The sequence below is a fragment of the Camellia sinensis genome, chromosome 13 (genome assembly GCF_055761805.1).
Source record: "Camellia sinensis isolate YWXY chromosome 13, ASM5576180v1, whole genome shotgun sequence".
In the NCBI taxonomy this organism is placed as follows: Eukaryota; Viridiplantae; Streptophyta; class Magnoliopsida; order Ericales; family Theaceae; genus Camellia; species Camellia sinensis.
The window spans coordinates 88136541-88280719 of record NC_138973.1 but is presented as its reverse complement, the minus strand read 5'-3'; the positions used below and the strand labels follow the sequence as shown (position 1 = coordinate 88280719).

Genomic DNA, 144179 nt, shown 5'->3' with positions numbered 1-144179 from the left:
ACCCACTACTAATTGATTACCTACCAAGACCAAGCATTGAGGACCCCGAAGTAGAAGAGGTATGTTGCGCCGAATTACGCCCCTCGTGGATGGATCCCATCATACTATTCTTAAAAGACGGCGTCTTACCGGAGGACAAAAAAGAAGCTAACAAAATTAGAGCAAAGTCACAACGATTTTGGCTCTCCCCATCTATGGCATTGTACAAAAAGTCATTCTCAGGACCTTATCTAAAGTGTGTCCACCCTAGTAAAGTAGAAGCATTCTTGTTCGAAATACATGAAGGGGTGTGCGGAAGCCACCAAAGAGGAAGATCGTTAGCCTACAGAGCCATTTCACAAGGATATTGGTGGCCATACATGCAGGCAGACTCAAAAAAATATGTGAAGAAGTGCGAGAAATGTCAGAAGTTCACACATCAAATACATCAGCCGGCCAGAGAACTCCTACCATTGACTAGCCCATGGCCCTTTGCAATGTGGGGCTTGGACATAGTAGGACCACTTCCAACAACGCCCGGAAACATGAAGTTCTTTCTCGCAGCAACAGACTACTTCACAAAGTGGGTGGAAGCAGAAGCATTGGCATTAATCAAGGAAAAAGATGTAAAAAAGTTCGTCTGGCAGAATATCATTACTCGATTCGGCATACCTAAAGCCCTAATATCAGACAACGGTGCCCAGTTTGATGGCAGAATCTTTAGAGGCTTTTGTGAAGAATACAAAATAGAGTTCTACAATTCTACACCAGCATATCCCCAAGCCAACGGCTAGGCAGAAGCATTAAACAAGGTCATCTTGGATGGACTAAAGAAAAGGTTAGAGAAGGCAAAAGGCAAATGGGCAGAGGAACTTCCTCATGTTTTATGGCCTTACCGCACCACACCTTGACGATCAACAGGAGAAACACCATTCTCCTTAGCCTACGGCATGGAAGCAGTAATACCACTGGAAGTTGGCCTCCCCACAATTAGAAACGAAAGTTTTGATCCAGACTTAAATGGAGAGGCCATAGCATTAGAACTCGACCTCGCCGAAGAAAGAAGAGAAAAAGCACCAGTTCACATTGCCTCATACCAACAAGAGTTATCCAGGAAATATAACAAAACAATACATCCAAGGCAATTCAAGATCGGAGATTGGGTGCTGCGCAAAGTGATGGGAAACACCTTAGTACCAGGAGATGGCAAGTTAGGGCCTAATTGGGAAGGACCTTACAAAGTGATCGGCTTAGCTGGTAAAGGGGCATACCACTTGGAAGACGAGGACGACAAAGCCATTCCTAGGCCATGGAACACTGCCAATCTCAAACTATTCTATTTTTAGCTTTTCTTCAAAATGCTTGTAATTTTCTTTTTTCCCCAATAAAACAAGTAGTTTTCTTTTCAACATAAGAAGTTTTATTCTGTAAAAATTGTTTTAGTGAGTTAGGGGTATTGAAAACATGGTTGGTTAGAAAAGCCAACACTTTTCCTAAGCCTAGGATAAGGATCCAGGTTGCAGGACGTTTTGGTCGGAACAACCAAACACTTTACTTTAGGTTGGCCGGAAAAACCAATCTAAAGGTTAGCTGGAAAAACCAACACCCCTCCTAAGCCTAGGATAAGGATCCAGGTTGCAGGACGTTTGGTTGGAATAACCAAACATTTTATTCTAAATTGGCAAAATAACCAATTTAGAGGTTGGCTGGACTAAACCAACTCCTAGTACTCTTTAGCCGAAGTAAGGACATCGGCTAAAGAGTGGTTGGCTGGATTAAACCAACTCTTGTACTCTTTAGCCGAAGAAAAGGACATCGGCTAAAGTGGTTGGCTGGATTAAACCAACTCTTGTACTCTTTAGTCGAAGAAAAGGACATCGGCTAAAGAGTGGTTAGTTGGATTAAACCAACTCTTGTACTCTTTAGCCAAAGAACATGACATCGGCTAAAGAGTGGTTGGCTAGATTAAACCAACCATTGTACTCTTTAGCCGAAGAAAAGGACATCGGCTAAAGAGTGGTTGGCTGGATTAAACCAACTCTTGTACTCTTTAGCCGAAGAAAAGGACATCGGCTAAAGAGTGGTTGGCTGGATTAAACCAACTCTTGTACTCTTTAGCCGAAGAAGAGGACATCGGCTAAAGAGTAGTTGGCTGGACTAAACCAACTCCTAGTACTCCTTAGCCGAAGTAAGGACATCGGCTAAAGAGTGGTTGGCTAGAAAAAACCAACTTAGAGGTTGGTTGAATTAAACTCTTATTACTCTTCAGCCGAAGTAAGGGTATAGGCTGAAGAGTGGTTGACTGGATTAAACCACTCTTGGTACTCTTCAGCCGAAGTGAGTATATCGGCAAAAGAGTGGTTGGCTAATAAGCTCAGTCAGAATGCTCAGTTAAAGACCGGAATAAAATATCTTGGCCGAAAAATATTATGTTTCGTTCAATTTACAGTTAGAAAGCAAGCATAAACAGGAAAGTAAACCAAGATAACAATTGGAGCAAAAGAATTCATTGAAAAACACATTACAAGTGCAAACATACAGATCAAACCGGAATAAGTGTTGAAAACAAAAGATGATTTTCATTGATCAAATTCAAAGCAAAAATACAAAGGAGGGGCCTCAGCCCGGTTACAAGACCAAAAGGAAAGAAGAAAATACTGAAAACTAGCAACAAGAAAAGAAAGTACAGAATCAGTTGAACCGATCATCAAGATCAGCATCAATGTCAACACGAAGACCGGTTTCAGAGGGTAGATCAGTCGCGGTTGGGAGCTCGGTGTCTATTGGAAGCACGGTTTCAGCCGTCAGGTCTTCAACCGTTGGCTCCAACCGAACTGATTGATCGTTGGCCTGATTATTGATGACTGGGGTATCATTGGGCTCGGTTTCTTCATCGTCGTCTGAACCCTGAAGAAACTGTTGCTGAACTGATGCAGCGTACTCCGATAGTGAGCTCGGTATGAAGTACTGAGGAGGATTGTAGACCTCGGTCTCGGGCCCACAACCGAGCTGCACCACAGCTGTCCTCCAACCACATTTGAAGAACAAATCTTTGGCTGCCTCATACTGCTGCATAAAGAGGGCCTCCCCCTCCTTGAAACCTTCAGCATTCGCATCAGCCGCCTTTTTCTTTAGCTCGGTGATCTCTGCGTTTTTCTTACCTTCGAGCTTGGTTAGCTCACGCAGGTATTTGTCTTTGATCAAGGCTGCAGCTTTTTGTTTTTCTACTTCAGCCACGCTAACGAGACCGGCCAGACGTCCGTTCTCGGATTTTAGCTCGGCTAACTGCTTCCTAGCCTCTTCTAGCTCTGCAGTTTTTTCTATCACTTCGGCCAGCGCTTGCCTTGTAGTCTTGCGAAGTTCAAGCACTCGCTTGTGAGCGATATGGCTCTTCTACATAGCCTACAAAAAGAGGGGGAGATTTGTAATCAAACCGAGATAAAAGTCGTGCAAATTAGAAAGATCAACAGAAGAAGCTACTTACAAGCACCATGGACTTCGTGGCCGAACGAATGGCCCTTAGTTCGGTCAGGTGCTGGTGGTGCTCCATGTCTGTTGGAAGGCAGACACTCTTGGCAAGGTTAAATGCCATTAAGTGATCTTTTTCAGTGACCACTGAGTCTGTGTCCTGAATATCACGATTTTGAAAAGTAAGTTTGGGTGCCCACTTGGAGGAGCTAGCTCGGTCGGAGTGCTCCGGCTAAGGGCTAGGTGGAGGGCTCGGTGGAAGAGTGGTTTCATCTTCATCAACAAGGCGCTGCTCGGTTTGGGTAGTCCGGGCACGCTTGCTGGGGCGAGATGAGGAAGGTTGTTGAGATGGAAGGGCCACCACTGTTTCCTGAGTCTGGTTGGATGGTGGTACTTCGGCTCAGTTGGTTTCGGTTAAGAGGGCCTTCACTTTATTTCGCTTCGCCATTTCTTCTTCTTCGGTAGTGCGAACCAGGTTAATTTGTGGCAAGTTGGGGTCCAGTTCGGGAGAGGCTTCCAGTAAGAAGTCTGTTACTCTGGCTTTACGTCGGCCGCTGTATCTGTACGTCGGCTCAAAATTCAGTAGCTTGGCCCAACTTCTTTCGGAATAACGAAGTGCGGCGCGAAGTGTGTTTAGGTTGGGGTAACTGTACAGTGACTTGAGGTGGGCTGAATCTGCATAAAAAAGACAACTGTCAGTTCGGTTAAGGAATAGAATACCAAAACAAAACAGAAGCATGCAAAGAAACCGAGGTGATTATACCGGGAGTCCCTTTATTCCAGTTTATTCGGTCACCAGGAATCTGGGCTTCTTGGTCTTCGAAGTTCCCAGAAACACAGAAGAAATCATCGTTGTTCAAGTCTTTATCCGGTGTGTCCGTTATTATTTTCTCTCGACGACGGCGTATTCTTAAATAATACACCCACCCGTCTTCTTTTGAGCCTATAGAATATTGGTGAAAGAGTTCGGCTAATCCGAGGTTAATACCAGCACGGCGGTTTAGCTCGGCTATACCATTTATTATGCGGTATGAGTTTGTGGAAAGCTGAGTTGGGCATATCCTGGTTTGCCTAAGGAATTCACAGATTAAAGGCTGTACAGGGAATCTTAGGCCGGTTTCTACAATGGAAAGGAGGGTGAAGGGAACAAAACCAGGGTTTTCCCACGGTATGATATCTTGTTCGGCTAAGGTAAGGCGGACGTCGTCAGGAATGTTGTACTCCCTTCGGAATTCGACCATGCCGCCAGGTGTTTCTACCAAAAACCTATATTTACCCATTTACTCTTAAGTTATGTATAATTTATCTGTGTTAGCCTGGTTAAAAAATGACGTTGAGTGGCTCGGTTGAGCGTGCGAATGAGTGCCTGGCAGCCTAAGTCTGCAAAGTGAAAAAAGAAAGGGGTTATGCACAGATCGATGGACCGTGCTGCCAAGAAATCAAGGTAAAATAAATGGAGTCCTATCTCGGTTAAGTAAAGAACTACGGGTGTTAGCTCGGTTTCAGCAAGGGGTCTGTTAGCTCGGTTTAAGCAAGGCATTTGATAGCCCGGTTGAGCCTCAAGGGGCAGCTTTTTTAGTTCGGTCTGAACTTGGAAGGCTGGTCTAGCCCCTAGACTCAGCTCGGGCATAGTTAAGGTTTTCAAGGCTTGACTTGTTAAGACCACAAATATAGCAATAAAGAGTTAGCTCGGTTGGTTGGTCCGGCTAGACCGACATCCACTACAAACAACTTCCTAGTTCGGTTATATTGTGATTTTGGATCAAAACTAGTGTTTTTTTTATTTTTTCTTGAATCAGAGGGGCTCTACTACTGAGTTTTTGCAGAAGATGCAAAGACAAGACAGAAAATGGAAGTAAAAAATGCTTTGCAAAAACACATAAAACAAATGTCATGGGCTAAAAAAGTACGAAAGCCAGAAAAATAGAACAGATTTGTGTTACTCACCAAAGTAAGAGGAAGGAAAGGGAAGTAGAAAACAGCCACAAACACGAGCTTCACAGATGCAAAACAGTAGAGATGCAAGCAAGAGAGAGAGAACGAGAGGAGAGAAGATGAATAGTGTGGTGAGATTCAAAATAAAAAGTTTTGTTTTGATGAAAAGACCAAAGGCGGGAACTGTTCAAAATTCACGGAGTACGAAGACAGCGTGACAGTTGCATTGGGCCAACCGGAGGGGGCCACGTGTCATAGGAATGAGAAGCGATTCAGTTGTTGTGATTGAAGAGACGTTTTGACCGGACAGGTACAGGCCGGTGTGAATTTAGCTCAGCTGATAAGGCAAAAATGGTTTTTTAGCCCGGCTGGAAAGGCTAAAAGGGTTTTTACCCAGCTGGAAAGGCTAAATGGTTTTAGCTCGGCTGGTAACAGATAATCCCCATCACGCTACGCAGATGGAATTAAGAGGCAATTGAGAGGGTGATTTATATTTATAAATTGGGCCGAGCTGGGTAATAGGCCGTTATGGGCCACATTGCAAAGGGCTGAGTAAAATGACCATGAAGTCACTCCGGCTCAAGAAAGGTGTAAAAGTTACTCCGGCTCAAAAGAAGTGTAAAGTTACTCCGGTCCGCGAGAGACCTGAAGTTACTCCTGTCCCAAAGAACTTATGGTAAGTTTGGTCGTCACTCACAAAGTTATCCCGGTTTGTGCCGGAGTATTGTTTATTCCGGTCTAAACATACCGTGGTTAGTATTAAGAAGAGCCGAGGTAAGAGCAATCAATGGAAGAGCCGAGCTAATGTTATCTCGGTCCAGTCAGCAGCTTAGCATAACCATGCTTACCTCGGTCATGTTAAAGTTTGACCGTGGTAGATCCATCTCACTTGGTTTGTGCAGTGAGGGGGGTGTTGAAAGATAGGCATTATCTTTCGGGAGTATGAATCCTAGGAGGACTTTACATGGAGTAGTAAAAGTCCTACTAGGATTGTGCCATGCGGAACCTATAAAAGCTTACAATATCACCTATGGAGAGGTAACACAACTTTGATTCCTGAATACACAGAGTTTTTGTCTACTCGTCTATTTTGCTGACTTAGGCATCGGAGGGGTTTCCGGCACACACCCGCCGGTTAGCTCACGTTTGTGTTTTCAGGGAGTAAAACAACAACGTTTGGAGGAACGCGGACTTGATCAATAGGATTATACGAGAAGGTTTCCTGTACAAGTGTTATGTGAAGTAAAATCTTAAAAGAACCCAATGTATTTGTATTAAACTTGTAAGGTTTATTGTATTTTTTTCAAAGTTGGATAGAGACAAGTAGAATTTACCATAATAATAATGATAAGCTTATGAATTCAAACAACCTGTTACAAAAATGAAGAAAATGTAAAGCAGATAATGTAATAATTTGAACACAAGATAGAGAGATAATTAAGTTCTTCAGGAACTTACATATGTTCTTCCAGAACCTTTAAATATAGATCTTCAGGATATATTTATGTATTTTATTCAATAATTTAACTATACATTTCAGTATAGTCCTCACCCTTTCTCGTTTTCTCTTTTTGAACTTTTATTTTCCTTTCGGCTTTCTCTCTCCTGCTTCACGCTTCTCTTCTTTACAAATTTCGATGGGAATATGGTTAAAAGTCAGATTTTTAACTTTTTAACTTTTTTGAATTATATTATTTCTTTATTTTTTCACATTTTTTTTCAAAAAAAATCAAACAGCCAACTTTAACCTACTTTTCAAAATAGGCCGTAATAAAACATGAATAGTGATACTATTCATACTTCTATTTCATCTATCATATTAATGGTTAAGACTATTTTATCACACTATTCCATCTACAATATTTATTGTGGTTATCCACATATTTTACAACACAAACAATTATTCTCATGAAACAAAGCTGCTCAATTTTTTTTTTTTTTTGGCAAATAAGAGGAGTTATTGAAAAGGGTAATGTTCCGGTACACAAAATTATATAAGTTTTCACAAGTGATAACACAAAAATGTATAAATTCAATACAAATTTGTGTATTACTTGAAATTGTGTTGAGCGTATACACTTTTATGAGACCACTTATATAAATTCGTGAAAATTTATATAATTTTATATAGAATTGCATATGATGTGCAATGCACACCCAAAAATTTTCCAGTTTACAATCAATTAGCATAAACATTAAGTAAGCCTTTTTAAAAAGACTCGTTTAAGAACTTGTTTTACTTTTAAGATGATAAAACCCAAGTCTGCACACCTTAATTAATAATGAATGTTTCTTGCATGATTACATTACATTATGGATAAATTATACTGACCTCTTCTAAGGTTTGAAACAAATACAATATTTTGCAATTTTGACATAATTATGCTAAGGTCCCTTAAAGTTTTAATTTACATGGTACTTAACTCATTTTTTTTTATCAATAATTCGTTAAAATAATGATAATATCATATTTTTTACACTTAAATATATATTTTTCTTTGTTTACCTTGTGATTATTTACTAGTTATATTAGTTTCGATCACTTTAACCTTGCTAGAAAGGAAGTCAATGAAATTATACCAAAACTATGAAACTATTTATATTTTTAATATTCCTCTGGGGGGTTAGTGTAATTTACCCTTATATAATAAATATTATTGTCTTTCATTACTTACTCTGTGAGATGTATAACACATGCTTAACTTCTAAATGTATACTTATGCTATATTTGGAATTTGAATTGACATTGTTAAAAAATAAAAAATTAAAGAAAAAAAATTACGTACACATATTTATTTTTAAAAGTTAAGCAAACAAAATAATATTTTTTTGACAAATACCTAATCATTTTATGTCCCCCATTTTTCTAACCCAACCAAAAAATACCTTATTTGCAATAGGGCCAAAAGCAATTTGGTTATTTTCAAACAGTTCCTATACTCTTCCTTGACCTCTCTTTTGGTGCATGGAAGGTTCATATGCAAACGTGTATATATAGGTGCACATATATTTAGAGCACACAAAAGCCAGAAATGCTATGCGTCATGAAAAATATATTCCGAATTGAGTTGTATAATATAAATTTAAAATGAGTGTGATATGAGCCCCATTTAGAATAATTGTGATCCATAAATGTGTTTTCTAGGTTTTTTTTGAATCTGTAATATTACTGGACAAAATTACAAATTCAGAATAGAAAAGTGCATAGAACTTGCGTTGTGTGACTAAGAGTTATTTTAAAATGTGCCTCCATATCATATTAGAAAGAATTGTAGCCAAACAATGTATTTTTTGTAAGATAAATTTTATTTTGCCACTATTAAGTTTCATCATTTTCTCATTCTGGCCATTAAAATATTTTTTTCTCAGGAGGCTAGCCAAGCAAGCGGTAAAGATCTAAGAATAAGATCTATGATCTCGAGTTCTAGTATCCTAAGAGACCACTAGAGATTTGTCAAGTTGCTAAGTTGTTAATCTCAAGGCCTCCAAGGAATAATTCTCAATTGTCTAATTATGCTGTAACTTGGGAAGTTATTAATCTCAAGAACTGCAAGGGTTAATTCGCAGTTGTCTAGATATGAAGTGATTTAGGTCAAGTTGGGTTGGGCTCGGTAGAAGATACCTTGAATAAAAAACTACATATATATATATATATATATTCTCTACTTTAGCACTTAACGTTTATAATTTTTTTCAATTTATTTTCAAAACAAACTTCCATCTAATTTTGAGCGGAAAATGCCACATAGAGTTACATCAACAGTCATGTGACATAAAAATAGATAATTTTTATTTTACCCCCTTAAGTTTCACAATTTTCCCACTTTAGCCCTTAAAATATATATTTTCCCCATTTTGGCTCTTAATGTTTGTAATTTTTCACAATTTAAGAACAAAGTATCATCCAATTTTGGATAAAAAAATGCCACATTGGTAGACATGTTGGATAAAAATAAATTATATTAAAAATTTAAGACCCAAAATCGTTCGTGTTTAGTTGAGTTTTAGAAAAAAAAATTAAAAAGATGATTTATGAATAATTAGAAACAAGAGAATTATATGAAAATAATTAGTGTTTTTATTTTTATTTTTTTTTAATTTTTTCCACAAACCCAGTTTTTGAAATTTTTTCAAAAAACTTATTATGAAAATACTTACCAAAAAAATAGGTGTTTGGATATGAACAATTGTTATAGTACAGGGTTAGGATGATGAAGGAAGGGGAAAGAGAAAAGAGACAGTAGAGGTAGGAGTAGAGATGGATGGTGAATGAGTGGTGGAAGTTTAGGGGTAGAATTTGGGTTTTGGGTTTTAAAAATTGATAGAAATTGATCTTCAGAGTAAATTGAGAAAAATTACAAACATTAAGAGCTTAAACAAGAAGAAAAAAAATACTTTAAAGACCAAAAAAAAAAAAAAAATGACACTTGAGGGGGGTGAAGTATAATTTATCCTTTTTTATTCTTTCCATTCTATATATGTGGAGGATTTTCATTATATATTTAATGGTTATTAAATATAATTATAAATTTATAATTAGTTTAAATTAAAAAAGATTATTGCATTTATCGTTATATGATGAATTGAAACCTCTCCATTATAAGTATATAATGAACATGATTACAATCTAGTATTATTTAGCATTTCTATTTCTACACAAAATTAACAAATATTTTATAAGATCCTGTGACATTATCTAAGCGATACTTCCGACTAATAAAAAATTACAACACACATTAAATAGGTTAGTTTCCTATCTTTAAAACACCACCTAAACAATTCATATAACTACATTCAATCGAACATTACCTAGTTCAGTAATTGACAAATCGAGCAGTCCACATGGAGGTTGAATGAGTTTCCGGTACTTTTGTGTTGGGCCCAAATAATTAAAATATTAAATTAATTACTGATTCCACCAAATTAATAGTCAAAAAGTTCTGTCAATTTGCAATGAATTCACACTGCGCCGACTACTTGTTACTCATTATAAAAGTTATGACCTGTTAGCCTGTGTGTAAAAAAAAAAAAAGAATGGTAAAATACACTGAGCTCTCCTGAAATTAAAAAATATATATATACTAAATTTTATAATTTTAATATAATTATATTAAATTTTCTTAAAATTTTAATTCACATAACACTTAAATAATTTTCATCAATAATTCATTAATTATATGAATTAAAAATTAATATAATTATTTTTTTATATCAAGATATATATTTTATCTTGTTTACAAATCAAATTTGTTCAGTTATAAAGTAAATCAATATTCGTATTTTTGTGATACTGTTACTTATTTTTTTGTTAAAAAGTATTTGGATAAAAAAATTTGTAACATTACAACAAAAATATGTAACATTACCATAAAATATCTAACTTCATTTCTAAACCATAAATTGTGAAACTTTACCAAGAAAAATATGTAATATTTGTCACAAAAATACGTAACATACACAACAAAAATACTTAACAAGATACATATAGTACACACCTTTTGATGAGTGTATACCATAAAATTTCTCTATATTACATATATATCACCACTGAAAGATTATTTTTTAAAAATACAACATAACATTACTCATGCACATAAATTTACACTAATTTTTTTCATTATTGTATCTTAAGTTATTTAATTTAGGGTAAATTATGCAAATAGTCTCTGTAGTTTACACGATGTGTCAATTTGGTCCCTATAATTTCAATTTGCTCGATTTTGCCCCTTAATTTAACGGATTGTGTCATTTTAGTCCTATAAATAACGGTTATTAAGTTAATTCAACGGAAGGTTAAACAATGTGTCAATTTAGTCCCTGTACTTTACACGATGTGTCAATTTGGTCCCTATAGTTTCAATTTTGACAGGGACTAAATTGATACATCGTGGAAAATACAGGGATCAAATTGACACATTGTTTGACTTTCCGTTAAATTAACTTAACAACCGTTATTCATTGGACTAAAATGACACAATCCGTTAAATTAAGATACAAAATTGAGCAAATTAAAATTATAATGATCAAATTGACACATCGTGTAAATTACAAAGATTATTTGCATAATTTTCCCTTTTATTTAAACTTATAATCAATTTGATGTGTGCCTAAGAGATTAATACATCTGTCAAATAATTGTGCTAAATGTATGCACCTCTAAAATAATTTTAAAAATAATATGACACATTTATAAATCTAGTAAAAAAAAAAAAACACATCTGATATTTAAATTATTAAAAAAAAAAAAACTCTCTTTTTCATTACCCTCTTGCAGAACCTTTGGCTGGACACATTGTGCGACAAGATGCAACCCAACGCACATCTATTCAAAGCTGGTACGGAGTTTAGAAACCCATCCAGATGTCACTGAATTTCGGCATTCTGATATGAATTTGATATAATTGTATTGGAAAATGTTTGAGGGCCACAATTTTTGTGGTCACAATGGTTCAAAATTGTCAAAACGACGTCGTTTTGGCATGTTTTGCACCCAAAACGATGTCGTTTTGACAGTTTTGAGCCATTGTGACCACAAAAATTGTAACCCTCTAGTATTGTTGAATTGTATTAATCTCTTTTTTTAGTAATATTAAAGAAATCAAAACTAATAGGAACGGTGTGAATACACAAAAATAAATAATGTAAAATATATATTTAAGTATGAATTATATGACAACCTCATTTTTTCATCTACATGACAAACACAATTCGAATAAAAATGGAATTATATGTGAAGTAAAACTTTAAAAGAACCCAGTATAATTGTATTATAAACTTGTGAGGCTTATTGTACGTATTTTTTTCAAGCTTGGATAGAGGCAAGTAGAATTTACCATAATAATAATGATAAGCTTATGAATTCGAACAACCTGTTATAAAAATGAAGAAAATGTAAAGCAGATAAAGTAATAATTTGAACACAAGATACAGAGATAATTAAGTTCTCCGGGAACTTATATATGGTTCTTCAAGAACCTTTAAATATAGATCTTCATGATATATTTATGTACTAGCGTATACCTGTACCTGAAGGCACGATGTAAATAATGTTAGGATTAGAATATAATTGTAATCCCAACACTATTTAATAAATTATCAATTATCAATTATTAATTTAATATAATTGTAATCCCAACCCTTCTTGTCTTAAAAATAAATTATCAATTATAGAGATGAAATTATGCTTTCAACCTGAAAATTCATGTTTCTATACCAAGAAAATAGCATAAGCAAACAACCATTGTTGAGCTTTGGTGACCCACCATGAAACAAACTCAAAAACATCTATCTAAGTTCACATAAGCTGTTGGAGTTTCCAATCAAATGAAAGGATTTGAAATTAAACTTTAAAAGAACATAGGCGAGTTTTCAAATGAAATTCAATTAAGGCCCAAATAGTTTATTTTAGTTTAATTACGTGTTTATGCGATCTTTAAGTTACTGTTCTGTTCTTTCATTTATAGTCAACAATAAAGCAAAAAGTTTTGCGAGGAGGTAAAGAACAAAGTTTTCCAACAATCAAAGCACATCCAAATTCAATGTTTGAACTTTCAAGGAAGGAGAAAAAAAGAAGCTTGAAAACAAAAACCTATTTGGTAATTTTTTGGCAAATTTTCTGCAGACTTAAAAGCCTAGAAATAAAACTTCCACTGTGTAATTATGGAGGTGGGCTCAACTTCAAAATACATTATTATTAACTCCAAAATTAGACATATCTCTATAAAGTTACATGTCAAATAGAAGGCTGACTATTGCAAAAGAGAAACACTGTGTGCTGTACATGAAATCTTAAAAGTAATACAAAATATTATCAACCAACAAATCCAAACAACAAATCCTTCAAGATTCAGAATTCAAACAACAAATCCAAACAACATAATCAACCAACAACAGCAATCAAGAGTAGAGAAAGGAAAATTCAAGAGACAATGTAAAATACCTCTATTTTGGTGTTGAGCAATGGGTCTTGAAGCTACTGTTGGGAAATTAAAAAACATTAAAAAAAATTTGAGTAATTAACATAGAATGGTAAAGCTAAGGAGCCTCAAGAATGTCTATTAGTTTGTCCCCAATCTGGGAGTCCTTTGCATTATATATAGGACAATCAGTAATGATGGGTCATCACTCATGTCCATCTATGTGTGTCCATCTCTCATCTCACCCTTTGCCTTCTTCTATGCAAACATTTCAACTGTCATATTTGTAATCTCTCAATCTCCTCCTCTGTGTATCTTTGCTATTTTCATCTTACCCCTTCAAATGCTAACCACCAATCTTATCATTCTTTGTAATAATTTTTAGCGTAATAATCTTGTAATTTAGACATCTAATTGATTGTCTTTTAGGGTTTGAGCTATCCTTAAATCACCCATGCAAGATTATTATACATTTTTTGTGTGTGCATAGCATCCTAGTATCTATATACACACACACAGTGAATACATTGTTTGATTATTCACGATGACTTCGAATGAGGGCACGTCGAAAGATTGTTCACTAAATAATTTGACCATTTCTATAATGGAAGCGCGACAATATATGAGTTCTTTTTTTTGTGTGCTTCAATTACTTAACAATTTCTTGAAATTTTGTTATCTTGTATGTTATCTCATGAAAAGTGGATGAAGATTTACATTTATCAATTTGGAACTATTTAATAGTTTGGTTGAAACTAATTCTTTTCTATTATACTAAAATTACTATAAATTAGAGGATGATTAGTCAGTTGCAGATTTCTGCATGGCAAAGCATGGGGTTGCCGAACCAAAAAAAATATTGCAAATGAAAGAAAAAAAAAGGTAAGTGTGTGCATGTTTGATTAATAAGCCAAAAAATTAGATATAGAGACATAGTTAGCAGAATTACTATTAAAGGGTTTTGACACATATGTATACAATTAACCAATGATGAGCTTGAAATGTGTCCTATGCATTCACAAACACTGGAATGTAGCCCATGCATTAATAGAGAAAGAAGACCAGCAAGAAAAGTTTATGGGATGAAAAGTTTCTGCAGCAAGAAAAGTTTATGGACTGATAAGAAAAAAATAAAATATTACCTAAGTTTCTTTGTAAGGCTATGTGCTTTGTTGCAGAGGAGGGGCTTTGTTTGGAGTTTCAAATCCTTAGACTATATCACATTTACACAAATAGATTATCGTATCAAAACCCAAATAAAAATGCTGGATTCTCACACCCTCACATTTACACAAATGATATCACATTTTACACAAATAGAAAACCCAAATAAAACTCCTTGATTCTCACACGCTCTTCCAAAAAAAAACCTAACCCAACATGGTACAAATGAAAATACAACGAAACAATAACAGAAGAGGGAAAAAAAAGTGAGAATTTAACCTTCTACTTTGGAGCTGTGTGAATTGAGCTGTATAAAGGAAAGTCGGATGGTGCTATTGTGGTAGAGAGAAAGCTTGGGAAGAGGAAGATGTGTGGTGGGAATGAGAGAAAGAGGTGTGAGAGAGAATGAAGTTTCAAATTTTGAAATCAAAATAAGGGTGAAAGAGAGAAGATGTCTGTGACATGTGAGAGGTGAGGTGTGTTTGAGATGTGAGAGACGTGAGAGTTGGGTGGGAACCCAAAAAGATAAATTTGGACCATTCAAACTGAATAAAACTGATCTCAACCATTGAAATGTCCCAATAAAACTCTTCTCAACTGTATTTAGGCTCTATTTGAAAATTGCTAACTTAGTTAATTTTCTAATTTTTGACCCCAAAAAAAATCTATAAAAAATGATAAAATATTTTATAGTGATTTTTAAATTTTTAATTAAAAATTATAATTCCGAAATAGACTTTAATTTTTTTTTTTTACACACCCACCCCAAAGAGTTCATTCGCACACCCACCCCAAAGAGCTAAAGGGCCGAGTCGACTCAATTTTTTTTCACTCTCATTCAAACCATAATTCCCAAACGGGTTGCAAATCATAATTCGATTAGAAGCGGGTGAGTTTTTTTTCATCCGATCTTGTCAAGTCGGTTGACCAATTGATGGTAAAATTGAGCTTCAACTTGTGAACTATGCATAACACAATACTATCTTAATTAAAAAAAAAATGTTACATGAATCATCCAAAAGCACACAACATAGAAGAACCAAAGTAATGAAACCCAAGGATCTCAAAACTCAAAAATAGGTTCTAATTACTTCTTTGAAATCAATGTTAATGGGAAAATCTAACTAAAATTAAACCTAAGGTTCATTAAATAAAATTAATTGTACTATTTTTTTTAAACAAAGATTACAACCAAATACTTAAGCATACATCCACATATATGAATGTTTCATAAGGGTAAAATTTTGTCAACATTTGGAGCTAGCAGTTCAGATTATACAGAATTAGAAGTGAGCAACCAAACAAACCCCTATGAAGTGAGGCAGTGACTTGAAGAATAAAAGAAGGTTTATAACAAATTGCTATCAAAATGGTGGGTTTTCTTACCTATCAAAATGATGTTGAGGTTTTCATTTTCTAGAGTTCCAAGAATTAAAAACCCATAATACCTTTTGGGGGTAACAAAACAGAGCAGAAAGAGAAGGAGAAAGAGAGTACCTTGGTGAGAATCAGTTCAGTTCCTGCTCTAGAGTCGAAAATTTCTGTTTGGTAACTGGTAAAAACAATGAAATCAAAAATGAAAGAGGAGCGAGGAATTTCAGAAATTAACAATTGTATATTGCAATGAGAGGAAAGAAAAATTTATATAATATCTTAAAACAGGTAAAACAATTCACATCTTAATTAAAAAAATATAAAATAAATAAACCTCTATCATTAAAAATAGGTAAAACAATCAAACAATAGATCATTGAAAAAGAAAACTCTTCTATCATTAAAACAAACGTTGCAAAATCAATAAAACATTGTGAAGAAGAAAGAAAAATTTATATAATATCTCCTTTATGACATGAAAATATTACTTTAAACCCCAATGACAACATTTTGAGATTAATGTTGAGATGACAGTTGCTATAAAATTGATGTTGGGATTAATCCTGAGATTAATCCCAATATCTCCAAACATTTTGTCCCAAGATTAATGTTGGGATGACAGTGTATACCCGTAATAAAATTGGACAGGAGAAGATTAATCCCAAGATTATTTCTCCTTTATTTTGTGCTTTTGTAATTTTTATTTACACCGTGCCTTTATTTTAAAAATGAATTTTCAATTCTTTATTTTTATTTTATCCCAAGATTAATCCCAATAACTCCAAGCATTATTTTGAGATGACAGTTACTATAAAATTGAAGATGCAATATTTTTGTCCAAGCATTATAATGCTATACACAATGGATGTCATCAAAATTTGATCACTTTTTCCATGTGGTTTCGGTAGAGGCAAAAGTAAAAACAACGGATGAAGGCAAGAGCAGAGAAAAGGGAGAAAAAAAATGTGAACACAGTTTACACAATTTAGACATTCAAAAATCAAAACACATTTAGAAATGAAACCCATTTCACATTTCAGAAATAAAAAATGTTTAATTTTTCCAACACAAACACAAATACAGTTTCAATTTAGAACTTTGTATATATTATTCTTCATTAAGCTAATAATATGTTACCTGTAGATCAATGAGGGAAAAAACATCTAAAATGCAGATATCAAAATCTAAAACCAAAGTTGGAATTCGAAAATAACTTTATAATTGAAACAATAAACGATGGGGGAAAAAATTAAAAATTAAAAATCATACTAATGGAGAATTCTAAAAAAATAAAAAGACCTTTGCTAATGAGATTAATTAAAGCTTGAACTGTATGATATTACAAATTCTAACCAATTAAGTCGTGAATTTCAAAATCAATTAACTGAAAAAGATTCAAATCCTAACAATTAACAGAATAAAAATTTAAAGCCATAGTTGTCTAACTTGACTATACAAATCCTAACTATTAACACATTCATTCATCAAATGAATTTGTAGATATGATTTTTTTTATTTCATCATTAAGACATGACACATGACCAAAATATATATATATATATATATTTTTATTGTGTTCAATCATATACCTACAAATGGTACCTATAGCAAGCATGATGGATGATAATTTCCTACAAATCAAAATAGTTTATGGATGAAATCACAACCACTCCAACCACAGAGGATATCAATCATATACCTACAAATCAACAATTTTATGGGAAGAAGAATACCATGGTTGTAATAAGAGCAATGAATTTCTAGTTGAAAGTAGAAATCAAACACATAAGAATACCATGTAATTCTCTTTATCGTCAAATGTTGTTTCATATTTGTGTGTGTGTGTTTTGAGTTATTGACTCCTAATATTATTGTTTCATACAAATTTAACTAAACCCATAAAATCCATTTCAAATTATTAGAAATCAAAACCCATCAAACCCATTTCAGAAATCACAACCACTCTAACCACAACAAATTAAAATAGTTTACACCAAATTAAATTTGGAGACTTACAGTTTCACCATCTCTCTGCGTTTACTTTGGGAAGACAAATTATTAGAAATTCGAAATCAAATTATTAGAAATCCATTTAACTTCAAATTTCTGCGAATTAAACCCATCAAATCCATTTCAAATTTCACAAATCAAAACCCATCAAACCCATTTCAAAAATCACAATGTACTCAATTTTCAAACAGATATAAAATGCATGGCACAATGTCAACCAATAGCTAAAGGTTCAACTATGAAATAAGTACAGAGCTAAGCACAAATTTCAACTTATTGTTTTGTAAACCTTTTGGCAATTCTAGAATAAAAATATATGGGAGAAAGAAAAAGAATATTACACAGTTGCAGCAACTAGGTTCATTGGCAATCACAAAACTAAGCCAATTAAGTATTACCTAACGGGTCAATTCAAAAACTCATCTACAAAAAATAAATGCACAAATAGATAAATAAATAAATAAACTTTTAAAGGATATTAGACCTCGTTCGGAATAAGTTATTTTAATAATTTTTAATTTTTTTATTAAAATATAAGGTAAAAAATTAATATATTTTGAATAACTTTTTAATTTTTTATGAAAAATTGTACAAAATAGAGAGAAATTTTTTTCTTTTTATTTTTTGGTATAGGTCGTTTACTTTTTAAAAAAAAAAATTGATTTTTTAAATTTTAAGCTAAAATATTGAGAGCTAAGACGATGAAATTCTCATTTTCTAGTCAATTACCATGAAATCAAGAAAAGACCCAGATCCAGACCCATAAAACACTATCTGATCATGTAAACTCAATTTAGAATTAAAGCAAAAATGAATAACTCCATAGAATTGTTCAAATCTCTAGTTACAGAAGCGAATTTAAATGCCAAAGAATGAAAATCAAACCTAGAAATGAACGAATCCAGTTGATCTTGAACCACAAATCAACAAAGCGGTAACAATTCAATAAAATTCAACGATTTGAAACGTCCTCATTACCGAGTCCCCGCGGACCAAGTTCACAGCAGTCTCCAATTCAGTTGATGCAAGGCGGGACCCGATTCGCCCCCCGAATCAATCAGAATCAATCGCCGCCGCCAGCAAAGTAGTTCCCGACCTGCACCAAGCGAATTAGAGTCTGCCGCAACATCACCTATACATACACACAACAAGTGAGAGAGAAAGAGAAAGAGATCTAATGTTTGCATGTTGTAATGTGAAGGAGAGAGAGTGAGAGAGAACCCTATCTGAGAGAGAACCCTATCAGTTTCACCATCTCTCTGCGTTTGCTTTGGGAAGACATCGTGACCGCGGAGGACGATCTGAGATCTGGGAGGGAGAGGAGATGAAGAGTGGCTGTCGGTGGAGATCGGAGGCGGCGCAACAGTGGAAGCGAAGCGGCAGTGGAAATGAGGGAGGGGAAGAGAGAGAGAGAGCTCTTGAGACCTGAGAAGTTGGAGAGAGAGAGAGAGAGAGTGCAAATAATGTTTGGGTGCAGGAGACAGAGGATTGTTTTGGGAGGGATGTTGAAAACATCACAAAGCTTCTCAGCCCTTCATGGTTAAAAACAACTCATCTCAGCCGTTAAATTGAAATGTATCTCTAATACATTTTCACACAAATTCAAAAACTCTTCTCCCTTATTATATAGATTTTATTCAATAATTTAACTATACATTTCAGTATGGTCCTCACCTTTTCTCGTTTTCCCTTTCTGTACTTTTTTCTTTTTTCCTTTCGGCTTTCTTTCTCTCTCCTACTTCACGCCTCTCCTACTTCACGCTTCTCTTCTTTACAAACTTCGATGGGAACCTGCTAAAAACCAGCTTTTTGGCTTTTTAATTTTTTTGAGTCACATTACCTCTCTATTTTTTTTACACTTTTTCCAAAAAAAGTTTTAAAAAAATCAAAAAATTAGTTTTTAATCTACTTTCCAAAATAAACCATAGTAAAACGTGAATAGTGATACTATTCATGCTTCTATTTCATCTATCATATTAATGGTTAATATTATTTTACCACATTATTCCATCTACAATATTTATTGTGGTTATCCCAATATTTCACAATACAAACAATTCTTCTCATGAAGCAAAGCTTCTCAATTTTTTTTTTATTTTATTTATTTATTTATTTATTTGTGGCAAATAAGAGGAGTTGTTGAAAGGGAAATGTTCCGATATACAATGCAAATCATATGTAATTCTACATAAAATTACATAAGTTTTCACAAATTTACATAAGTGATGTTCTGGTGCTCTGGTGTGCTAATGCCCCCTTCTGGTGCTTTGTTGCTTTGTTGTTGATGTCTGGTCTGATTAGTTGCTGATGTAGAGTGACTTGGGTAAGCCCATAAAGATTATAGCCCACCATTTGGGACCCAATACATAACTCAAATGCTAAAGCCCAACACTGCTGAAGCCCTATGTAGCAATAAAAACCAATGACATCAAAACACATGGCGAGAGAAGGGCAAGCCATATCAGCAGACAAAGATCTGCAAAGTTATTGCCACAACACATCGCCATTAATGAGGTCCCTTACAGCATTTATTACGATAACCCCTCTCCGTCGGAACAGAACGCCTTCACCATGAACAAGGTAAGCTAAAGCATAGACTTTCGGCCAAGGTGACAGGTCGGAAGGGACAACGAAATGATTACCAGAGGATATAAGTAAAGGTCGAAGACAAAAAGAAGGTTAAGTTTTTCTATCTCTAATCTATCTACACATTCCACTTCTCTCTTTCTAACTTGCTCGTTGGAGGGTTCCCTGGGGGACTCTCCGTTCCCCGTTGAACTCTTGTGCAGATCTTCTGGTAGGCTTGGTCATTCGGATATAGGCTCGAGGAGCGTGGATCAGTCCGACCCGTTCCACTTGGAACGAGATGTATCATCAGTTGGCGTCGTCTGTGGGAAAGGTTTTTGTTCCGCGCGCCTGTTGTGCTCATTGTCGCCGGATAACCCCCTCCTACCACCTGTGAAGGTGGATGGTCATAACTAGACCCATGGTTTCTCACCCCAATGTTCCCAATCATCAAGTCGCCCCCCCCAATCTGAATAACCCACCACAGTATTTCACCGAACTCATCAACAGCATTAATCGCTTGGCCAAACAAAACCAAGCCCTGATTAATGCTCTACTCTAAAGAAACCTTCCTATGCCTCCTCCACCGCCTCCAAATATTCCACCCAACCAAAAACGAGCCCCGAGCCATACTATCCTGCAACCTAACCCACCCAACTTGGAAGGCTTGCGAGCTCCCCTCCCGGATATAAACCTGCCACCCCGGGCCCCGCACCCATCGGCCCTGGTACCAACCCCCCGAAGGAGAGGCCAGTAGCGTCCAGCCCCCGTTTCCCTCCGGTGGTGACAACATTCCTCTCTGGGATGCAAAACTCTGAGCCATGAAACTCCAGCTCCAAGGAGTCATGCAAAACATACAGCATAAACCATCCACCACGGCCAACTCGCCATTCGTCGTCTCCATCCGTGACAAACCTCTACTCCCTAAGTTCAAAATGCCCACCATCGAATCTTTTGATGGTACGATGGATCCAGTCGACCACTTGGAGACCCATAGAACCCTCATGATCCTCCATGCATTCCCCGACGAAATCATGTGTCGGGCTTTCCCCGTGACACTCAAGGGGTCAGCTCGACTTTGGTTTAGTCAATTGCCAGCAGACTCTGTCTCTACTTTCCAGCACCTCAGTGACTCCTTCCTCAGCCATTTCATTGGAGCCCAGCGCCAGCGGCATCCGGCAACCCAACTCCTTAACATCCGTCAGACCGAGGGGGAGTCGCTGCATAGTTTCGTTACCCGCTTCAATACCGAAGCCTTACAGGTAGCGGAAAAGGATGACAAGGTCATCCTTACGGCTTTCATGGCCGGTCTACGGTCGTCTGACTTCCTTTTCTCCCTCTCTAAAACCCCCGACCTCCATGGTAACCCTACTCTCCAAAGCCCAAAAATACATGAATGCCAAAAATTTCCTAACCGCTTGCCAAGACCCCACTGCAAAAAACCCGACCCCCTGGGAAAAGCGAAAAGACTCAGAAACCAGAAATACCCAGTATAATAACCCAACAAGTCAGTATACCGACCGACTCCCCCGAGCTAACAGGTTGGCACCAGCCCGACCGCCCGGGCTGTTCGAGCGGTACACACCCCTCAATTCCCCCATGGAGCAAGTCCTCAATTAGATTCAGTGGGACTACCCCCTAAAATAGCCCCAACCATCACGGATTCCTTCCAGTCGGAGAGACCAGTCCAAATATTGCCGTTTTCACCAGGACCACAGCCATAATACCGAGGAGTGTGTTAACCTCAAAGATCAGGTCGGGGGCTTGATTCGTCAATGACGTCTCAGTCGATTCACGGATACTCGCCCTCAGTAGAGGCCACGGACTGAACCCATCAGAAATAACCGCCGGTGCACCCCTCCCCGACAACCAGCAAAACCTAACCAAGGTCATGATCGCCCTCCACAGCAACCTCGGGCACAAGGCAACCCCGCCCCGCCTGTTGGAGAAATCAGAGTTATTTCCGGTGGGCTTGCTTGTGGAGGACTATCCCGCTTGGCTCAGCAGGCAGAACTCAAAAAAATAAGGTAGGGCTCAGACAAAGAAGTTGCCACATTGGACCGATCCCCCAAACAGCCCTGGCAGTGGACCGAGCCTATTACCTTTACGGACGCTGACTGCACAGGCATCCGTTACCCCCATGACGACCCTCTCGTCATTTTCACTCTCTTCTCCAATTACAAGGTCAGACGGGTTCTCGTCGACAACGGCAGTTCTTCAAACATCATCTTCCTCAATTGCTTTCGCCAGCTCAAGATTAGGGAAGAAAGTCTGTCTCCTCTCCAAACCCCTTTGGTCGATTTTACTGGTGACCGAGTGACCTCCATCGGCTCCATCGATCTTCCCATCACAATCGGCGAGTACCCGCGGCAGACCACAAAGTTACTCACCTTCCTTGTTGTTGACTGCCCCTCTGCCTACAACATCATCCTTAGCTGTACCGCCCTAAACGCTTTCCAAGCTATCACATCCACTTACCACCTTGCCATCAAGTTCCCCACCGATCTTGGGGTCGGGACAGTAAGGGGAGAGCAGATCGTGGCCAGAGAATGTTATGTCGCCTCACTTAAAGAAGTCAAGCTGAAGGAGGCTATGATCATTGAAGGACTTGATATCAGAGACGAGGATAAGCTGGTTAGGGGGGAACCAGTGGAAGAACTTGTCGAGGTCTTCATCGATCCCACCAACCCATCAAAAACTGCCAAGATCGGCAGCCAACTATTCACCCAGGCAAAAGCCGACCTTACCGCCCTCCTGATCGAGCACAAAGATGTATTTGCCTGGACCCACTCCGATATGCTGGGTATTGACCCCTCCTTCATAACTCATCGCCTTAGCATTTAACCTCATTTCTGACCCTTCCGCCAGAAGCAGGGTATCTTTCATCCAGAGCGCAACACTCTCATTGCCGCAGAAGTAGATAAGCTCCTTGAGGCACAATTCATCAAGAACGTAGACTGCCCTAGATCGTTGTCAAAAGTGGCCCTGGTCCGTAAGAACAACGGAAAATGGCGACTCTGTGTCAACTACTCCGATCTCAACCGAGCTTGCCGCAAAGACAGCTATCCCCTTCCTCGCATAGATCTGCTGGTTAACGCCACGGCCGGTCATCAAATATTCAGTTTCATGGATGCCTCCTCTGGGTATAACCAAATTCTGATGCACCTGTCTGATCGGGAACACACATCCTTCATCACCGACAGTGGTACCTACCACTACCGTGTGATGCCATTTGGGTTGAAGAATGCTGGGGCCACCTACCAACGGTTGGTCAATGGTGTCTTTCATCATCAGATAGGCCGAAACATGAAAGTATATGTCGATGACATGCTAGTCAAGAGCAATCTCTCCACTGATCATCTGGCCAACCTGAAAGAGACTTTCGCCACCCTACGAAAGTACCAAATGAAGCTCAATTCGGAGAAATACGCCTTCGGCGTAGGAGCTAGGAAGTTTCTGGATTTCATGGTCAGTCAGCGGGGCATTGAAGCTAACCATGAAAAGATCAAGGCCTTGATTGAAATGCAATCACCCAGAACGGTAAAGGAGGTTCAGAGATTTACTGGCCGAGTTGTCGCCCTTAATCGCTTCATTTCTCGCGCAACGGACAAGTGACTCCCTTTCTTCAAAGTTCTTCGGCAAACTTTTGAGTGGACGACCGAGTCCGAAGAGGCTTTTCAACAATTAAAACAGTGCATGGCCAATCCCCCTCTCCTTTCTCAGGCAATCACGGGCGAACCCTTCTTTCTCTATTTAGCCGTGTCAATCACCGCAGTCAGTGCAGCTCTCATCAGGGAAGACAGCTCCGTCCAACGGCCGGTCTACTACATCAGTCGGGCTTTCAGGGAAGCGGAACAGAATTACCCATTGTTAGAAAAAATATCCTTGGCTTTGGTCACCGCCTCTAGACGACTCTGTCCTTACTTCCAAGCCCATTCCATAGTGGTCCTCACTGACCAACCATTGAAAAAGATCATGCAACAACTAGAGCTCTCCGGAAGACTTATGCAATAGTCGGTCGAACTCAGCTAGTTTGATATCTCTTACTGGCCTCGGACAATGATTAAGGGACAGGCTGTTGCCGATTTCATCCTAGAATTCACTAATCTCATCCCAACCACAGCTCCTCCACCCCTACCAACCCCTATCGAACTAGAAGACCCACACTCCTGAACCCTCAATGTCGATGGATCATCCCGCAAGGAAGGCAGTGGGGCTGGTCTCATCCTTACCGCCCCTGAGGGTGGTTATTTCAAATTTGCCCTCCGTTTCTTGTTCAATGCAAGCAATAATGAGGCCGAGTATGAGGCGTTGATTGCAGGTCTCCGCCTCGCCAGAGACATTGGTGTCAACCATATTCAAGTGTTCAGCGATTCCCAGCTCATTGTTGGTCAAATCATGGGGGAATTCGATGCCAAAGATGACACAATGCGGGCTTATAGGGATATTGCACTCCCTCTCGCTCGCCTCTTCACCAGTTTCCATATCAAGCACATCCCTCTGACCGAAAACTCCAAGGCAGATGAAATGGCTTAGTTGGCTTCGACAGACCAGTCAAACCTCAGCCACGGTGTCCACCTCGAGTACCTGACTCACCCTGCCATTTTCTCAAACCAGCAGCAAGTCTACTTTCTCCGAAATGAACCTATCCCCTGGGCGGCCGATATCTCTCTATTCTTGGCAACGGGGGAACTGCCAGCCAACAAACAACAGGCCGCCAAAGTCAGGGCCCGGTCGTCCAACTACATTCTTGTCGGCAACCTCTTGTACAAACGTGGTTTTTCATGCCCATACCTCAGATGCCTCAATCCTGCTCAAGCAACTTACGTGATGAGGGAAATCCATGAGGGTATCTGTGGTAATCATTCGAGCGCCCAGTCCCTAGCCCACAAAATACTTCGCACTGGTTATTTTTGGCCTATTCTTAATCAGGATGTGATAGACTTCGTGCTCAAATGTGATAAGTGCCAGTGTTTTGCCAACATTCCCCATGCTCCTCCTACAGAATTAATCACGCTTTGCAGTCCCTACCCATTCGCCAAATGGGGGATCGACCTAGTTAACCCATTGTCCACTGGTCGAGGGCAAACCAAATTTGCCATTGTCGTCATTGATTACTTCACTAAATGGGTGGAGGCAGAACCCCTTGCCACAATTACCGAGTAGAACACAACCAGATTCATTTGGCAGTCGATTGTATGCAGATTTGGCATCCCTCAAGCCATCGTCTCTAACAACGACAAACAATTCGACAATACCAAGTTCAGGAAATTCTGTGTAGAGCTTTGAATCCAGCCATGTTTTTCTTCCCCAGGTCATCCCCAAGCCAATGGCCAAGTTGAGGTCACCAACCGTTCTCTTCTGAAGATCATCAAAACCAAGTTAGAAGCTGCTAAGGGACTCTGGGCTGAGGAACTACCAAATGTACTCTGGGCTTACCACATTACCGCTCGAACTCCCACTGGGGAGACCCCCTTTCGCTTAACATACGGCGCTGAGGGCGTCATCCCAGTAGAAATCGGTCTTCCTACCCCAAGGGTTCTATATCCGAATCCGGAACTAACTAAAGAGCTGCGTCGAGCAGACTTGGACCTAATTGAAGAGCTCCAAGAAACCACTGCAGTCAGACAGGCCTCATACCAACAGAAAATGAGAACATACTACAACCGCAAAGTCCGACCGAGGGAATTCGCAGTGGGGGATCTTGTTTTGCGAGAAGCAACTCTTGTCACCAAAAATCTAACTGAGGGTAAACTGGCAGCCAAGTGGGAAAAACCTTACGTTGTGAAAGCCAGACCTCGTCCGGGTACTTACTGGCTTCAGGATATGGAAGGTCGAGACCTCCCCCATCCTTGGAACGCTGAGCATTTGAAGCGTTATTTTCAATAAAAGTTGTATTTTTGCATTGATCAATCGCTATATTTTCTTTTTGACAATCTACACACTTGCATGCTCTCATTCTCTCCTCATATGGTGTAAATTTATGATCAAATAGGCTGCAATTTGTATGACAACAAGCTTTTATCTCAATTATTTGTGCGGTGTTTCAATAACGCCTTGATTGCAGCCTCAGCCAGACTGAGCATGAAGAGCTCAGCCAGACCGAGTTACTTAAAGCCTCTGCCAGACTGAGCATGAAGAGCTCGGCCAGACCGAGTCATGTAAAGCCTCAGCCAGACTGAGCACGAAGAGCTCGACTAGACCGAGTCACGTAAAACCTCAGCCAGACTGAGTTACTTAAAGCCTCAGCCAGTCTGAGCCACCATTACAACTTTATGATCGTGGCATAGTTGTCATACTTAGTCAAATTCCGGTTCAACGTTTTCCAAGTCAGACTGGCTCCTTGCTGGGTCATGATTCACAACTTCACTCTGCATATAGGTTTTCTCACATTTTAAACTTCACTCTACATTGAGGTTTTCTTACATTTTAAACTTCACTTTGCATTAAGATTTTCTTACATCTTATACTTCACAATGATTTATACACAAACCCTGTGCAAGTCACCATTCTCATTTATTCACAATGATTTACAGAATTACGAACATGAAAACAACAATGTGCCAAACACAATTCACAATTTTATTTATTCACAAGTTTATACATAAGTCTATTACAGAAATTCCAAAAAAAAAAAAAAAAAAACAAACAAACAAACAAACAAAAACAACAACCCAACCTCCAAGCACAAATTTTGTCCAAACCATTTACTCCTCTTCACTTGAGACGAGGTCTTCTTCTTCAACACCCTCGTCTAAGGAGGTCTGGGCCATGTCGTCTTCATCAATCTTTACACTACTGAGGTCCAAGTCTGGGAACAGCTCTTCTGCTTTGCATTTAAACATCTTCCAGCCGTTGTCCCAGTACTCAGCCATCTCGTGTTTGTAGAAGTCCGACCGCTGGAAGCTCTGGATTACTTCTTTTTCACTCCTGCTCCCAGCGGTCATTCCCGACAGACCAGCCCCCCCAGACGTCTCCCTTGCCAAGTTACTGGCGATCGCAGCATCGATCGCCATCTGGAAGTCAGCAGACCCCTTGAACTGCTCTACTGCAACGACGCACAAGTCGGGGTATGCTGCCCTCTCAGAGGCTGCCTTGGTCTTCTCTTCCCCTAACTCCTTCTCTAACCTCGCCTTCTCCTCTATTGACTTGGCCCGCTCGTCCGCCAACGTCCTCTCTAGCTCAGCAATCTTCAAATCCAACTCTTCTTTCTCTTTTATTGACTGAGCTCAAAGATCTTCGTTGCTAGACATGGCCTCCTCCCACCGATCGTTGGCGACGATGCAGGCTGCATGGGCCTCTTCTAGCTTCTTCTGCTCGTTTCCTAATTGGAACTCGAGCGACACCACCTTGCGGCGTTTTGCTTCCAGCTCCAACTTGGTCGCGAACAGTTCAGCATTGGCTCGCTCGGCTGTGTACCCCTGCACTATCGCCAACACTTGCATCTTCTTGGCCTTCTGGGCCTCTTCCAATCCCCTAGCACACACACTTCGCGAGGTCTCCCTCCATTCAGCAGTTTCTCTTCTCAAACTTGCAAGTTGGGCCTTCGCCTCCTCCAACTTTGCCTTCAGAGGTTTCACGTCACCTTTTGCAGCCGCTGCCTTTCTCAGCAGAGCCCCTGCTAAGGTGGTCTCCTCCATTTGGGCAGAGCATAGCCCCCTTAGTAGCTCAGCCTCATTGAACCTGGCCACCGAGCACACGGCTGCTTCGTCCACTACCTCCAAAAGATGATCTGTAGCTGCCTTGGCTGGGCCTTCTTCTCCCTCCAGTTGCCCAGACACTGCGCGAGCATGATAGATGGCAGTCGTCAACTTGACCCCCTCTCCTTGGGGTGCAGGACCCCCCTTAGGCTGCTGCTCCACCCCCTCTTCAGGATCAGCTAACCCACTCTCCACTTGCATCTTGGGCATGGCACTCATGTGCTCTTCTTCCTCTTGGCCCCCTCTGACCTTTGTCCCCTTACACCTCTGGGACAACCACCCTTTCTGGGGTAGCCCCTGTTCCCTTCTTCCCTGCTTCTCCACCATAAGAGTGTCCTCCCCACCGACCATCGCCTTCTTCGATCCAGGCGCATCTGTAGCCCCCTCAGGGGCACCCCACCTCTTCTTCTTCTTCTTCAAAGCCTTCCCCTCCTTGTTTGCCCTTTCCTTTACTGGATCAACTGGGGGCGGTCGTCGCTCAAAACTGCCCAAGTCCTTTTCCTCCAAAGGCTTGGGGCGCGGTCAGATTCGCTTCCTCGCGATCGGCTTCGGAGCAGGCCCCAGTTGGGTCTCCTTGTATTTGTTCGCACGGGCGAGCAACCTTCTTTCCTCCTCCTCCTCCTCCTCCGCCTTCCGTTGCCTCTCTAACTCCTCCCTTGCCGGATCCTCTTCCAACGGCTGCGGCCCCAAGTTCAGGGCAAACAACTTTGAAGGCAGGACCAGCTCGTCCCACCTCACCCCCTTCTCTTCCCTCCATTCCTTCACCCTCTTCGCACGGTCCTCCGCCGCCTTGTCCAACTTGGGCTCGACCGATTTGGTGGGCACCTTCCATGTCGTGCGAACCCCAACTCCACCATTCGCCGTCACGAAGAACCATCTCGGCCTCCATCCCTTCACCGAAGATGGAAGACCAGCCACCAGCCCTCGCCTTGCCACTGCTTGTAGAGTCACCCAGGTCTCCTGCTGACCGGAGGCCTTGTAGCAGGAGAAGAACTCGTCCACTGACATTGCCGTCCCTCCGGTCGCCTCCAACCAGGCACTCGCGCACGCCATTACTATCTTCCAAGCGTTCGGCATCAGTTACCCAGGCGCCGCCCCTAACTTATTTAACACCTCTACCACTACTTGGGGGAGAGGTAGCCTCAAACCCCCTCGCAGCGCTTTCTCGTACAAACTGAACTTGCCCGGCCGCATATCCGATGCCCTCTCCTTGGATTCGGGCAGTCTTAGCCCTATCTCCGAGAGAATTTGATACTTATTTCTTATTCCCTCTAACTCCTCTATTGTCAGCACGGATCTGTCCAGTTTGGTGTGCCAATGGTCCGGCTCCACCTGGCTAATAGGTCTCGCGGTGGAAATCATTGTCCTGGGGCGAGCCCGCACAGCCTGACTCGCTTCTTCCTCCTCTCTACGCTCCGTACGGTATTGTTCCGCCAACTCTACCAGATCATCGTCACCCAATGGATCAACTCTTGTTTCCTCTTAGGTCATCTCTCTCTTGTGTCTGCGAATAGTTTCGGATGCGTGCGTAAGAAAATTCACAAAGTGTTGTAGGGGTGTATTGCTTGCAACGAAGGAGTCTACACTTTGAATGTTTTGATTTTTTGCACAAAGGTAGGTAAAGCGAATAATACCAAAGGCCCAAGGCTTGCCTGTATTCCAATGGTCACAATTAAATTTCGCCAGTTTAAAAATTTTCAAAAATCTGCCAAAACTGTCTTTTCAACACCTTACAATGACCTATCATCAACGCCTAACCTTCCCCACAACGAGATTCTGCCACGTGTACGACCACGATCCGCTACCCCTTTCTCCTTCTCTATCTATTCCACTTCACTTCACCACATGCCCCGCTGCCTCTCGAGCCCCGCGCCGTACCACCAACCCCTCGCGGTCGGCTCTCCCCATGGTCGGTCTCCCCACTCGGCCATCCTTCGCGGTCGGCTCTCCCTATGGTCGGTCTCTCCACTTGGCCACCCTCCATGCTCGCCCCTCCTCAGGGTCGGCCCCACACTCGGTCGCCTTCGCGGTCGACCCTCCTCATGGTCGGTCAACCCTCTCACAACCCTCATTTTCTTCATTATTCCCTTCGTTGGACTAAAGCTGCACTTGGGAATGGGGGACTACTGACATGGGTAAGCCCATAAAGATTATAGCCCACCATTTGGGGCCCAATACATAACTCAAATGCTAAAGCCCAACACTGCTGAAGCCCCATGTAGCAATAAGAACCAATGACATAAAGACACATGGCGAGAGAAGGGCAAGTCACATCAGCAGACAAAGATCTGCAAAGTTATTGCCATGCACATCGCCATTAATGAGGCCCCTTACAGCATTTATTGCGATAACCCCTCTCCGTCGGAATAGAACACCTTCACCATAAATAAGGTAAGCTAGAGCATAGACTTTCGACCAAGGTGACAGGTCGGAAGGGACAACGAAATGATTACTAAAGGATATAAGCAAAGGTCGAAGACAGAAAGAATGTTAAGTTTTTCTATCTCTAATCTATCTACACATTCCACTTCTCTCTTTCTAACTTGCTCGTCGGAGGGTTCACTGGGGGACTCCTCGTTCCCCGTTGAACTCTTGTGTAGGTCTTCTGGTGGGCTTGGTCATTCGGACATAGGCTCGACGAGCGTGGATCAGTCCGACCCGTTCCACTTGGAACGAACTGTATCATCATAGAGTTTCTGCTGGGATTGCTATGTTCTGGTTATTGGTTGTTCTGGTCTGTTTGTTGGGGTTGTTCTGCTGTGGGTATATTCATTGTTGTCTAGCTCTAGCCTGGGATTGGAGGTCTGTTGGTGTTTGAGGTTGAGTGGAGGCTGCAAATAGATAGGCTCTGGTCTGCTGAGGGAAACAAGGGAGAAGATCTATTCTCTGCTGGTCTGATTTGCTTGGGTTACCAATCTGTCTAGGCACTATGGACCTGAACTGCTTAATGAGTGGGGCTTTTGATTCTATTCCTAGTTGTTTCCTGCTGCTAAGAGCAATGCTTGAATGGCTGCTGTTTGGTCATGCCTGTTGTTTGGTCTCTGGCTGCTGGTCTATGGAGCTTGCTGCTGTGAAGATATGGAGTGTGGCGTTGAGTTTATCTGTGGGTATGCTATTGTGTATGGAGTATAGCATCCTAGTAGCTGTTGGTAATCCAGCAGCAAGGGTTTAGAGAAATTGGGATAGAGAAATTATGTATAGCTCTAGCCTTTCTCATCATAGCTTTGTTTCTGAGTTCTGTGGTCAACTTATATCAGTGCAGTCAGATTTGGTGGCTTCTCCAACCCAGGGCTACTGTTGATGTCTCTTTTACTGGTTCTCTACAGTTGGTGAAAAGAGTTCTTCATCAGTTGATGCTGCTGCTGTTGGTAATCCAGCAGCAATTGTGTATAGCTCTAGCCTTTCTTCATGTTCTGCTGAGTTCTGTTGTTTACAGGCGATTAAAGCTCAATGGTGCAGCTTGGCTAGGCTGCTTGAGGTTGGGAGCTTCTATCTATGGATGGAGTCTATGCTAGCATAATGAGCTCAAGGACTTCAAAATGCTCTGTAGTCTGTCGGTTTGCCATGCTTAGGTGCTAGCATCGGTTGGTTGGTTGGTTGGTCTGTTCTTTTTTCGTTGGTCTCTCACCAACTTTGGGGTGTTAGCAAATGATAGGATGAGTTTTGTGGTGCCAACCTAGTTGGGATCATTTAGCTCATTATGATGCTTTTGCACTTTCCTTTCTTTTATTGATGTTGTTTGTCTTGTACCTTGTACTTGTTATTCCATTAATAAAGTTTCTTTTTTGCCGATAAAAAAAAAAAAAAAAACACGCATAAGATGAATCCAAATTTGCGTATATTACTCGAAATTGTGTTGAACTTACACATTTTTATGAGACTACTTATGTAAATTCGTGAAAACTTATATAATTTTATATACGATTGCATATAATGTGCCCAAAATTTTTCCAGTTTATAATCAATTAGCTTAAACATTAAGGTAGCATTTGGTAACGTTTACGTTTTTGGTTTATGTTTACAAAAATTTTATGAACTGGTTTTTGTATATTTTTAAAAAAACATAAATTACAAACGCGTTTGATTTGAACAAAATGTTTGAAAATTTTTAAAAATATAAACTAAAAAATATGTTTTTTCATGCCTAAAATATTTATATTTATTTTTTATTATTTATGACAATGGGATCATACACATTATAATTGAAAAAAAAATTAATTGAAAAAAAAATTATTAGTCAAAATTTTAAATTTCTATTTAAAAACTAATGCAAACTCATTTTTTGGGTTTATATTTTTTTCTCAAATTTATAAACTGAGACAATCATTTATAAACCAAAAAAATTATTAAATAAGTTTTTATGACAATTTTTTAAATTTTTTATAAATACAAACTAAAAATTAAAAACAAAATGATTACCAAACAATACGTAAGCTTTTTCAAAAAGACTCGTTTAAGAATTTGTTTTACTTTTAAGATGATAAAACCCAAGTCTGCACACCTTAATTAATAATGAATGTTTCTTGCATGATTAGATTATATTATGGATAAATTACATTGATCTGACCTAAGGTTTGAAATAAATTCAATACTTTATAGTTTTAATATAATTATGTTAAGGTCCCTTAAAGTTTTAATTTACGTAGTACCTAACTCATTTTTTATCAATAATTCGTTAGTCATATAGATAAAAAAAATATATATTTTTTACACTTAAATGTATATTTTTCTTTGTTTATTCTTGTGATTTTTTACTATTTATATTAGTTTTGATCACTTTAACCTTACCAGAAAGGAAGCCAATGAAATTATACCAAAACTATGAAACTATTTATATTTTTAATATTCCTCTAGAGAAGTTAGTGTAATTTACCCTTATATAATATTATTGTCTTTCATTACTTACTCTGTGAGATGTAGAATATATGTGCTTAACTTCTAAATGTATACTTACGCTATATTTGAAATTTGACTTGACATCGTTAAAAAATAAAAATTAAAGAAAAAAAAGTTACTTACACATATTTATTTTTTTAAGTTACCCAAACAAAATAATATTTTTTTTCCAAATACCTAATCATTTTTTTCCCCACTTTTCTAACCCAACCAAAAAATACCTTATTTGCAATAGGGCCAAAAGCAATTTGGTTATTTTCAAACAGTTCCTATACTCTTCCTTGACTTCTGTTTTGGTGCATGGAAGGTTCATATGCAAACGTGTATATATAGGTGCACATACATTCAGAGCACACAAAAATCAGAAAAGCTATGCATTATGAAAAATATATACCGAAATGAGTTATATGATATAAATTTAAAATTAATGTGATGAGAGCCCCGTTTAGAATAATTATGATCCATAAATGTGTTTTCTAGGAATTTTTTTTTTGAATCTGTAATATTACTGGACAAAATTAAAATTCAAAATAGGAAAGTGCATAGAACTTGCGTTGTGTGACTAAGAGTTATTTTTAAATGTGTCTCCATACTATATTAGAATGAATTGTTACCAAACAGTGTATTTTTTGTAAGATAAATTATATTTTGCCACTATTAAGTTTCATCATTTTCTCGTTCTGGCCATTAAAATATTTTTTTCTCAGGAGGCTAGCCGAGCAAGCGGTAAACATCTAAGAATAAGATCTATGATCTCGAGTTCGAGTATCCTAAGAGACCACTAGAGATTTGTCAAGTTGTTAATCTCAAGGCCTCCAAGGAATAATTCTCAATTGTCTAAATATGCCGTAACTTGGGAAGTTTTTTTTTTTTTTTTTTTCGATTCATAAGAAAGGAGACAACAAACAAAACAGAGAAACTAGGCAAAGCTGCCTTACACAGTAGAAGAAAAAGAATAGGCCCCAATGATGTCTGTAACAAGCAAATTTGCAATCTCAGTAGGGGGATCATTAAGAAACACAAAAGGGTCTTGGTGATTCACACCCATATTTGCCAAACCATCCGCACTCTTGTTACCCTCTCTACGTATATGAGCTATCATGCAGTTGCATCGTTGCATTAGAAATTTGGCATCTTCAAGCAGAGCCCTGTGTTGAAAGTGTTGAGATGGTGAATCCTTGATGAGCTTAACAACTTGTTCTGAGTCTGTTTCAATGCATATGTCCTTCCTTTCCTTCTCAAGCATTATGGTGAGGCCTCGGTAAACTGCCCAGAGCTCAGCCTCCATGCTAGTTGCTTCCTCCAGTTTTCCATGATATCCATGAAGCCAAGTTCCTCTTTCATCCCTGAAAAGGCCTCCATACCCAGCTGGTCCCGGATTGCCTTTTGAACAGCCGTCAGTGTTGAGCTTAATTTTCCCTACAAAAGGCAACACCCAATTAGTTATGTGATTTAGACGTTGGCCTGTAAATTGATCAGTCTGGAATGCCTCATATGTCTCGGTGGCTTGGTGTTGAATGGCTCTAATAAGTTTGTGGACATTTCCATATTCTTGGCTGAAGACTACCTTGTTCCTATCTTTCCATATTGCCCAAATGATGTATAATAACACAATACCCCAAGGTATGTGGTAGGTCTTTCTTTCGTGATTCTTTAGATTTATTGTAGCCATTGATCCAACGATTGTCCCTGACCGTTCTCTAACCATCTGGACCCTCTTGTAAAATGCCAAATTGCCTTCGCTTTGGGACACTCTCAGAGAAGGTGGTGAAGGTCTTCAGTATTTAATTTGCATTTGGGACAGAGATCGTCAGTGGTTAAACCTCTGATGTATCGTTGCTGATTTGTTAACAAGCGCTCGTGGAAAAGTAGCCAGCAAAAGCCATTTAATTTCTGGGATATTTTCAGTTTCCAGATTCAGTGCCAATCAACCATGCTTGTGCTCTCAGCAGTGTTGGTTAATAGGTTATAGGCTTCACTAATAGAGAAGTTACCAGTGGTTGCTCCTTTCCAGTGTAGAGTGTCAGTCACTGTGACAAATTGTGCTAGGTGGATTTGCAGGATGCTTTGAAGGACTGATTGTGGAATAAAGTCTGCAATTTCTTCAACCTTCTAAGAACCATCCTCCTGTATGATATCAACTACCTTCATGTTAGGCAAAAGAGGATCTCCAGTGCATTATTCTGCAATAATGCCTTGTCCACACCAGTAGTCATGCCAGAGTGATATGTTCTTACCATCACCCACTGTCCACCGAACTCCCTTCTTGAGCAGCTTTCTAGTCTTGATGATACTTCGCCAAGTATGGGAGGCAGCTCAAGTAATAGGCCAGTCAGACAGGGCTTCTTTTTGAAGATACTTACCTTTCAAGACAGCCGTCCAGATGGAATCTACTTCACTGAGCATTTTTCATCCCAGTTTTGCCAAAAGTGCAATGTTTTGATCCTCAGCTTTTTTGAGGCCTAGTCCTCCTTCTTGTTTAGCTTTGCAAACCTGTTTCCAACTAACTAGATGGACTTTTTTCCTATTTTCCTAATCTCCCCACAAAAAATTTCTATTGATTTTGTCTATTTGCTTGCATATCCTTTGGGGAAGTTTGGCTGTTTGCATATATAGGAGGGGATTGAGGAAGAAACAGCCTGAATAATGGTCGCTCTACCAGCAAGGGATAGGTTATTAGCTTTCCATTTGGACAATTTCTGTTGGATTTTCTCCAAAACGTTATTATAGATTTGACTGTTAACCCTACTATGAAGAAGAGGGACACCTAAATATTTTCCCAAGTTCGGCATAAGAGTTATTCCACAATAGTTGCTCAGTTCTCTGGCCTTCCTACTCTCCGCATTGGAAGAGATAAACATTTTTGATTTTTGAAGGTTAACAACCTGACCAGATAATTTACAGAACTCATTGATGGTATGCATGACAGTTGCACAGTTGGCTTGATCCGCTTGCGTAAAAAGGAGGAGGTCATCAACAAAGAAAATGTGAGTTATAGATAGACCTCTTCTAGCTGCTTTTATACGTTTCCAGAGTTTGTTCTCCACTTTATGACGGATCATATTAGAAAGTCGTTCCATGCACAAGACAAACAAGTAGGGAGATAGTAGGTCACCTTGTCTCAAGCCTTTACCGGGTGTAAACTCTTCCATGATTTCACCATTCCACAATAACGAGAAGTTGACAGACGAGACAAAGGACATGATTAGATCCACCCAATGGGTATTCATATTGAACTCAAAAAGGGTTTCTCTCAAGAAGTCCCATGATATTTTATCATAGGCTTTTGCCAGGTCCAGCTTAATAATGAGGCCACCCACCTTTCCTTTTCCTGTTGTGCAAAGTGTGGATAATCTCTTGATAAATGATGATATTATCATGGGTTGAGCGCCCAAGGATAAAACTACTTTGATTGGGGCTGATGAGGTCAGGAAAGAGAGGTCTGAGTCTATTAACAAGGAGTTTAGTGAGGATTTTATAAGAGATATTACAAAGGCTAATAGGACGAAATTGTTGGATGGTTTCCGAGTTATCAATCTTAGGTATGAGGGCAATGAGGGTTCTATTTATCTCGAAAGGAATATGTTTCTCCCTTTAGCATTTTTGGATAAAAGCACACACATTCTAGCCAATAATGTCCCAGAACTTGTGGTAAAATATCGCTTGAAATCCATCCCTCCCAGGAGCTTTAAATGCATTCATATTCTTGACTGCTTCCCATATCTCAGTATTTGTAAGCCTCCTAGAGAGCCTGCAATTCTCCTTAGGAGATAATCTGTGATAGGCTATGTTGCACCAGTGGTTTTACTTGACAACAGGTTCAAATTGAAACATTTCTTTAAAGTAACCTTGAATATGAGCTTTAACCTCTTGTGGGTCAACCAGCCAATCCCCATTATCATTATGCAAAGACTCAATCTTTAATTTATTCCTTCTAGTGATCGTAGAGATATGGAAATATCTGGTGTTTCTTTCACCCTGGGTAATCCAATTAACTCTAGATTTCTGAAACCAAAGAATCTCCTCTTGAAAAAGGGTTTTGTTATACTGGCCAATTAATTCTTTTTCAAGAAGAAATAGATTATGGCAAAAATGTTGTGCTAGAGATTTTTGGATTCCCTCAATACGTGAAAGTAAACACCTTTTTCTTTTGAAAATGTTACCAAAAGTTTTTTTATTCCAAGACTTGGAATCAACAGCAACTTGATGAAGATTATTATGCAATGATACATCACGAGACCAAGAAGAACAAATAACATCTCTATATTGGGGGTGAGAAAGCCAAACAACCTCAAAGCGGAATGGACGATTAAGGAGGGAGAGTTTAGTCATACCTTCTGTGTAGATAATGAGAGGAGAGTGGTCAGCGTACGTGCGAGGAAGATTCCGGACAGTTCCTTGTGGGTACATAGTTCTCCAGTCCTCATTGCAAAGCGCACGGTCAAGCCTTTCCATGGTGTTAGCCATTCCCTTACGATTATTGGTCCAAGTGAACTTGGGACCAGTACATCCGAGGTCCATAAGGCCATATCTGTTGATGCTCTCAGTGAATTTACGGCTTCTACTCTGTTGGTTATTTTGGGAAAAGCTTCTACGCTCATTGTGCCCACCTATTTCATTAGAATCTCCAGCAATGAGCCAAGGTTTTGTCATCGATCTCGCCGTGTCTTCCAAATCCTCCCATAAAGCCTGTCAGAGCCTGAGACTGGGGCTTGCATACACTGCAGCCAAGACCTAGTCTTCATAATCCTTCCTTTGTACAGTGGCTTGGATCAGCTGCTGGTTGGCGACAAACGTATTGACAGAGACTTGTGTGGGGTTCTAGATAAGCCATATGCCACCAACTCTACCTACAGGATCCACAATAGTTGATGCTGTGTAGCCTAAGTTATTGACAAATAGTCCCATTGAACTAAACATCACCTTGGTTCCAAACAGAGCAATCACATCAGGTCTGTGGGTCCTGATAATCTCCTTGAAATTTCTGCGAAAAATTTTGTTGCCGGCCCCCCGGCAATTCCATAGCGTTATATTCATTGATGAACGATTGGGAAAGTCTGGTAAAGGCTTTGAGAGACTCAAGCCTAATATTCCACGCATTATACTTTTACTCAGTATAAATGGACGCAGGGCTGGCATCTGAGTTGCCTAAAGAAGCCTTTCTCTCACGCTCTACCATCTGGGTTTTATGTTCAGGCGGGTTTCGTCTATCCACCAAGCGGTGCTTACTTGGTGAATTGCTTCGCTCCCTGGTTTGAGATATGATCCCACCGCACTGTGCATCATCTTGGATATTTGCACTTCCGGCAGCTCCGTGACTGCGTTGTTGGAGTTGTCGCTTATGTTGTTGGAGTTCTCGCTCATGCTCAAAGTCAGGAGGGTGCTGTTTGGGTGTAATTTGAATAGTTAGTGTGTGATTTTCTAGAGGGGGAAGTGGTAAGGGGGGTGGTTGAGTAATAACAGCATTTGATGTTAGGGGTGAAGATGGAAGGATGGGAATAGAAGAAGGTGGTGCAATGTTGGGAACCAGCTCACTCATCAGAGAATCCGAGGCAAATTCTGATCCTGTTGCAGGTCTAGGTTCAGACACAGACATAGGCTTTACATGGGAAACCTGTATTTGAGTTGAAGTATCCTTTATATCCTAAGAGGGGTGAATCTCAGTAGTGTTTACCTCTGGGCTAGAGGCCTCCGCACCTGGCTTGGGGTTATTAGGTGCTGCACATGAAGATGGTGTGGGTTCCTTGTAGCTCTTTCCCTTTCAACTTATCTCTGGTCCCATCCATTCTCTTTTTGTTAGCAAGTGGCCCAAACCTATTATTGGGCCTATGGTGGGTGTGGGCTTCTTCAGCTCGATTATTGTCTATGGGCTTACGAGTCTGTCTGGTAACTGGCATCCATGGACCAAATTCAACCTCCTCTTGTTGGTTCAGATGAGCTTTTGATCCTGATGCACTAGCCATTGGGCCCTGCTCTGGTTTGACTTAAGGATCATTGTTGTCCCCTTGCTTCGCCGGTGATGGAGGCGGAGGTGTAGCCCCTTTACTATTGCAGTACTCTTTCCGGTGACCAACCTTACCACAAGCAAAACAAAAGTAATGTAGATGTTCGTACTCGATTGTGTAAGTATATTTACCTATGGTGAATCGCGATACTAGGGGTTTTGTGAGATCCACTTCTACACACACCCAAGCATATCTACCCCTGATTGACATGGCTGTATTCAAATCCACTTTCAACGGTCTGCCTATCACCTTAGCTATATGGTAGAGTACCTTTTCATTATAGTATTCGATTAGGAGTTGTGGAAATCTTTCCCAAAGTGCCTTAGCAACCTCTTTGGCTTCAGATGGCTTGAAATCATGTTCCCATCTTCTAACTGTGAGATAATGATCCATGATTATCCAAGGCCCTTCAGTGTAGACTCTGTTGTAGTCGGCCAACATTTCAAATTTGATCAAGAAGAATCCAAGACCCAAATCGGTGGCTTCAAAATCCCCTTGTAATTCCCATAATTTCTTCAATCTGTGAACTAGAAATTTGAAACCTACTGTTTTTCCCAATAGTCGAACTATGAGGCAATCCTTTCATGGTTTACGGATTGATGCAATCAGCCTAGGAGGGAGTTTGATTTTGGGTATTCTTAGGACGAACCCATACTCTTGTTCCTCGTCTGAATCTGCTCCATTGTTCTCTTCGTCAGTGAGGAATTCATCATCAGTGGAGAGGCGATCAAGGTCATTATCAAACACCTTCTCATTATTCTTGGTTGCGGTGAGAGCTTGCTTGAAGGATTTCTTGTTGCTGGCTTCAGGAAGTTTAGTTTCTTCCTCCATCTGTTGTGTTTCAATTTGTGTAGACCTCTCCCCCATCTCTTGATCATCTTGCTCAACTGTGGTACTCTTAATCTTCTTGGTGCTGCGTTCCAGAAGATCCTCCTCCTCCGAGGATCGGTTGGTGACTTTGTTACCGTTGCTAAAGAGAGAGTGAGAGAGAGAGTCCATTGTTTATTCTAAAAGATTTATACTTGGGAAGTTATTAATCTCAAGACCTGCAAGGATTAATTCTCAGTTGTCTAGATATGAAGTGATTTTGGTCATGTTGGGTTGGGCTCGGTAGAAGATACCCTGGATAAGAAAATAAATAAATAAATATATATATATATATATTCTTCACTTTAGCATTGAACGTTTATAATTTTTTTCAATTTATTTTCAAAATAAACTTCTGTCTAATTTTGAGCGGAAAATGCTATGTAGAGTTACATCAACAGTCATGTGACATAAAAATAGATAATTTTTATTTTACCCCCTTAAGTTTTACAATTTTCCCACTTTAGCCCTTAAAATATATATTTTCCCCATTTTGGCTCTTAATGTTTGTAATTTTTCACAATTTAAAAACAAAGTATCATCCAATTTTGGATAAAAAAATGCCACATTGGTAGACATGTTGGATAAAAATAAATTATATTAAAAATTGAAGACCCAAAATCGTTCGTGTTTAGTTGAGTTTTAGAAAAAAATTATTTATGAATAATTAGAAACAAGAGAATCATATGAAAATAAATAGTGTTTTTATTTTTATTTTTTTTAATTTTTTCCACAAACCCAGTTTTTGAAATTTTTTCAAAAAACATATTATGAAAGTACTTACCCAAAAAATAGGTGTTTGGATATGAACAATGATTATAGTACAGGGTTAGGATGATGAAGGAAGGGGAAAGAGAAAAGAGACAGTACAGGTAGGAGTAGAGATGGACGGTGAATGAGTGGTGGAAGTTTAAGGATGAATTCGACGACGAAAAAATAGGAGAGTTAGAATTTGGGTTTTGGGTTTTAAAATTTGACAGAAATTGATCTTCAGAGTAAATTGAGAAAAATTATAAACATTAACAACTAAAACAAGATGAAAAATACTTCAAAGACCAAAAGGAAAAAAATACAACAATGCTAGGTGGCCTGAAATTTTATGATTCGAATGTGTTAAAACGACGTTATTTTAGGTGTAAAATGACATCGACGTCGTTTTAATATATTTGAGCCATTCGAGCCATACAAATTCGGGCCACCAAGCATTTTTCTTTCACTATATATCTAATGGTTATAAAATATAATTATAAATTTATAATTAGTTTAAATTAAAAAAAATTATTATATTTATCGTTATATGATGTAATGAAACTTTTCCGTTATAAATATACAATGAACATAATTACAATATAGTATTACTTAGCATTTTTATTTCTACGCAAAATTAACAGATATTTTATAAAGGGCAATGCTACATCCCCCTAAAATAACCCCCCCTAATCCCCCTAATTTCCATATCAAGTAAAAAAAAAAAAAAAACAGTTGCCCAAAATGAAAATTAGGGGGATTAGGAGGGATTATTTTAGGGCTCCAAATCATTTTCCTTTTATAAAATCCTATGCCGTTATCTAAGCGATACTCCTGACTAATAAGAAATTACAACACCCACTAAGTAGGTCAATTTCCTATCTTTTAAACACCAAGTAAGCAATTTATATGATGATTGGAAGTATTGTATCATTAACCAATTTCTACCAGGTTTGAATGGCATTCCTGACAAGTCCATAACTACATTCAATTGCCTAGTTTAGTAATTGACAAATCGAGTAGTCCACATAAAGGTTGAATGAGTTTCAGGTACTTTGTGTTGGGCCCAAATAATTAAAATATTAAATTAATTACTGATTCCACCAAATCAATAGTCAAAAAGTTCTGTCAATTTGCAATGAATTCACACTGCACCGACTACTTGTTACTCATTAGAAAAGTTATGACCTGTTAGGCTGTGTAAAAAAAAAAAAAAAAAAAGATAAAATACACTGAGCTCTCCTGAAATTAAAAATATATATATATAATAAATTTTATAATTTTGATATAATTATATTAAATTTTCTTAAGATTTTAATTCATATAAAACTTAAATAATTTTCATCAATAATTCATTAATTATATGAATAAAAAATTAATATAATTATTTTTTTATATCAAAAAATATATTTTATCTTGTTTACAAATCAAATTTGTTCAATTATAAAGTAAATCAATATTCGTATTTTTGTGATAATGTTACTTATTTTTTTGTTAAAAAATGTTTAGATAAAAAAATTTGTGACATTACAACAAAAATGTGTAACATTACCACAAAATATCTAACTTCATTTGTAAATCATAAATTGTGATCCAAGAAAAATATGTAATATTTGTCACAAAAATACGTAACATACACCACAAAAATACGTAACAGGATGCATATAACACACTTTTTGAGGAGTGTCTACCATAGAATTTCTCTATATTACATATATATCACCACTGAAAGATTATTTTCTAAAAATACAACATAACATTACTAATTCATATAAATTTACATTAATTTTTTTTACTATTGCATTTTAACTTATTTTATTTAAACTTTTAATCAATTTGATGTGTGCCTATGAGATTAATACATCTGTCAAATAATTGTACTAAATGTATCCACCTCTAAAATAATTTAAAAAATAATATGACACATTTATAAATCTAAAAAAAAACACATCTGATATTGAATTATTACCAAAAAAAAAAAACCCTCTTTTTCATTAACCTCTTGCAGAACCTTTTGCTGGACACATTGTGTGACAAGAAGCAACCCAACGCACATCGATTGAAAGCTGGTACGGGCTTTAGAAACCCATGCAGATATCACTGAATTTCGGCATTCTGATCAGGGCGGCCCTGGGCTAAGGCTGGTGAGGCCTGTGCTTAAGACCCCAAAAATTAGACTAAAAAAAAGGCTCCCAAATTTAGTCTTGCCCTATATTAAAAAACTTAAAATGGCTCAATTCTGTTTAATTAATTTAGGCCATTTTAAAGGGGGCTTCAAAAAATTTATTTGGTCAAATTGATAAAAGGCTCAATTAAAAAATATTTATAAGTTTTAGTTGTTAGTCCAATTAAAAAAATAAAAAATAAAATATATGTATATGTATTCGTCGTTAGCCTAATTTTGTGTGGCCTTTTTTTTTTTATCTCTTTATGGCCCAATTATATGTTTTTTAATATTTTTTTTAAAAAATATTTTACACAAGTTTTATTTATTTATTTTGTAGATACATCTAATTTAGATACGCTTAAAAACTATAATATTTATATTTTTTTTTAAAAATGTTACCAAATACAAAAATATAGAAAAATACGAATTGCAAACTCAGACAATTATTTTTGAAAACTCTAAACCAAACAGAATAATTTTTATTTTTATTTTTTTATAAATATCTACGAAGGCCCGAAAAATTATTTTGGCTTAGGCTCTGAAAACTCAGGCTGGCCCTGATTCTGATATGTTTAGTTCTGTTGTGGCATGCTCAGACCTGAACATAGATGTGCTTTTGGCTTGAGTTTTCTTCATAAAACCCAACCTTGAGCAGTGCATTATTTGGGATCCTAGAACTAGCAAGTAGCTATTTCGTTGTTTTTATCAAACAACTATAGCTTTGTTTTGGGTTCGGTTTGCTTAATTTGTATTTTGATTTAGCAACTCTACTTTGGTTGTTTAAGAATGTTATACTTCAAGAATCTAGTTTGTCTCAAAATAAGGAAAAATGCGTGTCACACTTCGATATATTTTCTTTACATGGATCCCCTAGAAGTGGCACTCATCAAGGATACATTCTCTGATGATTTTGAATTTGATTGGGAAGCAGCAGTGCATTCTAAAACACTTAATCTAATAACCCATGCGAGGTTGTCCTTGAACCTAGAGGTCGGTTGTGGTGAAAACACTTTTCAAGATCAAGTGGATGTCCCAAAGCTAGATCAGATTTTCCCCCTTTCTTGCGCACAAGTTCAAGTGTTGTCCAAGCGTTTTGTAAAGAGGGTAATATCACATCAAGGTAGTGCGTCTAAGTAAATTCAGGCACCTCAACCCAACATCAATATCAACAATGCCAGTGCAATGGAAGTTATTCAATCCTCTCAAAGCAATGATCACATTAAGCGAAAAAGAGAGCATTGCATAGAGAATAATCGGGAAGACCCAAGTCTTTTTCGAGTTCCCTTAAGGCGGTGCTCCTCATTGGTCATTTGATTTGCGAGATATGGTATATTTTTTTGTTTTTTTTTGCTAACCATTGTGCAGATGCTCATAGATGTTGCTGACTGAAGCTTTCTTTACTATTCATGGTGATAGTACCTAGGTTATGCAATTTTTAATCCCTTCTTGTGATGTTGTATTGTGTTAATGTTTTCACTGTGTTGTTCCTTGCCTTCTCCATTAATATATTGATGCATTTCATGCTTTCCTCAAAAAAACAAAAAAACGTGAATGATGTCGTGTCAGTAAGGGGTGTCGGACCTGACACTGACACTAACACGAATACGCCTTCATGCTTCTCAATCACCTACAACATGTTGAAAGCACAACAACAAACAAACACAAAAATTATCATAGCAATAAAAAGACATTTTAGACCATATAGTTGCCAAAAAAGTGTGATGGATGAAGAAAAAGCCATCGCCAATTTAGACAGTACACCTATTAAACAAGAAGAGGAAAAAGCATAATAAATAGCACTCGGTAAATGAAAATCCACTTATCTTTCCACTGACAAATGCAAAGACAAAACCTTGTTTAGAGGAGATCAGCAACGTTTGCCGGCAGCTCCTCAACAACCACATTATAAAGCCTCTGAATGTCAGCCAGCATCCTACTGTCATCACTCGTTAGGAAGTTGATGGCAACACCCTTCCTCCCAAACCGTCCACTACGTCCGATACGGTGGAGAGAGTTATCGGGCTGAGTAGGGAGATCATAGTTTATAACAAGAGAGACTTGCTGCACATCAATGCCTCGGGCCAAGATATCAGTGGTTATGAGGACACGAGAGGAACCGGAACGGAATTCACGCATTACAATGTCTCTCGTATTCTGGTCCATGTCTCCATGGGTGCCGAAAAATGTGTGGTCTCGGCTCCGCATCTTGTCGATTAGCCAGTCAACCTTGCGACATTTGTTGACGAAGATGATACTCTGGGTGATGGCCATGGTTTCACAGAGATTACAGAGTGCCTCGAATTTCCATTCTTCCTTGTCAACGTTGACATAAAACTGCTTTATACCTTCTAGGGTGAGCTCATCGCATTTCACGAGAATCCTGACTGGTTTGTTCATAAACTTCCTTGTGATCTCAAGGGCTTTGGGAGGCATTGTAACTGAGAATAAACCAACCTGAACTTTTGAAGGGAGGAGCTGGAATATATCATAGATCTGGCAGAAATGCATTCACCATTAGTATATCAATAAATAAATCATTGATTAAAAATAAATTAGGAATTTAAATGTTGGTTAGATTGAAGAAAATAACAATCTTCCTAAATTCCTAGATCTTCCACGACAAAAATGCAAGAATTTAGGTGTTTGAAATTATTGAAGAAAAAAAACCTCAAACAAACAGAATAGTTCTAATTTCACCCACTGAAACCATGATGCTCGTTAACATTGGACGATAAACATAGCAGAAATAAAAACACAATTCTATGCAAATCCAGATCACCAACACACCGAATAGATACAGACCAAGAACTTGATACCAATTGGAATCAACCAAAAGGGTAAGAGTTGTAAGAAGAAAATGTTCTTTTCAACAAACCAAAGGCTGATTATATTCAAAAACATACTCGTATTTTTAAATGCAAATACAGGACTCCTTATATAGGTTTTTCCATCACATAATTGTAGACAATATTTATTGCCCTCCCGAAAATGGGATAAGACTACGTATATCTTGACCTCCCAGACCCACATTAGCGGGAGCCTCATGCACTGAGTCACCATTTTTTTATTTGTCTACTACTTTTAGACCAATACTTTGAATGCACATTTAACCCTTTACAGGACTAGTACATGATTAACAACATACACAAACAATACTATATAATAATAGGCTATATCTAATATCAATGGCAAATAAAACTTTGACTAGAAATTAATAAGACATTTGGAAATATAGATAAAATGCCGCGTGTCACCCATATAGTTGCCAAATATACTTGCCCCATTATGTTCCTGCATCAACCCCTCTTCCCTACTTTACTAAACCCACTATCTGTTCAACCATCTTCCTGGCCCAGTTCACCTTTTAATTGAACCAAACAAATCCTCCTGCAGGTACATAATAAGCACTTGTTTCTACACACATTTGTATAGGACAACATCACACTACAAAAAATTGAAGTTCAAGCACTTAATCTACAATAGAAATGCAAAAGGCACTAATATAGGGTTAAAGAAGGACCTGATCCTTGAAACCATGAGAAAGCAATTCATCTGCGTCGTCTAGTACAAACATCTTAATGTAATCAGGACGAAGTGACTGTCTCTTCAGCATATCAAACACACGCCCAACAGTGCCAACAACAACATGAACCCCACTCGATAGAACGCGCTTGTCTTCACGAACACTGGTTCCACCCACACAAGCATGTACCTTCACGCCAAGAAACTCTCCAAGTGCTCGCATAACCTTCTCAATCTGTTGAGCAAGCACACAAGTAGGTGCCAAAACCAAGGCCTGGCATTCAACTAAACCATAGTCAAGCTGTTGAAGGATACCGGAGCAAAAAGTTGCTGTCTTTCCAGTTCCAGACTGAGCCTGTTGAATTACATCCAAACCTTTGATGAAGGGAACAATTCCCCTTTGCTGAATTGCTGAGGGTTTTTCAAAACCTACATAGGAAACATCCGACCGTCAATCAGACAAGATCGTGGTTAAGGGTATCAAATTCATTGGTAATGTTCAATTGGGACAGGATGCTAAGGACGAAGCTGTGGTCCACCACGTGTTGTTTTTTGTCATCAGTGATAATAGTCCGTCAGACTCCGTCCCTACACCTGACAAGATATTTGTTGGAGTTGGCGAGGGTAATCCTGAGACCTGGATTGTTGATCCTGACCAGTCTGACCGTTTTCGGATGCTAAAGAAAATGAGATTCAAGCTCGTTGGTGGCAAGGACAAAGAGTACGTTCGTCACGGGATAGAAGTTGTAGACCGGTTCTTCCCAGTTGATGTTTGGACGGACTACAAAGATACGCTGTTGGGAAATGTTGGAAGCATTTAAAAGGGTGCCATATATTTAGTGGCTGCTACTGTTAGTGGAAAGGAATGCAAAATTACTTTAAGGAGTCAAATGTACTTTAAAACTGTTTAGAATTGTAATTTGATGTATTTTTATTTTTAATGTTCAGGTTAATGGAGGTGGACGATATAAAAACTGGGGTTGTTGAAGGTGTTTCGGCAAGTGATTTCAGTTGTATTGAACTTGCGTTGCCTAATTTATTTTCTCAATTGAGGTTAAGATACAAACAAAAAAGTATTAAGGTTGATAAAATATTGATAAAATATTCCCCCTTTGCGCACCCAATGCTAGTGGGTTGGTCAGAGTAAATGTTTATGATTGGAGGTTAGACGGTAATGATAGTTTGCAGGCATGGTTTATTTTCCCAGTAGATTGTCAATGCGAGTTAGTCTATTATGGGAATGGTTATTGTTCAATTAACGACAAACAGGTGCCATGGATGGTGAAGTATCAACTTGAAAATTCCAATATTAAAAGGGGGGTTACGTATTGTAAAATGAAGGGGTATCTGAAGTATTCTACAAGTGACATGCCAGAAGATTCGCAAATGAGGCCCCCTCTATTGTTGTGTTATCTAAAAAATATACTAATGATAATGTTGATGTCTGGCATTGTCCTCCAACGAAGGCCATTCCGATTCTGACACGAACTAAGTCTGTTGGTTTACCGGAGAGGCGAAGAGATTTGTTGTTAGGAGGTTTTGGGGAAAGTGGTTCAGTCATTCATGAACGCAGAGGTCGTCTGAGTTTGTCAGAGATTGATGTACGCAGAGGTGGTGATGAATCTAGTGATGTTGATCCTGGTCCGTCGATTTCAGAGGTTGGTGAACGCAAAGAGGAAGTTGATCGTAGAGGATCAGTTGTTATGGATGCAGCAGAATTTTCTAATGTTTTACGAAATGTAATCATCAGTGTAAAAAATAGTGATGTGACTCAAGATGTAATTGTGGATGATAAGGGAAATGTAGTAAGTAAATAAAACTTTGAGCGGTTTCATAAATAAAATTAATAAAATTTTTCATTAATCATAACAGTGGTCACATTAACATCAAACCATTCTCTCATTAATGGGGACATTGCATCTAACCAACTACTGTCCCCATTTGTTAATAAAATACAAGGAATTCCTCCTCTAATAGTGAGATCTGGTTGGAACTTAACAAATACATGGAAATCTCTCTGGCAGCATACTAAATTCTTCATTAATTCGGTAGGGACTGTCGAGTATTTGATGTCGTCTATGACGTTGTAGACGGCGCCTTGGTCGTAGTCCTTGAAGCTTATTCTGCCGGAGAAGTAATTGTGTCGTCCGAGGCTTCTGGCCCAGGCGGTTTTGCCTGTTCTTGAGGGTCCTTCGAGGTAGAGAGAGATTGGGCGGATGGGCCTCTGCTCTGGTTCCTGTTATCAGAGGAGGAAGAGAGTTCTTCGTCAGTATATAAATTGTTTATATTATTTTTGTGTATCCCTAATCTAAGGAAATCGTCTTCCCTCCAAACGGAGAGACAGCAATTTTGACATAACTCGTACTGAATGCAATTTCGACTTACAAACAAAATATTATTTTCTGCCCATTTTTTTACTTCTTCATTTAAAAAAGGAAATGAATTAAAGGGGCTAGTATATGGGGGCTTCTCTCTTTTGTAATGATCCCTGGAAAATGTTTTTAATTGGGGGTATTTTGTGACGTAATCGGTGGGACATCTTTCTTTGCAGAGAGCAAAGAATTGTTCCTCCGTTTCTGCTTCGCCAAGTATTTCCTTCCAGAGTTCGTCTCTGTTTTTCGAAGGACTTCTCCCCTTAGATGAAAATTCTCCCCATTCGACGAACTCGCCCCCTTTCTGTATATACTGTCGACTTGCTGTTGGCGAGTGGAGTTTTTCTATATTTGGATGGTAGATCCTCCCATTGGTTCCACTGAGATCGAAAAATCTCGGGTTGGAGGTTTGGATCTTCTTCGTGCATTGGACCATGGCATGAAGGTGTGGGTTTCCATCTTCATGGAGCTCCCTTGCGACAAGTATGTAGTATGGTTGACAGGCTAGTTGGAGGAGAGACTGGAGGAGTTCTAAGAGTTGTTCTTTTGGGCATGGGCATTGTGGGTAGGTGAGGAAGACATTCTTGGCATAAAAACGGAAAGAGGCTTGGCGAGGCATTATTTAGCTTATTTAGTGATTAACACTTAACTTACACTGGTGTAAATGTTGTTAGTCGAGGCTTTATATAGGGGGAGGTCACACCATCTGGGGGGGGGCGCTATATATAATATTACTAGCGCCCCCCTGTTGAAATTGTACCCGATAGGCAACTTCATCCGTCCATGGACGTACGGATGGTGACGTGTAAGGTGGAGATTAAATCCGTACTCACACCAAATAGTAATCACTATTTGGTGTGAGTGGTGTGAGTAGACGTGGCCGGATCCTGTCCACCCACGTGTCACGATCGTGGTGGTTTTGCTTGGAGATAAAGCAAAGGTGCACAGAATTCCGCATGAATGAACAGTAATGGGCGGGAATTCAAATTTTAAATTCCGAATCTTCGTATTTACAGCTGTCTATATATCTGGGTCCAGCCTCAGATATTTGTCGGTGGAGAGAGATATGCGAGATATGCTTTTGCAGTTGGAGAGTTATTACACTGAGGTGATTTTCTGGTACGTTGTTCTTTTGGGCATGGGCATTGTGGGTAGGTGAGGAAGACATTCTTGACATAAAAACGGAAAGAGGCTTGGCGAGGCATTATTTAGCTTATTTAATGATTAACACTTAACTTACACTGGTGTGAATGTTGTTAGTCGAGGCTTTATATAGGGGGAGGTCACACCATCTGGGGGGGGCGCTATATATAATATTACTAGCGCCCCCCCTGTTGAAATTGTACCCGATAGGCAATTTCATCCGTCGATGGACGTACGGATGGTGACGTGTAAGGTGGAGATTAAATCCGTACTCACACCAAATAGTAATCACTATTTGGTGTGAGTGGTGTGAGTAGACGTGGCCGGATCCTGTCCACCCACGTGTCACGATCGTGGTGGTTTTGCTTGGAGATAAAGCAAAGGTGCACAGAATTCCGCGTGAATGAAAATTGTCAAAATAGCATCAGCCATATGAGGCAAAGCAGAAAAGGCAACACTTCTTAATGCATCACCGTACAATATTTCATGATTCCCTAACCATTCGAAGTACAATTAAAACATGTAGAAGCAAGAAGCAACCTCTACCAATAAATCAGCTATTAGTCCAATTGAACATTAAAATTGGAAATTGAAAAAAGCAGCTTGAAAATTGGGGAGCCATCAACCAAAACTTTTAAGCAAAGCCACATCCTATGTGAAGCCTAAAAAAAATAAATAAATAAAGGAAACATAATTATGTCTACCGCATGCATAAATGCCCCGCAGAAGGTTCTCTTGCAAACCCATAGAGTCAAAACTATCATAAACCTCATCATATGATGTAAAGAAATCTTGCCCATTAGCTGAAAGCCTATATCATAAACCAAGAGAGATGATTAGCATTGCCAATAGAAACCCATATGAGACTTTTAAGTTGATGTCTAGAAAACAAGTACAATGATTATAAACAAATTAAACCTCACACATGCAACCAACAGTCAACCAACAAATAGCTGAAGAGCAAGAAAAATAATATTAAAAAAAGAGTCCTTACAACTCATTCATTTTGGTATCATACTGACGACCATCAAATTGTGATCCTTCTGGTGCTAGACCTGCCATGACCGCAAAGAGTTCAACAATCAATCAAAAGCAAAAGATGAACAACTCCACAAGGACCGCAACCATCATTATACCCAAAAACTGTAATCATAACTAGACCCGTTCCCATTGTATAACTTTTAATCATGTCACTAGATACACAATGCCAGCAGATCAGAGCAAGGATCCTCTAGAGTTTTTTTTCCCTAAAGTTTCCTAAAGTGGTGCATTGTGTGGTTGAGATTTAATGACAAGTCACATCAATTTTTCAGTATTAAATCTCAACCACACAATACACCACTCTAGGAAACTTTAGGAAAAAAACACTCTAGAGGATCCTTGGTGAGCAGATCAGGCTTTTGTAGTTCCAACACACAGCAGATAACATCACAAAATGTGTTGAAACTACAAAAGAATTCTATATAAGCATTTAACTAATAACTCATCCGTTCGCCAACACCCAATTGAATAAACCAAACCATCAGTTCAATTTGTTATTTTCTGTTGACTTTAAATTCTCTTTTCATAATTTAATAAACTAAACCGCCATTCTTATTAAAAGCTAAGAACTTTGTTCTGATTATTACGTAAAAGTACCAAAAACATCAAAACCCACTCCTGCACACATAATCTTTGCTCACATTGTAAAAATCAGAGCCAAACATCTTCAGAATATCAATTCTATGCATTAAAAATTAACTTACATACAAATGGTCTAGTTTCCATTGCATGGTAAGCCTAAGAATGATTAATAAAAACAATTTTATTACACTAACACACAAACTCCATACAATGAATTGATTGGCCATATCAGCCCCAATGCACATACCATTCTCATTACATGCTATGTACTTTGCTTTCTAGTTGAAATCAATTGTTTATAAAAGTACCAAAAATGCTCCTTCACACACAATACAGCCTCAGATCGTAAAAATCAAAGCAAAACATCTTAAGAAAAGCAATTCTATGCATTAAAAATTTATTATTGCATGGTAAGCCTAAGAATCATTAAACAAAAACTTTATTTACACTAAACACACAAAACAATGAATTAAATGGGCATATCAACCTGAAAAACTAAGACGCATGCCACCATTCTCATTAAAAGCCAAGTACTTTGTTTTCTAGTTAAGCTCAATTGTTTTGTAAAAGTACCGGAAACATCAAAGCCCGCTCCTTGACACACAATCCAGGCTCGGATTGTAAAAATCAAAGCAAAACTCTTAAGAACAGCAATTCAATGAATTAAAAACTAATTCACATACAAGTGATGTAGTTTCGGTTGCATGGTAAGCCTAAGAATGATAGTTTAAAATAATTTTTAAAAAAAAATTATAAAAAAAAAACAACTTTATTACACTAAACACACAAAACATTGAATTAGTAGGACGACAATTCTACGCATTAAAAATTAATTTAAACCCAAGTGATCAAGTTTCAGTTGCACAATAAGCCTAATAATGATTAAAAAAGCACAACTTTATCACACTAAACACACAAAACATTGAATTAATTAGACATAAAAATACAAATACACCACGAATAGTAACAACTACTCAATGCAACGCAACAGAAGAGACTAATAAGAATACCTGAGTACCTGAGTATTGGATCGATGAGAACGAAATAGAGAATACCTGAGTACGACGAAGAAGAAGAAGAAAGAGCAGTTGTTGATGATCGGTGAAGAGACAGAGAGAGAGAGAGAGTTTTGGAGAGTGAGAAGTGAAGGGACTGATGAGAGAGAATGTGGCGTTCGAGTTCGAGGTATTTCCATACTCTAATAAGCCCTCGTTTGGCCTAAGCTAAATGGGATTTTTTTTTTTTTTTTTTTTTGACTAAAATAGTCATAAAATAAATAAAATAAATTTTTTTAATTTAATAAGATAAAATATCATATTTAAATTATACCCTCTAGGGTGAGCTCATCGCGTTTCACGAGAATCCTGACTGGTTTGTTCATAAACTTCCTTGTGATCTCAAGGCCTTGGGGAGGCATTGTAACTGAGGATAAACCAACCTGAACTTTTGAAGGGAGGAGCTGGAATATATCATAGATCTGGCAGAAATGAATTCACCATTAGTATATCAATAAATAAATCATTGATTAAAAATAAATTAGAAATTTAAATGTTGATTAGATTGAAGAAAATAACAATCTTCCTAAATTCCTAGATCTTCCACGACAAAAATGCAAGAATTTAGGAGTTTGAAATTATTGAAGAAAAAAAACCTCAAACAAACAGAATAGTTCTAATTTCACCCACTGAAACGATGATGCTCGTAAACGTTGGATGATAAACATAGCAGAAATGAAAACACAACTCTATGTAAATCCAGATCACCAACACACCGAATAGATACAGACCAAGAACTTGATACCAATTGGAATCCACCAAAAGGGTAAGAGTTGTAAGAAGAAAATCTTATTTTCAATAAGCCAAAGGCTGATTATATTCAAAAACATACTCGTGTTTTTAAATGCAAATACAGGACTCCTTATATAGGTTTTTCCATCACATAATTGTAGACAATATTTATTGCCCTCCCGAAAATGGGATAAGACTACGTATATCTTGACCTCCCAGACCCACATTAGCGGGAGCCTCATGCACTGAGTCACCATTTTTTTATTTGTCTACTACTTTTAGACCAATACTTTGAATGCACATTTAACCCTTTACAGGACTGTACATGATTAACAACATACACCAACAATACTATATAATAATAGGCTATATCTAATATCAATGGCAAATAAAACTTTGACTAGAAATTAATAAGACATTTGGAAATATAGATAAAATGCCGCGTGTCACCCATATAGTTGCCAAATATACTTGCCCCATTATGTTCCGGCAACAACCCCTCTTCCCTACTTTACTAAACCCGCTATCTGTTCAACCATCTTCCTGCCCCAGTTCACCTTTTAATTGAACCAAACAAATCCTCCTGCAGGTATATAATAAGCACTTGTTTCTACACACATTTGTATAGGACAACATCACACTACAAAAAATTGAAGTTCAAGTACTTAATCTACAATAGAAATGCAAAAGGCACTAATATAGGGTTAAAGAAGGACCTGATCCTTGAAACCACGAGAAAGCAATTCATCTGCGTCGTCTAGTACAAACATCTTAATGTAATCAGGACGAAGTGACTGTCTCTTCAGCATATCAAACACACGCCCAACAGTGCCAACAACAACATGAACCCCACCCAATAGAATGCGCTTGTCTTCACGAACACTGGTTCCACCCACACAAGCATGTACCTTCACGCCAAGAAACTCTCCAAGTGCTCGCATAACCTTCTCAATCTGTTGAGCAAGCACACAAGTAGGTGCCAAAACCAAGGCCTGGCATTCAACTAAACCATAGTCAAGCTGTTGAAGGATACCGGAGCAAAAAGTTGCTGTCTTTCCAGTTCCAGACTGAGCCTGTTGAATTACATCCAAACCTTTGATGAAGGGAACAATTCCCCTTTGCTGAATTGCTGAGGGTTTTTCAAAACCTACATAGGAAACATCCAATTGTCAAAATATCATCAGCCATATGAGGCAAAGCAGAAACGGCAACACTTCTTAATGCATCATCGTACAATATTTCATGATTCCCTAACCATTCGAAGTACAATTAAAACATGTAGAAGCAAGAAGCAACCTCTACCAATAAATCAGCTATTAGTCCAATTGAACATTAAAATTGGAAATTGAAAAAAGCAGCTTGAAAATTGGGGAGCCATCAAATGGACAAGGAAACCAAAACTTTTAAGCAAAGCCACATCCTATGTGAAGCCTGTAAAAAATAAATAAATAAATAAAGGAAACATAATTATGTCTACCGCATGCATAAATGCCCCGCAGAAGGTTCTCTTGCAAACCCATAGAGTCAAAACTATCATAAACCTCATCATATGATGTAAAGAAATCTTGCCCATTAGCTGAAAGCCTATATCATAAACCAAGAGAGATGATTAGCATTGCGAATAGAAACCCATATGAGACTTTTAAGTTGATGTCTAGAAAACAAATACAATGATTATAAACAAATTAAACCTCACACATGCAACCAACAGTCAACCAACAAATAGCTGAAGAGCAAGAAAAATAATATTAAAAAAAAAGTCCTTACAACTCATTCATTTTGGTATCATACTGACGACCATCAAATTGTGATCCTTCTGGTGCTAGACCTGCCATGACCGCAAAGAGTTCAACAATCAATCAAAAGCAAAAGATGAACAACTCCACAAGGACCGCAACCATCATTATACCCAAAAACTGTAATCATAACTAGACCCGTTCCCATTGTACAACTTTTAATCATGTCACTAGATACACAATGCCAGCAGATCAGGCTTTTGTAGTTCCAACACACAGTAGATAACAACACAAAATGTGTTGAAACTACAAAAGAATTCCATATGAACATTTAACTAATAACTCATCCGTTCGCCAACACCCAATTGAATAAACCAAACCATCAGTTCAATTTGTTATTTTCTGTTGACTTTAAATTCTCTTTTCATAATTTAATAAACTAAACCACCATTCTTATTAAAAGCTAAGAACGTTGTTCTGATTATTACGTAAAAGCTAAGTTACACGGATGCGGGTACGGGTGTCGGGTGCGGGTGCGTATCTAAGGGTCGGACACTTCAAAATTAAAAATTAAGGATACGTGGATATGTATCCAAATTTGGATACGGGTACGGGGATACGTTAAATAGTTCTTAAAAAAATATATATATTTATTATCACGCAAACACGGGACACGACAATTTCTAAAAAATGGGAATACTGATACAACAGGGGACACGTCAAATTTTTTAATTTTTTTATAAATATTTTTATTTTAATATACATTAATTATTTTATTTATTTATTATATTTTTTAAATAATATGTTCCAATTAATTTTTTTATTTTATTTTACATACATATATTTATTTTTTTAATTAATATATATAAGTATATATTATCTTATAAATATATTATATGTTATATAATAATTATTATATAATATATAATAATAATAGTTATTATTATAATAGTTATTATTATATATTATTCAGTTCTTTTACTATTACTATTATTATATATAAACTATTATTATTATTATGTATAGATAGATACGAAGGAATCAAGAGAGGAACGACAGAGAGAGGGAGAGAAAAGGGAAGCCATAGATCGCGATCGCGAGGGATAGAGAGAAGGCGAGAGAGAGAGAGAGGCTTTTTGAAGTCGTTTGTGGTGGTCGGCTGTTCGATCGACTGACGGAGCTTCGATCTTCGACTGGATCGACCGGATGGAGCTTCGACTGGATCATTCGACCAGGTTATCTCTTATCTCTTACTCTCACCTCTTTCATTTCTGTTGCTGTGAGCCGTGTCCGATAGAGAATAGACAAATCCGACACAGATCCCACACTCGCACCCGTGTCGTGTCGTGTCGACACGGGCACTTCGCCCCAAAGTGGCGAGTCCATGTAACACAGCGTAAAAGTACCAAAAACATCAAAACCCACTCCTGCACACATAATCTTTGCTCACATTGTAAAAATCAGAGCCAAACATCTTCAGAATATCAATTCTATGCATTAAAAATTAACTTACATACAAACGGTCTAGTTTCCATTGCATGGTAAGCCTAAGAATGATTAATAAAAACAACTTTATTACACTAACACACAAACTCCATACAATGAATTGATTGGCCATATCAGCCCCAATGCACATACCATTCTCATTACATGCTAAGTACTTTGCTTTCTAGTTGAAATCAATTGTTTATAAAAGTACCAAAAATGCTCCTTCACACACAATACAGTCTCAGATCGTAAAAATCAAAGCAAAACATCTTAAGAAAAGCAATTCTATGCATTAAAAATTTATTATTGCAGGGTAAGCCTAAGAATCATTAAACAAAAAATTTATTTACACTAAACACACAAAACAATGAATTAAATGGGCATATCAACCTGAAAAACTAAGACGCATGCCACCATTCTCATTAAAAGCCAAGTACTTTGTTTTCTAGTTAAGTCCAATTGTTTTGTAAAAGTACCGGAAACATCAAAACCCACTCCTTGACACACAATCCAGGCTCGGATTGTAAAAATCAAAGTAAAACATCTTAAGAACAGCAATTCAATGAATTAAAAACTAATTCACATACAAGTGATGTAGTTTCGGTTGCATGGTAAGCCTAAGAATGATAGTTTAAAATAATTTTTTTAAAAAAAATTATAAAAAAAAAACAACTTTATTACACTAAACACACAAAACATTGAATTAGTAGGACGACAATTCTACGCATTAAAAATTAATTTAAACCCAAGTGATCAAGTTTCAGTTGCACAATAAGCCTAATAATGATTAAAAAAGCACAACTTTATCACACTAAACACACAAAACATTGAATTAATTAGACATAAAAATACAAATACACCACGAATAGTAACAACTACTCGATGCAACGCAACAGAAGAGACTAATAAGCCATTGTAGATCACAGAAACAATAGGAAAATTTAACAAAAACACAAAAATAAGAAAAATCAAATATACAATCAATTTATACACACAATCAAAAATAATTAGTATTGGATCGATGAGAACGAAATAGAGAATACCTGAGTACGACGAAGAAGAAGAAGAAAGAGCAGTTGTTGATGATCGGTGAAGAGACAGAGAGAGAGAGAGAGTTTTGGAGAGTGAGAAGTGAAGGGACTGATGAGAGAGAATGTGGCGTTCGAGTTCGAGGTATTTCCATACTCCAATAAGCCCTCGTTTGGCCTAAGCTAAATGGGATATTTTATTTTATTTTATTTTTTTTTTGACTAAAATAGTCATAAAATAAATAAAATAAATTTTTTTAATTTAATAAGATAAAATATCATATTTAAATTATACCCTCTAGGGTGAGCTCATCGCGTTTCACGAGAATCCTGACTGGTTTGTTCATAAACTTCCTTGTGATCTCAAGGCCTTTGGGAGGCATTGTAACTGAGGATAAACCAACCTGAACTTTTGAAGGGAGGAGCTGGAATATATCATAGATCTGGCAGAAATGAATTCACCATTAGTATATCAATAAATAAATCATTGATTAAAAATAAATTAGGAATTTAAATGTTGATTAGATTGAAGAAAATAACAATCTTCCTAAATTCCTAGATCTTCCACGACAAAAATGCAAGAATTTAGGAGTTTGAAATTATTGAAGAAAAAAAACCTCAAACAAACAGAATAGTTCTAATTTCACCCACTGAAACAATGATGCTCGTAAACGTTGGATGATAAACATAGCAGAAATGAAAACACAATTCTATGTAAATCCAGATCACCAACACACCGAATAGATACAGACCAAGAACTTGATACCAATTGGAATCCACCAAAAGGGTAAGAGTTGTAAGAAGCAAATCTTCTTTTCAACAAGCCAAAGGCTGGTTATATTCAAAAACATACTCGTGTTTTTAAATGCAAATACAGGACTCCTTATATAGGTTTTTCCATCACATAATTGTAGACAATATTTATTGCCCTCCCGAAAATGGGATAAGACTACGTATATCTTGACCTCCCAGACCCACATTAACGAGAGCCTAATGCACTGAGTCACCTTTTTTTTATTTGTCTACTACTTTTAGACCAATACTTTGAATGCACATTTAACCCTTTACATGACTAGTACATGATTAACAACATACACAAACAATACTATATAATAATAGGCTATATCTAATATCAATGGCAAATAAAACTTCGACTAGAAATTAATAAGACATTTGGAAATATAGATAAAATGCCGCGTGTCACCCATATAGTTGCCAAATATACTTGCCCCATTATGTTCCTGCATCAACCCCTCTTCCCTACTTTACTAAACCCACTATCTGTTCAACCATCTTCCTGGCCCAGTTCACCTTTTAATTGAACCAAACAAATCCTCCTGCAGGTATATAATAAGCACTTGTTTCTACACACATTTGTATAGGACAACATCACACTACAAAAAATTGAAGTTCAAGTACTTAATCTACAAAAGAAATGCAAAAGGCACTAATATAGGGTTAAAGAAGGACCTGATCCTTGAAACCACAAGAAAGCAATTCATCTGCGTCGTCTAGTACAAACATCTTAATGTAATCAGGACGAAGTGACCGTCTCTTCAGCATATCAAACACACGCCCAACAGTGCCAACAACAACATGAACCCCACTCAACAGAATGTGCTTGTCTTCACGAACACTGGTTCCACCCACACAAGCATGTACCTTCACGCCAAGAAATTCTCCAAGTGCTCGCATAACCTTCTCAATCTGTTGAGCAAGCACACGAGTAGGTGCCAAAACCAAGGCCTGGCATTCAACTAAACCATAGTCAAGCTGTTGAAGGATACCGGAGCAAAAAGTTGCTGTCTTTCCGGTTCCAGACTGAGCCTGTTGAATTACATCCAAACCTTTGATGAAGGGAACAATTCCCCTTTGCTGAATTGCTGAGGGTTTTTCAAAACCTACATAGGAAACATCTAATTGTCAAAATATCATCAGCCATATGAGGCAAAGCAGAAAATGCAACACTTTTTAACGCATCACCGTACAATATTTCATAATTCCCTAACCATTCGAAGTACAATTAAAACATGTAGAAGCAAGAAGCGACCTCTACCAATAAATCAGCTATTAGTCCAATTGAACATTAAAATTGGAAATTGAAAAAAGCAGCTTGAAAATTGGGGAGCCATCAAATGGACAAGGAAACCAAAACTTTTAAGCAAAGCCACATCCTATGTGAAGCCTATAAAAAATAAATAAATAAATAAAGGAAACATAATTATGTCTACCGCATGCATAAATGCCCCGCAGAAGGTTCTCTTGCAAACCCATAGAGTCAAAACTATCATAAACCTCATCATATGATGTAAAGAAATCTTGCCCATCAGCTGAAAGTCTGTATCATAAAACAAGAGAGATGATTAGCATTGCCAATAGAAACCCATATGAGACTTTTAAGTTGATGTCTAGAAAACAAATACAATGATTATAAACAAATTAAACCTCACACATGCAACCAACAGTCAACCAACAAATAGCTGAAGAGCAAGAAAAATAATATTAAAAAAAAAGTCCTTACAACTCATTCATTTTGGTATCATACTAACGACCATCAAATTGTGATCCTTGGTGCTAGACCTGCCATGACCGCAAAGAGTTCAACAATCAATCAAAAGCAAAAGATGAACAACCATCATTATACCCAAAAACTGTAATCATAACTAGACCCGTTCCCATTGTATAACTTTTAATCATGTCACTAGATACACAATGCCAGCAGATCAGGCTTTTGTAGTTCCAACACACAGTAGATAACAACACAAAATGTGTTGAAACTACAAAAGAATTCTATATAAACATTTAACTAATAACTCATCCGTTCGCCAACACCCAATTGAATAAACCAAACCATCAGTTCAATTTGTTATTTTCTGTTGACTTTAAATTCTCTTTTCATAATTTAATAAACTAAACCACCATTCTTATTAAAAGCTAAGAACGTTGTACTGATTATTACGTAAAATTACCAAAAACATCAAAACCCACTCCTGCACACATAATCTTTGCTCACATTGTAAAAATCAGAGCCAAACATCTTCAGAATATCAATTCTATGCATTAAAAATTAACTTACATACAAATGGTCTAGTTTCCATTGCATGGTAAGCCTAAGAATGATTAATAAAAACAACTTTATTACACTAACACACAAACTCCATACAATGAATTGATTGGCCATATCAGCCCCAATGCACATACCATTCTCATTACATGCTAAGTACTTTGCTTTCTAGTTGAAATCAATTGTTTATAAAAGTACCAAAAATGCTACTTCACACACAATACAGCCTCAGATCGTAAAAATCAAAGCAAAACATCTTAAGAAAAGCAATTCTATGCATTAAAAATTTATTATTGCAGGGTAAGCCTAAGAATCATTAAACAAAAACTTTATTTACACTAAACACACAAAACAATGAATTAAATGGGCATATCAACCTGAAAAACTAAGACGCATGCCACCATTCTCATTAAAAGCCAAGTACTTTGTTTTCTAGTTAAGCTCAATTGTTTTGTAAAAGTACCGGAAACATCAAAACCCGCTCTTTGACACACAATCCAGGCTCGGATTGTAAAAATCAAAGCAAAACATCTTAAGAACAGCAATTCTATGAATTAAAAACTAATTCACATACAAGTGATGTAGTTTCGGTTGCATGGTCAGCCTAAGAATGATAGTTTAAAATAATTTTAAAAAAAAAAATTAAAAAAAAAAAAAAAAAAACTTTATTACACTAAACACACAAAACATTGAATTAGTAGGACAACAATTCTACGGATTAAAAATTAATTTAAACCCAAGTGATCAAGTTTCAGTTGCACAATAAGCCTGATAATGATTAAAAAAACACAATTTTATCACACTAAACACACAAAACATTGAATTAATTGGACATAAAAATACAAATACACCACGAACAGTAACAACTACTCGATGCAACGCAACAGAAGAGACTAATAAGCCATTGTAGATCACAGAAACAATAGGAGAATTTAACAAAAACACAAAAATAATAAAAATCAAATATACAATCAATATATACACACGATCAAAAATAATTAGTATTGGATCGATGAGAACGAAACATCGAATACCTGAGTACGACGAAGACGAAGACGAAGACGAAGACGAAAGAGCAGTTGTTGATGATCGGTGAAGAGAGAGAGAGAGAGAGTTTTGGACAGTGAGAAGTGAAGGGACTTATGAGAGAGTGCCGTTTTAGCAACACAGTCAAGACGCAGCTTTTTGTTGGCCAAGACCAAAACGCCAAACAGGGCCAAGACGCTGAAATTCCTATTTGGGAAGACCAAAAACGCAACACCCAAATTTACTGAACTACCCTCTGAAAAATTTTAATTTATTAACTGAAAAATAAAAAATAAAGATATTTTAGTTATTTTGAAATGACGTGATATTTTAAAAAATATTAAATCAAAATTAAAAAAAAGTCAACTTTTTATCAACTTTCCAAATCACTTCTGAAAAAGTCAAAAAACTTGGTAAAAAGTTAAAAAGTAACTTTTTACCAACTTCTCAAAACAGCCCAGAGAATGTGACGTTCGAGTTCGAGGTATTTCCATACTATAATAAGCCCTCGCAACAATGATAGAGACTATTAATTTTGGAGTTCTAAAAAGATCACTAATGACATGGCACTCAATAAAAAAAGAAAAAAAAATACAACACCAAGGCCAAAATATCAAATCATTCATAATGGGATCTACTGCCACATCATTAGTGGTAGCACTAATTAATGTTCTCACTCATTTTCTTAAGCCCTCGTTTGGCCTAAGCTAAATGGGATTTTATTTTTATTTTTTTATTTTTTGATTAAAATAATCATAAAATAAATAAAATAAATTTTTTTTAATTTAATAACATAAAATATCATATTTAAATAATGTGGCGTTCGAGTTCGAGATATTTCCATACTCTAATAAGCCCTCGTTTGGCCTAAGCTAAATGGGATTTTATTTTATTTTATTTTATTTTTTGATTAAAATAATCATAAAATAAATAAAACAATTTTTTTTAATTTAATAAGATAAAATACCATATTTAAAACATAATTATCTCATTTTTTTTTTACACAAATCACAAAAAAAATCAAAAAGTCTATTCCAAACGAGACTTTTAGCCCTAGGCTAAAATACACAAAAAGTCAGAAAAACAACTCACATCCCAAACGAACCCTAATTAGCTTGGTGCACGTACTTAACCAAATATTATTTTAAAAATAATTATATCTTAAATTAAAATAACTATAATGGACATTCACTAGCACTTATAATATTATATGAAAATATTCTCCATACATATCTTTGAAAAAAAAAATTCTCAATGTCCAATTTTTAAGTAAAAAAAACTAAACCTTAATATTTTTTTTTTTTTATTGTTGTTACTTTATTTGCTACACATTCTATACTTCTCTATTTCTTGAAAATAATACTTTCATAACAACTCTCATGCTACTTTAATCTCTAAATTTATACTTTATTAGTGATGAAAATGTTAGTTTTTTCGTACAGATTTTTTTTTTTTATTTCCTTTTGCAGTTTTCAGTCGAACAACCAGTACCAAATTATTTCATTATATTCGGACATCAACTGCTGAAAGTTTTTTTTTTTTTTTCGAAACAAATTTGTCAAACTAATCACTTTTATTCGGAAGTTAAATTTCGAATTAAATATATAATTTTGAAAAATTAGTGTCGAAACCGTCAAATCGAAAACATTAAAAAAAAAGTTTTTTAAAAAAACGAGGGTTTTATAGCAATGGAATGCATAAAAATCTGGAAATGGTAAATGTAATAACAAAATAAAGATATGTCATATCTTTAACAATATTTTTGAGGATTTTTAATGGAGGTTCAATAGAGTCTTCAATAGGGAACTTTGTCTTCACTTCACTTTACTTCACTTTACTTTATATTGTGGTTTTGAATGGTTTTCACATAGGTCTACAATGAGTCTACAAATATGGATGCAAGGGGAGGGTTAAGTGATGTATGTACAATTGTCACGACCCAAACCCGCCCCTATGGGTTTAGCACCATAACCGGCCAGCAATCCGTTATTACCGAAGGTCTGCTTAACAGTCAAACAATAATACAGAGTACAGGGGCATGGCGGAAGCCAAAACAGTAAATAGACAATGTCCAATGAGCTGTGACAGTTTGTATGCAAAAAGACTTATCATTCATGTGCACATATACAATCAGTACCAAGACAGTATGTACAATATATACAATTATTCAGGATCCCTTTTAACAGTACAGTGCAACATCATTCAGTCTAAACAGTAGTTATATAACAGATACAAAAAGGGGGAACTAAAACACCCCAAAAGTCCTGGCTTGACAGGCTCGGAACCTCTCAGTGAGGCACAGTGGTTGGCTTGACAAAACTGGAGTTTACCCTGACGCTTCTAGTAACGGTCCGGTGCCTGTACACCTACATATATATATGAACAGTGAGCTAAAGCCCAATGAATAACATAATGCGTAAAGAGGTTAAGAATGAATGTCCCTTTAATATTGAAAACAGTCAATTGATTCAGTGTATCAGCTATTCAGTCATAACAATCATATGTGATACATCCATTAGCAGAACAGTATAGTAAACAGTAGGTCTTGAAAGACCGAACAGTCAATGATGGCCATCATAACAGTAAACAGAAGTTCCAAAATAGGAACTGACAAAAATCTCTGTAACAGTAGCAGTAATAGTAATAGTAGTTGCTAAGGATGCCACAATACAGTTCAGAATAGAGGACAAACATTCATTTAGTTAACAGTAAACAGTTCAGTTAATCATTTAGAAAATATTCATTTTCGAACATATCTTTACAACATTGTTACTCACAGAGTTATGGGCTACAAATAAGCTAGAGCGCGTCTCCGAAAGCCAATCCTACACAGTTGCAGAATGAACACACACTAAGCTATATAGTTAGGAAAATAATAACTTAATCCCTATCTTGACTCGGTGTGGTTCTACATCAATTTCCTCATTAAGATGCCTTAAACTAGGCTTAAGAATGCCTAGAATGAAATGAGAATGCAAAGATGTACTTAGAAAATATTTTCAAAGTTTTCAGAAAATAGGGATCTCGCTCGAGCGTGGGATTCCCCGCTCGAGCAGACATGCAAACAAAAAACTCCGCTCGAGCGTAAACTTTCCCGCTCCAACGTAAACTTTCCCACTCGAGCGTGTGACACAAGTCTTCACTCAAGCGTCCAATATCCCGCTCGAGCGAATTGTAAAACAGTGTAAAGTACTGGGAACATAATTTTCCCGCTCGAGCACCAGTAACCCCGCTCAAGCGGAAGTCCAAATTCTGGAAATTCCAGATTTGAACCTCAAGTTCAAAACCAAGTTTCAATGTACCAAATTCGATCCTTTTGGGCTATTTTTTTTTAAAACACTTCAAAACCCATAATATAACATGTTTCAAAAATCAATTTGAGAAACCAAAACCCAAAGGTAGTTCAATTAAATCCAATTTCAAATCAATTTTCATGAACAAAGCTCAAACATGATGTACGGGGAGCAAATGTTCCGGCAAGCCCGTACTCCTTTCTTCCGAGCTCCGTCTCTGTCCAATGACCTGCGAGCCAATAAGGGTGAGCTACCCGGCGGTGTGTGGCCGGAAAAACCCTCCGACGATCAAGTTAGCACACACCTTAGTATAGAGAGAGAGAGAGAGGAGTGTTTGAATATGAGAATTTCCTTACAGAATGTCCGTGTGTTCCCGTACGAGGGGCGTTCACATGCATTTATACCCTCTGCGCCCCATATCTACTCACAGTCATCTCCTGACATGTGGCTCCGCTATCCCATCTGTCAGCATAAACCTTGCTGACCATCACCTAATCTCAACTACCTGCCTTCACAGCTGGAGCTCGGCAGCCGTGCTGCTCTATCCACTGCCGTGCCGCGCTTCATACCCAAGTATTTCACTGGCTAAGCCCGAGGAGGACCGGGCTAGGCTGCATCTCGGCAAAGCCTAGCCCGAGGCACCTCCTGTGGTCGGCCTTACTGCCGATCAAATGATCATCTCGGCTAACTACGCCTTTCCGGGAGCCGGTCATTCAGCTTGACTGGCTCCGCCTTTGCCTGATCATGGAGCTCGGTCCAACCAAGCATTGTCTGCCGAGCAGCTTCTTTACGGTCTGGTCGGCACATGCTTGGCCCAATTTCTGCCCGGCCCAATTCCTGACAGCACGTCAATGGGCGGATCGCCGGTCATCTCGGCCCCATGCATCATTGGGCTCTCAACCCGCCCGGCCGTTACCTCGGCCCAATTCCAGATCATAAATCACCCTCTCACATGACATACATGAGTTTAAACCAATTCAAAGCTTCAATTACATGCTCTAATGAGCCAATTTCTTCTAAAACATGGTAAAATCATGAACTATGATCAAAAGATGAACACGCATGAAGCAATCTCATGAATAATAACTTCAAAACTCAAAAATGGCAACATGCATGCATGAATTAAGTTACAATACAACATTATAAGCCATGCCTTGGCTCTAACCTTTAACAATCCTCTAAAACATGCTAGAAGTAACTCAAATCAAACACAAGAAGGTAAAAGCTCTACTTTATGTCTTGAATTTAAGGTCTAGAAGCCCAATTATGCACTTAACTTCCAAATCCCCTAAGCCTCCAAGCAAAAATCAAGGTGAAAACAAGTTGAACTCACTTCTCTTACTCTCCCTCACTCTCTAGCTGGTTATACACTCAACAAGGCTGATGAAATGTACAAAATAAAATGAAGGCAAGTCTCAAATGTTCCATGTAGTGGGCCATTATTAGGGCAAAATTGTAGATAATGCAACTTGTGGGATTTAGCTTATTTTAATCTAATTTAATCATATCAATTCAAATTTCAGATAAATACACCATAAAATTCCATTAATCCTAACTAACACAAATCAACAATCAATTCTAGATCTGGCCGTCGATAAGGCCTTCAATTTGCAGTTTAAAACATAAAACATGAACAGATAGTTTAACAGTCAACAGATAGATATGCATTTAAACTAGCACATTCAATCAATCAGTTCAATTTTTCAGTCAGTTCAATTACTTATCATGGTCAGTCTCAGTTTAGCAGTAATCAGTAGCTTAATCAGTAATCAGTGGTGAGGGTTATTACAACAATGATTATGGCCCTGTTTGGTAGAGCTGTGAGAAAGTGCTTACAGTTTATGCCTTAACAGCTTATAGCTTATAACTATGAACATAAGTTGATTTCTGACTTATAAATTAAGCATCTCCTGCCCTACTTAAAGAATAAGTTAATTTCTGACTTACAAAAAGCTATAAGCTGCATTGTTAAGTTAAACCAAACACATCAAAATAGCTTAAATTAAGCTGAAAGATGAAATAAACAGCTTTTAAGCTGCACCAAACAAGCATTATGTTTGAAAGATATAGTTGTAACTTTTAGTGTATGGATTAAAAAAATAATTAATAAATATGTATACTGAGAAAAAATGTGCCCTAAAATAATTAAGGCCTTGTTTGGTTTGGATTTGTAGAGTGATATTGGGAAAAAGTTTTAAAAAAATTTGTTTGGTTTGTAAATTTTTCAAATTAATTTTCAAAATCACTTTCTCTCTCTTGCCTATCAATCAATCACTTTTTTCTCTTTCCTCTCTCATTCTCAATCATTTTTTCTCTCATACACATCTACTCAATTATAACAAAATATCAAATCATTCTAAACTCTCAAACTCTGAGGCCCCGTTTGTTTCCAGAGATAGAATGGAGGGGATTGAGAGGCCCCGTTTGTTTCCAGAGATAGAATGGAGGGGATTGATAGTGAGGGGATTGATGGTGAGGGGATTGATAGTGAGGGGATTAGTAGTGAGGAATTATTAAATTATTTTTATATAAAATAATAAAACAAATAAAAAAATATAAAAAATTAAAAATTATATTTTAAAAAAAATTTCCCATATATAAAAAATAAAAAAATTAAAAAAATTTCTAATCCCCTCACTATTTTTCTAATACCATCTCTACCTCCTCCTTACCAATCCCCTCTCCAAGGGTATTAGTAATACCAAAGGACTAATAGTCCCAAGGCTTCTCCCAAAACAAACAAGACTATTACTAATACCTTAGTATTAGCAATCCCAATACCCTTTCTTTCACCCAAAACAAACGGACCTTAAAACTACTTTCAAAATACACAATCAAACAAATTAAAAAAATTTCTCAATTTACTTCCTAAAATAATTTTTAAAAACTCTGCTCTCAAAATCAAATCAAACCAAACATACCCTCAGCGTTTGAAATTCCGTTCGATGCATCAATCCTAGCGTAAGACTGTGATTTTACGATTTTGCCCCTGGATTTGGAAACTTTTCTGGCACACGTGGCATCTGGCAGAAGTGTGGAAAATGGGATTTGGTGGCAGTGTCAGTGTAACGTGGCTCCGAAGCGGAGTGTGTTTTTTTAACCTATTTTGTTGATTTGAATTATTTAGGTTCTGTTTGACTGTATTTTTAAATTATAATTTTATTTACATATTTTAATATTATGTATGGATATGATTTTCAAATTATATTTCCATACTAAATATAAAACTTTATAGAAAACACTCTGTGTCAAGTTGATTTTTTTTTTTTTTGAAATTTGGCTTAACCGGTCGTTCTACCGGACGTTCGGCCGGTCATCCCACCGGTTGACCTGTCGGACGTCTTGAACAATGCGATTATTTATTTATTTTTTTTTTTTTGCAATTGGTACTATTTTTTTTTTTATATTTTTAATCAAAAAATATTTTTGGAATTTTTTTAAAAAATTTATAAGCTTTTCATAGATTTTTAAATTGTGTTTGGTTATAAATTGTAAGTTTTTGTATCACATATCATATTTCACATCAAAAATTTTCCACTCAATTGAAAATCCATTTACCAAATAAATTTTCTATACTCAAATCATAATTCCAAAACTCATAAACTTAAAATACAACTCATATTCTCAAATCATAATTAGAAAATTCCACCAAACGCAACCTTAGTTTGTTAAGTATGTCTCTCATATAAAAAAAAATTAAGTTAATTAAATATTGATAATTTTATAATTAAGAATTATTTATTTTAAAAAAATTATTAAAATTGTTTATTTTTTTTAAAAATAAATATGTTGTTATTATGGAGTTACAGGTGTCCAATTTATTTTTTTTTTTTGCAGATGTAATTTACTCAACGAATGTTATAATATGAATAGTTTAAATTATCAAAAAAAATTTAAGGCATACCCTTAATAGGCCTCATAGTAACCTAACCCCAACTCTTTTAGAGCGTTGTTGTCACAAATTAAATATGAACAACAATGCTACATGCCCCCAAAAAATACAACATCCATAACCTTCACTCACATGTGATTGGTCCAGAAAAGGAAAAAAATAAAAAAATAAATAAAAATAAAATATACATAATTAATCCACATTATTTTGGGATCAGGGATCCTAACTTTAGGGGTTCCAAACATCTTAGTCATTAGTGTTGCACAAATTAATTAAATTTCTTTTATTTTATTAACTTATGTGATGCCATAATATTGACGTTTTAGAATTTAAAATATGATTTGTTTTAATAAAGATTTTGGAAAGAAGTGTTCCAGGTGATTGTTTTGATTTTATTTATTTATTTATTTTTTGTAATATTGCATCTTTGTGGAGAGATTTTTTTCTTCAAGGAAGGTTCCTTTTTGCAGGGAGGTTTATTATTATTTTCTTTTATCTCTATGCGTGGAGAATTGCATCTTTGTTGCGTGGAAGTCCTCTATCTTGTAGAGTGATGTAATTTGTAGAATGATTTCTTTATTTCTCGGTGAAAATATCAAAAAAATATATATTTTATTGGTAAATAATATAAAGAAATGAGATATAAATAGATCAGATTGAGACACGGATATTTCGTTTTCTTTAAGGAGATCAAATCTATTGCGATAGGAAGAATCCAAATACCGATGCAGTAGTCACAAAAGTATGACTTGTCTCCTCCAAAATATAACAGCCCAACTACTTGTCGTATGGTTCAGGCCAACTCTGCACAAGATGGTGAACCCAAAACTCCACCAAGAAAAATACCCTTCTTTGCTACTAATCTCGTTTGTATAGAAAATAGTTGGTGTGTTGGTGTAGAAAAAAGTAAAAGAGATGAGCTATTTATAGGCTACTAGGACATTACAAAATACATCAAAAAATAATAATGACCATGAACCTAGAAAAAAGGGGGAGTGTATTCAAATATTAACTCACCATCAAGTTCATGAATTCTAATTAATCTCCCTTCATGAACAAGACAAAAGGACACCAAAATAATGAATTTTCATTCATGAACAAGATGAAATTCATGAATAAGACAAAAGAAGATTCATGAATAATATAAATAAATAAATAAAAGATATTAAAATTGTCACGACCCGTTCCTCGTACCCAAAGGTTAAGTATTGTGAGCCAATTCTTAAACAAATCAATAAACGCAAGCAGAAGTAATATTTAAGTAAGGGTACGAAAATAATCATTGGAACTTCTATTTTTATTACAAAATGTATTGACCAAAAAGGTCGATATTTACATGGAAAAAATATCAATAAAAGTGTTGTGTGTCTATTCCGCAGCCTCGCATCTAAAACTCTCAAAAGGTCATTTCTGAATTGCACTATTTTTTGAAAATTGGTAAACAACTATAAGTACATGGCAAAATGAGAAATATTATACCAAGAGTATAAGGGCACGAAAAACCATGGATGGTTATGTAGCCAAAACATTTACATAAACAAATCATTTGAGTAGCAGAAATCATTTAAGTAGCAAAAACTGAAATACAGATATTATGTAATATATCACCATAACCACGGTACATAACAGAACAGAACAGAGGTCACATAAGTGACAGTCAGAACAGAGGTACGGATTCAAGAGGTGACTCGTACGGATTCTAGAGGTGGCTCCCACAATAGTGTAGCACTTAGCTCCGCACAACACTTTGGTCCGCACAGAGCAGAGATCAATGGATCCATGACAAGCAGAAGACCACAAAGTGGTCAAACAGAAGCCATTTAAGCCCCCAAGGCGTGGGACTTCCGTGGTGGTACTTACAAAACATAATTGTTTATAAGGTCATAGTCAAATATTCTTTAAAATATAAACAGAAATATCCATGGGTTTTCTTTTGAGCAAATAGGGTTCAGAAATAAAACCACGTAACTAAAACCTTTATAAAATATAACTTTTATTAAAAATATAACTTATATAAAACAGATTTTGGTAAGTTAAAACATACGTAAAATACATTTTAGTGACTCAAGATATAATATAACTCATCTTAACTTTTATACCTTACCTTTTCTTTCCACTATCAAAAATTCTTTCAACTTCCATCTTTTTTTCGTTCCTTTCCTTTTATTCTTTTCTTTTCTTTCCTTTCTTGTCCTTTCCTTCTCTCTTTCTTTTATTTCCTTTCTTTTCCTTTCTCCTTTCTCCTTTCTCCTTTCTCCTTTCTCTTCCCCAGGTAACGCCTCATCCTTTTTATAGGAGGGAGAGAGCGTACGTGCCAGATTCGATAATAATTATAAAGATTTATTTTTATCCTTAATAGATATTTAAGATAATTATCTTTTGATCTAATATTTTAATATAATTATATAAATAATTTAATTTTTAATTAAATTATACTTTATCATATATCAATAAAAAATTAATTATTTATTTTAGTACCACACCCATTATTATTATTATTTATATTATTTATATCATTATTATTTATATTTCGACCCCTAAACTTTTAATAATTATATTATTTTACAAAATTACACATAATAATATATATTAAATTATATGTTTTCCGAACTGAGATTAAATAATATTAGTATAAATTATATAGAATAACTAAAAATCTGAGTTGTTACAATTTTCTCTCCTTTTAAAATTACGTCCTCGAAATTTGTCATATGTAAGCTATCCGCTGCGCACTCTGATATATATATATATATATATTAGATGATTAATCTAATAGAAAATAATACCTCAAAAAAAAAATTTTTACCAAAAATAACTCACTGTGTAGTTGTCAAAAATTGATTTGGGCTAAAATGAGAAATAATGGGCGACTTTTAAAAACTGTTCGCTCGTTTTATTTATGGTAAAAATAGATAAAAATGAGAACACAATGACAGAATTATATGCAATAATTGAAAATTTTGAGATGAACTTTTCATTGACGGGAAATAGTTTCAAAATTAGTATCTTTATAATTTGAACCCAATTTTTTTTAAAAAAAAAATCAAAATAAATTTTTTTTTTGAATACTGAACTGAAGATTATCTGTATTTGATTATATTATAATTTTGGTAGGTGCTTGAGCCCGACATCCTTCTTTTCTTGTCCTTCTTTTATTATAACAAATATAAATTATATCTAATATCCTTCATAAATTAGGCACACTAAAAAAAAAATTATTATATATATATAATCATATAATATTATAATATAATTAAATCGACGAACAAAATATAAAAATTCGGTACGAATTACCCATTATCCCAATTCTTAAATGTGCGCGTGTCCTATATTCCAATGATGATTTTTTTTTTTTATAAACCATTGCTCTGATACCACTTGTCACGACCCGCTCCCCGTACCCAATGGTTAAGTATCGTGATGGCCAGTAACTGAAGTTACCTACGGCTAATTCATAAACAAATTAATAAACGCAAGCGGAAGAAATATTTGAGTAAGGGTACCAAAATAATCATTGGAGTTTCTATTTTTATTACAAAAATATATTGACAAAAAAGGCCGATATTTACATATAAAAATATCATAAAAGTGTTGTGTGTGTCTATTCCGCAGCCCCACGTCTAAGACTTTCCAGAAGCTATTTCTGAATTGCATGTTTCCTAAAAATTGGTAAAAAATTATAAGCACATGGCAGAGTGAGTTATATTATATCTTGAGTCACCAAAATGTATTTTACGTATGTTTTAACTTACCAAAATCTGTTTTATATAAGTTATGTTTTATGAAGGTTTCAGTTACGTGGTTTATCTTTTGAACCCTATTTGCGTAAAAGGAAACCCATGGATATGTTTGTTTTACTTTTAAAGAATATTTGACTATGACCTTATAAACAATTATGCTTTGTAAGTACCACCGCGGGAGCCCCACGCCTTAGGGGACTTAAAATAACCATTGGCTTATGTTTCACCACTTTGTGGTCCTTTGTTTGTCATGGATCCATTGACTTCTGTTCTGTGCGGAGCAAAGTGTTGTGCAGAGTTAGGTGCTACACTATTGTGGGAGCCACCTCTAGAATCCGTACGAGCCACATCTTGAATCCGTACCTCTGTTCTGTGCGGACCAAAGTGTTGTGTGGAGCTAAGTGCTACACTATTGTGGGAGCCACCTCTAGAATCCGTACGAGCCACCTCTTGAATCCGTACCTCTGTTCTGACTGTCACTTCTGTGACCTCTGCTCTGTTCTGTTCTGTTCTGTACCGTGGTTATGGCTAGTTATTTACATAAAATCTGTATTTCAGTTTCTGCCACCTAAATGATTTATTTACATAATCTCAATTTTACTACTTAAAGGATTATTTGTTCCGTCTAAGGTATCTTAAATGTTTTGGCCTAACTAACTATCTATGGTTATTTCGTGTCCCTTATACTATTGGTATAATATTTCTCACTCTGCCATGTACTTATAGTTTTTTACCAATTTTCAGGAAACATGCAATTCAGAAATAGCTTCTGGAAAGTCTTAGACGCGGGGTTGCGGAATAGACACACACAACACTTTTACGATATTTTTATATGTAAATATTGGCCTTTTTGGTCAATATATTTTGTAATAAAAATGGAAACTCCAATAATTATTTTAGTACCCTTACTCAAATATTTCTTCTGCTTGCGTTTATTAATTTATTTATGAATTGGCTGTAGGTAACTTCAGTTACTGGCTATCACGATACTTAACCCTTGGGTACGGGGAGCGGGTCGTGACAAAAATGGTCCAACAATCCCCCACCTATGTTAATATCTATAAGGACAAAAGAGATTACCAAACAAAGATAGACCAGTATGCATCATGAAGGTGTGCTCTGCATTGAACCTTTATTAGTGAGACAACAACCTTTACTTCAGAGTCAGTGGTGGTCTCATACTTGAACTATGACTGCTTAGGGGAAATAAAGTATTATTGCTCACACAATAATTCAGGTGTTGACATGAGCTTTTAATAGCCAGCACATTACAGCCTTGTGTTTATCCCAGTTTTTATGAGCATATTTGAGAATAAGCATTGTTCTCATAGAAAGCGACCCCATTTCATGCTCAAATAGGTGAAATCTGTCAAAGGTGTTCGTGTAATTTACACACCCCACTCAACAAGAGCTACAGAATTTCATTAAGAGTATAAAAACTCAACCCTCCAACATTACAAGACAAATGCATTTACATCATAGGGATGGATAACAAAATATTAAAAAATGCATTTTTTACAATCACCGTATGATTCGTTCTTCCCATTGAACCTAGTTACAGGATCTCTGGTCCCTAGGTTGGGTATCCTCATATATAGTTTATGATTTTATAAGCTTCAAACCCATCCCACTTGATGTATTCCAGACCCAATTTCTCGCCAAGGTCTTGGTTAACGGATTCACAAGATTATCACAAGATCTTACATAATTCACAGTTATGATTAGGGCTGCAAATGAACCGAGCTGTTCATGAACAAGCTCGGCTCGGCTCGTTAAGGGCTCGGCTCGGTTCGTTTAGTAAATGAGCCGAGCTCGAACTCGAATATTAGGCTCGTTTAGTAAACGAATCAAGCTCGAGTTCGCATAAGCTCGGCTCGTTAAGCTCGGCTTGTTTATCTTTATTTAAATTATATAATAAATATATCATTTATATATTAAATAATATATAAATATATATAAATACATTATTTATATATTAAAAATATATAAATACATATAAAAATAATAATATAAATATATTTTTTATATATTAAATAATATAAATAATATTTTTTTATTTAAATATTTATATTTAAATAATATAAATAATATTAATAAAATTAACGAGCCGAGTCGAGCTCGAGCCCAGTTCCTTATCGAGCCGAGCTCGAGCTCAATAAACGAGCTCGATAAGTAAACGAGCCGAGCTCGAGCTCAGCAAAGCTCGGCTCGGCTCGGTTCGTTTGCAGCCCTAGTTATGATGCCATTACTCAAATAGGATTTCACATTATTATGTTTCATTCGAATAGGTCTGGATTTACCATTATAAAAATGATTGTTTACTCTACCAATAGCAGCAGTGCTATCATAACGAATTAATACAGGAGGAATTGATTTTTCCCAAAAAGGGATTTCATGTAACAAATCTCTTAACCAATTCGCTTCTTTACATGCTGAAGCTAACGTTATAAACTCAGCTTCCATTGTAGAATTAGCAATTATAGTCTGTTTTTTAGACTTCTAACATATAGCACCACCACCTAAGGTAAAAATAAAACCCTAGGTAGAGAGAGAATTACCTGACAAAGTATTCCAATCGGCATCAGTATATCCCTCCAGTATCGTAGGATACTTGTTATAAAACAAACCATAATTTTTTGTACCAAATAAATATCTCATAATTCTTCCCGTGGCTAGCCAATGATCTTTACTTGGCTTGCTAGTAAACCTGCTAAGTACTTCAATAGCATATGCAATGTCAGGTCTAGTACAATCAGTAGCATATGTCAAACTACTAATCATGCTAGCATATTCCTTTTGATTAATCACTTCTTTTTCATTTGTTACAACAGATAAATGTTTGCTTGCATCAAAAGAAGTAGCAACATGTTTACAGTCTGAAAAATTATATTTCTTTAAAATTTTCTCAACATAATGCAACTGATCAAGAAAAATACCATCATTAATCTTCGTAATTTTAATTCCCAAAATAAAATTAGCTTCACCAAGATCTTTCATATCAAAGTGGTTATTGAGCATATTTTTAGTCTCATTTATAATATGCAAATTAGAGCCAAAGATAAGTAGATCATCTACATATAAGCTAATAATCACATGTGCATTCTCACAAGTTTTATAATATATGCACTTATCATATTCATTAGTCTTAAAGCCATTCTCAAGCATGCATGAATCAAATTATCCATGCTACTGTTTAGGAGCTTGTTTTAAACCATAAAGGGATTTAGTTAGCTTACACACCTTGCTTTCTTGGCCAGGCTCTATAAAGCCTTCGAGTTGGTCCAAGTAAATCTCCTTATCTAGATCTCCATTTAAAAATGTTATTTTCACATCCATTTGATGAATTTTTAAATCATGAATTGCAGCCACTGCTATCAACAGTCTAATGGATGTAATTCTAGTAACCGGAGAAAAAGTATCAAAGAAATCAAGATCAACTTGTTGCTTAAAACCTTTAGTGACAAGCCTCGCTTTGTATTTATCTATAGCTCCATCCGGTTTAAGTTTTTTACGAATGATCCATTTACACCCAATAGTTTTACAACCTGGAGGTAAATCTACTAGCTTCCATGTTTTATTTGAAAGTGGTGAATCTATCTCACCATTTATAGCATTTTTCCAGAAAATAGTATCAGGTGATGATAAAGCTTCTTGCACCGTAAGAGGAATTTCTTCCACATTGTAAAGATAATAGTCAGGGCTAAAATCTTTTTCAACTCTAGCTCGTTTACTTCTTCTTCGTTAGATTTGAAAATTTTCTTGTTCTTAAAAAACTTGAGAAGGAGTAGAAGAGTTAGGCACGGATAAAATATTTTCAGAAATTATTTGACCCTCACTATTTCTAGATTTGAAAGGAAATTTATTTTCATGAAAAATAGCATCACCTAATTCAAAAATAATAATATTTTCCATGTCAAAAAATCTATAAGCTGTACTATACAATGCATACCCAAGAAAAGCACAGGTGGTAGCTCGTTCACCTAATTTAGGTCGTTTAGGATCTACAAGCCTCACAAAAGCTAAACAACTCCAAACACTCAAATAACTTAAATTTGGTTTATGCCCCCGCCACAACTCATAATATACAATTTTAGTCTTTTTGTGTGGCACTCTATTTATCACATGGCAAGCTGTCAAAATAGTCTCGCCCCAAAAATTTGAGGGATCACCTGAATCAATAAGCATAGCATTCGTCAAGTCAATTAACGTTCTATTTTTTCTTTCAGCTACGCCATTAGATGAAGGTGAATATGGTGGAGTAGTTTCATGAATAATTCCCAATGACTAAACAAAAGAGTTGAATCCAAGAAATTCATACTCCCGGTCTTTATCACTTATAATTCTCTTAATCTTTTTACCGAATTGATTTTCCACTTCAAGAAGGAATTCTTTAAATTTCTCAAAAGCATCACTTTTATTTTTTAATAAATATACATTTGCGTATTTTGAAAAATCATCAATAAAAGTGATAAAATATCGGTTACCACCCCGAGTTAAAATTCCTTCAAACTCACACAAATTAGTATGAAATAATTTTAGCAATTCGGTATTTTTTTAACACTTTTATGAGGTCTCTTGGTAATTTTTGCTTTATTGCAAACTTCACATTTCTTAAATTTTTTTGTCACTTTAGGAATTAATTCTAAACTACTCACGATTCCCACATATTTACTGTTAATATGATACAAGCGAGCATGCCAAAAATTAATAGAAGACAAAGTGTAAGTGGTGTCATAGTAATAATCATAAAATTAACCAGCAAAGAAATTTAAGAGATAAAATGACATTTATACTTATCTGTATTGTAGAAAGTCACTTTTGCTTCATGTGCTTCGTAGTCTTCATCATTCATCTCCTCAGTTGGGATTTTGTTTGGGTTCTTCTCGGTAAGAACATATGTAACTTTCAAAAGACTAAGGTAAAAAAGAACTTTTCATTTCTATCTCTTAAAATGAACTCCCTTGAACTTAAAAGACTTGTTGAGATCTCTAATTCTATTATTGGTTTTTTCTGGTACTTGATCCATGGTTGATCTCCTTAAAAATGTTGGTGAAAATACTAGAAAAAATATATTTTATTGATACATAATGCAAAGAAAATGAGATACAAATAGATCAAGCTGAGGTACGGATATTTCTTTTTTTTAAGGAGATTAAGTCTACCGTGGTAGGAAGAACTCAAATACTGATGCAGCAGTCACAAAATTATGACTTGTCCCCTCCAGGATACAACAGCCCAACCACTTGTCGTATTATTCAGGCTAATTCTGTACAAGATGGTGAACCCAAAGCTCCACCAAGAAAAACACCCTTCTTTGCTAGTAATCTCTCTTGTATAGAAAATAATTGGTGTGTTGGTGTAGAAAAGAGTAGAAGAGATGAACTATTTATAGGCTACTAGGATATTACAAAATACATCAAAAAATAATAATGACCATGAACCTAGAAAAAATGGAGAGTGTATCCAAATATTAACTCACCACCAAGTTTATGAATTATAATTAATCTCCATTCATAAACAAGACAAAAGGACACTAAAACAATGAATCTCCATTCATGAATAAGATGAGATTCGTGAATAAAACAAAAGAATATTCATAAACAATATAAATAAATAAATAAAAGATATTAAAATAGTCTAACATTATCCAATGTGTAATATAGTTTGGGGATTTTAGTTTTTAGTCAAATAATTAAAAAGTCATTATAAATTGTTACATTACTCTCCACTTTTCTGTATGTTTTTTAGTAAAAATTAAAAAGTAAAGTAAATAATTCCCAAACGGGACATGGTTTTTCATTAAAAATAATAGAAATAAAAAAGAAGTTTACAATTTTTATGCATACATTGTGTGTGTGTATCAAATAATTTATAATTAATTTAAATTTTATTAATTAATGTTTTTTTTTTTTGGATATTAATTAATGTTTTTTTTTTTGGATAAGTAATCATTAATTAAAATTTTAAATAATATAATAGGTGTCAAACCAATCAATGTAAAAATTGAAAAACTTTTTAGTTTGTCTAACATTATTCTATTAGGCAATATTTGACCGCTAAATAAAGTTGATAGAAATTATGCTTTCGTTTAGAATGTGAGTTGGCTTTTGGAATTTTTGGATATTTTAGTTTACGGCTAAAAACTTTAATTTGGGATGGACTTTTTGATTTTTTTGACTTTTATCAGAGAAAAAATGAAATGATTATGGTTTGAATGTGACATTTTATCTTATTGACTTTTTAATCTATTTTGTATTTTTGTGACTAAAATAACTAAAAAAATCCATGTCAAACACAGCCTATATATATACGATGGGATTAAACAATGAAATTATTAGTGTGGTAATATTAAATTAGAGATGTAATATAAATGCCATTTTGTTTGTTAATGTAGTATTGGTTGGTTAAAATTTAATTTATAAAATTATATAAAAACATTAATTACTCCATCCGTCTCAAAATACTACTTCTTAATTTCATTTTCTATTGTCCCAAAATATTAGTCACTCTTCAAAAATTAAGGTCTAAAATGACATGAATTTTCTATTTTATCCTTCTTTTAAATTAATTAATTATAAAAATTGATATTCTAAAAAAATCAAAGGATAATTTAGATTTCCAAAAGAAGCTAATATTTTAGAACAGGGAAAATATAAAAGGTAATTTTATTATTTTTTTAAAATGAGGACAAAATAATGTTTTCGCTTCTAATCCAATTGGATAGGATTGCAATCCCATCTGCCCATCGAAAGCTAATCCCATTCTTGACAGATATTCCCAAGAGAATCTTGGTTTAATAGTACGTTGTGTACATGTATTTTTTTATGAGACGCATAGGATTACTAATAATTTACACTATTTGATTAGCAATTATTTTTTTTTAGAAAAGTTAGAGATCATGAAAGATTTATGATTTTTGAATTACCTTAATTAGTGTGTGATATTTTATTCTAAGTATAATTTAAGGATCACAAAACTTTCATAATTATTTTCATGAAAGATTTTTCATAATACCTAACATTGTTGATTTTTTTTTTTTGCTTTTGGAAAATATAAAAAATGTGTTTGGCAAATTATTTATGAAAACGACCAATTTTGTTTTCAAAACACAAAAACAAAAGACTAAACAATATTTTGCTATTTTCTAGAAGAATAATAATAATAAAAATAATAATCGTATTACCGTTCTTATTGACAAGCAAATAATTGTAGCCTCACCATCGGCAGCGAATGAGCAAATAAGCTCTATCAAAACAATGATGATTAGCATAAATTCTCGTTAACTCGTAGACATGATTGTTAAAATTAGAATCTTAAGAATGGGATAGTGTATTGTAAAATTATACATTCGGTAAAATACATTTAAAAAAAAAAATTAATGTTAAAAATACCAATGACAATGATACAAATTAAAATTAAGATGAAAAGTCACTAACCATTGATTCTACTAATCTGCAATCCTTTATGATTCTACTTGCAATCCTACTACAATACTGATTTTACAGCGATTTATAGATTATTTTGACAATTTACGATTCAAGTATTGTAATATCCTACAATCTGGATCGCAATTTTGATGACCATGATTGCAGTGCAGAGCTTTAAAACCTCTCAAGGATGATCTAAAAAAAGATGAGACTCTCAAATGCCTAAGGCTATCCCATCTTCCAAAAGCAATATTTCACTATTAACCACACACACACACAAAAGGAAAGAAAAAACACAGATGCATTAAAAAACTTATGGATAAATTGATTATTATCACATAACCAGTCTAGTTATTTTGAACACACCTGACGAAAATACAGGAAGAAAAAGAAGACAAATAACTTGACAATTTACAAATTCCCGGCAAAGGGTCTTTTCCATTTAAGACAACTTTCTTCATGCCATCAACACAATTTCACCACGCGAACCTGCCAAGGAAGAGAATGAGAACATGTATACTATAGACGGGAAAAGAACAGGAAAAGAAATAGCTTGTTTGGTTGTGTTTTTGTTTTTCCTATTTTCATTTTTCAAGTTTTCAAGAACAAAAGTAACGAAAATTTTGAAAATACCCATTTTCATTGTTGTGCGAAAACAATTTTTTGGGGTTTCTCCTAAAGCAATTTTATAAATTGTTCACCAAACAGATTATGTGTTTTCCAAAAAATAGACAACAAAAACAAAAACACAAACACAAACACAAACACAAACACAAACCAAACAAGCACATAGGACATAGGACATTTTCACTATTACATTTCTCAAAGATCTCTTTCGCCAACTGGAGCAGTGAATCTGTGTCTTCAGCCATTCTTGAAACCCTTTCTGCCTCCTTAACGGCTTCAGCGGCTACAAAAGATTTGTTTTCCGCTTCTGCGACTTTGTAAGCAGCCCCCACTGCCGCTTCTTCTACTGTGTCTCCAAGATAACCAGTTGTTTGGGACTGCCTTGGCCGGATGGTGTCCTTCGGTTTTGGGGTCGGTGTTTTTGCCACAACCAAGACATCCCTCTTTATCTTGTAGCAGTTTTGGACCTGCATTTCGATGATAAGGCAATCAAAGTGAGCTATTATTCTGATTCCAACCTAAATATTTCAGATAGGGACAGCTTTGTGGATTAAGAGTATTGCTTAGCTTCATTTTCGCTGCTTTGGTATTTCATTTTCTGCTTTGGCAATCAAAATGAGCTATTATTCTGACTCCAACCTTAACTTGCTTTTATTTTAACAAAAGACAGGACAACATTGGTCAAAAACCACAGCGGTGATACACAAGCTGGATTTGATAGAATTTGACAAACTAGGAGCACAATGGGAAGGAGTATCTTATTTTGTTAATCACTAAGAACCACAAACACACCACACAACACAACACTGACATGTTGACACGACAGTCTTTAAAAAATCCATGAGACAACACGTCAGGGACACAAAAAATATATAGTTTTATATTTGATTATATGTCATATAATTAACATTAACGTTAAATCCTATAGATTTACATTGTTTTTCATTTATCATTGTATCCTAAGTTATTTTTTATTAACTTATAATTAGTTTCATATAGGCATGTGTCTTTCAAATGTCCAAAGAGTGGCAGAGTCTAAAAAAAAATAACATAGAACACGTTTGTATGAGTGTATGACACATGTCAAGAGGCATCTGAGGAGTGTTGGTGTCCAACACAGACACCCCACCTTATAAATGTCCGTGCTTCTTAGGTTATTAATGTTAAAATTTACCATCACCTACCACACACTTACCATCACCTACCACACACTCACCTACTACACTCACCTACCACCACCATCCACTACACCTACATCTATATAAGGAACCATTTGTAATATACAGAAGTAGAACAATCAATACATCAATCAATAATATACATCAAATTTTACATGGTATCAGAGCTATAAGATTTAGGCCTATACTCATTTCTTTCCGGCGGGCAGCCGGCCGGCAACCTTGCCTTCGCTGCCCGCGGGAGTTTTTTCAACACATATCACAAACACTGTACCTTCCAGAGAGAGACTTTCACAGATCTGAGAACGAAGAAGACAAATCTCCGGCGACTCACCCGACGGCGAAACCTCGCCGGTCCAGCCACTACGTCAGCTCCGATCGGTTGCACCGAGACACCACATTAAACCTCTCAAATGCTGCCTTCACAACCGGATTCTCAGTCCATGTTGGCTCCATCTCTTTCCCTATATCCTCCTCATCCTCCCTTTGGCCTCTGTATAACCCAATTCATACCAGAACGAACTCGACGCAGTGTTCCCAAATGTATTGCAGAGTTGTTCTCCACTCCTACCCAACGGTCGTATTCCCTTCTCTCTCATCCCACCACACCTTCAAAACCCAATCCCCTCCATTCTTCAGACTCCAATTCACCCCAAACTTCTTTCACCATACACCACAACTCTCTCTCAATCAAACTCTGTTAAGGCCCCAAATCAGATGTACAGAAGACACTGGCGCTAGTACTGGAAATTGGGATAAATGGATACCCAAAAATATTGTTTCAGCTGATAAGGTTCTGAGATTGATCTCTGGTGCAACCTCCAGTCCCATTTTTCAGTACATATCATCTCCGACTACGTGCTTGCATTCTGTTGATCCCAGAATTAAATGGGCATGGCTCCTTGCTCTAGTTATTTTACCAGCAAGGTCAAATATGACGATACGTGTTGGATTAATCACCTACTTGGCTCTAGTATCTGTTTGGGTTCTCCCTACACCTGTGTGGAGGGATCAATTGGGAAGAGTGTCGCTGCTATGTGGGATTTTATTTATAATGTTGGGTTTGGGTACAGATGGCGTAACTCCTCTTGGCCAGTTAAGAAGCCCACCACCTTCATTGCTTGGATTGCCGAATGTTCCAACATCTTTCGAAGGCTATTCGTATGTGATAATGAAGTTAGGACCATTACAACTTACAAGAAAGGGCTTGTCAGTAGCAAGTACATCTGCTTGTTTAGCCTTCTCTATCTTCCAGAGTGTGAACCTCTGCCTAACCACCACAACCCCTGAGCAGCTTGCATGGGCTTTGCAATGGTTTATGCTTCCCTTGATAAATTTCGGTGTTCCAGTGGCCGAAGTTATTCTTACTCTCCTACTTTCATTGAGGTTCATCAATCTGGTCTTTGATGAGGTTCGAAATCTTGCATTGGGGATTGTATCTCGTAGGGTAGATTGGAAATCGGGAGACTGCAGCAAGTCCAAGGCCAGGCCAACCTCTCTCTCTCCTATCACCCAACTTTCTTTTTATTATTTTATTTCATCTTTCAATTCACACTTTCCACCCCACAATCTATTTTTTAATCAACCTACTATCTTTTTTTTAATCAACATCGCCGCAGAGCTGCAGCACCTTTCTCAGATAAACACCTTCTTTTTAATCACTTTACATGACACTCCCCTTTAATCTTTTTTTTTTAATACCCCACTCACCTTTCTTTTCTTTTCTTTTAATCTCTCTCTCTATATATATATATATGTTTCTTATCATCTATGCACTCACCTTTCATCTTTTTTTAATACCCCCCTCCACTTTCTTTCTTTTTTAAAAAAAAAAAAAAAAAAAAAAAACAAAACAAAAAAAATCGGAGCAGAAGAAGACGACCTGCACACCAAACCATCTTTTCTTCATCTCAGGGATCAACCCCGATCACATTTTTTACATCAAAAAAAGAAAAAAAAAAAAAAAAAAAAAAACAACAACAACAACAACAAAAAAAAAAAAAAAAAAAAAAAAAATACAACAAAACACATCCACAGGCGGGGTTTTTTTCTTCTCTACTCTGCCGTCGGTCTTTTCTTCTTGCCTCCGTCCTGGGTGGCCCTTGCCGGTGTTGCCTCCGTGTTTCCCACTCCACTGGGCATGATCACTACTCCCTGCTCCTCCACTGCAGCATATGGCGGACCTCCAAAACGGAACATCACGGTGGCCTTCCGCTTCAGTTCCTTATTTTCCGCCTTTAGCACACTTATCTCTGCTCGCGCATCCTTATACATGCGTTGGAGCAGAGCCAGCTGGGAGTTTAACTGTTGCACCTCATTTGTCCTGCTCTGCAGCCGGTGCGACAAGTTTGTGACCGCAGTCATGGTTTCCACACATGACTTCAGAGTATACTGATTTGCCTCAATATCAGTTTGCACCGCCATTTTTTGCTCCACCGACCGCATCGGAAAGTTCAAAGGAGCAAACCCAGAAGTGTTTGGTTGGGGTTCACTGGCCACCGCACCAGTTATTTCTCTTGTGGACTCGTTCAGTTCTGGAAAGAGCGTAAGCAGACCACGGGAAGAGGAGGCCATGTTCTGGGTAGCTGGACGGGAAGAAGAGGCCATGTTATGGTTGCTGAGTGTTTCAGAGATGGGTTGGTTACAGATTGTTTACAGAGTATTACCAGTGTATCTCTCTCAGCCCACGAAGAGTTTTTCAGAGGTTTCAGACTGGTTTGATTTCCACATGTTCTCTCAGCCTCCGCCTTCATTTATATAGCACATGACGAAGAGGCCGACACGCGTACTGTCGATCACGTGCATCACCGCGTGTCTGGCGCGCCTTTTGATGGCACGTCTTTTTATGGATTGGGCACGCTTTTTGATGGCACGCCTTTTGATGGCACACCTTTTGATGAATTGGGCACGCCTTTTGATGGCACGCCTTTTGACAAAATTGGGCACACCTTTTGAGGGTGCAACTTTTTCAACGGTCCGACATGACCCTATAAACTGTCCCGACATTGATTCCGGTTAGCTCCTTTATGGGTCCGACAAGACTCTGTAAACTGTCCCGACATTGATTCCGGTTAGTTTCTACAAGGGTCCAGCAAGACTCCATAAACTGTCTTCTATAACGGTCCGACATGACCCCATAAACTGTCTTCTACAACGGTCCGACATGACCCCATAAACTGTCTTCTACATCGGTCTGACACCGCCATCCAGTGTCCTCTACACCGTTATGACACCACCATACAGTGTCCTCTACAACGTTATGACACCACCATTCAGTGTCTTCACCAATGGTCTGACACGACCATACAGTGTCTCCTATCCTTTTTTTATTTTTATGTATTTTCTTGTTTTGTAACTCTCTCCAAACTCAAGTTGGTTAGTTCCTATCCTCCTTGAGTTTGCGGAGGGCTGTTAAAATTTACCATCACCTACCACACACTTACCATCACCTACCACACACTCACCTACTACACTCACCTACCACCACCATCCACTACACCTACATCTATATAAGGAACCATTTGTAATATACAGAAGTAGAACAATCAATACATCAATCAATAATATACATCAAATTTTACAATTAATATATTAAACAATACAACAGAAAAAATAAAAGGAAAAGTCACCACACATGAAGACGATTGTCCATCCAATGCCATATGGTCTGCCATCATATCAAATACCAATAATATGATGCAACCCCATAATGAAGTGAAGACTGTCAAGAGGACGGTCTTTAAAGAATGAAACAGCAAGTACCCAGAAGAGCCACCAACACTTCTAGCAGCTGATCAATAAGGGCGTTCATGCTTGCTCTAACTAGATAATGCATCCAAAAAAAGATGATAGAAACCAGGATGAGATGAATCGGCAGTGTTCAATGAAAAGCTACGATTGCATAAATAAAATGGAGTGACTTGCTTCAAGGTGCTACAAAGATGAGGGAAGCTATATAGGTGTCAGGTTGAAAATGAGCAAGGAAAACATGATTTGCAAATTGAAGGAGATCTGACCAAACTAAGCCTTGCATTCCAATCAAGTGAAATCGACTACTCCCTCCGTCCCAAAATAATATTCACTTTTGGGATATGCAACTTTTTTTTTGGTAGTATAATTATAGCAGTTTAAAAATATTAATTTTCCGAAGTTACCCTTGATAGTACTTTTTTTTGGGAATATCAATCGTCATAATTGTACTTTTTGTGTTGTTAATGAATTTAAAAGAAAGGCAAAATAGGAAATACATATTATTTTAGTCATTGATTTTTGAAAATAGACTAATATTTTAGGACAGTGAAAAATGGAGGGCGGAGGGAGTTTGTGAATCCTTTTTCGACATTATGCTATGTCAATGGCTACATGCTTACTTAAATTAAATAAATTCATATTTCTTTTACTACTGCATCCCATGTCCATTTAGATCTTCCCCTCTCCCCTAAGATTTCTATTTATAGTGATCACATCACTCTTTCTTACCGTTGCATTTATAGGACTAGTTTTACATGACCAAACCATCTTTTAATTGGTGCTACTCATTATTTCATGAATATATTCATTTCTAACTCTATATTTCTTAGTTTTACCTCACATCAATCCAAGCATTCTCATCTCAGCTACATTCATGTTATGAATGTTTGTTTCTTAGTTGCCCAACATAAAACTGAAAACAATACCATGCAGCCAACCCCAGGCAATTTCAAGGCATTGCTTAAGTTTGTAATCAATCACCTGGGACATTTCACAGCAGGATATTCTTCCCATAGGCTGATGCATATTTCTCTTCCTAGTTAAATGGAAAATCAAGAAGGTATAATTTACAGCAAACACCAATACAAGTACTAGAACCAAACTACGGATACCTTATTCTGCAAAGAAATGTCCTTTAGATGCATAATTGTTAGGAAAAACTCATAGACAGTACCTGGGGTTTCTAAGTTCATGTATCGAAATTCACCACTATCTGTAAATCATCTATAGACAATGCTTTGAATCTTAACTGGGGAGATAATCTAAACATTCATAGCATCAATAGTCCTGTTTCTCATTGTTTCACCACCCAATACGGGGTAAACCTTGATCACATATAATATTTTGGGGGGAAAAACACACTCAAGAGTTTGACACTTAAAAAAAATTATCCAGGGCTTTTAATTTCTTTAACTTAAACCTTGAACTTCTAAATTGGTCAAAATTCATACCATCTATCCATCTTTGTTTAAAAGCACTAACAGAGGAATTTTTTTACAATATCACAGCATGCTCTCATTCACTGTTTCAATTTGAGGTAAATCCCAATTCTATCTCAACCATATTAAATCAAAATCACCTTTTATCAAGCATCCTAACCACCCATGTCAATTCTACCGTACACCTAACTAAACTAGATCAACCCTTCCCCCACCCCTACAACTATTGGCTCACTCACACCACCTCCACCTCCACCTCCACCTCCATTGGGCTAAAATGAAGACACAGAACTAGCCGCTTCCCCTTCTCGTTTGTGTTTGACACATCAAGTGATTTTTGTGCCATTTTTGCAGTCGTGGAGCAAGGGTGATGGGAGTGGCAGTGAAGGTGGAGGGTAATTGTTAGAATTTACCATCAACTACCACCTCACCTACTCCACTAAACCTAACCCACTACACCACTACCACCTCACCTACTCCACTAAACCTAACCCACTACACCACTACCACCTCACCTACTCCACTAAACCTAACCCACTACACCACTACCACCATCCACTACACCTACATCTATATAACGAACCATTTGTAATAGACAGAAATTAATCAATATCAATCAATAATACATTGAATTTTAACTTGGTATCAGAGCGGGTTTAGAACCCAGTATTTTCACTTCACCGGCAGGCGGCAACCTCACCTTGGCCGCCTGCCGGACCTCAAACTAGTCCGCTAAAATTCTCTACACATACCTTCACTTTCCCCAGTTTCTTCGAACAGCTCCTTCACGTTTGAAATCACTTCCTCGTCCAGTTCCACTGTGGCATTCAAAATCACCACCGTCTTGTCTCTCTCTCTTTTTTGCTGCAGTTAGAAGCATTCTCGCAGATGAGAGTTTTGCATTTTCTCTCTCTACTTTCTCTCTCTAGCTACTAGTCTGCCAAAACGGTTTGTGGGGGAGAATTTGGCTTTAGGGTTTGGTGGTTGCAGTAGCAGAGACCTGCTACTCTGTTTTTTATCTGCAGAATTTGAGTGCTTTGACTTGGATTTAGAGTTGGGTTTGGTTCTAATTTTGCTGGTTGAAATCTGAAATGGAGAGAGACTTCTTGGGTTTGAATTCTAAAGATTCTGTAGTTGTTGTGAAGGAAGAGGCTGTTGAAGGATGTAAAGACTCAGCATTTTCAAAGGGTTCAGGAGTTCAGTGGCCCTTGTCAAACAAGGTTTCGGCCCTTCCTCCTTTCATGTCCTTTAAGGTTGCTCAAGATGAAATGAAGCCAAAGGTGATGTCAGACCCACTTGCTGCTTCTGGATTCATGTCTATATCAACAGCACATGCATTGAACCACCTCGGGCCACCCATTCACTATTCTTATTTTAACATATTTTCCATTATAACATATTTTAACATCTTTTCCACCCAGCACCATCATCACATTTTCCACTTTTTTGTTTTTAAATAAATATATATATATATATATTTTTTCTTTTTCTTCTTTCCACATAAAAAAAAAAATGTTGTCTGTCATCTCCATCATTTGCCTTCATTTATTCCACCCACCAAGCGCAAATAAAATAAAATAAAAATAAACCAACATAAAAAAAAAAAAAAATAAATAAATAAAAAAAAAAATTACAAATTTGCACACCAACCCATATTTTATTCATCTCCGGGATCACCCCCGATCACAATTTTACACATAAAAAAAAAAAAAAACAAAAAACAAAAAAAAAAACAAACAAACACACACAAAAACAACGGCTTTGTTTTTCTTTTCTGCAGACGGCCACACACCGACATCCCTTCTCTACTCTGCCGCCGGTCTCTTCTTCTTGCCTCCGTCCTGGACGGCCCTTGCCGGTGTTGCCTCCGTGTTTCCTTGTCCACCGAGCACGTTCACTCCCCCTTGCTCCTCCACTGCCGCATATGGCGGTCCTCCAAATCGGAACATCACGGTGGCCTTCCGCTTCAGCTCCTTGTTTTCTGCCCTTAGCACGCTTATCTCTGCTCGCGCATCCTTATACATGCGTTGGAGCAAAGCCAGCTGGGAGTTTAAATGCTGCACCTCATTTGTCCTACTCTGCAGCCGGTTCGACAAATTTGTGACCGCCGTCATGCTTTCCACACATGCCTTCAAAGTATACTGATTGGCCTCCACATCCGACTGCACTGCCATTCTTTGCTCCACAGACCGCATCGGAAAGTTCAACGGAGTAAACTCCGTGGCGCTTGGTTGAGGTTCCAGTGCCACCGCACCAGTTGTCTCTCTTGTTGACTCATTGAGGTCGGGAAAGAGAGTGAGCAGACTCCGGGAAGATGAAGCCATTTTCTGGGCCACAGAGTATTACAGAGTATCTCTCTCAGAAATCTCTCTCAGACAACAGAGTGTTACGGACTATCTCTCTCAGCAAAACGAAGAAGAGTTTTTGTTTTTTCAGAGGTTTTTCGCAGCTTTTCTCTGCCTCAGCCTCAGCCTCTGTCTTATAGCCGAGGCAGCCACGCGCATCGCGCGCCTCTTATCACCAGCCGACAAACGGGCACGCAAGCCAAGGCGCCCACGTGCCTCGCCATCATGTCCGGCACACCTTTTAATGAATTGGGCACGCCTTTTGATGGCACGCCTTTTGAAAAAATTGGGCACACCTTTTGAGGATGCCACTTTTCCAAGGGTCCGACAAGACTCTATAAACTGTCCCGACATTTGATACCGGTTAGCTCCTTTATGGGTCCGACAAGACTCTGTAAACTGTCCCGACATTGATTCCGGTTAGCTCCTTTATGGGTCCGACAAGACTCTGTAAACTGTCTCGACATTTGATTCCGGTTAGCTTTTTCAAGGGTCCGACAAGACTCTGTAAACTGTCCCGACATTGATTCCGGTTAGCTCCTTCATGGGTCCGACAAGACTCTGTAAACTGTCCCGACATAGATTCCGGTTAGTTTCTACAAGGGTCCGACAAGACTCTGTAAACTGTCTCGACATTAATTCCGGTTAGTTTCTACAAGGGTCCAGCAAGACTTCGTAAACTGTCTTCTACAACGGTCCGACATGACCCCATAAACTGTCTTCTACAACGGTCCGACATGACCCCATAAACTGTCTTCTACAACGGTCCGACATGACCCCATAAACTGTCTTCTACATCAGTCTGACACCGCCATCCAGTGTCCTCTACAACGTTATGACACCCCCATACAGTCCTCTACAACGTTATGACACCACCATCCAGTGTCTTCACCAATGGTCTGACACGACCATACAGTGTCTCCTATCCTTTTTTATTTTTATGTATTTTCTTGTTTTGTTCCTCTCTTCAAACTCAAGTTGGTTAGTTTCTATCCTCCTTGAGTTTGCGGGGGGCTGTTAGAATTTACCATCAACTACCACCTCACCTACTCCACTAAACCTAACCCACTACACCACTACCACCTCACCTACTCCACTAAACCTAACCCACTACACCACTACCACCTCACCTACTCCACTAAACCTAACCCACTACACCACTACCACCATCCACTACACCTACATCTATATAAGGAACCATTTGTAATAGACAGAAATTAATCAATATCAATCAATAATACATTGAATTTTAACTGTAATGGTAGTGGTGGAGCAAAGGATCTGGCGGTGGCTAGGGAAGGGGGTCGGCAGTGGTGGTGGCACAGTGGTGGTGGTGGGGGTGTGTGTGTTGTATGTGTAGTGAGAAAAGGAGGGAGGGGTGGTGTTGGTGGTGGCAGGCTGGCAATGCACAGGTGGTGGCGGCACAGTGGTGGTGGTGGGGGTGTGTGTGTTGTATGTGCAGTGAGAAAAGAAAAAATGGGTAAATTGACAAAATTAATCATAAGGTGATGGGTAAAAAGACTAAAGTATCCCTTCTCCATTAGTTTCAGTAAACAGAATTGGTTGGATGATGGTGATTGGTATCAATTTAAAAATGCAAGGTTTAAGTTGAAGAGATTAAAAACCCTGAGTTTAATTTGTGCCAAGGGTCAAACCTTTATATCTTGTAATTTTCCCTTATATTTTTTTACAGAATTTGTTAGTGACTGGAAGTATGTTACTTTAGAATGGATAAGTTCTCTAATTCAAGTTGGTCCAAAAGACAACAACTCACCAATTTATTTGTATTTTAATGAATTATGAAAGGTAAATATCATTAACACGCAGACCTTTTGGCTAAACATGCAACAAGTTCTTTTGAAGTCTACTCAGATTTATCCACAGACCCCTCCTTTTTTAGGGCCTCCCTTGTACGTTATGCTGCAACTGTGTTAAACTTTCCAGTGTTGCTAATAATAGTTTCATTTCTGTTGAAAAACATATCATTAACAAGTCTTCTATTCAATGGCCAAAAAATGCCACATCTCAACAAACATAAACCTATAGTCACCTCAAATCAAATCGAGGCACAAAAGTCTGTGCTCATAGTATTTGTTTAGTATAAGGTAGTTTAGTATTTGAATGTATTTGTTTCCTAATTAGTTTAGTTCTTGATATATATATATATATATATATGTGCATGTAAATTTTGATTATTGTGATATTACAAGGGATTATTCTTCTTCTCTTTCATTGCTCCACTAATGTTTATAAATTTCCCATAATAACAAAGCAGCAAGAACCACTAGATAACCCAAATATCTTTGGAGGGTTTTCCCAAAGGTAAAGGTGAAAGGTCCAATAGCCACCCTGCAAACTTAGGTAAACAGACAATTAAAAAAAAAAAAAACAGAGAACTGCAAGCAACTCCATAATGCTAGGCAGCCAAGAACTGAAGCAATTAAATTAGTTGATCACAAAAAAATTCCCTTCTAAAGGGAAAAAATGCAAGGTTTGCAACATCATTAGGCACTACCACAAGTTTTTAAACAGCAATCCACAACTGAGACACATTGAAATCAAAAGCAAGCAATCTAGTCACTGGATATTTAAATAAAACAAATTCAGCAATTTAGCAAAAAGTAGATGATGATGAAAAGGTTATTAACTTAACTAAAAGATAATCCACTCACCTTTTCAAGTTTGTCTTGTGCAACAAGCCTTCTTAATCTAGAACTTAACAACCTCCTAAAGTTCTGGGGCACCTCATGTCTTTGCTGCATATATTACAAAAAACAATACACTCATCAGATTCAAAAAAATGGAAAACCATGGCAAATGACGAAATAGTAGGACAAAGAAGTAGCATGAGTAGCCAGAGATCCATAGCCCATCAGAAAGAAAATATTCGCCAATTGGATTCCAAGTTATACAATTAAATTAACAAAGTCCATTCACTATATGAATTTCATTTAAGCAAGTAACTTCTTGAACAAAACAACTCCTACTGACCAATTACATACCACCAAAAAAAAAAGGTTTGAAAAGAATGACCTCGCGAATAATATAGTATAACAATATAATAAGAATGTCTACCACACAAATTAAAAACTGTCCATAATTAACAGCTTAACAACTCCAAATATGGTCATCAGGAAGACCTGACATTAGAAGGGGGGGACCTTAACAAATTTTCTGAAGCGGCAAAAATAAACTTTTGGTTGGCTCAGTAAAAATCACATCTCAGACTTATTTTTAGTTCTAACAGTCTCATACAACTTCTGAATTAGCCACCATCTGTTAACAGGAACGTCCAACACGCACTGAGGATACCTTTGTTAGGGTAATATACTATCACTACTCAGTAAAAAAAAAATCTTTTCAAGAAAGAACAACTAAAAACAAATGAAATGAAAAGGGCAAAGAAGACCCATAATCGTAAGCAACATCTCTTTGCCCAAAAAATCCCTCGAGTGCAAGGTGCGTAATTTGGCAAGAAAATCATCCGCCAAGTCTGCCAACTTGAGATAGCAGAAAACTACAAAAACCTAGTGGTGTCTACCCTTTCTCAAAAAATTCCAACACAATAATAAAAACAGGGTTTGCTTAATTTTTATTTTAGTTCACTAAAAAAGATAATAAGATCAGATTTTGGTTGAAATGTTGATTGAAACAAGAATAAAGAGACAAAAGTGTAAATTAGTTTTGACAAAGTGATATCATTCAACGTCAGATATTACTTCCCTCCATGGCTGTTCACCTCCTATTGCCATATCATACATATAATTTCAGCATATAAAGAATTATGAAGTGATTTCATCAAAACTGAACATATAGCTTACTACAACGTGAACCATTGAATGAAACACAAAGAAAGAAAATAAAAATGAAAACACACTTCAATCTGACCTCAATAAAACCGACTATTGCACTAGTATCAGATCCATTTGGGTCCTTCAGTGTTGAAAGTGCTTCATAAATCATGGCATTGTACCTGACAATAAAGCAATAATGTCAAGCATCACGAAAAAAGAAAAAGAAAAAAGAGAGCAGAAATAATAAAGGAACAGAAAAGATTTTAAAAAATCATTGATTACAGTGCTGAACACATAACAACTAAGAAGCACAAACATAGGCACGCAACAAGACACAGACATGCTGACATGACAACTTTTAAAAAATGCAAGACGCAACATGAGGACACACGCAAAAGATATAGATCCATATATTTATTATATGTCATATTTACAATATTTCATTAAATGTAACACTAATTCTTAAAGTCTAAAGTAGACGGGATTCATATATATCTACATTATTTTTCCTTATAATTAGATCTGAATATATTTTCTTTGACTTGTAATGTATTTCATGTGTCTAAATGATGAACACATGTTTCTCAAGAGTATGAAGTGTGTTCACGTCTAAGAAAATAATAGGACATGTTTGAACGTGCATCCACATGTTTCTAACAAGTGACGATGTCCAATGCAAGCTTGACACACGGGCATGACACCTTAGAAGTATATGTGCTTCTTAGCTTAACAAAACAGGTAGTTACACAAAAGTATTAAATTAATACAATTTTAAGACCAGAAGTTACCTCGACATTATTTTCCATATAAAAGCTCTCAAAAGTTAAGTTACACAACTCAACTACGTTCCTTTACCATTTTGCACTCTAGCAGCTTAATTTCATTAAACCTGACCTATTCTAGCCCCAAAACCACCCACAAGGTGTTATACTCTCAACAAAACTAATCAGACCCATAGCATAAGGTTCCCACTGCTGCGGGGTCTGGAAGGGTCACAGCCTTACTCCCACATGTGGAGAGGTTATTTCCATGTATCTCAACAATAATAAATTGATGTCTTAGCCCATCCAAAAAGTGGTTCTAGACAACATTAATCAGTTAAGTGTAAATTAATATTCTGTTTGCTACCAATAGGCTACATTTCTGCATCTGCAAAATACATAAGCTCACTTCCCAATGACCATCCAATCATGCCCCATTTACCACTTTACATTCAACCATGCTACTGATTTTCATTTAGATTCTTACAGAATAAACTCTATGTACCACAGAATTTTGCAATGGAAAAGGAAACAGCATGGGTGCATAGGTGAGCAATTAACAAACAATTTGATTCCATGATCATGTTGTGTACAAATGTTTCAGATAATTGCTACTAAATCAATAAAATGCTGTCTGTAATGCATCAAGGATTAGACCATTTTATATAAGATCATAAAACAGCCACTTCTTGTCTATTAATCAGTTCAGACAAAACCATAGGCTTCCATACATTATTTGGACATCTTTTCCTTTCACTTCTCAACTGGCTGTGCCATCATAAAGCTTTGCCAACAATGTTCCTATCCATATTTCCTCATTCTTTGACATTAAGCAAAATATGAGATATTCATCTACTGGAAACAAATGACTTAATCTTATGAAACAGCCCACGTAATTACCAAAAACATCTATTAGTAGCAGAGAAGAAAAGGTTGCCTACTTTGAAGCAGTTTTCCCGTCCAATAAGCATTTTGAAGAATCATCCATGACTGCATCTGCTGATGCACCATTTGCAGCAGGAGTGATGGAAGTAGAAGTATGTGCATTGGGCAATGGAGTAGCAGGCGCATCTGGGTTGGCCTTTGCTTTTGTTGTCCGTGATTTTTCCCTAGAACCTTGGCTGTTGGCACTAACACTCATATTTCGCCATTTGTCCTGTGTAAGGCAAACAACAACATACAAAATATATTTAATTGAACAAACCTAGAAATTATGTTAATTCTATGATTCTTTCATGCAGTCTATGGACATCTGCATTTCATTTTATTTTTACAAAAAAACAGAGGTCGAGAGTTTGTTTGTGCCTAGAAGGAGGGTTGAATAGGCAAGCTCTTAATAAAGTTACCGATTAAAAATTAAACTGCGTATTATTAAATCAATTAATCATATCAATCATATGACATCCACGCATAATATCGCAGTAAATAACATAAGAATAAACACACAACTATATGTTTGGGGGGGGGGGAATAACTAAAAATAACAATCCCACATGTTAAAAAAACATGAGCACCTCTGTTGGATCAAACAATCCACTAACCAAGAGTTTACATACAAAACTTGTTAGAAAATCCAAAATATGGGAGAGAGACTCGTTTGGTATTAACCCTCAAAACTTAATTACAAAGTTTGCACTAATTAATTCTAAAGACTAAAATACTGATATATCAAATGCCAAATAACCAAAATAAAATGAATTATGTAGTCCTTTTAATGTGTTAGCCTTAACATCTTCACCTTGAAGCGTGCAAGCTCAAAATCCACTCTCAAGTGGCTCTAAGACGCCTATTAGCCCTCTCTTGTCTAGATTTCCTTGAAGCCTTGACCACAATTGGTCAATTGACATGAATAACCAATGCACAATGAATGTGATTTGAAGGGCTATGTTCATATCGAACCTTAATAGGATGTCCAGGATTCAAGTCTCCTCCTCCGAGCAGGTGAAAACCTCCAATGTACCCAAAAAAAAGTTCAATGCATATTTCAGAACATGCCTTCTTCTCTGAATATATGTAGACTACATCTCCGAAGTATTCAAGGGTCTCCTAAGCATACAAGGGCTCTAGAGAGGCTAGGACAGGTTAGGCAAACTTTACGTCTATATACTAAAAGAACACTAGTTCTATTTATGGTTTCACCAAAACTAGGTCATGCTGGGTTCAGAAATCTGACAACTTGCTCAACACATTATGGGTGAGATTTGAGAGCATCCAGTGTTTTTAAAGGCTCAAGGCGCACCAAGGTGCCGGAGGTCTTTGGCGAGGTGCGGGCTTTATTAAAGCAAGGCGCACAGTCTTAGTAAAAAATAGATAAATTAACATAAACTAATGATTCATACTAGTACTAAGACAATTTAAATAATAATAATAATAATAATAATAATAATAAAAAACAAAGACATATAATTGCAACAACAACAACAACAAAAAAAAAAAAAAAAAAAAAAACAAAGACAAGTATGGAAGAGAAGCCAAAAAAAAACAGCGAAGGAGAAGAAGAAGAAAAAGAAAACAACTACTATTCTCATTTTCGCAAACTACTACTATTCTCATTTTTGAATTATTCCATGTAAAAGAGAAGAAAAAGAAAAAGAAGAACAGAGAGCAAAGAAGAAGCAGGGGGGGAAAAAAAACAAAGAGCAAGAAATTGAGTTGAAGTAGGAAAAAGAAAAAAACAGAGAGCAAAGAAGAAGCAGAAGAAGAAGACGAAGAGGAAGAGAGAGAAAGAGTTGAAGTCGAAGAAGCAAAAAAAACAGAGAGCAACCAACGAAGAAGAAAAAAAAAATTATATATATATATACATATAGCAACTCAAAGAAGGGGAAGAAGAAAAAAAAATAAGGTCGAATCGAATACCCAGCAACCAACGAAGAAGAAGAATCGAATACCCAACAACCAACGAAGAAGAGGAGGAGGAGGAGGAGGAGGAGAAGGAGAAGAAGAAGAACTTACCTCAATCAAAGTCAAAGTCGAGAGAGACGAGCCTAGAGCAAGAGACGACATAGATTTCTTCGATAGATTAGGGACTTGAGTCGACAGATTTGGGTTGAGTTGCATTGTATGAGTTGTAATCCTATGTGGTTGGAGCCTTTCGAACATATATCAGAGCCGTTAGATCATAATAATAAGCAACAAAAAAAAGTCCTCTTAGGCTCGCGCATTTTAACGCATGGCCAAGGCGCACTACTTATTAAACGTGCCTTGCCTTGAGTCCCTTCCAGCGCACTGCTTGCGCCTCGCTGCGCCTTGTGCCTAGTGTCACGCCCTGAGAATTTCTGTGACACAAAGAGCAGCGTTTGAGGTGTGGCAAAGGCGCTGGAAGGTTCTGGAAGGTGTGAGAATGAGCTAGAGTATGCTGGAAGGCTCTAGATTGTGGTGGAAGGGTCTGAAGTGGCCTAAAAGAATCTGGAATATGATGGAAGAACCTTGGAGGGTCCAGAAGAGTCTGGAAGGGTCTGAAACATCCTAGAATATCATGGAGAAGCCTACCATATACTACACTAGTATAGAGAATTCTAGAAGGTAGTAGAAGGGTAGTTGTCCTAGATATTTCTATGGAGGGTTTTAGAGGAAAGTATGTAGCCCTTGGATCAAAATGATCCTAGCTATCCATTGAGGAGGTAGATGGCTATATAAGGGGAGGGGTCTCATTTGTAGGGCATGGAGAAGAAGAGAGGAGATCCAAGAGAGCTCTAAGAGTAAAGTACTTGTGAGGGTGAGAGCCTTGTAAAGCTTTGTACACAACTATACTTGTATAGTGAATACATTCTTCTACCTAAACTTTGTGTTTTAGTTAGTATGGTCGAGTGTGGAAGGCTGACTTAGGTGTAATATGCATCTAAGGCCGCATGGTTGGCTTGGAAAATCCAAGGCCGTAACTGTTGGTATTAGAGCGAGGTTACGTGAGAAAGTAACCAAGGGATGTGTACATGGCTATGTCTGGCGACGAAGGTGCTAACGTCCCCAAGGTGAAGAAGCCCTCAACAAAGGACTCGATAGCAGCGTTGGAGGCACTACTCGATGGGATGATGAAGAATGTGGCAGAGCGGCTCACTAGACTGGAGGAAGCTTTAGTTGGCCCTGGTAAGCCCACATCCCCTATAAGAGAATTTTTCTCTTACTTTGCTAGTCCTGTTGCTAGGGTAGAAGAGTTGGAGGAAAAGGTTGACTCCTGCGAAGAAATGGTGAACTCGTCTCTCTCTCAGGCAGCTAGAGATGAGACAGTCCCGCCTAACAGAAGGCCCTGGAAGCAAGAGTGGCTAGCTTAGAATTGGAGTTAGAGTTGTGCAAGAAGGCCATAGTCGCTGGCAATGGTGGAAATTTGGCTCCAACAAAGCGGAAGGTTCGTGCGATAGAACCTAAAAGCTATGATGGTGCGAGGGATGCCCGAGAGATTGACAATTTCATTTGAAACATGGAGCGGTATTTTGAGAACGTCAACATTGTAGATGAAGACGAGAAGGTGCAGACCGTTACCTTGTATTTGAAGGACACTGCAATGTTGTGGTGGAGGAGGCGGTATGCCGACATGGAGAAGGGGTTGTGCAAGATAGAGACTTGGGCGAAGCTCAAGAGAGAATTGAAGAAGCACTTCTACCTTGTCAATGTCGAATTCCAGGCGTACAAGAAGCTGCGCAAGCTAAAGCATGAGGGGTCATTGCGGGACTACGTGAAGAAATATTCCGCACTACTATTGGAAATCCCCGACATGGCAAAAAAAGAGGCATTGTATGGTAGCAAGAGAGTTGTAGAGTCAGGGAGTAAAAGACCTTGCAACAGCCCTAGCGAAGGCAGAGAAGTTGGATGACTTCAAAGCACTAGGGAAACCCAAAGGCGCAAGAGAGACTCATACCAAAGGAGGGAGACAATCTCCACAAACCACTGATGATGAGCACGGTGATGAAGACTCCCAAAAGAGACGGGAGCGACAAAAGAATGGGCAACGCAAGGGCGGCTTGAGTGTTTCCTGTGCAATGGACCGCACATGGTGAGGAACTACCCAAAGAAGAAGGCGTTTAGTGCCATGAAAAAGAAAGAGACGAAAGGCTCTGACAGTGAAAGCCCTTTAGAGAAGGAAGCACAACTCGGGAGCATCCAACTTCTTGGGTCAATATCCAAGAAGAATGAGAAGATACAAGAGCCAAGGAGCATCTAGAAGAAGGATGTGCTTTACGTGGAGGTGAAACTTAATGGGATAACTTCACATGCGTTGGTAGATACAGGTGCCACTCATAACTTTGTGAGCACCAAAGAGGCTAAGAGGCTGGGCTTGAAAATGAAAGAGGACAAGGGTTGGTCCAAGCCCGTGAACGCGAAGGCCAAGCCAATCCAAGGTGTAATGAGGAGTGCTGACATGACCATTGGGAGTTGGACTAGACAGGAGGAGTTCTCAGTCATTGAGATGGATGACCACTCCATAATCCTAGGGATGGATTTCATAAGAAAGAACAATGTGATGCCAGTTCCGCATGTTGCAGCCATGTTGTTGTTTGCAGGTGATCGACCATGTGAGGTCCCGTTGGTGGCTAGGAGTCAGCTACTCCAAGACAAGAAGACACTTGGGGCAATGCAGCTGACTAAGCAGCATGGCAAGGGCAAAGACGAAGCAGCAAGCACCAGCAACAGCAACAAACAAAGATCGTATCGAGATGTGGTGGCTCGGTATGCTTTTGCGTGACGAGAGCGTCACAAGATCGGATGGGGGAGAGTGTCACGCCCCGAGAATTTCTGTGACACAAAGAGTAGCGTTTGAGGTGTGGCGAAGGCACAAGAAGGTTCCGGAAGGTGTGAGAACGAGCTAGAGTATGCTGGAAGGCTCTAGATCGTGGTGGAAGGATCCGGAGTGGCCTAAAAGAATCCGCAATATGGTGAAAGAACCTTGGTGGGTCCAGAAGAATCTGGATGGGTCTGGAACATTCTAGAATATCATGGAGAAGCCTACCATGTACTACACTAGTATAGAGAATTCTAGAAGGTAGTAGAAGGGTAGTTGTCCTAAATATTTCTATGGAGGGTTCTAGAAGAAAGCTTGTAGCCCTTTGACCAAAATGATCCTAGCCATCCATTGAGGAGGTAGATGGCTATATAAGGGGAGGGGTCTCATTTGTAGGGCATAGAGAAGAAGAGAAGAGATCCAAGAGAGCTCTAAGAGTAAAGCACTTCTGAGAGTGAGAGCCTTGTAAAACTTTGTACACAACTATACTTGTATAGTGAATACATTCTTCCACCTAAACTTTATGTTTTAGTTAGTGTGGTCGAGTGGAGAAGGCTGACTTAGGTGCAACCAAGTGGGTTGATAAACATCTAAGGCTGCATGGTTGGCTTGGAAAATCCAAGGCCGTGGCACTAGGCACGCCTTTCACAACACTGAGAGCATCTACGAATTTTTCTTACAAGCACAAAAGACAAGGTGCTCAAATGCCTTGGCCGATTGAGTAATCTTCAAACGTTGCTCTCAAAATCTGCATTCATCAATGCACACTAGCGGAGCCACTACAGGCCCAAGAGGAGCAGTTGCCCCAGATAAATCCTTAAATTATTTATATATGCCCCTTAATTTTATGTTAATTTTTGTAGCCTATTTCCTTTTATTTTTTCCAAAAAACCCCTATACCCCTTCCATTTTTAGTTCTAACTCTTATAGGCGATAGCTTTATGGGCTCAAATGTAACAATGATTTTTTGTAATGACAAATATGATATTGAAATAGTTTTCAAATTGAAATATTGATAATTGAATTTTTTTTTTAAAAGTTAAAATAAATAAATTGTATATCCATAATAGATAAAAATTAGTCTTAGGGTGCCGGGATTGGTGTTGAATCTATGGTATGAATATGTGAATTGTTTTTACTTTTTACATATTTTCAAAACAATTTTTACCCCAATCCTAATACTAATCAATGCTCGGGGCAGTCGTTATCATTTCCCTTACTCAAATATATCCACTCGATGCAACCCACGAATAGGTGTTCCCTATTCATATGAGCAAGACTACAAACCCAGAATTAATTACCCAGAAATTGAAAATGGTTCAAATTCATTTTACTTGTAAACCCCACACTTCATCAATTGAATCCCCACCACAAACTGATTCTGGGTAAATTACGGGTTCCTATATCTGGGTTCCTAGCTTTTTTTATTTTATTTATCATATCAACCACGTAATTTATCATACCAGTGTTCCAAAGCATGTAACTTTCGTCGACATTGAGGCCATAAATCACATAAACATATAAATAAGTACATGGTCTTATATATGTATATATATATATATATAGAGAGAGAGAGAGAGAGAGAGAAGTTGGGACCTTGAGATCAATGTTGGAGCGAGAGTAGAGGAAGTGGTTGAATTCAGGATCTTTCTGGATGTTCTTCCACTTACCAGTGCCATGCTTTGCGACACCTGCACGAAGCGCTTCTTCTTCCTCCGATGTCCATTTCTGCTTTGGATTCCCCATCTCTCTCTCTCCCTCTCTCTCTCTCTCTCTCACAACCGCTTAAACCCTCAATCTCTGACTCTGATCAGTGATCACTGCTAGGTTTTTATCGTGCTTAAAAATAATTATTTACTTCTTGGACCTCCCGGTCAGGCCTTATTTAACTTTGACCCCTATCTTTCAAAACATTTATAGGATCACTAATTAAGCTGGTTTGGTTTTGGTTTTCCGAAAATATTTTTCAGAAAAGTTTATTTTTTTATTCTTCATATTTTTTTGTTTTCAATGACTTTTTAAATATTTTAAGTAATATTTTTAATTTTTAGATACACCTAACATAAATACACTTAAAAAATATATTATTTGTAAAAAAAAATTAAAAAAGTTCACTAAATATCAAATATATATATATATATATATAAATTTAGTACATTTTTTATATTTTTGTGTATTTATTAATTTTTTAAAATATTTTTTCACAAATATTTTACTATTTAGATACATCTAAGTAAGGTACATCTTAAAAAGTAAAAAAATTACTTATAAAATTTTAAAATTATTCACTAAAAACAAAAAAAAAATACAAAAAATAAAAAATTTAATTTTTAAAAAACTAAATTCAGAAAAAATGAAACCAAACCCACTTTATTGTGCTAGATTTAACATTAATTGTTCAGAATTGTTTTGCACTGGTTGGATATTCCTAAATGTATGAAAATTTGAAAAATTCATCAATATATAAGAGGAAATTCTGCTATTTATATATAATAACAACATGAGCTTCTATTTGCACCTCTAAAAAATAGGTTTCCTAATTTAGTGATATTTTTTTTATTATTACTATGTCCCTATTTAAAATAATCAAAAAGTACTTGACTTTAGAAAAAGTGTAAATAAAAATATTTTGGACATCTCATTCATCATCCGTCCCAATATTCTTTTTTCTCTTTTATCTTCCTACTTTCAACACTTTACATCTTCATACCCAACCCTATTTGTTTTAATCCGTCATTCTTGCATTTTATTTTATATTGAAATTAATAATGGATAATAAAGAAAATATTTCCAAGTAATTTTCTATAGAGAAAGTAAGGCTGTGTTTGGTGAAACTCTCAAATAATAATTTCACCCCTCCATTTGCACCATCCGTTCGAATAGAGTTTTGAAAATGTGATTCTACCACACATTTTGTAACGCCCTCAAAATTAACCCATTATATATATCATTGACATTCATTATTTAAAGAAGACAATCTATTAATTCATTCATCAGAGTATTACAAAATAAAGCATTACATGTATTATCGAATAAAATGCCCTACAGGCTTACATCTTTCCAAGCCAACACTTGGATACAAAAATATGAGTTCTAACTCAATACAAGAAAAGCCCTAGGCTTGAATGTTTACATGTACCAATAATTTAAGACAGTTAACTAAAAGTAGTCTTCTTCAATCCAGAAGCCAAACCCTCCCAAGCTAATTCCTTGGAGGTAGTTTATCGCCTGAACCTGAAAACGATGTTCCCATAAAGGGTGAGCCACAGCCCAGTAGAAATATACTAAACCACATATAAGCAATGAATAAAGCAATAGCATTCAACAGATGGTTAACCAAGATAATCAATTACTTTATTTTACAGTCTCATGACACTATTGTCTAAGATACGTTTTACTTTTCAATTTTATCAACATGGCTCAGAACCTGGCCAAACTTACAACAGTGAATCACATATATCAAATTCACATCCTTCCAATATCAACAAACAAATGAGACTCAAGCTCAAATCAAACACTTCATACTTCCAGATTGATACACATTTTAGTGCTGTATCAATAAAACACTTCTATATAAATAAGCACACATAAAAGTGATGCTAATGGAGTCCATCCCCTATCTCCTCCCAAACAAAATCCGGTTTAGAGGTCCATCCCCTATCTTCCCCTAAACCGTGGAGTACATCCCCTATCTCCTCCCACACACAAACAATGTATGCAAATGCAATGCTCAATCAATACACGTATTTTCTGTATCAATGCCACAGTCAAAATTAATGACTTAACCAATGGGATTAGTTCCAGTTATTCCTAATCCACATGCAATGTCTACAACAATCATGACTATCCTCCACCGATAGCCCAAAACAGTTATTTCTAAACTGAAAATAACTATGTCCACAATTCAATAGACAAATGATTCAAATTATCCAATTATGCCATTTAATCAATGAATTCCCCAATTCCATGAATTTAACCATCTTTTCCCAATTCCATGAATTACTTATACAAATCAATTCAATAATTCAACTAAGGTTTTTCCCAAAATTTACCAAAGTATTCCCAACATATTAAAATACCAAAACTTAGAACATAACCTATAAAATGGAGTAGGAAATCCCTACCTCAAAGAAAACAACCCAAAAGGTGAAGAAAGAGATGAGTGCCCAAATACCAAAGTGCTCTAAATCGCCAAATGCTCAGATTAAATGGTAGCCCTTGCCTCACTCTATCTTTTTAATGAAGGATCTAGGGTAGAAACACACCCTAAGTGGATCAAATCTAAGAAAGAAGGTGAGTAGGGAGAGAGAGAAGTCGGACCTAGGGTTTGGAATCAAAAGAAAATGAAAAAGACTGATCAAATCCCACTGCTGTGTATATAAACTGGACAGGCTCGCTCGAGCGAAGACTTGGTCGCTCGAGCGACCAGACACAGAGAAACTACGCTCGAGCCAAGGAAGCCTTGCTCGAGCCAACAACTCAAATGCTCGCTCGAGCGAAAGAAAGCTCGGTCGAGCGAAGAACTCAAACCCTCAGGTCTGAACCCAGACACACGCTCGAGCGAAGGAACTATAGCTCGAGCGAAGGATGAACTAACTCGCTCGAGCGAAGAAAAGCTCGCTCGAGCCAAGAATGCACAGCTACAGGTCCAAATCAAACACTACCTCTCGCTCGAGCGAACAACTCCTCGCTCGAGCGAAGAACCAAAAACCTGGACAGCAACTCTTGGTTTCTAAACCCAACCAACCTGAAACAAACCTGGCCAACACATCCTATAATTCCAAATGAGAAAATAAGGAATAACAACAACAACCATTATACAATGACAGAATCTACGGAACAGTCCGGATACAATAATTAAATGGGAAAAGATCGGGGTCGCTATACATTTCAAAGTATATTTTTCTTTCATGTTTGGCATATCTCTCTTTTGTCTTCTCCATTCTCAAAAACAGGAGAGTTTTTGAATTTTGTGTCTACCCGGTCATCCTCCCGAATGTCCCCGCGGACATCCGGCCGATTGACTGGCTGGTTGACTGAAACAGTGCAAATTTTATTTTATTTTATTTTATTTTTGCAATTGCCAATCGCCACCTACTGTTTGGGGAAAAAAAATAAATTTGTTTTTGATATTTTTTAAATATAGAATATATTTTTTTTACACCAAAATGACAACTTGTTTTTTTGAATTGAATGTTAAAAAGAGTTTGGTTATGAGTTTTGAATAAAATTTGTAATAGAGTTTTGAGTTGTGCGTTTGGTTATGAGTTATAACTTTTTGAATTAAGTTCTGAAAACTTTTTTCAAAACTCATAATCAAACAAATTTTCTCAATTCATATGTTACATCAAAAATTCAGAACTTAATTCAAAAATCTTTTCAAAACTCATAACCAAACAAATTTTCTCTTTTCAAATCATAATTCTAAAACTCACAAACTCAAAATACTACTCTATTCTCAAATAATAATTCTAAAATTCTACCAAATGCAACCTAAGTTTTTAATTATTATTCGTCGTTTTTCATATGTTTGTTTTCTAAATTGATTTGGTACTGAGTATCCGAACAAACTTTACATGTTTGGAATTAAGTATTCGGACAAATATACTTTGTTTGACACTGAATGTTCATATGAAAGAATTTGAACCAATTTTCTATGGTTCAAACCTGAGTATCTAAACAAACTTCACATGTTTGGAATTAAGTATCCAGACAAATATATTTTATTTGGTACTAAATATCCATATGAAACAACTAGAACCATCAACCTGTCATGATCAATAAGTAAAATCAAAATATTGTTTTGGTAAACTAATAAAAATTACAAAATATGAGGAAAATAAGAAAAACACAACAAACAAACAAACAAAACGATATAAACAATAAATTCAATATGTATGTTAATGGATTACATTGTTCAAATCTCAAATTCTCGTGATGAACAAAATGACTCGGATGAATAGATTGTGTAGAGGAGCAGAAATCCTCTTTGTCTCGGAATCCCTCTTCATCGCTTGAAATTCCAGAGACCCTAAATGTGATTTTTGTTCCTCTGTTTATTGGTAATGGATGTACAAAATAGATTTGTATAGGATTTTAGAATTTTAAAGATTAGAACAGGTATTACTTGAGACGTCCAAACAAATAGTAAATAAAATTTCAAATTTTTTATCAACGTGCTCAAAGTAATGAGATGCCCAACTTACTCTTTTTTTTTTTTTTTTTTCTTTGTGCGCAAATAGAAACTCCCAGTAACAACAAATAGTATGGGATCTCATCACCTAAATTCTAATATTTTGGGGGAACTAGATTACCATCTTTTGGAATTATAAAGCTCATACTTTCTAAAAGACTCGAGATCCTCTATCATATTTTCATGTCTCAATCATTTGTCTCATTATTTTTAAACTGTTGTATCATCTTTGTATAAAATTAAAACTTGTGTCTTGTACTAGACTAGTGTATGCCTGTGTATAAATAATATTAAGATTAAAATGCAGTTATAATTTATATGTATTATGTTAAAATTTGTGAAGTTTGTGTCATTTTTTGATAAAGATACTGAAAAAATATATTGAAATATTTTTTTTTCCTGAAGAACTTGTAACAATTTTGCTTGTATTACACGCTCTACAAAATTCAAATAAAATAATAACTCTCCCTAATCTTAATGCAAATTAAGAAACAAAAAATTGTAAACACTGAACAAAAACAGAAATTAAAGTTATTGTATATACTTGTTAACGTTTTATAATAAAAAGAAAAAAAATTACTAAATCTATATAATAAAGCACATCAATAAGTGCTCTACAATCTCAACAAATTGAATTGAAAATTAAATGTCAAACAATACAAAACAGCATGTACTCTACAATTCCAAACAAATCAAATATAAAAAAAAATTAAATATCAAATAATGTACACCAGCCAGTGCTCTGCAATCTAAAAGAAATTAAAATAAAAATGCACACCAGTTAGTGCTACTGCTGCCAATCAAATTATAACTATATAAGAAAAACAAACATTATATTGTCATACACCAAGAGAGTGGGTTAAAATTTTACAAAAAGTGGATTAAAGCTTTTCAAAATATGTATGCTTTACAAAAGATGTGTCAATAACATGTCTTCAAACATGTGTTTGCTCAAACTTCCTCCTCATTACTTTCCAAAAAGTCTTAGTATCAACTTGTATGTATCCCCAATGAGGAACATGCACAACAATCTGGTAATTTGTGGAAACAAAAAAAATATAGATTAGTACATTTGTAGGAAATATACATATCAAAATACTTTGAGATTGAAATTACCTTATTACATCTCCATCGAAGCAAGCTAGTCATATTTCTCCTTTTAAGCTCCATAGATTTTTTGATCAAATCCTACAAAAGTCCATATTTCAAATTATTATTAAATTAAAATTTTATAAAAAGTTTATAATCAATAGAAATAAATCTACATGGTTACCTTATGATAAAACGTAATGTAATCTACACAGAACACTACAACAACATTTCAGGATAAACAATATTTGTAGTAGAATCTAAACTATCTTTAGGAAGGAGAATACTTATACGATCAAAGGATGTACATCTGGACAATGCCACATATAATTGCCTATGGCTAAACACTAGTATGCGTAAATCAACCCCAACAAATTTCACAGAATGTCCTTGAGATTTATTAATGGTCAAGACATATGCCAATCAGACTGGAAATTGACGTCTTGTCATTTGGAACAGCATTTCTGAAGAAGATGGTGTCAAATATATCCTTGGTATGAATGCCAAATCGCCAAACTTTTCTCCAGTTAAAATTTGAGCTTCAATTATACGAGTGTCGCACCTAGTAACCATCAATCTTGTACCATTACATAATCTATCTTTCGGTGTAATGTTTCTTAACAATATTATAAAACAACCCACTTTCAACTCTAACTTAAAAGTTGGCAGTCCAGAAGGATCCAATGAATTTAAATATTCATTAGGATATCTATTTGTAATGGTAAGATCAATTTCATTATCTTTAGACATTTTATTTGCTGCAAGATAAGTATATAATTTTCCTGGAAAAATATTCAACACAATAGTATTAATGTCACTAACATCATCATTACGCACAAACAAAATTGTGTGTTCAGTTAAAAAAGGTGGGGTTGACGTCTCTATCATATTCAACTGTGGGTAAATTGTAGAGAGTAATTCATTCAAATCTTGACATTTGTGTATTGTTGATGGAAGGTTAACGATTTCTTGAGGATTGGCCCCAATCTAAAAAAAGTGAAATCAATAAAAACGTAAGAGTGTAAACACAATTTATTAATTTAAAATAATTTATATAATATGGAAAAAGGTTAAAGTAGTGTTACCTCCATCAAGAAATTTGCAAAATTAGCATTTTCATGGCCTTCATGATTCAAACTCATATTCAAATCAAAAGTTAAGATATATATATATATATATGCTTCCATAGAACAGAGTGTCTTAATGATGCATTCACAATTTGCTCACGAACTCATTTGGGTATAACTGGTAAGATTTGTCGAAAGTCTCCACCAAGAACAACAGTAATACCCCAAATGACTTTTCACTATCACAAATATCCCTTAATGTACGAGCAACCGCTTCAACACAATGTCTATGTTGCATAGGAACTTCATCCCAAATTATGAGTTTTGTTTCTCTAAATAACTCAGCTTGTAATGATTGTTTGCTAAACCCACAAAGTGAATTTTCCAAGACATCTAATGGGATGGAAAATGTTGAATGTGCAGTGCAACCTCCTACCAGTAATAATGATGCAATTCTAGATGAAGCCACAGTAACAACGATATGCCCAAGGCTGCGACATTTTAATGCAATTGTATTGTACAGAAATATTTTCGTTGTTCCAGCACCTCCATTCAGAAAGAAAATAGTTCCTTTATTTTGAAAAACTAAAGAAATGATTATGTTATAAGCATTCCGCTATCCATTGTTGAGACAATCAATAGTAATTTGTGGATCTGTCTGTTATGCCTCACTCTGCAGTTGTTAATGTTCGAATATCATTCGATTACCAATTACTGTGCTCCAATTTGCAGTAGGTTGTGGCATGGGTGGGAAGACAATTAAACTTTTGCTTGATTGATGAAGCATTTGATTCAAAAGATGGAGACCATAATCTTTAATTTGAGTCTCAGTTGGGTTAGAAATGACAAACAATGTACGAATCTTATGTGCAAGATCATCACATATATGCGTTGAGAATTGATTCCATAATGCACATGGATTTAGTGTAGAGCACTGGGTGAGAATAATACTAAACAATCTCCTCAATTGATATCCAGTTTTCATAGCTGTAGCCTCTTTCAAGCATTGTATCCATTCTTCATCATCTTCTAAAAGCCCCCTTGCAACACATGCTAATTTAAATGTATCATGCACAACATTATCGATCGTGCATAAAGACTGAAACGACTTTGGTCCTTTGACAACGGTTAGTAACAAACGCAGATAAAATCTTTCACCACAATTAGGGCTAGCAAAGTACATTCTACCAATTGCATATTCCCTTTCTCCTGATTTCCATCTCTTTTCTGACTTGAGCCAAACAAAATGCTGTGGAAATTCTTGATAAGTGAATGGACATTCATCTTCACTGGCAGCACAATATATAAAGAAGCCAGTAAAAGTTGACATTTGTTGACCAGCTCTAGATTGAATCGTTTCTAATGACTTTTCTGGGTTAAAAACAACACGATGCATTCCAGGTAAATGAAGTGTCAATCGTAAAACTATTGGCATCTCTGCATGCAAAGGATGACCAAATATTTGCTAAGCAGCTTCTGGAGGTCCAATATACCTTGCATTAAGATATTGTTGAATCTCATTTATCATTCCTAATACCATCGTTGTACGATTATAACCCTTATAAATATACTTATGTATATACTTGACACATCTCATTTTGGCACAAACTTTCACATTTATATGACAATTGAAAAGTTTAGGAAGATATACATTGTATGGTACGACATCTCTATTATCAACTTATTGCCCCCTCACAGTATGTACTTGACTATTATTGCGATGACGATAGATAGGGTATCCATCTTGATCCATAGCTATTGTTTCTGTGAAAGCTCGAGGGTATCTCTTAAGGGTCCGTTTGGCAAGATGATTTGTGGCTAAAATAGCCACAAAAGACAAAATAGGCTATTTTAGCCACAACAAACAAAACATCACATCCAACCCATAATCATTACACTCATCTCTTACAAAAAAAGTCAAAAAAGCCAAAAAGCTCTTCCCAAACTAAGCTTTTTAGCCCAGGCTAAAATAGCCAAAAAGGCCAAAAAGTTAAAAAGCCAACCCACTTCCCAAACCAACCCTTAGTGTATCTACCATTTTCCATACATGGTGCTTGCGGATTTCGAGCACCACATGGTCCATGTACCATACAACATTTGATAGTTTCAAAAAGTATAGGATCATCTTTTGGGTTTGGAAATTCTGCACAGACCAATTTGTCTATTTGAACGCATGTTCGAATTTTGTCTGGACCCTTAAGAAATAAAAGTGCATGCATATGAGGGAGGCCTCGTTTTTCAAATTCAATTGTAAAAACATGTGCGACTTTATTTCCAAACACTTTATTTGTTTCTATCTCCTTCATCAAACATTTTCTCTTCAACTTAAAAACACGGGCAATTAAATCAGGACGATCAATAGGTTTTTGATGTGGTAATAATGTTGAAGTAATTTCTGGCCAATTGGGATTTGCAGTCATGGTAAGAAAAATATCTGGGTGTTGGTTGTATCACGTGATAGCCATTGAATCTTGAAAGATTTCAAACATATGTCTAGGACTACCAGTAAATAAAGATGGCAAAACAAACCTTTGACCAATTTGACCAGGTCGCACATAATCTGGATACATATCTGACAAATCTTAGTAAAGCTCAGCCCGAAGTTTCCCTTGATTAAGCTTGTAGTATGTCAATCGATTTTGCTCAGTTGCAGCCCAAGCATTTACCAAAAACTCTTGAAATAGTTTCCCACCTCTCAAAATTGTTGAATACTCTGTGGGTCGTTTAAACAAATGATAACTATAAAAATCCATTTGAGTAAGTCGATCAGTTGAAGGTCGATTATACTGAACATTCCATAATTTCAACTCAGGTTCCCATCCAAGCTCACCATATGGAAATAATAGAACATAATGTAATAGCAAGTAGGCTGCGTGACATTCATTAATTTGCATCAACTCATTATTTTCTCAAAAATGTAAGATAATATTTCTCATTCCATTTACCTCTGTTCCATCACCTGATATTACAATTGCAATCTCATCTGCAGTTGGTAGGTTATACCGACGTCGATCAGTTGTTGAATTGTAATGAAGGTGAGCTGGTAGATTGTGTCTTGCCGAGTCTAATTGATGTAAAGTGGTATGAGCCTGGCGAAATTCATCTACAAATGCATTAACTTGTAACAAACTATCCTAAATATAGAACATCCCTTATCAAGTTAGGATTTCTACGATTACGAATTTCTAAAGCTGAATATGGGTCATAGATAAACAGTTAAGCATAACTCGTATCCTGCCCTAGTTGTGGTTGTAGTGATCCTGTTCGATGTCGTAATTCCCCATGAATTGCGAATGATGTAGGGCCCCTTTCACTGAGTACTCTATGATCCAATGTAGCACCAAGACTCGTAAAAGCATTGGCTGCATTGTACACTCGAGTATAATTTCGAAAGGATTTTGATTGATCATTATACCCATCATATAATGCCTGAAGTGGTAGAGGGGGTGTAATAAATAAAGGTAGCCTAATCTTTTCTTCCAAACAGCAAGTCCCAAATAAGGGACGCTTGATAGATGATTTTGTCAATTTTTTATCTATCCAATGTAAGGCTAAATAATAAGGACATAATACATCCATCTTGCTAAGATAATGGCGGCAAGAATCTTTGTGTGCCCGGGCATCAATCAATGTACTCATAGGCATATCTTCTAATTCATCATCAGTACATAGGTCTTCTTGAAGAAATCGATTTATAGGAGTAGACCTATGAATATTTGTGTATAAATAAAATTCTGTAAAACAAAACGTTATGACTAAAAGTATATATTTCTAGATTAGACATAGTAGTTTACCAATTCCTTTGTGGAGCTAAAGATGTGCTTGGCATAGAAAACGAACGTGTAGAATGATGGGTAACCATTGTTCGTTTTTGTACTGAATGAGAGTCTTCAGTTATTGTTTCCCACTCCAAGCGAGTGCGATCGCGACGAATTGGTGTTAAAGAAGGTTGTCTTAGTTGAACACATTCTTCTAATCCCTCTTGTTCTCGTTGCAAGCATTGAAATTCAAAGTATGACTTTTCATTTTTTTCACTCTCGCTGTGCACGTTGGGCCAATGTGACTTTTGATATTACATTATTATTTTGTGCCTAAAATGAAAATATTTTATCATTGATGCAAAATATGTGAATATTTTGTGCTTAAAATGAAACTATCTTCTTATTTTTTTCCTTTCTCTTAATTTTGTTTTCTATTTGATTTATTTTATACCTTTAATAGTGTTATCTTTATTTCTTTCTTTCTTCATGCATTTTGTTTTTTATTAAAAAAAAATAAATAAGAATTAAAAACCTATATTATTTAGTTTCTCATTTCTTTATATATTTTTTCTTTATATAAGTAGCAACTTATAGATGGTACATTATAAATGCACATGTATCCATGCAAAATAAAAATAAATAAATTTGAAAAACACATCCAAAAATAATAGCAAGTTACAGAAAAATATATTATCATTCCACAAAAATAACATAAAACAACAAATTCATTTTTTAAAAAGAATATATACCACTTGACATGCATTTGTCATTCTCTTGTCAGTAGGAGTCATCTTGTCTTTTCTTTTAGACATTGGGTTGACGTTTTCTTTTTCTTTTGCCTAACAAATATAAACAAAATATTCAAAAGATTAAAAAAATCTTATATAAATAAAATACATACAATATTTGACTTGATTTTGTACTTACCGCACGAACACGGATAACATTAAGGCCGTACTGATCACGGAAGACCACACCAATATTTCTAGATGGGGTTGTAGGAGCAGGCCTACAAAAATTGATTGCGAACAAGTTAAAATCTATATAATAAAGTGGTTATAGTAAGAGTATATATTTCAAGAATTAAACATAGTTGTTTACCAATTTGGTGTTAAAGAAGGTTGTCTTGGGTTAATACATTCCTTTGATCTTTCTCGTTCTCGTCGCAGGCATTGTCCCAATTGGTATGCAGAACATGGCTTTTGATTTTTTTCTCGTTCTCGCCGTGCACGTTGGGCCAATACAGCTTTTGATAGCACATTGTCATTGTGTGCCTAAAATGAGAATATTATGTAAGTAGGTGCATAAATTGTAAAGATTATCCCCTCTCTTGCTTCCCTTTCATCATGTATTTTTTCTTTTTTTTTAACTAACTTTTAGTCGATTGAGTTGTTAGTCATATAAGAATCAATGCATGTATTGATAAAATTTAAAAAGGGAGGAAAAAATAATTTGAAAACACATTAAGCACACAAAACTACAGACTCACTATGCACTTATTGGTTTAAAAACAATACCCATCTCTTTACAAACTGTACATTGAAAAGGTAAATATTAGATCATTGGGTACATAAAATGTGAATATTAGCGCATAATATTTTATACTTTTCTTTTCACTCTTCTTGTTCTTTCCGTTATATTAAATTTATTTTTGTCTTTTTCTTCGTTTCTTAAGAACTTATAAGAACTTCACATATTTGTTTCTTATTCTTCTTTTACATTTTTAATATGTTATGTTGTAAATGCAACATGTGTTCATACAAATAGACAAACATATTAAAAATTCAGATTAATGTTCATACAAATGCATTAATATGTTGTACAAATGCTTACTTTAACATGTTTTAGAAAAACATTTCACATTCAATAAAAAGAATTGAATAAATATTTGGAAAAGAAACTTTAAAAAAATATACATAAAAAAGAGTATATGATACTATGCAATTCCTAAAAAAATCTATATAAAAAAAATTATATAATATACGAAAAAAAAACTTTTAAAAATTGTTGAGAAACCATACCACAGGATGTGCATTTTCCTTTCCTTTGCCAGAAGGGATAGCCTTTTCTATTTCCTTTGATATTGCTTTGCCTTTTTCCTTTGCCTTTGCCTATAAAAAATAAGTGGAATATGTTTATAAATTATTTTTAAAACAATAAGAAAATGCATGTCCAATGGTCAAGTGACTTTTAAGCTTACCTCACGAATGTGAATAGTATTAAGGTCATGCTCATCGCAAATAACAACATTAACATTTCTTTCTTGAAGAAATCGAACCTATACATACAAAAACTTTAGAGTGATAAATAAAACTTTATACACATAAATAAGAAAATTAGTAAACGGATGTGATATTACGGTTCGGTGTAAGTCTCCATCCACCTATAAAGTATGAGGAAAAAAGAAATTTATTAGAAGAAAATTAGATATGATAAGTTTTTTTTTAAATAAATAAAAAAATAGAAAAAAAAAAACGTACTTGACCAAAAATAGTGATATTCTCCATAACTGTTGTATTTCAACCTAAAAATGTTTGGTTATATAATTTTAGACACCAAGAAACAAAAAATTAGCAATAATAAAAGTTAAAATGGATTTCAAAATTTTATTTAAATAAATAACTGCCATGGATAGAAAAAACTTAACGGGCTACAATGTTTAGAATAGATGTATTTTAACAATCACATTAAAATGATAAAATTAAAATCGGAGCACAACATATGTCCAAATTTAAACTCTTCTCTTTTCTAACTGACTTCAATTTTATAGAGATGAAATTAAACCAAAATCAAAACCCGTTATAATCATAAATATTTTGAAGTTCACCATTTATCACTTAGAAAGTCCAAACATAAACTCGTTATAATAAAAAAAATAAAAATAAAATCAACAAATAACAAAACCATTTTATAAGCAATAATGAATAATTATTTCATGAAGACAACTAAAGTAATACACACACACACACATATATATTCACCAATATTTTTTGAAATAGAATATAGAATATTATACTCCCTTAAAAAGGTGTAAAAAAAAATATATATATAAACTCTCTTGCCATATAACACATAAAAATTAAAATGTCAAGTCTCTAAAATTTTTCTTTTAATTAGGAACTCTAGATATTCAAAATAAATTATATGAAAAATATTTATTATCTGTACATTAGAATCACACAGCAAATATATTACATTTGAATGATACAATTCTTTTTTTATAATAAAATGTTAAATACATTTTTTTGAGTGTGTGAGCTTAATTTTTTTTTCTTGCAAGTAGATCAGTTAAACAAATCACCCTTACTTTCTTTTTAAATAGCTCCAAAAAAAACAGCCTCTTCTCTCTCAAACTAATTTATACAACACAAAGCACTAACCACAAACTAAGTCCCAAATAATCCCCTCTCTCTCTCTCTCTCTCTCTCTCTTTCTCCCTCTCTCCCTGAGAAACCCATAATCAAACTCGCATTTTCTAAGCCAACCCAACATTTAGAATAGATGTATTTTAACAATCACATTAAAATGATAAATTAAAATCAGAGCACAACAATTGTCCAAATTTAAACCCTTCTCTTTCCTAACTGACTTCAATTTTATAGAGATGAAATTAAAACCAAAATTAAAACCCATTATAATCATAAATATTTTGAAATTCACTATTTATTACTTCGAAAGTCCAAACATAAATTTATGCCAAAAAAATAAAATTCAGCAGCTAACAAATCCATTTTATAAGCAATAATAAATAATTATTTCATGAAGGCAACTAAAGTAATACACATACATATACAGTAACCATAATTTTTTGAAATACAACATAAAATATTATACTCCTTTAAAAAGGTGAAAAAAAAAAAAACTCTTGCCATATTACACATAAATATTAAAATGCTAAGCCTCTGAAATTTTTCTTTTAATTAGGAACTCTAGATATTCAAAAAAAAAAAATTGTCGTAGGAAGATCTGCTAAACAAATCACCCTCACTTTCTTTTTATATAGCTCCAAACAAACAGTCCCTACCCTCTCAGATCAATTTCTACAACACAGAGCACTAACCACAAACCAAGTCCCAAATAACCTCTCTCTCTCTCTCTAATCAAACTCACATTTTCTGAGCAAACCCATAGCCTATGCCTAAGGTCTGTCTATGCCAAACAACCAATTTGAGAAACTTGGTGCACAAACAACCAATTCAAAGCAAACCTTTGGGTTAAGTTAGAATAAAAGGGATCAATTTTGATCTTATGTGTCAACAAATTGAAGGTAGATAATTAGAAGAGTGGGTAAGGAAAAAAGAATAGTCAATTTACAATATTAGTCAAATGAAAATAAATATTGGACTAAAACAACAGTCAAATGAAAACATACACCAGGGAAAGATACATGCACAATCCATGCATAACACAATCCTAGAAAGAATGGCTGGTGGGAATTTTATTTTTATGTGGACAGGGTATTTTATTTTTAAGTTTTTTTGCTACAGCTCTTTGGCCCCTAAACATGTTGTATTTTCACGAGCTGCAAACAAACTTTGCTTACATATGGTTTCATATAGGCCAAAACTGTCTGACCCAAATATTGGCCAAAAACTGTCAACTAAGATGAACAAAAAATAAACAAACTAAGATGAATAGAAAATAAGATGAACAAAAATTAGAACAAAATTGAGAGAAAGATGAACAAACTAAGATGAACAGAATTAGAAAGTGTGATTTCTTTAATTGTTGCCACCTATCAAAGAAATGAGTTAATATTTGGAGCCTCATCTGTGTCACCAAAAGAGAGGTGATATTTCTTTGTTCAACATATTATCCATCAAGGTGAGCTGCAAAGGTAGGACTGGGTGCAAGGTGAAGAAAGGTTGTGATTTTCATGTAAATATTTTCTGAAAATGATTAGATTTAAATGTGTTTTTGAATGATTTTTTTTTTTTTATTTCAATCACTTTATTCGAAGTTGTTAAGCTCATACTAAGTTGTTTTGCTACAGCTCTTTGGTCCCTGAAAAAACTTTACTTACATATGGATTTGTTTGTGGTTGCCTTGGGGTATGCAAACACAAACACAAAATACAAACCCTTAGAAACACAAAAAAGGATAGAAAAAGACACACAAAATATTGGCCAAAACTGTCTGACTCAAATATTGGCCAAAGAAAATAAAGCTTTCTTGTAATTAAACTAAACAAAGCTTTCTTGTAATTAAACTAAATAAAGCTTTCAAACTAAACAAAGCACACCTTCATTGTTGTTATGGGTCTCAAATTTAATTATGACACAGTTGCTATTTAAATATGATCCATTGTGGTGGTTTTATTATAACTAAAAGTGGCTTAGCTTTCTACTTAAGCAGATGTTCAAAACCCATTTCAGATCAAGTAACCATACAACAAACTAAAGAATGGCTGGTGGGAATTTTAAACATGCAAACCACCTTAACTTTCGTTTGTGGAGAGGGTGTTGATACTTGAGCAGATGTTTAACTTTGATGTAGATTTAGATTGTTGGAAGAATTGTATCTTAGGCAAATCATTTGTAGAGGGGGTGTAATATTTCGTTTGGTACAGCTCTTTGGCCCCTAAACAGGTTGTATTTTCATGATCTACGAACAAACTTTGCTTACATATTGTTTGTGGTTGCCTTGGGGTATGCAAACACAAACACAAAATACAAAATATTGGCCAAAATATTTGCCCTGTTTTTTATTCACTAGATTAATGGACTTTTTTTAATTATAAACAAATATTATTTTACTCTCTCATAAACAGAGGCATTTATATAATTAAAATTGGAGATGAATGTTTATTTTCAATCCCCTCAAAATAAAGGCATTTATTTTCAAAACAGAGGCATTTTCATTTCATTTATTTTCAAAATTGGAGGCAGTTTTTATTTTTTTATTTTGTGTGTAAACTCTTTATTAATATTAATATTAAGTAAATACAAAATAAGAAGATTGAGTAACTTTTAAAGAGAAGTTGTAATATTTTGTAACGAAAAAATCATATAGAGAGAATATATGAAGAAACTAAAAAAATATAAAAAGTTTGAGATTCAAAGCAAACATTTCTCTCATAATCCATTAAGGTAACCCGTGCCTAAAGGCACAGAGGAAATAAAGTTCAACACACCTCTGAAACTCCTCTGAAACTTAAAATAGGGCCATACTATACTTAGATGAATTGAGGTCAATTCAATTAATAGGTAAGGATTGTTATTGGAATTTGAACTGTTGTGATCATTGACTTGAATCGATTACATTTCGTGAGGGATATAAGAGATCCAAATCATCTGTATTCATAAATTTTGTGAGTATTATTATTTTAGATTTTGTGAGTATTATTCTGGAGCATCGATTACATTTTGTGAGTATTATTAGTTACAAATTTCCAATTTCTTATATCAATGAATTCATAAATTTGGTGTTTTGCAGCTTTCTTTATGTTTAATCTATTGATATGTTCATTTTTAGATTCTATTGATAAATTTGGTGTGAGATTACAGTTTAGATGCTATCCATACATCCAATAATATATATGCATGTGAGCATGAATTCAGATGTTATTAACCTAATAAATAGGAATTTCTATATGTTTATATTGTTGGAACAATCTTCTGTGTAAATAAAAAAATTTGAAACAATTCAAACAAAATAAAATAAAACTTACAGTATTTATTTTGTAGAACCGAATAAATAATTAAAGACCAAGTCGAGTGTGTGACACTCTGTCCTTAAGATAGATTCGCCCCGCTACGGTGCTTATGGTTGAGTGGCGTCTATCTCCTAGGATATAACGATCTTCACCAATTTGTAGTAGCACTCCAAAACAAATTGTTCGGCGAACCAAACCTGTGTTCTAACTCTCTAATTATTTAATCTAAAACTAATATATGAAGAATAAATGCACTAGAGCAAAATTTGGACAGCAAAGGCAAAAAAGCAGACTGATTTTCGGATGGAAAATTCGATCTCCAAGACTCCTAGAATTGATGGGTATATATAGGCACTAAACCTTGTCCGAACAGGTTCCAAAGTTTGAAAGTTTGAATGAACAAATGCAAAGAATTTATTTCAAACAAATCTGACTGTTAGCACTTTGAACCTTTAATTCAAACAATTTTTGAAAAGTTGTCCGTTGGTGGACCAAGTCAAAGGAACTGTTGGTACTTTATTATTTAAACTATTTGAAATATATATATATATATAATATATATATATATATATATATATTAAACTATTGAAATAGTTTAATAAATAAAGGAAGAGGTGCAAACTTTAGGAAACCACTTAGGAACCCAAAATTTGAATTTAGAATTAAATTAAATTTTCACAATTACAAACTTTAGGAAACCACTTAGGAACCCAAAATTTGAATTTAGAATTAAATTAAATTTCCACAATTACAAACTTTAGGAAACCACTTAGGAACCAAAAATTAGAATTTAGAATTTAAATTAAATTCCCACACTAATTTTTATTGAAAAAATTCAATTGAATTTTATCTAAAGAATTAATGTTAGACCCGAAAATGACGTCAACTTCCCATTCACTCATAAATGGTTTTGACGTTCCGCCTTCACCGTGTGACTTGCCACGTGGCAAGGAACACTTCACCTCTTCGGACCCACCCCAAAATATGCCTATATTAAACCATTTTCCAACAATTCCCCACATGAATAGAATTTGACGGAGAGATAATGCAACAACATGATCTAATTACAGAGAGTACAGAAATTGAAAATATTCTGCAAAGGATAGGTAGCTTTTGGCTTTGAACCTTCCCTTGTGAGACACTATCGGATTTACTAGTTAACCAGTGAACATGATGTCTTGAACTGTTCAGCCGTTTGTGTAAACCAAGACAATAGAACTCACACAATATATTCCCAGACACAATTTAGTTCTCACTATTGTGTTCATTTTGGCCCTGAACAACCTAGTCTTTTATGAGTGCTCTCAAGATTTGTAGCCCTTCACAAATCTTATAGAACCGGCCCAGTTCATACTCACATAGGTGATTCTTATGAAGAGTATCCTGCCATACTCCACTAGGTTTACCTAGATATACGAACCATTAAAATCTTACTTAAGCTAAAACGCTGCAGACATCACTATGTCATCATAGAAATGGGTAGGAGTTGGACTCCCCAGTGATCCTTCTGAGTTATACACAACTCGGTTGTCCCTTTGAACCTAGATCTTGGGATCTCCAGTCAACTAGGTTGGGTTGCCGTTGTGGTAACTCTTATTTAATAGGCTTTAGTCCCATTCCCCTCGATGAATTCTCAACTAGCTCTCTTGCTAACCCTTTGCTTAGTGGATCCGCTATGTTGTCTTTAGACTTAACATATTCTATAAAAATAATTCCATTAGAGAGTAGTTGTCTTACGGTATTATGTCGACGATGAATGTGTCTAAACTTACCGTTATATATATGACTCTGTGTTCTACCTATTGCTGATTGACTATCGCAATGTATGCATATAGCAGGCACTGGTTTTGGCCATATTGGAATATCTTCAAAGAAGTGGCGAAGCCATTTTGCCTCTTCCCCTGCTTTGTCTAAAGCTATGAATTTTGATTCCATAGTAAACCTAACAATACAAGTCTGTTTAGAAGATTTCCAAGATACAGCCGCCCCACCAAGAGTAAAGACATACCCACTGGTGGTCTCTTGTATCCTATATCCAATTTGCATCACAGTATCCTTCAAGTACTGCTAGATATCTAGTATAATTCAGCCCAATATTACGAGTAAATCGGAGATACCTTAGAACCCTTATAATAGCTTTCCAGTGTTCTACTCCGGGATTACTCATATATCTACTTAATTTACTTACTGCATAAGCTATATCCGAGCGAGTGTAGTTCATCAAGTACATTAAGCTTCCAATAATTTGGGCATACTCTAATTGAGAAATACTTTCCTGTACATTCTTAGAAAGATACAAATTAACATCTACAGTTGTTCTAGCAAGATGATCATTATCTTTGCTGAATTTGTCAAGTATTTTCTCAATGTAATGAGATTGTGACAAAGCATATCCTTCTGATGTTTTGGTAATTTTCATGCCAAGAATTACATCAGCAATGCCCATGTCCTTCATGTCAAAATGTTTATTCAACATTTTCTTGGTAGTTTTAATCATATCATTATTACTACCTATGATGAGCATATCATCTACATAAAGGCATACAATGACATAACCTTTGCCTGTATTTTTAATATAAACACATTTGTCACACTCATTAATTTTAAATCCCTTTGACATCATTGCTTTGTCAAATTTCTCATGCCATTGCTTTGGCGCTTGTTTTAAACCATATAATGATTTAACCAATTTACACACTTTTTTTTTTCCTGGAACAGAAAAATCTTCTAGTTGTTCTATGTAAATTTCTTCATTTAACTCACCATTTAAGAAAGCGGTTTTCACATCCATTTGATGAATTTCTAGATTGTATAGAGATGCAATGGCAATTAGCATTCTAATGGATGTTATTCTAGTAACCGGTGAGTATGTATCAAAGTAATCAAAACCTTCTTTTTGTCTAAATCTTTTGATCACAAGTCTTGCCTTGTATTTGTCAATTGATCCATCCGCTTTCAATTTTCTTTTGAAAATCCACTTGTACCCAAGAGGTTTACAACCTAGTGGCAAATCCACCAATTCCCAAGTGTGATTTTGCAAGACGGATTCAACTTCACTGTTGATAACTTCTTTCCATAAAAGAGCTTCAGGACTCGACACAGTCTCTTTAAAAGTTAAAGGCTCATTTTTTAACAAAAAAGTTAGGAAATCTGAATCAAAAGATTTTGAGGTTCTAGCACGTTTACTACGCCTAGGTTCCTCTTCCTCATTTTGATCTAACTCTTGTTTTTGATCATGTTCTTGATCCTGACTAGTAATAGCATCATGAGATCTTTTATTATTACTAGTCTCTTGTCCAGTCTTATTTGGAAATACATGTTCAAAGAATGATGCATTTCGAGATTCTATAACAGTACTTACATGCATTTCGGTATGTTCTGATTTATGAATCAAAAATCGATATGCACTACTATTCTTGGCATAACCAATGAAAATGCAATCAACCGTTTTAGGACCTATCTTAGTTTTTTTAGGACTAGGAATAGCCACTTTAGCCAAACTCCCCCACACTTTTAAGTATTTGTAGTATGGTACTTTTCCATGCCACATTTCATAAGGTGTTTGATTCACTTTCTTTTGGGGTACTTTATTAAGTATATAATTAGCAAAAAGTATTGCTTCCCCCCACAAGTTCTGAGGCAATCCAAAACTTATTAACATGGCATTCATAATTTCTTTTAAAGTCCTATTTTTCCTTTCAGCAATTCTATTTTGCTGAGGTGAGTAAAGAGCAGTAATTTGATGAATTATTCCATGTTCTTTACAAAACTCACCAAAAGGTGATTCATATTCACCACCTCTATCACTTCTAATTTTCTTGATTTTCTTACCAAGCTGATTTTCAACTTCATTCTTATATTGAATGAAAGTTTCCAAAGCTTCATCCTTGGTTCGAATTAAATAAACATAACTATATCTATTCTAGTCATCTATAAAAGTGATAAAATATTTTTTCCCACCTCTAGTTTGAATCGATTTAAAATCACAAATGTCACTATGAATTAATTCAAGTGGTTCCGTACTACTTTCAATTGAATGAAAAAGAGTTTTAGATAATTTTGCCTCAACACAAATTTCACATTTATGATTTGAATCAATGTCAAATTTAGATAAACATTCTATATTAATTAATCTACGCAAAGATCCATAATTAACATGTCCTAGTCTACCATGCCATAAATTTGATGACTCAAGCAAATAAGAAGAAGATGTAGTATTATTAATAACTGAGGGTACAACGATCAATACATTTAACTTGAAAAGGCCATCAGACATGTAACCTTTTCCTACATACATCCCATTCTTAGTAAGTACAAATTTATCACTCTCAAATACTAGCCTAAACCCATTCTTACTCAACAGAGATCTGGAAACAAGATTTTTGCAAATATTCGGTACATGCAGCACATTGTTGAGAGTGAGTTCCTTTCCAGATGTCATCTTGAGTACAATCTTTCCTTGTCCTTCAACTTTGAAAGTTGAGGAGTTGCCCATAAAAAGTTGTTCACCATTGTCCACTATAGATAAGATGTGAACATTTTTTTGTCGGCACAAATATGGCAAGTAGCACCAGTGTCCACCCACCATTCTTTAGGATTTCCGACAAGATTTGCCTCGGAAACAACTGCAGAAAGATTGATGTCATCTACACCATTGGATATCTTGTCCACTTCGGTCATATGGGCTTGAGCAGGCTTCTTCCTTGTTCTTCTTTTGCTTTTGCCTTTGCTGCGGCAATCTTTGGCTTGATGCCCCTTTTTGTCACAGATGTAACATTTGCCATTAAATTTGTACTTTTTATTTCCCCCCTCCTTTTAGAGCCTTGTGATGAACTTTCTCCAGAAGACTTTCGTTTTTTGATTTTTGAAGCATGTTCCACCACATTTGCCTCAAACTCCATAGGATGCTTACCAGCCCACTTTTCAGAATTGCGGTTGTCATCTTCAATCCTCAAACACACAATTAATTCTTCCATAGAAATTTCTTTGCGCTTGTGTTTGAGGTAATTCTTGAATTCCTTCCAGCCTTTTGGTAATTTTTTAATTAAGGCTGCAACTTGGAATGATTCACCAAGAGACATACATTCTGCGTGAATGTCATGCAGAATGAGTTGGAAATCTTGAACTTGGATGATCATAGGTTTTGAATAAACCATTACAAAATCCAAGAATCTACCTACCACAAATTTTTTTGAGTCGGCATCTTCCGTTTTGTATTTTTTCTCCAAAGACTCCCAAAGTTCATTTGCTGTCTTGATAGGACTGTAGACGTTGTATAACGTGTTGTTAAATCCGTTCAAGATGTAGTTTCGGCAAAGGAAATCGGCATGTTTCCAGGCATCAACAGCAGTAACCATTTGCCGGTCGGTTTTATCCTCTTTCAAGATAGGAGCATCTTCACGGAGGAAACGAGCTAGGTTCAAAGTTGTAAGATAGAACAACATTTTTTGTTGCCATCTTTTAAAGTCAGTTCCTGCGAACTTCTCTAGCTTTTCACCGTGATTTACCGGTACTGTTACAACAGGAGAGGGGGTTGGCGTCATTGCAGCCACCACAATAATACTTGTTTGGGCATTAGTTTCAGTAGCCATCAATTCTAATTTATAAAACAAAATTATAATTAGAATTTATACTACACAGAAAATTAAAACCAAAAAACAACAGAATTTTAAATTTTGAAAAAATAAAAGAAATAAGAATTGTAACTTTTATTTCCAATTAATTTGAAAATAAAATAAAATTTTATTTAAACAAATTAAACCAAAACTACAGAAATAAATTCTGTTAAGATAAAAGAAACAAAACAAAATGTAACTTTTATTTTCAACTAATTTGGAAATAAAATAAAATAAAATTTTATTTAACCAAATTAATCCTACACATAAAACTAATCCAAATTCACGGAATTAAATTCTATAAAAATAAAAGAAATAAGAATGTAACTTTTATTTTCCAATTAATTTAGAAATAAAATAAAATTTTATTTAACCAAATTAATTCCATACAGGAAATTAAATTCTGTAAAATAAAAGAAATAAGAAAATAAATTTTATTTTTCAATTAATTTGGAAATAAAATAAAATATTATTTAACCAAATTAATTCCACACAGAAAATTAATTTCTGAAAAAAAAATTCCACAAAAATATATTCTGAATTGTTAATGACACCAGTATCGTACTACTAGTTGTCAAAGAAAATAGACAGTATATTACTATTATCTATCAAATAGCATATAATCACTATTTGTTTTTCCAACCAGAATATTATTTTGTAAATCCACAGAAAATAATTTTCTTAAAAGAAGAAAGAGAAAAGGAAATAAACGAAAAATTCTGTAAATAGAATAATTCGAGTCTGTCTTAAGATTATTGGAACAATCTTATATGTAAAAAAAATAATTTGAAACAATTCAAACAAAATAAAATAAAACTTACAGTATTTATTTTGTAGAACCGAATAAATAATTAAAGACCAAGTCGAGTGTGTGACACTCTGTCCTTAAGACAGATTCGCCCCGCTACGGTGCTTACGGTTGAGTGGCGTCTATCTTCCAAGATACAATGATCTTAACCAATTTGTAGTAGCACTCCAAAACAAATTGTTCGGCAAACCAAACCTGAGTTCTAACTCTCTAATTATTTAATCTAAAACTAATATATGAAGAATAAATGCACTAGAGCAAAATCTAGACAGCAAAGGCAAAAAACAGACTGATTTTCAGATGGAAAATTCGATCTCTAAGACTGCTGGAATTGATGGGTATATATAGGCACTAAACCTTGTTCGAACAGGTTCCAAAGTTTGAATGAACAGATGCAAAGAATTTATTTCAAACAATTCTGACCGTTAGCACTTTGAACCCTTAAATTCAAACAAATTTTGAAAAGTTATTCGTTGGTGGACCAAGTCAAAGGAACTATTGGTACTTTATTATTTAAACTATTTGAAATATATATATATATATATATATTAAACTATTGAAATAGTTTAATAAATAAAGGAAGAGGTACAAACTTTAGGAAACCACTTAGGAACCCAAAATTTGAATTTAGAATTACATTAAATTCCCACAATTACAAACTTTAGGAAACTATTTAGGAACCCAAAATTTGAATTTAAAATTTAAATTTAATTCTCACAATAATTTTTATTGAAAAAATTCAAATGAATTTTATCTAAAAAATTAATTTTAGATCCGAAAATGACGTCAACTTCCCATTCACTCATAAATGGTTTTGACATTCTGCCTTCACCGTGTGACTTGCCACGCGGCAAGGAAAACTTCACCTCTTCAGACCCACCCCAAAATATGCCTATATTAAACTATTTTCTAACATATATGTGTACACTTAAAAAGCTTACAAATTTATTAGAATCTATTACTTAAGATGTTGGATTTGGAGTTTGAAATTAATTATGAATTTAGCTCTCAAATTAAAAAAAAAAATTAAATTTTTTGTCCATATCATCATCCGGACCCCTAAAAAGAATAATCAATTATAGAGCCAAAGAACCATTTAATGTTCGTGAGTTTTTGGAGCTAAAATGGAGAAAACAATTTTTTTTTTCTTACTATTCTAAATTGAGCAGAGTCATAGCAACTCACTAACAACACTGCATGGACATGGACTTCACACCCTTTGGCCCATGCTATACTTCTGTATGTTTGATGCTTGTTTGGTTCTATAAATAACTTAAAAATTATTAACATGATATTATTTGGTGTTGACGGTACATTGCAAGTAAGGGAGTTGCTATGGCTATGAAAAAACCAAATTAATGGCTGAATATTGGAAGTAAATAACCATAAGCATAGAGCCAACACACTGAAAAAACAACCATAAATTAATATCTGATAGCAGGAATTCAAAACACATTGAAAATACAATGGAAAATATTGACCCAACACACTGAGAGAAATGAGGAGAGACAAAAATTGGTACAAAACATAGCAAAGCAATAACTGATTTTGGTGATAAAAAACAGAGCCAACTGATTTTGGTGTTAAAAAACAGAGTCAACTTGAATGTAGCCTTTGCAACTACTCTTTAATGTAGTCAACTTGTTCTTCTTCTTCAGTTTTACTCAATAGTCATGCCTAGCAAACGTTACCAAAGCAATAACAAAAGAAAAAAATAAGAACCAAAGTAATAAACTAACCCAGCCATCAGCAAAACAGAGAAAAAAGAGGAGAGACAAAAGTAAAAACAAAAAAATTACTGTAATGAATAGCCGAGCAGCCGGAGTGAACAATGGTGAGAGTGGTCAGAGTGATCTACAGTCGAAGTAAGCTCTGATGAAGGAAAAAGCTGAGAGAGTAAAAAAAAAATTCAAGAAGAATAACATATTGAATTAGTTAAGATAAAAATGAGAGAATACTAAATAATAGTCAATTACCCGAATCAATTCTCTTGAACCCAACAATTAAAGTCATGTTTTCAAGACTAAATAATAATACTGAATTGGTTCAAAATACTTTTCCAACAATAGTTAAAGTCATGTTTAAAAATACTTTTCCATATATCAATATATATCATTCAAAATTCAAACCCAACACAATAAGATAATTTGCACACACAACATACATCACACCAATAATAAATCTGTAGGAGTTTTCCAATGTGAGTAAACCCAAAAACACACTCAGAAGATTGAAACAGAGCAACGAATAATATTAAGTTTTTCCAACTCCATTGAACCCAGCAGTTAAAAATACTTTTCCATATCAAAAAATCAAACGTTGAATATATATCATTCAAAATCCAAACCCAACATAATAAGATAATTTGCACACACAACATACATCACACCAACAATAAATCTGCAGGAGTTTTCCAATGTGGCTAAACCCAAAAACACACCCAGAAGATTGAGACAGAGCAAGGAATAATACTAAGTTTTTTCAACTCCATCGAACCCAGCAGTTAAAAATATTTTTCCATATCAAAAAATCAAACTTTGAATATATATCATTCAAAATCCAAACCCAACACAATAAGATAATTTGCATACATAACATACATCGCACCAACAATAAATCTGTAGGATTTTTCCAATGTGGGTAAACCCAAAAACACACCCAGAAGATTGAAACAGAGCAAGGAATTCAGCAATGGGGAGACAGACGGTAGACAGAGAGAGAGATAGAGAGGGAAGGTAGATACTGAGGGGAGAGTTTATGTAGAGTAAGAATGGGGAGACAGATAGTAAACATAGAAGGAGATAGAGAGAGAAGGTAGATAGGGGGTATGGGAAGACAGATGGTAGACGAAGGGTATGGGGAAACAGAGGGTAGATACTGAGGGAGAAGAGTGGGGAGACACAGGCAAATCATTTGTACCTTAGGGAGAAAGTGTTGGGCGGGAACCACCCATTGATCTAAACCATTGATATACACTTAGGATTCATCTGAGCCATCCAAATGAAATGTGTCTCTCATACATTTTATATATTTTCAAAAACCCTTCTCCCTTATTATATAGATGATTGTTATTTCTGGCTATTACAGCTGGTAAAGTAATCAACTTTTGAGACCGGCTCGACTCATTAACAGCGACTATGGTCTTGTTTGGCATGTGGGATTTGGACTATTTTTTTGTTAAAATTTATAAAAAGATAAAATAAATTAAAATAATTAATAAAATAAAATGTCACATTAAATCTATAATTATTTCACTTTTTCTCTCATAAATATCATATTCAACTATAAAAAAATTCAATCATCTTCTTAAACACAAAAATTTTAACCTACTAAAATAACAACATCCTAAACACCCACTATGGCACTTTAAGGAAATAAAATAAAAACTTGAATGTCAACACTTCCATGGCATTTCTTTATTATCATTTATTATATTAAATCTTTTTTTTTCTTCCTCTTTTTAGTTCACCAAATACGTTACTAACAACTTTTCATCTTCAAATACCTTCTTTTTTTTTTCTTCCATTCTGAATGTTCAACTCATTTATATTCCTTTAAATTATATAAAACAAGATCTGAACTTTGAAGAAACATGGATCGGGAGAGCTTTCGAGAGTCACAAAATTCTAAATCTTTGTTTCAAATCATTATGCATATCACTTTGAGAAGGTCATATCTACCAAATCGGTAGTCAATATTTCTCTATTTGTTGCTTTCACTTCCACCTCTATTGTGTTATTTGCGATTATCTGAGCATGATTAAACTTGCAATTCTAAATGCCAAATCTAAGTGAGTCCCCATTCAAAGGCCAATCATGTGATGCAAGTGTAAAGCTTTTTCACACTTGATTGACTTGACAGTATATGAAAATTGTGTTGAAACAATCTTCTATGAAAAATAAATCAATTGAAACAAATAAAATAAATTACATACCAAACTTATTTTTTTACAACCGAATGAATATTTAAAGACCAAGTTGAGTGTGTGATACTCTGTCCTTAAGACAAATTTGTCCTGCCTCGGTGCTTACGAACTAATGGCATCTATCTCCCAGGATACAATGATCTTCACAAATTTGTAGTAGCACTTCAAACAAATTTGTCCGGCGAACTAGAACCTTGTGTTCCATACTCTCTTTAATTTTCCTAAAACCTAATATGAAAGGAAATATGCAACAGAGCAGAAAATTGGATAGCAAAAATATAAATTTCAGACTGATTTTCAGATGTAGAAAAATGCTGGAACAGATATGGTTTTACAGACCTGAACAGGTGTTAATTTCAAACAAGAACAGGTGCACTATTTTGAACAAATGCAAATTGAAAACTGGACAAATTTGAACCTGTAACCGAACAGATACAGTTACTGTTTTGAACCTGTAACTGTCTGGGCAGTCTTGAATTTGAATCTGTCCGACAGATTGAAAAATTGTTTGGACAGTTTTAAATCTGTCCGGTAGTTTAAAAAACCTGTCCGAAATTTGCAATTGTAGTGGAATATGGAAGAGGCACAAATTTTGGACAAAAAATTTGAATTCAAATTTGGTATAAAATTTGAATTAATTTTCCCGCAAGAATTTTTGAAAAAATTCAAATGAATTTTGTCCAAAAAATTAATATTAGAACCGATCTGATCCCCAATCCACACCCACACCCAACTCGGCTTAGCCAGGCGGCGGCAGTGCGCGTGTGTGTGGTGGTTTGGGCTAAGGTTTCAATTGTCCATAACTTCTTCCTTCTACAAACTTGGGGTGCCCCTTGGGGCCCAACCCAAGTGTTGTAATCTAGAGCTTATATACACACAAAAGCCCTCTTAAAGTTTCAATGTGGTACAACCTATTTCAAGGAAACTCACATTTAATTCTTTAAATGTCCAATTTCACGAACTTGAAAACGACGTCAACTTCCTATTCACTCATAAATGGTTTTGACGAACCGTCTTCGCCGTGTGACTTACCACACAGTAAGAAACATGTCACCTCTTCGGACCAACCCCAAAAGACGTTTGGGGCCCACTCAATTTTGGGCTTAAAGTTGGCCCAAAATAAGCCTTATAAAACCAAATTTTCCAACAATCCCCCACATGAATGGAATTTGACGGACAGAAAATACAATAACATGATCTAATTACAAAGAGTATAGAAATTGGAAATATTCTGCAAAGGATAGGTAGTTTTTGGCTTTAAACCTTCCCTTGTGAGACACTATCGGATTTACTAGCTAACCAGTGAACATGATGTCTTGAACTGTTCAGTCGTTTGTGTAAACCAAGACAATAGAACTCACACAGTATATTACCAGACACAGTTTAGTTCTCACTATTGTGTTCATTTTGGCCATGAACAACCTGGTCTTTCATGAATGCTCTAGAGAATTGTAGCCCTTCACAAATCTCATAGAACCGGCCCAGTTCACACTTACATAGGTGATTCTTATGAAAAGTATCCTATCATACTTCACTAGGTTTACCTAGATATACAAATCACTAAAATTTTACTTAACCTAAAATGCTACAGACATCACTATTTCATCATAGAAATAGGTAGGAGTTTGACTCCCCAGTGATCCTTATGAGTCATTCACAACTCGGTTGTCCTTTTGAACCTAGATCTTGGGATCTCCAATCAACTAGGTTGGGTTGCCATTGTGGTAACTCTTATTTAATAGGCTTAAGTCCCATTCCCCTCGATGAATTCTCAACTAAGTCTCTTGCTGACCCTTTGGTTAGTGGATCCGCTATGTTGTTTTTAGACTTCACATATTAAATGAAAATAATTTCATTAGAGAGTAGTTGTCTCACGGTGTTATGTCGATGACAAATGTGTCGTGACTTACTGTTATACATATGACTCTATGCTCTACTTATTGTTGATTGACTATCACAATGTATGCATATAGTAGGCACCGATTTTGGCCACATTAGAATATCTTCAAGGAAGTGGCAAAGCCATTTTGTTTCTTTCCCAACTTTATCTAAAGCTATGAATTCTGATTTCATAGTAGACCTAGCAATGCAAGTCTGTTTGGAAGGTTTCCAAGATACAGCCGCCCCACCAAGAGTAAAAATATACCCATTGGTGGATTTTGAGTTTCTAGTATCCGATATCTAGTTTGCATCACAGTAACCTTCAAGTACTACTGGATATCTAGTATAATTCAGCCCAATGTTATGAGTAAATCGGAGATATCTAAGAACCCTTATAATTGCTTTCCTTACTCATATATCTACTTAATTTACTTAATGTATAAGCTATATCTGGGTGAGTGCAGTTCATCAAGTACATTAAGCTTTCAATAATTTTAGCATACTCTAATTGAGAAATACTTTCCTCTGCATTCTTAGAAAGAAACAAATTAACATCCACAGGTGTTCTAGCAAGATGATCATCATCTTTGCTAAATTTGTCAAGTATTTTCTCAATGTAATGAGATTGTAACAAAGTATAACCTTCTGATGTTTTGGTAATTTTCATACCAAGAATTACATCAGCAATGCCCATGTCTTTCATGTCAAAATGTTTATTCAACATTTTCTTGGTAGTTTTAATCATTTCATTATTACTACCTATGATGAGCATATCATCTATATAAAGACATACAATGACATAACCTTTGTCTGTGTTTTTAATGTAAACACATTTGTCACGCTTATTAATTTTAAATCCATTTGACATCATTACTTTCTCAAATTTTTCATGTCATTGTTTTGGCGCTTGTTTTAAACCATATAATGATTTAACCAATTCACACACTTTCTTTTCTTTTCCTGGAACAGAAAAACCTTGTTCCATATAAATTTCTTCATCTAACTCACCATTTAAGAAAGCAGTTTTCATATCCATTTGATGAATTTCTAGATTGTACAAAGACGCAATAACAATTAGCATTCTAAGGGATGTTATTCTAGTAACCGGTGAGTATGTGTCAAAGTAATCTAGACCTTCTTTTTGTCTATACCCTTTAACCACAAGTCTTGCCTTGTATTTGTCAATTGATCCATCTTTCATTTTTCTTTTGAAAATCCACTTATATCCAAGAGGTTTACAACCTGGTGGCAAATCCACCAATTCCTAAGTGTGATTTTGCAAGATGGATTCAACTTCGCTGTTTACAGCTTCTTTCTATAAAGGAGTCTTAGGACTGGACGTAGCTTCTTTAAAAGTTAGAGATTCATTTTCTAACAAAAATGTTAGAAAATCTGGACCAAATGATTTTGAGGTTTTAGCACGTTTACTACGCCTAGGTTCCTCTTCCTCAATTTTATCTAACTCTTGCTCTTGTTCTTGATCCTGACTAGTAATAGCATCATGAGATCTTTTATTATTACTAGTCTCTTGTCCAGTCTTATTTGGAAATACATGTTCAAAGAATGATGCATTTCGAGATTCTATAACAGTACTTACATGCATTTCGGTATGTTCTGATTTATGAATCAAAAATCGATATGCACTACTATTCTTGGCATAACCAATGAAAATGCAATCAACCATTTTAGGACCTATCTTAGTCTTTTTAGGACTAGGAATAGCCACTTTAGCCAAACACCCCCACACTTTTAAGTATTTGTAGTATGGTACTTTTTCATGCCACATTTCATAAGGTGTTTGATTCACTTTCTTTTGGGGTACTTTATTAAGTATATAATTAGCAGAAAGTATTTCTTCTCCCCATAAGTTCTGAGGTAATCTTGAACTTATTAACATGACATTTATCATTTCTTTTAACGTCCTATTTTTCCTTTCAGCAATTTCATTTTGCTGAGGTGAGTAAGGAGCGGTGGTTTGATGAATTATTCCATGTTCTTTACAAAACTCACCAAAAGGTGATTCATATTCAGCACCTCTATCACTTCTTAGTTTTTTTGATTTTCTTACCAAGTTGATTTTCAACTTCATTCTTATATTGAATGAAAGTTTCCAAAGCTTCATCCTTGGTTCGAATTAAATAAACATAACTATATCTATTCTAGTCATCTATAAAAGTGATAAAATATTTTTTTCCCACCTCTAGTTTGAATTGATTTAAAAAAACAAATGTCACTATGAATTAATTCAAGTGGTTCCGTACTTCTTTCAATTGAATGAAAAGGAGTTTTGGATAATTTTGCCTCAATGCAAATTTCACATTTATGATTTGAATCAATGTCAAATTTAGGTAAACATTCCATATTAATTAATCTACGCAAAGATCCATAATTAACATGTCCAAGTCTACCATTCCATAAATTTGAAGACTCAAGTAAGTAAGAAGAAGATGTATTTTTATTAATGACTGAAGGTACAACGGTCATTACATTCATCTTGAAAAGGCCATCAGACATATAACCTTTTCCTACATACATCCCATTCTTAATAAGTACAAATTTATCACTCTCAAACAGTAGCCTAAACCCATTCTTACTCAACAAAGATCCGGAAACAAGATTCTTACGAATGTCTGGTACATGCAGCACGTTGTTGAGAGTGAGTTTTTTTTCCAGATGTCATCTTCAGAACAATCTTCCCTTGTCCTTCAACTTTGGAAGTTGGGGAGTTGCCCATAAAAAGTTGTTCACCGTTGTCCACTGTAGAATAAGATGTGAACATCTTTTTGTCGGCACAAATGTGACGAGTAGTACCAGTGTCCACCCACCATTCTTTAGGATTTCTAACAAGATTTGCCTCGAAAACAACTGTAAAAAGATTGATGTCATTTACACCATTGGAAATATTGTCCATTTTGGTCATATGGGCTTGAGCAGGCTTTTTACTTGTTTTTTTTTTTGCTTTTGCTTTTGCTTTTGCTTTTACTTTTGCCTTTGCTACGACAATCTTTGGCCCGATGTCCCTCTTTGTCATAGATGTAACACTTGCCATTAAACTTGTACTTTTTGATTTCCCCTCCTTTAGAGCCTTGTGATGAACTTTCTTCAGAAAACTTCAATTTCTTTGCTTTTAGAGCATATTCTACCACATTTGCCTTAGACTCCATAGGATGCTTACCAACCCGCTTTTCAGAATTGCGGTTGTCCTCCTCAATCCTCAAACGCACAATTAATTCTGCTAAAGACATTTCTTTGCGCTTGTGTTTGAGGTAGTTTTTGAATTCCTTCCAGCCTTGTGGTAATTTCTCAATTAAGGCTGCAACTTGGAAGGGATCACTGGGAGACATGCCTTCTATGTGAATGTCATGTAGAATAAGTTGCAGATCTTGAACTTGGCTAATCACAGTCTTAGAATCAACCATTACAAAGTCTAGGAATTTGCCAATCACAAATTTCTTTGAGCCAGCATCTTCCGTTTTATACTTTTTCTCCAAAGACTCCCAAAGTTCCTTTACTGTCTTGATAGGACTGTAGACGCTATATAATGTGTTGTCAAGTTCATTCAAGATGTAGTTCCGACAAAGAAAATCAACATGTTTCCAAGCATCGACCGCAACAACCACTTGCCGGTCAGTTTCATCATCGTTTAGAGTAAGAGCATTCTCACGGAGAAAACGAGCCAGGTTTAGAGTTGTAAAATAGAATAACATTTTCTGTTGCCATATTTTAAAATCAGTTCCAAAGAACTTCTCTGGCTTCTCACCATGATTTACCGGTATTGTCACAACAGGAGAGGGGGTTGGCGCAATTGCAGCCACCATTCCAATACTCGTTTGAGCATTTGTTTCAATAGCCACGAATTCTAAATTATAAAACAAAATTAGAATTAGAATTTATACTACACAGAAAATTAATCCAAATTCACAGAATTAAATTCTGTGAAAAAAAAAGAAACAAGAAAGTAACTTTTATTTTTCAATTAATTTGGAAATAAAATAAAATTTTATTTAACCAAATTAATTCCACACAAAAAATTAAATTTCTGTAATACTTCAATAATTAAAAAAAATGAAATTATTTTTAGTTAATGAACACTCAGAAATTATTTAAGAAAACCAAAATTAATTTCTGACAAATTTTACAAATAAATATTCTGAATTGTTAATGGTACCAACATATTATTACTAGTTGTCAAAGAAAATAGACAGTATATTACTACTATTTGCCAAACAGTATATTACTACTATTTGTTTTCCAACCAGAATATTATTTTATAAAATCACAGAAAATAATTTCTGTAAGAAGAAAGGAAATAAACGAAAAATTATGTAAATAGAATAATTTGAGTCTGTCTTAAAATTGTTGGAACAATCTTCTATGAAAAATAAATAAATTGAAACAAATCAAACAAATAAAATAAATTACATACCGAATTTATTTTTTTACCGAACCGAATGAATATTTAAAGACCAAGTCGAGTGTTTAACACTCTATCTTTAAGACAGATTTGCCCCGCTTCGGTGCTTACGGACTAATGGCGTTTATCTCCCAGGATACAATGATCTTCACAAATTTGTAGTAGCACTCCAAACAAATTTATCCGGCGAACTAGAACCTTGTGTTCTATACTTTCTTTAATTTTCCTAAAACCTAATATGAAAGGAAATATGCAACAAAGCAGAAAATTGGACAGTAAAAATTTAAATTTCAGACTGATTTTTGGATGTAGAAAAATGCTGGAACAGATCTGGTTTTATAGACTTGAACAGGTGTTAATTTCAAACTGGAACAGGTGCACTGTTTCGAACAGATGAGAGTGAAAACTGGACAAATTTGAACCTGTAACTGAACAGATATAGTTACTATTTTGAACCTGTAACTGTCTGGGCAGTCTTGAATTTGAATCTGCCTGACAGATTTAAAAACTGTTTGGACAGTTTTGAATATGTTCGGTAGTTTAAAAAACATGTTCGAAATTTACAATTGTAGTGGAATATGGAAGAGGCATAAATTTTGGACAAAAAATTTGAATTCAAATTTGGTGCAAAATTCGAATTAATTTTCTTGCAAGAATTTTTGAAAAAATTCAAATGAATTTTGTCCAAAAAATTAATATTGGAACCGACTCGACTTACAACCCACATGGCTCAGCTCGATCGGACGGACGACGATACGCGCGCGCATGTGTGGTGGTTTGGGCCAAGGTTTCAATTGTCCATAACTCCTCCATTCTACAAACTTGGGGTGTCCCTTGGGGGCCAACCCAAGTGTTGTAATCTATAGCTTATATACACACAAAAGTTCTCTTAAAGTTTCAATGTGGGACAACCCATTTCAAGGAAACCCACATTTAATTCTTTAAATGTCCAATTCCATGAACCCAAAAATGACGTCAACTTTCCATTCACTCATAAATGGTTTTGACGAACTGTCTTTACCGTGTGACTTACCGCACGACAAGGAACACGTCACCTCTACGGACCCACCCCAAAAGACGTTTGGGGCCCACTCAATTTTGGGCTTAAAGTTAGCCCAAAATAAGCCTTATAAAACCAAATTTTCCAACACATATTTTAAAGAAATCAAGTATATCCACAAATTATCAATCCAACACAACTATATGCAGCGCAAAACAAACATGATCTGTGAAATTCAATTAAGGAAAATTTAAATGATTCCTATAATGTGCCTATTTGGCACAATTTATTTTCAACTTAAATCCACTTATAGCTTAAAATAAGTGATTTTGGAGTGTTTGGTGTAACTTAATGGATGTACATTATTGCTTTTTATAAGTGAAAAATGAGCTTTTTGGTTGAGTGGGGGAAGGGGTGCTTAATTTTCTACTTAAGCGGCAAGCTACATGTGAAAGACTTAAATGCCCTTCAAACTTTGAAGTAATTACAAGTGAACCAGGTATATAAATAAAATACACTCATTTTCTCACTCTCACGAAAGAAGAGAGGCAATTTCCAGTGGACATAAGCGATTTTCGGCGACGGAAGGGGCGACGATGAGGGGTCAACACAACACCACATCCATATCTACTCCATCACGACCTCTCTTTTCTCTTGATCGAGTGGAAACCCTAGCGCCGTCGTGATCTCGATCTGCCCCGTCGTGATTGCGATTTGCCATCGCGATCTGCTCTCTCTCTTTCTCTCGCACGAACCAGAGGAAACCCTAGCACTGCCGCGATCGCGATCTGCCCTGTCGCGATTGCGATCTCTTCTCTCTTCTCTCTCTCTCTCTCTCTCTCTCTCTCGCATGAACCAGAGGCGATGAAACCTTAGCTCCTCGATCTGAAACACTAACCATTGTCTCTGGTCTGTCGTTTCGCCGTCGTCGTTTTGTCACCAGTGATGTACGGATGAAGAGGAGAAAGAGCAAATTTTAATTGGTACTGATTAATAAATTAAAAAAATTAATAATTTTTATATTGGTATCAATATTAATTGGCATTATCTATTAATAAACACTAATTAATAACAATTGTTGATTATTAATATTAATTGATACTAATTAATAATTAGTATCAACCATTACATTTTTATGAAATGTATCAATTTTTATATCCATTGATACTAATTATATTAACTTTTATTAATGAAATATATTTTTTTAATTAAAATTGAACAGATTATAACAATTGTTGATTATTAATATTAATTGATACTAATTATATTTTTTTAATGAATTAATTATTAATTGATACTAATTAATAACAATTGTTGATCATTAATATTAATTGATACCAATTAATAATTTTAGTATTAATTGAGACTAATTAAGCCATTAATTCATACTAATTAATAATTTTAGTATTAATTGATACTAATTAAGCAATTAATTGGTACTAATTAATTTATAATGGAAAAAAATTGTTACAATAATACTTCCATTACATTTTTATCAAATGTATCAATTTCTATAGTAATTGATACTAATTAATACTAATTATATTAACTTTTATTAATGAAATAATTTTTTAAAATAAAACTGAAAAAATGACAAAATTATCATTTTTATATCATATAAGGGCAAAAAGGACAATTATATAGTAAAAACTATTTTATAGCTTATCAACCAAATACTACTCTGCTGCTTAAATCTATAATCACACTGTTGCACCAAATAAGTTAACAGCTTATGTTTATAATTATAAATTATAATCTGTTAAGCTATAATTTATAATTCCTTTCCCATAGCTCTACCAAACGGGGCCAATTTATTTGTTATGTTAAATTAATCTTCATAATTTTAATCTCATTAATTTTATCTTTTAATTTTTCATATTGGGTAATTTAATTAATTAATAATACAAGTTAAAAAATAGATTAATTAATTAATTAAATTGATCTTGAAAACTCATCTCGAAAGATAACAAATGAACCATTTTTGTTCATGGTAGTGATTGGGTAGCTACGACTGAAGGAGTTATTTGTCTAGAAATATAAAGGTGAGAAAGAAAAATAATGAATGGATTATTTTGTCTTTAATAATCATTTGATTTTGTAATTACCGTTATCAATTGAATTAAATTACACCAACTGAGAGGGATATTTCCATCGGACTAGTGGGTTGGGGAAAGCCTAGTAAGGCCAAGTGTTTGCAACCTAGCAATGTGATGACATAGCCTACACTTTGGGCCTAGCATACGCTTTGGACCGAGCAAAAGCATCCCAAAATGTGTCACTCAAGTGTTGGGCCAAGCTAGGCCAAATTGTCTCGCCATAGATTTTGACTGGGCACAATTATGCCAAGTCAATAGGCTTGGCTTGATTAAATCATGACATGTAATCTTAGTCCGTAACTCAGTAGCCTTTGTGCCGAAATGAGGAAGAAATGACTAAGTAACCGTGTGAATAGAGAATAATCGGAAAGATAGTTTGTTCGGTATAATAACCCTGTCCTATACTATATTAATTAATCATGATTATGTTTATAATTATGTGCTTAATTTGTAATTATGTGCTTAATTGCATGATTATATGTGATTTTGGCTTTGTATCTATTCACCGTAAGAAAATCTGTTAAAATCTGTGCTTTGAACTGAAAATTGAAGGCCTTATCGGCCACAGAAACAGAAATTTACTACGCCATTGTGATTAGGGTAATTTTTAAAACCTACGGTAAAATTTAATTGAAAACTGACTCGGAACGAATTAATTAGTTTAAATCGAATTAATTAAGCACCATTGATTAGTTCTAATTAAGTGAGATTAAGGAAAGCCTATATAAATGAGCCATACATGCTTAAGCTCATATTTTTTAGCCCAAATCAAATTCTACACTCTAGAGAGAGAGGATGAACCGAATTTAGAGAAAGGAAGGAGCCATTCTTGAAGATATTGCAAGAGAATTCAAGAAACTAAGAGGATTAGCTCAAGATTTGGCTATAATTGGAAGAATTGAAGCTCCTAGGTGAGTAATCAACCCTTAATTCATGAGTTTGAGTTTGTAACTATATGAATTCAAAGAGAATATGTGACCACGAGCAAGAATTGAGTGGTAATTGATGAATTTGGAGTCAATGAATGCATGCATGTAAGAAATTGCTATGAATTTGCATATTTGAGCATAAAGTGTATAATCCATGTTGGATTTTGATTGAAGTTCATGCTTTTGATCATCTCTTCACCATTTAAGTTGAGAATAGAGGTTATATCCCATATGCAAGAGCAATTCATGGAGGTGTGAGTTTTGAATGCATGAATTTAATGTATTAGAAGTAAGTTTGGTATAATTTGGTTTTGCATGTGATTGATTCATAAGATTTGAGCTTTATAATGTAGTAAATTGGTGTTTGTATCATGTTAGTAGTTGTATATGAGAGTTATGGGTTATAAAATGCAAGCTATGTTAATTTGAATGCAAGTTTGAAGCTCAAACTGGTTGCTGAAAATTCCAGAATTCAGTATGTCCGCTCGAGCGCGGAAAGCACCGCTCGAGCGTGGAATGTTGGTTCCTAGAACTTTTGTAGACATTGGTGTCCGCTCGAGTGGGAATATTCATGCTCGAGTGTCAAGCCATGTAGTTAGACATTCGGCTCGAGCGTCCAAAGTCATGCTCGAGCGTATTAATGAGGTAACCAGCACTTTTGCAGACAAAAGGGGTCTGCTCGAGTGGGGAAACCTGCGCTCGAGCAGGGAGCCCTGTTTTAGAAATTTTGTAAAGATGTTTTGTGTTTTATTTTCCGTTATCTTTCATTTCTAAGTACTCTTAGGCATATGTTAAGCATTGTAAATGAGTTAAGAGAATAAGAAAGAAGCTTAAGAGGGATGTATGAATTAAGAACAGATTGAATCATTTGTGACCCATTATGTTCATGAAATGTGTAGGGTTAAGCATCAGAGTAGATCCACCAGCAGATCACTGTGAGTAATAACTTAGTAAAGATATTTTCAAGTATGTTACCTTCCAAATGCTTCTTCTATATAAGCTTCATGGATTTGTTGATTTGAAATATGAATAAGTATTCTATATGCCTAATTTTGTATAAGACCGTTTGATACGTTTGATATATCTGAATTCGGCTAAAGGCCGTTTGACATGAATGATTGGGCCAAAGGCCGTTGGACATAAATGATTGGGCTAGAGGTCGTCGGATATGAACGACTGGGTCAAAGGCCGTTAGACATGAATGCAAAGATGGGCCAAAGGCCGTTTGAATATGTCATTTGATACGTTTGAATACCGTGATGGGCCAAAGGCCGTTTGAATGAAAGGGATCATGATCATGAATATGAAATACGCATGGATATGAATATAAAGAGAATGGGCCCGAGGCCGTTTGATATACCTGATATGTTTGAATTGGGCCCGAGGCCGTTCGATATATTTTAAATTGGGCCCGAGGCCGTTTGATATGTTTGAATTGGACCAAAGGTCATTTTGTATGGATGGACCCAAAGTCATTTTATATAAGAATTGGATCTGAGGTTGTTTTGCATATGGATATGATGTGTTGGACCCGAGGTTGTTTAGCTTTGTTGAGATTTGTAAATCTGATGTGAATGAGAATAGTGGTTCAAATGTTTACATTATAAATATGACTCATTTATGAACCAATCTTATTCATTAACCTCTTTATTTTGATATTATTCATTGGGCGTTAGCTCACTCTTATTTATATGTATGTAGGTGAGCAAAAGGACGTTTAACCCCAGTCTTAGTGGAATTTAAGAAAGGAACCCGAGTTTTGTAAAATCAGCCCAGGTGCCTCACGTAAGAGGCTTTGTTTATGATCTTTTGTATTTCTTTTGCTATTTCTATTGGTCGTGATAGACCGTTTATGGGTATAAAGCTTTTGGTTTAGCTGACTATGTGTTTGAATGACCCTGGGTATTGTAGACGTCCCCGAACGCCCCGGGAGGAACGAGCTCCCGTTCTGTTCATTTTGGGGTCACTACAGCTCGGACTCTCAAATTTGTCACTGTTCTAAGTCTAAACCAAAGAGTCCAAATCCGGCAAATCGTTTTGAGAAAAACAGATTTTTGAAAAGAAGTGCCAAACATGGACTGCTTTGCCAGATACAGAGTCGCCACCTAAATGTTTTTTTAATGGGAAATTTAGGAAACCCTGACTCGGTGCCAAAGGCCACGTGTCCGTCATCACCAAAGTTGCCTCGGCTCGGGAACTTGGGTACGATTGGGGAAGGTCACTTCGTGAGCACCCCCGCTCGCCCGATCAAAGATCGGCCTCTACTAACCATGATATCTATTTTTGAAAACATTGTGTGTTCTTATTCCGGTTATTAGCCTAGATTACTATGTGATGCTCACAGCATACAAGTATAGACCGGGTCGCCTGAATTGGAACAAAACATTTCATGTTTGTTTGTTTGAAAATGGTTCGATGGTGCTACTCGCAAGTAGGCTTAAAATGTAGATTTTGCCACCCGCAGGTGGGCTTAGAAGAGATGGTTCTGCCACTATCTAGTGGGCTTAAAACTCACAGTCAATGATTTGTTCCAATTTAAACAACCCAACCTTCACCCACAGGCATTCAGGCAGTTATATCACATAAGCAAATAGCCTCATGGTAAGCATGCTATCACGGCATTCACTCACACGCATGCAAGGATGCTAAAGCATAAAGCTCACCGGGTACTCCAAGCCAAAAAGAGACTACATTAGAAATCATGCATGATCCTAAGTATACAGAAATGCCTAATGCAACACATGAAAAAATGCAAATATAGCAGGCTCGGCTATTCTAAACATGGCATATGAAATGCTACAACTAATCATGTATTCAATTTGGAATTGAAAGTACAATGCAGTTAGTATGATGCGCCGAGCCCGGTGCATGCAAAACAGATGAATGATGCAAACATGCTATCATACTGTATGCTAATTGAAATATGCCCTAATCTAACCATCATAGGCAGGTAAATAAAAGGGAGAAAGACGTGGGGTTGGAAGACATACAACACACACACGCACACTTATTACAGTTGTGCCCTCGCGCAGAGGGTCCGAATAAATATACAGTCCCGAATAAAAGAATATTACAGTCCAAATATTACAGTCCGAATAATATACAAATTCCTAATTAATTAACGAATTAGCTAAGAAAGCAAGTAAAACCGGCGTGCAAGCCCGGGATTGCCTTACTTCTGATGGATGATGTATGTTTAGGCTGCCTTGCGCGGAAATCCACCGGGATGCCCCAATTAGCCTCTGTTTAGCAGTCATTCTCGGAAAGCGTGCCGATCTTTGAAAAGTTGCTGATCCTTCATTTTGCTGCAACAGAGAGCAGGAAAGGGGCATAGCAATGTATTTTCACAGATATATGCATGCCTCGATCCTCGTGCCACCAATCACGCATATCGATGCATGATGGCAGAGGAGTCGAAATGTGCAACTCAATATAGAATGAATGCACGTATAAAACACAGCTAAAACCTAACTCCATCATGGGTAATCCGGAGTGTCGGTGACTGGGAATTGAGACACGTTCCGTCACTCGGAGTACGAAACGCACCTCGTTTCCCGTGCCCGGGCTAACTCCTATTCCGAACACAATGCGATATGCATGACATGCATGAATGCAACTAAGATACAGCCTAGCATGCACAATGCTATGAAAATGAGACGCCTCGAAATGCGTGCACACGGGCATGCAAACCAAGAAAATGACATACGCAATGCAAATGATATGAAAATGCGATATGGGCTTACACTAATATGAGAGAGACTCAGCCACACTCACATAAGAGGCCGATGGATGAAAATGAAGTGCCTCGAAATGCGTGCATACGGGCACGCAAATCGAGGCAATGGCATACGCAATGCAATAGCATGGAAATGGCATACAGAATGCAACATGGACTTATACTAACATGAGAGAGCCTCAGCCACACTCACATAAGAGGCCGATGATTGAAAATGAAGTGCCTCGAAATGCGTGCACGCGGGCACGCAAACCGAGGCAATGGCATACGCAATGCAATGGCATGGAAATGACATATAGAATGCAACATGGACTTATACTAACATGAGAGAGCCTCAGCCACACTCACATAGGATGCCGATGGATGAAAATGAAGTGCCTCGAAGTGCGTGCACACGGGCACGCAAACCGAGGCAATGGCATACGCAATGCAAATGACATTAAAACATGATATGGGCTTATACCAACATGAGAGAGCCTCAGCCACACTCACATAGGATGCCGATGGATGAAAACGAAGTGCCTCGAAATGCGTGCACACGGGCACGCAAGCCAAGGCGATGATAGAATGCGATGCAATGACATGGAAGCATGATATGGGCTTATACCAACATGAGTGAGCCTCAGCCACACTCACATAGGATGCCGATGGATGAAAATGAAGTGCCTCGAAATGCGTGCACACGGGCACGCAAATCGAGGCAATGGCATACGCAATGCAATGGCTAAAATGGCATATAGAATGCAACAAGGACTTATACTAACATGAGAGCCCCTCAGCCACACTCATATAAGAGGCCGATGAATGAAAATGAAGTACCTCGAAATGCGTGCACACGGGCACGCAAACCGAGGCAATGCAAAAATGCGAACTATCGCATGGGAAATGATATGCAAACATGGTAATAGAATTTAAGCACTGAAATGTGGGGGAAAACAGCCCCGAAATGAGGCGAAAACACACCCGATGCATGAAAAAGTCCCGAAAGGTGAATTTTGGCACCCGAAATGGCCTATAGCTATACCAAATATGCAAAATTGGTACATGGAATGTAAATACAGAAGCAAGGCAGTCCAAAAATGAGCACTTTTACAGTTTAAAGCATGGCCAAACAGTGGACAAAAACAGGGCAAAACAAGCATGCAAAAATGGGGATTAAAAGGGAGATAAAGAAGCAACTCACAGCTGCTGTCCCCAAACAGGTTCGGGCCCTTCAACAACATTGAAGAGGGGCAAAAAATAAGCATATTTTCAGAACTGTAAAAACCCTAAAAACAATCATAGACAAGGCTAAGTTCTTGTGCAAGAAAAAGGGCCAAAAGGTGGCCAAAGAGGCAAGTGGTGTATGCAATGCCCAAACTGAAAAATTCCATTCTACAACATTGAAGAGGGACCAAAAATAAGAATATTTCTAGAACTGTAAAAACTCAAAAACAGTATACAAACATGCTAGAAATGCAATGCAAAAT

The 144179-nt window shown here is 36.0% G+C and overlaps 2 protein-coding genes and 1 pseudogene across 5 annotated transcripts; 1 reads left to right on the top strand and 2 right to left on the bottom strand.

The window, feature by feature from the left end:
* Positions 1-44451: 44451 nt before the first annotated feature.
* On the bottom strand, positions 44452-61823 carry LOC114276620 (eukaryotic initiation factor 4A-15). Of its 4 annotated transcripts, none has more exons than XM_082902794.1 (13): positions 61591-61823; positions 60014-60072; positions 59724-59830; positions 58963-59393; positions 57788-57935; positions 55008-55068; positions 54718-54824; positions 53957-54387; positions 52783-52930; positions 50825-50885; positions 50535-50641; positions 46314-46744; positions 44452-45286 (listed from the first exon to the last, which is right to left on the bottom strand). In XM_082902794.1, the coding sequence occupies exons 2-13, from the start codon at positions 60022-60024 to the stop codon at positions 44651-44653; spliced, it is 2679 nt and encodes an 892-aa protein (XP_082758920.1). In that variant the 5' UTR covers positions 60025-60072; positions 61591-61823; the 3' UTR covers positions 44452-44650. The 4 variants fall into 4 exon arrangements, with proteins under 4 accessions (XP_082758920.1, XP_082758919.1, XP_082758918.1 ...); XM_082902793.1 differs by having other exon boundaries at positions 50825-50896; positions 52785-52930; XM_082902792.1 differs by having other exon boundaries at positions 50825-50896; positions 52785-52930; positions 55008-55079; positions 57790-57935.
* An 18394-nt stretch (positions 61824-80217) lies between these two features.
* Positions 80218-101392, bottom strand: LOC114276621 (telomere repeat-binding factor 4). The gene is made up of 6 exons (XM_028218414.2): positions 101138-101392; positions 94770-94984; positions 93162-93246; positions 91946-92029; positions 80752-81028; positions 80218-80423 (listed from the first exon to the last, which is right to left on the bottom strand). The coding sequence occupies exons 1-6, from the start codon at positions 101285-101287 to the stop codon at positions 80392-80394; spliced, it is 843 nt and encodes a 280-aa protein (XP_028074215.2). The 5' UTR covers positions 101288-101392; the 3' UTR covers positions 80218-80391.
* On the top strand, positions 82260-87327 carry LOC145806261 (protein ABCI12, chloroplastic pseudogene; annotated as a pseudogene).
* Positions 101393-144179: the final 42787 nt, after the last annotated feature.

Bases quoted from the DNA above. Each gene is read 5' to 3' on its own strand.
- LOC114276620 (XM_082902792.1), bottom strand. The intron at 57,936-58,962 runs GTCCTTCTTTAA...CATTTCTGCCAG, and splicing joins CTTGTGGTTTCAAGGATCAG to ATCTATGATATATTCCAGCT. The intron at 45,287-46,313 runs GTCCTTCTTTAA...CATTTCTGCCAG, and splicing joins CTCATGGTTTCAAGGATCAG to ATCTATGATATATTCCAGCT.
- LOC114276621 (XM_028218414.2), bottom strand. From the start codon at position 101,287: ATGGGGAATCCAAAGCAGAAATGGACATCGGAGGAAGAAGAAGCGCTT. The intron at 93,247-94,769 runs GTAGGCAACCTT...CTTTATTGTCAG, and splicing joins GACGGGAAAACTGCTTCAAA to GTACAATGCCATGATTTATG. The intron at 80,424-80,751 runs GTAATAGTGAAA...CTTCCTTGGCAG, and splicing joins GAAAGAGATCTTTGAGAAAT to GTTCGCGTGGTGAAATTGTG.